Source organism: Hydractinia symbiolongicarpus, chromosome 14 (assembly GCF_029227915.1).
Source record: "Hydractinia symbiolongicarpus strain clone_291-10 chromosome 14, HSymV2.1, whole genome shotgun sequence".
Taxonomy (NCBI): domain Eukaryota; kingdom Metazoa; phylum Cnidaria; class Hydrozoa; order Anthoathecata; family Hydractiniidae; genus Hydractinia; species Hydractinia symbiolongicarpus.
In genome coordinates this window covers 2,982,976-3,127,154 of record NC_079888.1, presented here as the reverse complement: position 1 = coordinate 3,127,154, position 144,179 = coordinate 2,982,976, and the positions used below count along the sequence as shown (strand labels likewise).

The following is a 144,179-nucleotide window of genomic DNA, read 5'->3' as shown; positions in this document are numbered from 1 at the left end:
AAAGATTTCCTATATAATAAATATGAGTACATTCAGAACGACCGTAGACCTCTACGCAGAAACGAAGCAGCTCTTCGGCATCAAAGGCAGGAAACAGAGGGTTCAGATTAGCTACATCTTCTCCACTATTAACCAGAATGAAGACCTCCATGTCAATATCCCAAATATGCCCCAGAATGATGTCATTTTACCAGGCAGTCTCAAGCTCTTATTTGACCTAACACGGACGGGGACCAATACGAAGCGTACCATTGTCAGCAACATTGGCAAAAGTCTGGTGAGGAATCTGCGCATTACATTGAACGGCAAAGAAGTACAGAATATTAGCGACTACAACACCCTGGCGGTGTACCGGGATCTGTGGGTGCCCAAATTTGATCGTGATAACAACCTTAACCTGGACGGCATCAACTCGAACGACGGAACAATCCGGGCTCTGCAAGTCAAGGCCAATGACCATGTAGGTACCGACGAGGAGAAGGCAATTGTTGCCGAGTATGGCAACACCTTCTGCGTGCCCTTGGGCAAAATGTTTGAGTTGACGAGAGATTTTCACTTTTATCCGGCGGGTTTATATGACCGCCTCCAATTTGTCCTACATTTCGCGCCGTATTGCGACGTCATCAAAGATGGAGGTACGGCAGCCTCGGGAAGCACGGCAGCCAAGGCGGCTGACGCTGTCTATCAGATTAACAACATAAAACTGTAGGTTTACAAGATTACCCATGAGGGCCTGGCGAGTGCTATGATGTCAAGGTATGCAAGATTAACACACCAATGCTTTGACGTTAGTTTGCTCCATACCTATATACCCGTCGACGTCGGCTCCTCCTATACCTGGAATGCGGAAACTTCGGAAGGTCCTGTGGATAGCATTCTTATATTCTTGAGGTGCATAGTCTTGCCCCGGTTGTTCATATAGATTTTGGATATCTTCTAGATAGTTTTCCTCGGCCTCCTGCTCGACTTCGTCATGAAGCGTAGGTCTTGTGTTGGCAGCCTTGTTATATAGATCCATCACCGTACGTTTAAAGGCTGTATAGGTTCTCTTGATCACCTCCTTTATAGGCTTTGGAACAGCGTCCACAGGCCAATTATACCATCCCTGCATCTTATCCCTTACAACAGAATAATTATTCGACACTTCCTGTTTCTCAAATAGGTCCATCTCAGATGGGGGCAAAACCCAGTTGTGCCATTCCATGATTTTACCCCCGATAGTTGGACGGGCCTTTGCCATCTCCTGCTTCTCAAAAAGTTCCGTATCCTTCGATATCACAGGTCTAACTGGTCTCTTGGGTGGCCTCCAAGCGTACTATGGTACAATCCTCAATAGGGCAACCAATTCAGCCTTGCGTAGCTTGAGTTAACCCGTAAGTCCACGACCTTTTGCGATATCATGTAACTGTTCAATAGTATGTGTGCTCATTCGACAAAAAATACTAACACAGTTGTTAACAACTTGACTGCGCATGCGTTGATTTTTGATATCGTTAGGGAATTCCCCCCTGCAGTATGCGCTAGAAATTCACTCATTTTTGTATGATTTGATGACGTCGTCACTTTATAGGAACTTTAGCCTACTCAACACGGTATATTAGTGGCTTACCCTTGAATTTAATGGCTAAGCAATGCATGGTATCGGATAAACAGGACTTGTTGAACCTTACTGCGCATGCGTTGATTTGCGTTGATTATTAGCATACTATAAGGGAATTCCCCCTGTAGTATGCGCTAGAATTTTACTCATTTTTGCATGATTTAATGACTTCATCACTCACTAGGGACTTTATAGCCAGCACCGCATGATAGGGACTTACCCGTTGAATTCCACAGCTAAGCACTGGATAATCATGGCTATGCACCGCATGGTACTGGATCTGTTGTGACGTCACTGCGTGTGCGTGCGCGACTGCGCTAGAACATACATTTCCCTATTTCTACTATTGGAAACACTTGGATTGACGATATGCACATGAGCGACCACTATACGCAATAATACAGAATGTTGGAGAATCCGGGCATCAATCCCGATACTTCTCGCATGCGAAGCGAGCGCTTTACCATATGAGTTATTCCCCTATGACATATGGCTTGTGACAACAATAATGAAATTGAATGAGAATCTTCACTGGACGAAGTACCGTACATTCAAACTTACGTGAACACACTGCCTATTATGTGACAAGAAACACGAGGTCCTATTCTTATGTTTGGCTATGAAAGTTGAGAATCACATCATTAATATGTGTAAAATTATCGTCGGATCATTCAGCAGCGGGTCATCGTATCACTTAGAAAGAACCACTGTCTTTATCTACAACTTCGACTTTAACATATAGTGCCTTTGCCGACGTTTGCAAAATGGATCGGGTATATTGTTAGCGCAGTATGCAACATACAATGGTTAAATGTCTTAAATATATTCGTAGTTTTTTCACCATACTATTAGAAACATTTGAATTAACCATATGGACATGATTTAAATGCTTCAATAGGTGAGCTTATATGAGTTTGAAAATATTAGGCAAATTTATCAATCGTTTTTCTTTTACGTTTTATGCGCGAATTTTGTTGCAATATTTATTTAAAGCAATTTGTTTAAAGGAGGTCTTTTAACATTGTTTAAGTACGGTCTCCATATATCTATTGTAATTGATGATCCTATTTCCTCCTTAATAAACCCTAAAATAATAGGCTTATTAAAGAAATGGCAAAGGATTTATATTTTGCTATTTATATTTTTCTTGTTTCCTTCTTTAAAATTTAAACTAAAATAAAAATACAGACCACATGCCCTCCGCTTCCACCGTGTTGTCGTGCCAATTCGATAAGCTCGATAAACGTATGCAATTTTGCTTCTGTATTGTAAGTCTTCATGTTTCTCAGTATTATAACAGGAAAATAATTATTTAATAAAAATTTTATATTAGAAGAAGAAAAGGCAATAATCAACAAACGAACAAAAGTTAGAAATGGTGTAGTATTTATTATATACATTACTTGTGAACGACCATGTTTATATTGTATACCTAGAAAAAAGTTTATTACCATTTTTGCTGATATTCCTTATTTGTCCTACTCGAAATATTAAAGATTATTATTATTGTTATTCCGAATATTAATACAGGACATAGCCACTTCAGTGTAACACTGTTATCAATGTGGGTCCTGTGTTCGGAATGTATACATTAAGTATACACCGGCATTACCTACCCAATTTCCCTCACATGGCATGGGTTGACCCGTAGCTGTGGTAAAGACACTTGCTAAATATGCCCGCGCTGTGGACCGAACCACAGACCTTGTGATTACGAAGCCAATCCATAACCACAAGGCCACTTTAGCCATTTCCTGCGTTCGTCGGGGAGTTATGCAAATTACAATTGATGTAAAAGCAGTACTTAAAAAATCTAGTGATACGCAACTGTAGAAAACCTTTTTTAACCTAATTTTAAAATTTCAATATAAGTATTCTTCTAAATATTGCTACATAATGCTGCATATTGTAATACTTTTATTTTAGGGAATCCTACTTTCTGAAAATTACCTGGTAAAGTGATGGTTTATTGGATAGATTATAAATCTATTCAGGCTATTTCTTTGTGAGTGACGCAGGAGGTATTAAATTGCTTAAAATGAGGCACATATGTTTGTAAACACACTGGAGGCAAATTGGATAAAAAATTATCGATAACGTCATTTAGTCTAAAATGTCTTCTTTTGAAGAAGAAAAAACATTTTTCCTAACCAGTTCGTAAGTGGTGAGCTACTACGACAACAGACGTGACGGCATGCAAAAATATATTTGAATTCTCTGACACTCTTTAAAAAGGCGCTAAATTTCAAAACTTAAAGCTGTATGCCTAAGAACTTATTTAAAACAAACTGGATAAGGATTGTGTTAGCAACCCCACCCTCCTTCTGAAAAGGACTAAAACGCGGACCAGCAACCATTTTTGAAAACATTCAAGTAGTACTATTTTGATTATGTACACAACCTTAAATGTTTCCTCATCTAGGAGAGTGCGATGTGCTGACTAAAACAAGGAATCAAAAAAATTTTTTAACAATAATAAGGTCATCATAGCATTAATGACGTTAATTTCTTTAGCTCTTCTAAAACTATTTGCATGATAAATTTCATGTCCACTGCATTTTTTCATTATGCCTACTGAAGATTTTACGAAAAAGCTAGGTTACGATAGCTTTGACTAACAGTCAAGAAATTTGAAGGGACTTAGCAAATTCAACATAGCATAGTTTTAAGAAAGACGATGTTAACTGTTAAAATGGTTTTCAATAGACCACAAAATTTCAACAATCCATATCAAATACAATGATAACGTTTTAGCCTTTTATAAAACAAGGAATTTTTTTCTCTTTATATTTTTGATTACTGTTTTCGATAATTCTATAGAATAAGGTATATTTTATCGCAACATGCCAAGAGAATGTCAATCGGTTTCTATTTACAGTTAAAACCTAAGATAAAGACAAGTCAGAATTGTTTAATGTAACGAAACAGCTATTTTCATATATATTCTAATGCACCATGAAATACGCAACAGCGATTAAAATGTTTGTAAGAAAAGCTGACCCCACACAAGATTAAACATTTTCTTGACGTTTTTAATAATAAGTTTCGAAAAATTTTACTTCCTCTTCGTTTTGCTTACATTGCAAATGTCAATCTCAAACATTTCTCTAAAAATGAATTTTTCTTGAGACGCGCTTATGTACGGAGAAAAAAAAACGCAATATTAGTTTTATAGCGACCGCTTTTCTATGGCACCCTATGGAAATGATAATTTAAGCGAATTCAATTTAAAAAGTCACCCATTGATAAAGATATCGTCCGCTTTTTTCTACTCTTATATTTGATAGAAAACATTCTAGTAATTTAGAAATGGATTAAAACATAACAGTTAACACAACATATGTTATTACTAGGAATAATCTTTGTTAATTTTCAGAGTTTAGAATAAAGTAAATGTAATGACAAATTTGTTTTTTAAATTAGAACCAATTTAAACAATACATATAAAGGGGCTACAAAACGATCTGTTGATGTTACACTTAACAAAAAGATTATTGGGAGGTATTTTTATGAGCAGTGAAGACGCAACAGCATCTGGAATCGAGACTTAAAAAGTCCTATCCCCTTTGTAACTGACGTAGGAAGTGTCGCGTCGCCACTAAATGTGGCATTATTTTTTGTTACACTTAGAGGCAAATGTACTTTGCCAATTGATAAAGTTTAATCTAATTCTTTGCGGCAAATATTTATTCTGAATGCTTTGTTTACTATTGATATACAACGGTCATTAAGCACCAAAGACGAATTCAAGAATCAAACTCTGCTGATTAAAATCTATTATCATTCTCTGGAGTTGCTTCTAGTTTATCAGATATTTTAATGATTGCTAGATAGATTTTGTGTACTGTGTATAATACGAATTTTGTTTAATCTGCTTATAAACTGATTTTAATTTATTTTAGATTTTTAACCTGATGATGACATGACGAAAGTTAAAATATAGTGTTTAATTGAATAGATTAATTGTTAATCATTCGTTAATGAAGAACGTTTAAAAAGTGTAGGCTAATAAAATTACTTGCCTGGAAGTTTTTCCTAGTTCTATTTGTAATTATGGTACGTTATCTTTAATTGCGTTGAGCAACTTAATGAGCATAATTACTGTAAATGCCAACTAAAGATGTAACTTTATTTTGACATTAATTAAATAGGCCTTCAAAGTGGCAGTGACTGAGCAGTATATTTTAAAAGTTTAGGTAAATAAAATTACGTTTTCCTACAAAAGTTTTAGATGTAATAATAGTACGCCAGCTTCAATTGCATTGAGCAAATTGATGAGCATATTTAATTTAAATGCTCCATAAAAATGTAACTTTATTTTGACGTTAATCCAATAGGGCTTTAATTTGGCAGACATAAGGAGTAGTTAAGGTTGGCGTAAAAAGAAATTGATCATTAAAAAATGATAGGAATTTGAAATTGTTTTCAATATGGAAACCAGCCTTACCTTTTGCATTTAATTTGAAATATGTATCACATAGAATTTACTTATCACACAACTTATTTAGTAAGATGGCAATTTGTACATTTACCAGTCCTGTGTTAAACTATTATCTCATTTATTCACATGCAAACACTTTTAGACTTTTGTAAATGGTAAAACATTTGCTGTTATTTTTAACATCATTAGACGGCAAGAAATATAAGAGAAGGTATAAAGTTGGCAAAATGTTTTCCCATGAAAATACTAAATGGATATGTTACTCTGTAGAATTAATAACAAAAACATTAAAAGTTAACTTTTTAAGCCATACAACTAAACGCAAAATATGATGTTTTCCACGAAGAATCTTCCAACAATGTTTATATTATTTTAATTAATGTCTTTAAAATACAACTCCAACTAAAATCCGTGACTGCATTGCTAAGGAAACATAACCGATATCGGAGAGTGCGGAAAATGTTTATATAACATATCTAGTTATTTACCTACCCCAACTAGATCTAAATAAACTTTCGAATCTTAACAAAACTAGTACTTTTTCCTACGATACATCTTCATAACTACTTAGGTGATACATATCATATCCCTAAACAATTTTAAATAAGTTTTTAAATTACATGTCCGTTTAGAATACTGTCAATCTCAACTTGTGTTTCTTCTTTTGGCTACATAACATAACTATATAACATGCAAGTAGGTAAATATATATACTTTTTTGATGCAGATATTTTTCCTGTTTTTATAAATGTTTTGATTAAATAAAGGTATTAAAAAATGTTCCTTCCTTTCGATTTGTTATCACTTGCTGAATAACCTCGGTGCTCCTATCAATCATAACCATTTTTAACGCAACTTACTTAGGTGTGAATCATTGCAATTATGACTGTTGGTAGCATCTAAAAATAAAAACCCTTTAATTACACAGATGCTGTGTTTACTACGTTTTAAACAATGTCCAAATTTAGACATTTCAAATCAGACCACGCGAGTTTTTTTTGAAAATCAGAGACGTAGCAATTGCGTATTTCACATTAGGACTTATGGTACATCAAATGCGACTTCTACGTCGTTTGCCGAATGTATTGATGACAGGTTGTTAGTTGAAACTGCTTAGAAAATACCTCCTGGGGACGTTATGCTGTAACGTCTCCAGTCACGAATGATGGATATTGCTGTATGACATATGGTTAAGGATTTTCATTTTTCATATTTCATATTCACTTAAAATCTGATAGGTCTGATTTAAATTAAAAAGGGAAATTATTTATGGTAAGGTAATTATAGGTAGTGTTGTTCTGTCGTTAGCTGTCACTTTCTTTCTACGGACTTTCTAAGACTTTCAAGGCTCGCGGTAATAATTAGAAAAAATAATTTTTTTTTTTTTGAAATTTTGTTGCGCGCTAAAAGTTAGAGGAAAATTTACTATCTCGCACTAAATCCGAGGGGAAAAATAAGAACAATTTCTTTGAATAATATCTTTTGTTTTTTCTCCCCGTTATTTATTTTTTGTTCATATCATTTTTTTCCTTTTTTATTTTCACTCTGTTCTTTCATTATTGTTATTATTGTTCAAAGTGACATTTTATGAGAGATGTATAGCTGTATTTTGTTTTTATTTAGTGAGGAATTTAACTTTTTGCAAACAAACGCATGGTAGATCACGAAGAAGATTTGCACCCTTTTTTAGAACTTGTTAAATTAAATTTGAGCATGGGGCAACTTTCCATTTTTTTAGTAAAGAGGTTATAGCAATGGAAAACCAAAATAGCAAATAATTCTTCTTTGATCTGATCGTTAGAGTAGTTAAATGACGTAAATTAAAAGGTTCATTTTCTTTCATTATAAGGCGCGTTAAATCAAATAAATGATGTTATTGAACTTTGTGCAAATCTTAAATCGAAAAAGTTTTACCATTGTAAGAAGCCTTTCCGAACGGCGAAAACTATCGCTTTTTTCATTATTATGCATAAGTTGTCAGAAACTATTTCAAATTCTAAGGGATGAATTCAATGATGTAAAAGTACACAAAATTCATTTCTGTATAAGCCGTTGTTTAAATTAATGTACATCATAAATGACTATTACATATTAGGCATATTGAATGTTTTCGAAATTAGATTAATTAACCACTTTTGTCTTTTAGCCTCTGAGTATTCCTACTCGACTTTTTTTTCAGTATTTGCATGGTGGAATAAACCATGTCATGTTATCTTTTGTTATTCGCGAAATTTGCACCACCAACGTTATTTCTAACAAAATTTGTCATCTACTACAGCAACTGACATTGACGGAAACATATGATAATGGGATTTATCTTGACATATTAGTAATGACAATGGACACGCTTTAAGATTTAATGGCACTAGATAAAGGAAGAATTAGAATAAATCAATGCATACTCGCACGTGCAGTAAAAAAACAATAAAAATATTTGACAACTTTTGTCATTTTATAGCATTGTTTTTCCCCATTTTGAACCTGACCTGGATTAAATTCATGCTTTTCATGCTCATTAATGAAAATTAGATGAGATAAACGCTGAGATAGCCTCTAAATAAAAATAAGTATCATCAACTTACTCACTGTATGGGTCATAGGGCATGCATGAGTGCAGTACACAGGAAAGAATTTAGATTTTGATTATTGAACACGCATGAAAAGAGGACATGCAAAATGAAAAACAAGCATTAAATAGCGAATCATTTTCGAAAATATCAAGGCGTAACGGGTGGACTGCACAAACGTACTTATAGAGGATCGGTTATCCTACAAGATAAGTCAGAAAGAATAATAAATTTCAATTATCTACGGTTCTGTTTGGATCCAATTGAATGAAGCTGAAAATTTGCAGATACTTGTTTTCTGTACGGTTTCTTAAAGCGTCGCTGTTCTTTGTATTAATTCGCAACGTGATTCCGACATCGTATTTTGTCTATAAGTTATGGTTTTAAAGAAATGTGAAGAGGAATCAGAAAGAAAGTTAGTAAATATTTTCAAGTCTACATATCTCTTCAAATAAATATAATAAATGCAAATAATAATCTATTGTTTTAAAACATCACACAAAAATTCAACTAAACCATCTAAAATATATAGTCCAGAGCCATTACGTTTCTTCTGATTAAATTGACCCAACAATACGTAAAATTGCTACTATTAATCCTTTCAAGTTATTACAAAATGACTCAGTGAAGGTAACGGAGACTGGACAGCACCGAAAAGGTTTTGTATAAGACATCTAAATATTCACCTACTCCAGTTACTGCAACGTATGATTTCGAATCTAACCATGTCAAACTTCTCCTTTTGCGACTTTGTCTTAAATGGTAGTAAAGATTGATAGAATTACATTCATGTTTCTTTTGTTTTGTTGGAAATACATATTTCTTAATGGGCGCAGGCGTTGCTTTAACCATTCCATAGCAAGTAAATCCTGGAGGACAATAAGGCACGCGTTTGTAAGCCGCATGTGTTGGCAAAACACCAGTGCTGCCTGCTTTCGCGCGAATCATTTGTGGCTTATATGTAAATGTGACAAATCCAAAACATGTCATAGTATCTGGACAGTTCCTGGGAGGTGTTATGGGCTTTTCAGTCACATTTACCCAGCCCATGCATATTATTCCTTTTGGGCAGCGTGGTTGCTTACTGATAAATATTTTAACGTTAGTTTTAGGAGAAATACTTGATTTCGTGCCATTTCGGGATAACACATTTCTTCGTAACCTGTTCTTGTGCGTACCCTTTCGTTTAAGTGAAAATGATTTGATGATATAAGAATGATCATAAGATTCTTCGAGATGAATATTAATTTGTTCCTCACTCAAATCATCGACTGTTTCCACTGTTGGCAAAGGGCAGTTTGCAGGAATATGTTTCCTTAAGCATTTCTTGTAACGATGAAGCGATTTTTTAATTTTTGAATGCTCAGTTTTGCTGAGAGGAAAAGGCTTGTATTGATTCTTGTCATTAGAAAAGGTTTTGATATGGAATACTTCATCATGGATTATATTTCCGGCACCTTTATTTACATCGACGTTGAAGCTGCTGTCTTGCTGGCAAATTTTTGCGGTGTATTCAATGGCATTGTTTTTGTCAATTCCAACCTTGTACCGGCATGGAATCGTACAGCTTACCTAAACGCAATGCATATTGGGTTTATCAGGGGATTTAAATACTGAAAAATCCATGAGAGTTTATTTAACACTGTTAACACTTGTAACTAAGAATTGTACACGTCACATTTAAAGGATTACTTTTTTGACAAGCGATTATTCATAGAGAATACGTATCAATTAAAAATTATTGTTGTGGTGCCTATGTCAGTGGTGTTATTATAGAAACCACAATGAATAGATGAAAAATGGAATTTAAGGAGTTCTGTTATTTAAAAGGTGAGGAAAAAAGAAAAGGAATAACCGTTATCAAAACGTTGATTTGCATCATTTAATTGAACAAATAATACATCAAATTGCTTGGAAAATCATTCTCCGAAATAGATACTAACGCTCATATAGAAGCTGATGAAGTGATGATGGAAAAGGATATACTAATCTGGGCGATTTTAAATAGCGTTTACTAACCTGTGTGATAACAATGCTAAGTAGTATAAGATTGGGTACTAATTCCATGTTTCACGCTCTTTTTTTGTTTTCCACTTTAAAGAAGAACTTTTGTTGCAACTTCGATAATAGAAAGCAAGTGAACATCGCGTCTTTTATAATGTTGTACAGTGGAACCGGGGGCGGGAACATTTTGATTAATTTTCCGTAGTTTTTTTTTAAGGTTGTAGGATTAGCTATCACTTCATTGGTGGTAATTATAACGCCGACGTTATTATTAGTAACAATTACTATTAATAGTAATTTTACGTGGTTTCTATGTGCTTCTATATTTCTGCGGCTTAATTTTTTTTTACGGAGGACACAATGTAATTGTTTTAAATAGAGCACAATCATTGAAAAATTTACAGATAAAAAAATTTATTGCATTATAAATTTCTTTGAACCCGTCCTGTAAAGATGTTAGTTTCAAAAATCTTCCTGTTTACCGAATGTATTTTATTATACAAAAGCATCAAAAATTGTTCCTTCCTTTCGATCTATTATGATTTCTGAATCATACATCTGCGTTAGGCATGGACATCTTTGGTCGTATTGCCTATTAATGGTAATCTTAATAACTTAACCAATCTCTTAAAGTTAATTTCATAACAGAACTTATACAAATTCGGGATCATTTCTAATCAAAATTAACTCTTTAATTTACTGCTAGCTAAATACACGATAGAATGTCAAATTTACAGGTATGCAACTCAATGATGGCTAAAATTATTGTTACAGTAAATTCTTAGAAATATGGACCACCAAATAGATTCTCCCACACTTGCATTTGATAAAACTGAAACAGAAGTACACCTCCAAAGATGATGATTGACATATTGGTTGACTACCCCACCTCCTCTCATTCTTGTATCAACGTTTGCATTTTAGAGCAAAATTTGTCTTGTCATTCCTTGTTATTATGTCTTAATAAAAATGCAACATTAGCGGAAGTGATTATAGAGAAGATAATAATAATTCGCTCTGGTGTTTCTTCTTTGTCATTTTTACTATTTAGTAGAGCATTATGACTACGGGTATTCCTTTTCAGCATCAAGAGAATGTTAGGGATTGACCTTTACACAGACGATTTCAAAATTAGATAAAAGTATAACCTCTTTAAATACTCATTTTCTAACCAAAGATATCAGCTGATATTTCACCTAAAATTGTTTTCAAATATAACCAGGGAATCGCTGTTTTGTATTCTCACATCCCTAGTTTCTATAGTATTTATTCCTTTAAGGGTATCATTCGCGTATCATTAAAAAAGTTAATACTCTTACATAGCTAAAGGATAGCTACAGCAAGGGATTAACATTATAGAAAATGTTTCTAAAATTTTTATTTCAAATCGAGTGTAAATTACCTTGCAAAGCAATGGAAAATTGGAATAGGTAGGCAAGCAGCAGAAAACCGATATCGTTTTTGGTCACGTTTTTCGTTTGACAACAATCAACTAATAAATGTGCAGAGAAAATAGTAGGCATCAGCAATGTATGAAAATAAGTTTATTAACAACTAATTAAAAGCGTACATCACCCGTACCTTAAGTTTTTCCCTTTCACCAAATTTCCAGTGAGGGAGATTTCGCATGGTGGCCAATTTGTGTCTTTTGAACAATAATTTACAACTTCCCTGAATTGCATGTTATCAACATCTGTTATGAATACAACCGACTGGATGAATAGACTAGATGAATCGACTGCATGCATCAAGCTTTAAAATGAGACACATGCTTTTCTTTCGGATGCTTGACTTATTGTTATTACTTTTTATTTCTGACATTAGCAGAAAACGCTGGGCTCTAATTTGAAATTTTGAACTATTGTTCAATTTAACAAACTTCTCAATCTTTCTAAAAAATAATTGTTGCGCCGTACTAGATTTTATTTCGAAATTTTGACAGTATATAAAACGTTACCTACACAGAAGCGCAACTTCTGTGTAGGTAACGTGATTTTTAATATTAGATATAACTCCTACTAATAATCATATTTGCAATAATTCACGCCTAAATATGTTGCGTTAAAATTGGAAACGATTGACATTAGCACAGATCGAAAGGAAGGAACAATTTTTCCTACCTTTATTAAATTTAATACATTATTAAACATATTTATTAAGCTATAATTTATAACTTGTTGTATTAGTGAATTTAGAGATCGATTTTTTCTTGCATAGGCGAAACCCTTTTCAATTTACACGATCTCGTTATAAATACATTTGCGCCACGGAATTTGCAAAATTCGCCTCTGTACGTATAGTTTTGTCAGTGAACTAATTGCTATTTACTCAAAATTCAACGGCCGTTGCAGAAAAAAATATTTAAAAGATTGCTTATGTACCTGGTTCCAAAATATACCTATATAAGCAGACCCAATTCTTCCTTGCTGTTTATTAGCAATTTCTCTGAAAAAGTCGCTTATTGAACGAACAATAGAGAAACAAAAAATGGGTATGTCACTCGATCTTTCTGTTCTATGGGTTGTTAAGGTAGTGTTTAATTAGTTTGTTATATTTATTATTCAGTATGTGTATTTGAGACATAGTGTATTCTGTATAACCTTTTGTTATATCTCTCGCTTCTCTTTTGTTGTTTTCGCCCAAAATTTGTAAATTTAATTTTGAAAATCTCTTTATAACGCCTTACAGGTGTAATAGAACAACATATCTAGACAATTTTATTTTTACTTTAATTGAAGTTAACAAAGTCGTGACTGTATTCTTAATACTTAGTAGCCTACACCTTCCCATAATAACCATAATAAAATAACAACCGATTATTCCGTGTGTTTTTTTTGTGCTTGTTGACATTTTAGGCTACTATTTTTCCTAACAACGTGCAATACCGCACCATATCGGCCCATCCCGTACTGTTGGCTTGCAAAATCCAGGCGATTAACAATAGTATAAAAGTGAGTAAATGAGTTGCTAGATTAACACAGGACCAAGTTAAGATGTCTTACTAAAATAGTTTCTTGACAGGTAAGGTCTGCATGACATTATTTTGAATTGAAACACATGTTCATACTTTTAATTGGTCTCATTCTTCTAATGACCTTTAGCAGCTGTAATTAAATATAATTAGTGGTAATATGTTACGTCTTTATGTAGCAATTTAAATTGATATGGTCATCAAGTAGCTCGGTGCAGTTATAGAATTATTACAACTGCAGTGTTCGTAGGAAGAACTACAGTCGTCGCCAAAAGTGTTGAGCAGTTTTTGAAATTTGAATTATTTCCATACTTTCACACCCGTACCCCCCATACAATGTTGCAGTCAGGTTTTTTGAAGACAGAAGTTTGCTGCTATGACTCTCCAAAATTGTGTAAAGGGGGGGAGGGGAGGGGAGGGGATAGGAAGAGTCGTAATTCTGTATTTATTGACTTTTCTGTCACTAATGGTCAGTTTTTGCATTTGCCTGAACTACTTTTGGCAACGATGGTAGCTTATTCTCCTAAACCTTTTAATGATCTTTGTAATCTTAAAGCATTTCGGATAAACACTGTTGTTTATTAAACATAAAGTATAAGGAAGGAAGGAAATAAATAAATCAAAAGTATCCTTTTAAAGTCGCATTTGGTAATAACTTTCAATAGTCTCCAATAAATAGGATGTTGAGCAGGTATTTTTATACTTGCAGAGGATCGAAATTCAATTTTATAAATACATGCTCATATACATGCTGCAATTATAAAAGTACATGCTCAACATCATTTTACTTTGCCCAATGATGGGAGAAGGATCTCCCGAAATGTCGCCTACAAAACTATCATGTTCAAGAAATGATAAACTTTCGACGGTGGTATGAATACGGCACAGACAAACAGATATAATATCTTCAATAATACTAATACTACTTTTGATATTTGGACAACATTTCTTAATCACAAATCATCAACCAAAATGTCAATCATCTTCTCCGGGGGTGTACTTCTGTTTCCTTAAGCAACTGTCAGTGTGGGATATTTAGTTTGGTGGTCCATATTTCTTAGAATTCACTGCAACATTAATTTTACCCATCATTGAGTTGCGTGAACAAATGTAAGAATGACATTCTACTCAACAGGTAGCTAGTGGTAAATTAAAATGGACAGGATTTGTTAATCAGAATTCATTCCAAATTTTAAAGGTTATAAAATAAAATTAAACGGAATGATTGAATGAGCCAAGTTGATTACCATGTTAGACATAAAGCTGTGAAAATACAACTAAAAAACCATATATAAAATCCACGTCTAAAACAGACGCGGTAAAAATTCATATTACTGCGCTTTTCTCAAATATTATTCATCAAGTAATAATAGGTCGAAAGGAAGGAACAATTTTTGATTCCTTTATATAATAAAACGCATTCGGAAAACAGGAAGATTCTCTGCAAATTACGATTATCATAGAAATATTATGCTATAAATTGTCTTGCTTGTAAATTTCACAAAGATTAAGTTTCTTTTGCAGCAGTTACATGATGTCCTAAGCAATACAACTAGACCACAGATATGTTCAAAGTTTAAGTCATAGAAACCACGTAAGTTTACCACTAATTGTGATTTTTCTTAATAATTAGGGTCAGCGTTATAATTACCACCAATGATGTCTCGTGATAGCTAATCCTGCAATGTTACAAAAACAGAAGGAAACTTCGTCCAAATGTTTTCGCCCCCAATAAGAATTTACACCATTACGAAAGGGGCATTTTTTAATTTCTTTTTAACATCAAATTTATAATAAAAGTTTATCTTTAAAGCAAATAACACGAAGAAGAAGAGGGAGAAAAAGAAATTTTCACGTCGTACAGTCATACCACTTTTCATAGTCATCACACAGTTTAGCCAACGTTACATGACATTGCTCAATGTAGTATATGGTTGTTAATCACTACAATAACTTCAGAACTAACGTTTGTATAAATTTGAGATTATCGGTTGAAATAATCTAACAAGTAATTCGATGCATCTTTTCGTTGAATTAAATAATTTAAATCAGCGTTTCAATAATGGTTGTTCTTTCTTTTTATTTTTCCAGTTTTTTTTCTCATTCTTTAATGATCTTTTTATAATGACACCAATTTTCATCATGATAGGCGCATTGAAACCCTAACCACAAAAGCGTAATTAATTCGTATTCTCTGCTAATCAATGATTTAATAAGAGCTTGTTAAGACTTGAGTCTTTTAATTGAGACGGAATGCGGGATTTTTGTTACAAATAAACCGTATTACTTTATATGTTTTTAAACCAACCTTCCCGTGAAACTATTCACCGTATTAACTCTAAATACATTTCAAATAGGTAAAATGTAAAATTCTATGTTAGTACAAAGTTGGAATCCACAAAAAACATGCAATGGAATACACTGTAAAAATTTATAAGCGGGGTGACAACTTCCACGTGGATGTAAATAAACGTACTAGAAAAGTTACCAATGACGAAGTATTTCATAGAAAAAAATTTCTAACAAAAAAACCCATCGAAACAAGTCATGGCCTCTTGACAGAATTGAGAATTCAAAAATTAAACATTCACTTAATCGTTACAAAAAATGCCTAAAAAATATAATTGTGCAAGTTGCCCTTCTCCAACACTGGAAAGAGTCGATGACTTCACTGAGAATCATCTTCATATTTATACTTGATCATTTACTTGCTCACTCCATCAATTACTTTATCATATAATAATTTTCAGTTAAACTAATGGGTACACAGAAAGATGATGAAGAGGAAATGTGTTATATCCCAGAATGTTACGAAAATAAACATTTCTTCAAAAACTAACGTTAAAAAAGTGACCAATAAACAAGCACAGTGTCCGAAGGGGATGGGTAAATGTGACTGAAATAACACCGTCCAAATACTATGACATGTTTTGGATTTGTCACATTCACATATAAACCACAAATGATTCGCCTGAAGGCAAGCAGCGCTGGCGTGTTAAAAACACGCGAGGCTTACAAACGCATTTGTTATTGCCCTCCAGCATTTACTTCCTATGGTTAAAGCAACCCTTCGCCAATAAAGCAAAAAATCTTCCTATAAAAACAAAGTTAATATTAAGGCAACCCCATCAATCCTTACTACCATGTGAGAACAAGCCGCGAATGGAAAAGTTTGACATAGTTTCAAAATTGTACGTTGCGGTAACTGTGGTAGGTGGTCTTCTATAAAACCTTTTCAGTGCTCTCCAATGTCCGTTATCTTGACTGAGTGATTAATAGTAACAATTTTACATATTTTGTGGTTAATGTGAGTTTTCTTGTGAGATAGTTTTAGAGAATAGACTTTTTATTTGTATCTATTATATTTATTTGGAAAAATCTGCAGAACTTGAATTATTGGCTACTTTTCTGGGCTGTTTTTATTTTACTATTGCTTAAAACAATAATTTGTGATTAGAAATTGATTTTGAAATCACTTTGCGCATTAATACATAAAACATTGACGGTTAACAAAACGTGGAGAAATATAAACATATCCAGCAAATTTTTAATTTGATTCTACTGCCAACATAGCGTAGATATTTTTAATCATTTGCGCTGACTACACATTTGCAGCCTGTTCGTAACGGCATAATAACTTGAAACACACTCGGGTATTCAACGTACTTTTTATTATTTGTTTTCCCTATATCTGTTTTGTCAATCATTCATGTCTTCGTGCGTTTATGTGCTGTATCCATGTAGTATTATGAGAATATTGGAAATATATGTTATAAGTAATTACTGAGCCCTTACAATAACAAAGATGCTTTTTTAAGGGATAGCTCAGCGTTTATCACTTCTAATTTTGAAGAATGGGGATGGGAAGAATGAATTTAATGCAGTTCAAATTTAAAATGGAAGATGTAATCTATCTTTAATTTATCCGTTTGATATTTCGCCAATATTTTCATTGTTGTTGGCGCAACGAAAGAACAAATGTTATAAAGATGATCTTGTTGGTGGAAATCAAAGAATGATACAAAATGACAAAAAGTATCAAACATTTCAATTTGGTACGTTACTCTACGTGCCAGCATTCCTTGATTTAGTTTGAGTACATTGATATAATTTCTATCTATTAAAATGTAAAACGTGTCAAATATTATTACTATAATATTAAGAGAACTCTCTCATACCTTTTTTCCAAGACGTCAGTTTCGGTAGTTCTTCACACAACCATCTGGTTGTGAAGAACCATGATGTTTTTGTATAAAATGAAATGTTTTATTCCAACATGCAAATTCTGATATAAAAACACAACTGAGTAGAGGCACTTGGAAGCTTAATGATATAGTTGGTTAGACATGCTAAATTCGGGAAACGTCAAGGTTTGTATTTGCTTAATAATCATGGATGGTATACATTAATTTAACAAAGTTACTTAATAAGAAGGAATTAAATGTAGTTTTGCATCATGCAATAAGTTATTTAAAACATTAGAAACTTTGTAACACAGATATTAAATATTATTGCACAACGACATGTTAATAAGTAACAACGTCCCATACTTTATAACAAAAAAAATTTTCTGGGAAAAGTGTATTTTTAAATATAAATCCATTATTGCTGTCTTTTATTTATGAGAAATTAAAAGAGTTTCTGACAACTTATACATAACAATGAAGAAAGCCTGTAATGTTTGGGAATGTTCCTTCCAATGGTAAAACGTTTTATTTTTTTAACAAAGTGTACAAAGTAAGCAACCTCTTGTTACATAATATAATGTCTTAAATAGTGTGAAACGTTCAGGTGGTTCATCTGAACCATAATTTAGGAATTTTTAGTGGTTTTAAAGAAAGTAGGTAGCATTTTGCTACACAGTCACCGCTATACGCATACATTTAGTTATACTCTTGATATTTAGGGGTGGGGCAGTGATTGGTTTCGGCAGGACTGGTGATTGAAGATATGTAATGCTACATGATTGTTTTAAATACCAGGCCGATGTATCTGTTATACAGGCGATTTTGTATACTTCTCTTCTTTTTTCTTATCTAGAATTGCATTTGTCGACGCATCAAAATAGCTTCTTAGTCGCTTCTTAATTCATAGCTCATGCAAAGATTCAAAATCAAGTGACCTTTCATATGTTTATAAACATTTGTAACAAAATGTGTCTAAAGTTAGGTCATCAGATAGCTTTACAATTTCAAACCGAACATTTGAAATGCTGAAGCTGCAGTAATTATAGCAGCCATAAATAGTTTATTACTGATTTCAAATTTCAGCAAATGAGACAATAACACATTACGAAAATACAAAATCGACGTAATTATTTGCTCATGTTTATCACGGCTATTAGAAAACTGTATCAGAGTAAGTGATTAACCACTATTAAACCAGTTAAAAGGAAGAACCATGGCACGTTCCTGCTGACATTCTCAACTAGTTATGGTTCGCTGCAGTTGTAACTCCAATCGTGACACACGAGTCCAGTCTCTGCATTACTTTTTATAGCATTATTGGAAAATTTTTTAGTTCTTTTGCTTCTTGCAATACGTACTTGGATTCTTAAGGGAAAAAAGGCAATTTATTTCATATGTCTCCCAATGTAAATAGAGTTTTACAGGGTTTGTCTGCTTATTTTTTCTTTAACCTCTGGTTCTATGTATGTATATTGATACTTCGTGAAAATACTCATCATTAACATGTTTTCAGCTTAAAGTGCAATCAAAGTTAAGTAAATAAAAACAGCATGTGTTCATTGGAAATATATTGTCACTTAAAACCATATAATTCAGTGTTAGAGAAAGAATTTCTTCATATATGTTTCATACTTAATTTTAATCGGTATTGTTTCTTTATTAGATTAATTAAACCTGTTTAGACACTTAAAAAAAATAGTAAAAATTTTTCCTGTTACTAATTGTGTATTATCCTAGATTTTAGCGTGGGATTAAGCTTTCACCTCATATAACGACTTCCTTCTATATTTTTCTCCCTGCGTGTCATTACTATGTCAGGAGTAATGTATTATGTGGATATATTCAATGTATTCAGACGTACATTTATCATAATTTCAAGTTTGAAATACATATAACAGCTGCAAATCTTTACCCTTGTATTAAACATTAACTAACAGTAAACAGGAATATTAAGGTTAGAAAATTAATACCAAATTAGATTAATCAACAACAAAATTTTGTTTTCCCCTGTCACATTTTGTTCATTTTTTGCATCACAATTAAGTGAAAGGAATACATTTTACCTATTTAAATAAAAGAAACACATTTTCAAAATCTACAATTCTTTTATTATTAGTTAGTTCATTTTCTATATTTTAAGATACAGAATGGGAAATGTAGGATCATTTGCCAAAAAGTATACTTTCCAAATTAAACAGTCTAACTCCTGTAAAGTTTTGAATAAAAAGCTCATATTGTTTATGTAACTTTCAAAATACTTTAGCCTGCGCCTCCCTTTAACCATTTAGTCAATACTGGATTCATGATGTATGGTTGTACGATTGTCGCGTCACATTATTCATTCTCGTCATATACATACACTTCACTATTCCTTGTCACAGAACCATTTTTTTATTTCGGCGCAAATTGCCTTTTCTAATGTTGAACTGTTTATTCATAACTACTTTGTCATTATTCATGTGCTTTACAACATGCGAAAATTAAGCTTATTGAGAATTATTATTTAGAAAAACTGAAATGTTGTTGGAACAATAGGGCATTTAACAAAATGATAAAGATGGCTATTAAGATAATCTTAAGATTTGTATACCTACGTATCAAGACGTCTGGCTTGTCAACATTTGCTTGGCAAAATCATGGCCCTCATATTGCGTCGCGGGATAGGTGTCCATGTGGAATTATAATAGAGATTAGTCAAGCCTTTCTTTATATCCACAACAATAATACTTTTAATTTGCAAGTTTTATTATTAGATTATTCTTTAGCGTCACCCATACATTTAGCGAATTTCAAAGTAAACGACAGGACAACACTACCTACAATCACCTGTTTTATAAACAAAATTGTTGTGTGTAATTTCAAATCAGATTCATCAGTTTTAAGTGGATATCACATTTTTTTTAAGTGAATAGAAACATTTATGAAAACCTTAACCAAATGTCATACAAGAATATATATCATTTGTGACTGCTACATCGTCCTCAGGTGGTTCTCATTCAAGCAGTTGCTAGTGTAGTAGGTTTGGCTCAGTGTTCGACTTGTGTATAAATCCTTTTGATCAGTAACGTACGCCTCTTTCGAATAGTATTAATAAACAAAAAACAAAAAACACTTAACGAAATAGTTTTTAGTATTTGATCTACAATAAGTCATAATGTGAGATACCTCTTTTCCTTTCATGTGTTGGATTATTCTGATTTCTGTTATTTTTTGATTTTCAAGAAAATGCTTGGCCTGCACTATTTTAAAATAATGGAATTCTATACATCTATTTAACAATTTCCCAACTTCCTCAAAAGTTGCATTAAAAAGATAGATAACGCATGTAATATTTACTCAATTCTCCTTGTCGACTTTGCACTTGCCTGTACACGCTCTTTACATTTTTGGCTTTACTTTTTCACTGCGTTAGAATTATGCCCAAATTTAGACATTATATAAAACGCAGAATCGCAGCATCTGTGTAAGTGAAGGGATAGTTATTTTTAGATATTACCAACAATCATAATTGCAATGATTCACACCTAGATAAGTTGCGTTAAAATGATTGATTTGAGCAAGTGACAACAAATCGAAAGGAAGGAACATTTTTTAATACCTTGATTTAATCAAGCAATTTATAAAAGCAGGAAAAATATTTGCATCAAAAAATGTTAACGCCAGGATTTCAAGTTTGAATAGAACGGAAGTGTTACTGGTCGGTATGTTATAACTGGAATTGTAAACTAGAATTTATTATGCTATATTTTTTTATATCTTTTTATTTCTAAATTTTACAGTGATTACCTTTTTCTTTCGTTTGTTAATCCCTTTTTCTATTTACATGACTTCTTTGTACAAACGCTAACGCTGAAGAAAGGTACCACATGTAAACTCCATGTAGAAACAAGGTCTGCATCAGATTGATACTAAGTATAATTGCATAGATTAATTATGTTCAGCAAATTAATTGCTCATCACCTAACATACAACGCCCTTAGCAGATAAGGATATTTCTAGAAATCTTTCCGTTTCCGGTCCCATTGTATACCCATATAAAAGGAGCAATGTTGCTTTGCTGTTCATTAACAAGTTCGCTGCAAGAATAATGCAATAGAAAAAGAAAGGAAAACGAGGAATATTATGGGTGTGGCCCTTAATCACATTGTGCTTTCTATTATTCTAACACAGGTTAGTGGATTCTGCTTTACTTTATTAAATTTAGTAGCGTATTATATTCTTAGAAAAAACCCAAGAAGTGCCAAATTAATTGTATTTTATAGAATTCACATACCCTATTGGAACTTTTGTTAAGGCACACTCGGCATGATAACAGCAGCTATGCACAAATAAACAGAAAACCATAAGGCAAGGCTTTTTTTGATTTGCAATATAAAACGCAAATGTGTATGGGATGTAGTCTTTCGTATAATTTTAATCCTATTGATAAACTTTTAAACATGCCGCATTTTCAGAAATGGCAAAACACGCAAATTTTTCGCGGCCTGTGCAAGTCCTGCCTTTGCAAATCTGTGGCTCGGATAAGAAGCGTTAAAATTTCGCTATTCGCAGTTTCAGCGATGTTCGCATTGCGGAACAATCAACGTGTCGGTCCGTAAAATTCCAGGAAACCGAGAAGTTACGCCATTCTGACCTGGAAAAATAATTATCGTAGTTTGAGGTAACGGACCTAACCAAATAACATACCATCCATAATTCTGTTGTTAACATTTACAAGCTCAAAGGGCGTCGGTATATTTTTAAAACGCCGTAAATCATCGCTTGTGGATACCATTTTCCAAATTTAGCATATTCCAATAATTTTTGAACATTATTGTAGATAATGACATTTTTATCCAAATAATTTTCCCTTTTTTAATAATTATCTTTTTAATTAAAAACTTTAATCATCATTCATGTTCTTTACAATGGGACAATTGCAGCTCATCACAAAACATTGTTACTGAAATAGCCTGTGTTCTATTAATTAACCACATATTTAGAGAATAGGAATGTAGTAATCTTTTACATACTTCGTAATGTGCCGGTCAAGCATTGCAAAAGGAAAACATTTCAATGCATAAACTGTAAATATCTCTCTTATAGGTGACCTGTATTATTCCTTGTCACTACAAAGTCGGGATCCACAAGAACAACGCCATTGAATACACTGCAAAAATCTGCAAGCGAGATAGTGGCTTTGACGTGGATGTAAATAAAGGTACTGGGAAAGTTACCCATGATGAAGTATTTCATATTAAAACCTTTTCTATTGAAAATAATCAATACACACCTTTACCTCTTGGAAAAGTCGAGAATTTAAAAATTAAAGATTCGCTACATCGTTACAGGAAATGCTTCAAGAAAGATATTTCTGCAGGCTGCCCTGCGCCAACAGTGGAAACCATCAATGACTTGAATGAAGAACACCTCAATATTTATCTCGAGGAAACTTTTGATTATGCCTACGTCATTAAAGCACTTGTACTTAATCGAGATGGTGCCCGCAAGAACAGATTTCGAAGAAATGTCTCATCCCAAAATGGCAAGGCGAATATCTCTCCGAAAATTAATGTCACAATAAAAGTTGTCAGAAAGCAACCACGTTGTCCAAATGGAATTATATGCATGGGCTGGGTAAAAGTGACTGAAAAGCCCATAACACCTCCCAGGAATTGTCCAGATACTATGACATGTTTTGGATTTGTCACCGTCACATATAAACCGCAAATGGTTCGCGCGAAAGCAGGCAGCACTGGTGCATTACCAACACATGTGGCTTACAAACGCGTGCCTTATTGCCCTCCAGGATTTACTTGCTATGGAATGGTTAAAGCGAAGTCTGTACTGGTAAAGAAAACGTCCATTACAACAAAACAACAGAACCATGAAGGAAATACCATCAACCTTTACTACCATGTAAGGAAACGACGTGAAAGAAGAAATTTGACATGGCTAGATGGAAGAATATACTTGGACCTAATTGGGGTAGGTGAATATCTGGATATTTTATATAAAACATTTTCAGCGCTCTCAGATATCCGTCATTTTACGTAAGCCGTGCAGGCATGGCTTTTAATTGCGAAAGAAAACCTCTTTGTGTTTTGTAGAGATTAATTGAGCAAATTTATGCATTGTTGTATTGCTCTCGGGCTAAATGTAATATTTTATTTCCTTAAACATTGTTTTATAGTTTCTTAAGGTGGCTTTTTTAGTCTGTTTTTTATTAATTATACTGTGTAAGGTTATATAAGTATTTAGTACATTTACTGGAGAAAATATACAAAATTTATAAACTTTTCTTTATTTTTAATAATTTCCCAAACAATATAAGCCTTGTTTTAATATAATTCTGTAAATTTTAAACCAAACAACATATCTAGACGATTTTTTTCATCCTAGTCCACGTTAACAAACTCTTAATTAGATTTTCTATAATTATGCGGCACTAATAATAAGAAAAATAGGAACAAATATATCACTATTCACAAGAGTCTGAAGGTATTTTCAAAGTAGTTTTTAAAACATTGAAGATGCTGTAGGAACTGCAGGGCACCCGATGAATATTAATATTTGTATCTTACTAAATCAGTTGCGTGAGTACGTCCTTATAATACTTATTTCAAATTAATTGTGGAGATTAAAATTTCTTTCTATATTGAGGAATGTTTCTAATTGTTCTAATTCTCGTAATGCGATTTCCTCTGATTACTGCCAATTTATAGGCGTACTTAATTAATAGCACAATAATATTACATCTGTAGGTGGCATTAGTATAACCATTCTCATCAAGTGACTCGATGTAATTAAAGTTGACGTACCATTATTACAACAAAAACTTAAGGACGCAAACTTCTGATACACTACAGATACTTCACAAAGCACATGTAAGGGTTTTGAGGAATGAATCCAGTTGAAAAGAAGGGATTATTGCAAACTTAATCCAGTATTTAGTATAATGTCCTTAGCAAAATAAACCAATTAAAAGGAAGACAATGAACCATGGCTCATTCCTGCTGACATTCTCAACTGGTTGTGATTCGCCGCAGTTGTAATTCCAGTCGCGACACACAAGTCCCAGCATTAATTTTTATTTCATCGTTGGAATAAAGAGTTTAGTTCTTTTGCTTCTTGCCATGCGTATTTGGATTCTTGAAGGGAAAACACATTTTCGTTTGAAAATACTCATCATCAACCTATTTTCAGCTTAAAGTGTTTACAGATATTGCATAATTAATCTTAATTAGTATTGTTTCTTTAGTAGATTAGTTAAACCTGTCTGGACACTTGATGAAAAATTGGTAAATATTTTTCCTATTACTAATTGTGTGTTTAACCTAGTTTTTAATTAGGCATCCCCCTCACATAACAACTTTATTCTATATTTTTCTCCTTGCGTGTCATTACTATGTCAAGAATAATGTATTATGTGGATATGTTAAATGGATTTAGACGTTGATCATAATGTCAAGTTTGAAATACATGTAACAGCTGCAAATCTTTACCCTTGTATTAAATATCAACTGACAGTAAACAGGAATATTGAGGTTAAAAATTGAATGCCAAATTAGATTAATTAACAACAATATTTTGTTTTCCGCAGTCACATCTTGTTCATTTTATGCATGCATTAAGTAAAAAGAACACATTTTATCTAATTGTAAAATCTATGACTCTTTTGTTATTAATTAGGTCAATTTCGACATTTTAAAATATAGAATATGAAATATAGGATCATTTCTCCAAGAGTATGCTTCCCAGGGTAAACATTCTAATTTCTGTAAAGCTTTGAATAAAAAGCTCATATTGCAGATGTAGCTTTTAAATTACTTTTGGCAGCTCCTCCCTTCAACCCTCACCTTTAGTCAATAGTGGATTTATTATGTACGATTGTACGGTTGTCGCGTCATATTATCCATTCTGGTCATGTATATACCTTTCAAGCAGAACTAATTTTTCTATTTCTATTGCCTCTGGTCATGTATATACACTTCACCATTCCTTGTCACAGAATCAATTTTTTTATTTCGGCGCAAATTGCCTTTTCTGATGTTGAACTGTTTATTCATAACTACTTTTTCATTATTCACGTGCTTTACAACATGCAAAAATTTGGCTTATTGAGAATTATTATTCAGCAAAACTTGAATTTTGATGCAAAACTAGAGCTTTAGCAAGAGAATAAAGATGACAACTAAGGAAATCTTAAGGTATGCATACCTGCGTATTAAGACGTCTGCCTTGCCAACTTTTGCTTCGGCAAGATCATGGCTCTCACATTGCGTCACGTCCATATGGAATTATAATACAGAGTAGTCACGTCGTTCTTTATATCACCATCAATAATACCTCTAGCTTCCAATTTTTATTTTTAGATTAGTAGATTTCGAAAATTTCAAAGTAAACGACAGGACAATACTATCTATAATCACCTGCTTTATAAATAATTTTTCTTCCCAATTCAAATCAGATCAATCAGTTTTAAGTGAATGTGAAATAAATCTCTTTGAAATCCATACAGGAATACTCATCATTCGTGACTGTGCTCTATCGGCTTCAAGAGGTGTTTTTAGAGCAGTTGGTAGTGTAGTTGATTTTGCTTGATGTTCGGCTTGAATCCTTTTGATCAGTAATTTACGCTTTTGTCGAATAGTATTGGTATGTACTTTTTCATTAACTAACAACCTGTTATGAATACATCCAACGAAATAGCTTTTAATATTAGATGTCCTTATGTGAGATACCTGTTCCCCCGTCATGTGTTGGATTATTCTGCTTTTTTTCATTTTTGATTTTCAAAAAAATGCTTGTCCTGCACTAATTTGACACTGAAATTTTAGGAGTTTCTGTAAATTATTTACCAATTTTTTCAACATTTGAACAGATGCATTAAAAAGTTTGATAATGCATGTCATGTTTACTCAGTTCTCTTTGTCGACTCCGCACTTACTTGTACACTCTTTCTACATCTTTGTCTTTACTTTTTCCCTGCGTTAGATTTATGTCAAAATTTTTACACTATATAAAACGTAGAAACGCAGTATCTATGTAAGTGAAGGGATTGTTATTTTTAGATACCACCAACAGTCATAAATGCAATGATTCACACCTAGATAAGTTGCGTTAAAATGATTGATAAGAGCATCCAGGTTATTCAGCAAGAGACAACAAATCGAAAGGAAGGAATATTTTTTAATACCTTGATTTTATCAATCAATTTATAAAGACAGGAAAAATATTTGCATAAAAAAAGTAAACGCCAGGTTTTCACGTTTCACTAGAACGGAAGTGTTACTGGTTGGTATTAGAACTAGAATATATAATGCTATAATTTTTTGTATCTCTTCATTTCATTTCATCTTCATTTTTTTTATTCTAGAAAACCCTGTTTATTCCGAAAAATTCGGGAGATAAATAAACATCTAATTGTTCTTTAAATCGTGGTTGTCAATAAATAAATGTCAATAAATGGGTGGTCAAATGTTCTAAAGTGTAATGACACATCACTATCGAGAGTACTGAAAGAATGAAATTATATTTCATTAATTATCCAAGTTTTTGCATCAAATATATATATATATATAGAATAAAAAAAATGTTTAGAGGAATGAAATAGAGGAAACTGTTTAGTAATCTTTAGAACATCACAACGACATCACAAGGACATGATAAGGACTCGTCTGCGCCTTATGCACGAACTAAGCTAATTTCGTTACAAAATGAACTAAAGGAATTGTTTTTTAACAGGTCCTTGTAACATTGTTAAAATAAAAATTAGAAAGTCAGAATAGCCATAGCTGTTGTCATTGCAGACTCCTATTCCTTTCTCCAAAAGCTCTTCTGCACACAAGTATAATAAAAATTAAGTTGTTAATGATAAATTATCACATATTTGCTTTGCTTAAATCACATTTCGGATTTACGCGCCATTACTTTAGTAATATTCAACTTTGTTTTACTTTGTAACGCAATGCAAGATTTTCTGTCATTCTTGCTCAACATTTCACTTTGTCATAACCTGAGTCTTATTGGACTGCGCATCTCTATACGCCATATGAAATAACAGAACAGAAAAAAAAAAATCATACAGTTCACATTTTTTTGAAATTGGCACAGGATGATGATCCACTTGAGAAGTAAATAAAGACCACATACCTCCGCCGTCTATTCCTGCCTATTAAGAATTTGTTGCATCTCGCTGAACACTTTATTTTCAGAACCTGGTACGGATCACACGTTCGTTCTTTCTTCAAAAGAAAAAGAAAGTCAGCTGTTCAATATGGATAGAAGTGTGATCTGCAGAACTCTGGACAAACGTAAGTCATGTTTTTCATAAGTCATTGTGTTGCCCTATTCTTAGTCTACGTGTTTTTTATTTTTGTTTAGAGTAATATACCTGGTTTGTTTGGCGTTGAATTTTATTTTAAAAGGGAGAAAAATTAAAAAACAAAACAAAAAAATGTATTAATCAATAAACAAAAACAAACAAATTAGAAATAGTGAAGTATTAAATATATGCATAACTTGTGAAAAACAATGTTGTTTTTGAATACCCAATTAAAATGTATTTCTCTTTTTCGCCGCGACTCCTTATTATGCCTAATCTTTATTGGAAAAGTAGAAGATTTATCAATTTCCTGCGCTCGTCATTAAGTTATACCAAATCAAAATTGTAGTGAAAGTAATACTTGAAAAACCGAGACAGTCAAACACAAATTTCTTATTCCATTATTGTTTATTTTATGTTTGTTTTTAAACTAACGATATCTATTACAAGATGTTGTGACAAATATCGCGCGGTAACTGTAAATAAGTTGGACACATTCAGACAGTTTTAAACCAAATTTTGAAATGATGATATAGATATCCTTCTAAATATTGCTACATAATACAATAATGTAGCACTTTTATTTTATGGATCGCTACTTTCTAATAATTGACTGTTACCTTAATGGTATCTGGATAGGCCTATTCAGGCCTGGATTTCTTTGGGATTAGAATGCTTTTTAGCAATCTGGAGGTAAATAAGGATAAAAAATTGGATAACGTCATTCAGTTCAAAATGATATCCCAATTCTGACAAACTTGATGGAAAAAAATCTTTAGAATAAAAAAAGGCCAAAGAAACGATTTTTCCTGACCATCGGTAACCAATGAGCAATTATGACAGCAGACGCGATGTTGTAGCTCCGAAAAATTCTCAGAATTGGGAGCTGGACTTCTTAAGTCAACCTCTCCCCTCTTCCTAGAATGTGTTAAAACTTGAGTTAACCTGAGTGAGTTTTTTTCATCAGTAATATTATGTAATGTTTTTGTGATATTAATTCAGTAGGCCTTCTAATTGGCGGTATTGAGAACTAATTGCATTACGAGAATTAGAACAATTAGAAACATTCCTCCATATAGAAACAACTTTTAACTTCTGTATTCAATTTGAAATAAGTATTACGAAGACTTACTCACACAACTGACTTAGTAAGAAATTAATTCTGATGTTTAATAACTTTTCCTTTATTAACAAATTAACTCATTTGCTCACGGTGAAATTTCTACACCATCTTCAATGTTTCAAACACTATTTTGAAAATATTTTCAGACCATTGTGTACGGTAATACATTTGTTCGTATTTTTCTTAAGAGTAGTGCTGTATAATAATAAAAAATTTGATCAAGACTTTGTTTACTTCGAGTAGGATACAAGAAAATTGTCTAGATATGTTGCTTTGTTTAATGTTTACAGTATTATATTGAAAACAAGGCTGATATTGTTTGGTAAAATATTAGAAATATAGGAAAAGTTTATAAATTTTGTATATTTTCTCCAATAGATGTACCAAATACTTATATATAACCTTACACCGCATAATTTTTAAAAAACAGACACAAAAGGCCACCTGAAGAAACTAAAAAAATATGCTTAGGAAAATAAAATATTTCATTTAACCCGGAAGCAGGTCAACAATGCATAAATTTGTTCAATTAATCTTCAATTAATCTTTTCCATTAAAAGCCATGCCAGTATGGTTTAGGAAAGATCACGAACATCTGAGAGCGCCGAAAATGTAAATATCAAGATATTCACCTACCCCAATTAGGTCTAAGTATATTCTTGCATCTAGCCATGTCAACTTCGTCTTTCACGTCGTTTCTTTACATGGTAGTAAAGGTTGACGGTATTTCCTTCGTGTTTCTTTTGTTTAGTTAAAAAGGACGTTTTCTTTACCAGTGCAGACTTCGCTCTCATCGTTCGAGAACAAGTGAATCCTGGAGGGCAATAGGGCATTTTTCGGAACGTTGAACGTGTTGGTGAGATACCAGCGCTTCTTGCCTTCCTGCGAACCATTTGCGGTTTATAAGTGGCTGTGACAAATCCAAAGCATGTCATAGTATCTGGACAGTTCCTGGGAGGTGTTATGTGCTTTTCAGCCACATTTACCCTTTTTTTTTCTTGTGGATCCCGACTTTGTAGTGACAAGGAATAATACAGTTCACCAAGGTTTAAAAAATTATTGGACTATGCTAAATTTAGAAGACCATACCCGCCAGCAATGATTTACGGAGTTGCGATATTATACCCGCGCACTTTGAGCTTGCAAATGGTCACAACAGACTCATGACTAGGTCCGTTACCTCAAACTACGATAATTCTTCTTCAGGTCAACATGGCCTAATTTTCCACTTTCCTGGACTTTTGCGGACCAACGCGTTAATTGTTTCCCTATGTGAACATCGCTGAAACTGCGAATTATGCACTTTTAACGCTTTTCATCGGTTACAATTCAAAGAAGGCTTGCCTTAATGTTTTATGTTTATTTTTGCATAGCTACTGTTATCACTACATGCCAAGGGTCCCATCACAAAAGTTCCAATAAAGTATGCAAATTTTATGAAATAGAATTACTTTCTTGGGTTTTCCAAGAATATAATACGCCACAAAATTTCACAAAGTAAAGCAGGAACCACTACCCTGTGTTAGAATAATAGTAAGCACAATGTGGTTAAGGACCACACCCATATTATTCATTCTTTTCCTTTTCTTTTTCTATTGAATTATTCTTGCAGCGAACTTGCTAGTGAACAGCAAAGCAACACTGCGCCTTTTATATGGGTATACATTGGGACCGGGAACAGAAGGATTTCTAGAAATATCCTTATCTGCTGAGGGCGTTGTATGTTAGGTGATGAGCAATTAATTTGCTGATCATAATTAATCTATGCAATTATACTTAATATCAATCTGATGCAGACCTTGTTTCTACATGGGGTTAATTTTCGTACCCATCTGTGGCGTTAGTGTGTAGACAAAAAGATCATGTAAATAGAAAAAGGGCTTAACAAATGGCAAGGAAATTGTAATCACTGTAAAATTTAGAAATGAAGAGATACAAAAAATTATAGCATTATATATTCTAGTTCTAGTACCAACCAGTAACACTTCCGTTCTAGTGAAACGTGAAAACCTGGCGTTTACTTTTTTTATGCAAATATTTTTCCTGTCTTTATAAATTGATTCATAAAATCAAGGTATTAAAAAATGTTCCTTCCTTTCGATTTGTTGTCACTTGCTGAATAACCTGGATGCTCTTATCAATCATTTTAACGCAACTTATCTAGGTGTGAATCATTGCATTTATGACTGTTGGTGGTATCTTAAAATAACAATCCCTTCACTTACATAGATACTGGGTTTCTACGTCTTATATAGTGTAAAAATTTGGACATATATCTAACGCAGGGAAAAAGTAAAGCCAAAGATGTAGAAAGAGTGTACAAGTAAGTGCGGAGTCGACAAAGAGAACTGAGTAAACATGACATGCATTATCAAACTTTTTAATGCATCTGCTCAAATGTTGAAAAAATTGTTAAATAATTTACAGAAACTCCTAAAATTTCAGTGTCAAATTAGTGCAGGACAAGCATTTTTTTGAAAATTAAATATGAAAAAAAGCAGAATAATCCAACACATGACGGGGGAACAGGTATCTCACATAAGGACATCTAATATTAAAAGCTATTTCGTTGGATGTATTCATAACATGTTGTTAGTTAATGAAAAAGTACATACCAATACTATTCGACGAAAGCGTAAATTACTGATCAAAAGGATTCAAGCCGAACATCAAGCAAAATCAGCTACACTACCAACTGCTCTAAAAACACCTCTTGAAGCCGATAGAGCACAGTCACGAATGATGAGTATTCCTGTATGGATTTCAAAGATATTTATTTCACATTCACTTAAAACTGATTGATCTGATTTGAATTGGGAAGAAAAAATATTTATAAAGCAGGTGATTATAGATAGTATTGTCCTGTCGTTTACTTTGAAATTTTCGAAATCTACTAATCTAAAAATAAAAATTGGAAGCTAGAGGTATTATTGATGGTGATATAAAGAACGACGTGACTACTCTGTATTATAATATGGACGTGACGCAATGTGAGAGCCATGATCTTGCCGAAGCAAAAGTTGAAAAGGCAGACGTCTTAATACGCAGGTATGCATACCTTAAGATTTCCTTAGTAGTCATCTTTATTCTCTTGCTAAAGCCCTAGTTTTGCATCAAAATTCAAGTTTTGCTGAATAATAATTCTCAATAATCTTAATTTTCGCATGTTGTAAAGCACATGAATAATGAAAAAGAAGTTATGAATAAACAGTTCAACATCAGAAAAGGCAATTTGCGCCGAACTAAAAAAATTGATTCTTTGACAAGGAATGGTGAAGTGTATATACATGACCAGAGGCAATAGAAATAGAAAAATTAGTTCTGCTTGAAAGGTATATACATGACCAGAATGGATAATATGACGCGACAACCGTACAATCGTACATAATAAATCCACTATTGACTAAAAGTGAGGGTTGAAGGGAGGGGCTGCCAAAAGTAATTTAAAAGCTACATCTGCAATATGAGCTTCTTATTCAAAGCTTTATAGAAGTTAGAATGTTTACCCTGGGAAGCATACTCTTGAAGAAATGATCCTATATTTCATATTCTATATTTTAAAATGTCGAAATTGACCTAATTAAAAGAGTCATAGATTTTGCAATTAGATAAAATGTGTTCTTCTCACTTAATGCATGCATAAAATGAACAAGATGTGACTGCGGAAAACAAAATATTGTTGTTAATTAATCTAATTTGGCATTCATTTTTTAACCTCAATATTCCTGTTTACTGTCAGTTGATATTTAATACAAGGGTAAAGATTTGCAGCTGTTACATGTATTTCAAACTTGACATTATGATCAACGTCTGAATCCATTTAATATATCCACATAATACATTATTCTTGACATAGTAATGACACGCAAGGAGAAAAATATAGAATAAAGTTGTTATGTGAGGGGGATGCCAAATTAAAAACTAGGTTAAACACACAATTAGTAATAGGAAAAATATTTACCAATTTTTCATCAAGTGTCCAGACAGGTTTAACTAATCTACTAAAGAAACAATACTAATTAAGATTAATTATGCAACATCTGTAAACATTTTAAGTTGAAAATAGGTTGATAATAAGTATTTTCAAACGAAAATGTGTTTTCCCTTCAAGAATCCAAATACGCATGGCAAGAAGCAAAAGAACTAAACTCTTTATTCCAACAATGAAATAAAAATTAATGCTGGGACTCGTGTGTCGCGATTGGAATTACAACTGCGGCGAATTACAACCAGTTGAGAATGTCAGCAGGAACGAGCCATGGTTCATTGTCTTCCTTTTAATTGGTTTATTTTGCTAAGGACACTATACTAAATACTCGATTAAGTTTGTAATAATCCCTTCTTTTCAACTGGATTCATTCCTCAAAACCCTTACATGTGCTTTGTGAAGTATCTGTAGTGTATCAGAAGTTTGCGTCCTTAAGTTTTAGTTGTAATAATGGTACGTCAACTTTAATTACATTGAGTCACTTGATGAGAATGGTTATACTAATGCCACCTACAGATGTAATATTATTGTGATATTAATTAAGTACGCCTATAAATTGGCAGTAATCAGAGGAAATCGCATTACGAGAATTAGAACAATTAGAAACATTCTTCAATATAGAAAGAAATTTTAATCTCCACAACTAATTTGAAATAAGTATTATAAGGACGTACTCACGCAACTGATTTAGTAAGATATAAATATTGATATTTATCGGGTGATGTGTTTATCTATTAACTCATTTCCTCACCCTGCAGTTCCTAGTGCATCTTCAATGTTTTAAAAACTACTTTGAAAATACCTTCAGACTCTTGTGAATAATGATATATTTGTTCCTATTTTTCTCATTATTAGTGCCGCATAATTATAGAAAATCTAATTAAGAGTTTGTGAACGTCGACTAGGATGAAAAAAATCGTCTAGATATGTTTTTTGGTTTAAAATTTACAGAATTATATTAAAACAAGGCTTATATTGTTTTGGAAATTATTAAAAATAAAGAAAAGTTTATAAATTTTGTATATTTTCTCAAGTAAATGTACTAAATACTTATATAACCTTACCCAGTATAATTATTAAAAAACAGACTAAAAAAGCCACCTTAAGAAACTATAAAACAATGTTTAAGGAAATAAAATATTACATTTAACCCGAGAGCAATACAACAATGCATAAATTTGCTCAATTAATTTCTACAAAACACAAAGAGGTTTTCTTTTGCAATTAAAAGCCATGCCTGCACGCCTTACGTAAAATGACGGATATCTGAGAGCGCTGAAAATGTTTTATATAAAATATCCAGATATTCACCTACCCCAATTAGGTCCAAGTATATTCTTCCATCTAGCCATGTCAAACTTCTTCTTTCACGTCGTTTCCTTACATGGTAGTAAAGGTTGATGGTATTTCCTTCATGGTTCTGTTGTTTTGTTGTAATGGACGTTTTCTTTACCAGTACAGACTTCGCTTTAACCATTCCATAGCAAGTAAATCCTGGAGGGCAATAAGGCACGCGTTTGTAAGCCACATGTGTTGGCAATGCACCATTGCTGCCTGCTTTCGCGCGAACCATTTGCGGTTTATATGTGACCGTGACAAATCCAAAACATGTCATAGTATCTGGACAATTCCTGGGAGGTGTTATGGGCTTTTCAGTCACTTTTACCCAGCCCATGCATATAATTCCATTTGGACAACGTGGTTGCTTTCTGACAACTTTTATTGTGACATTAATTTTCAGAGAGATATTCGCCTTGCCATTTTGGGATGAGACATTTCTTCGAAATCTATTCTTGCGGGCACCATCTCGTTTAAGTACAAATGCTTTAATGACGTAGGCATGATCAAAAGTTTCCTCGAGATAAATATTGAGGTGTTCTTCATTCAAGTCATTGATGGTTTCCACTGTTGGCGCAGGGCAGCCTGCAGAAATATCTTTCTTAAAGCATTTCTTGTAACGATGTAGCGAATCCTTAATTTTTGAATTCTCGACTTTTCCAAGAGGTAAAGGTGTGTATTGATTATTTTCAATAGAAAAGGTTTTAATATGAAATACTTCATCATGGGTAACTTTCCCAGTACCTTTATTTACATCCACGTCAAAGCCACTATCTCGCTTGCAGATTTTTGCAGTGTATTCAATGGCGTTGTTCTTGTGGATCCCGACTTTGTAGTGACAAGGACAGGTCACCTATAAGAGAGATATTTACAGTTTATGCATTGAAATGTTTTCCTTTTGCAATGTTTGACCGGCACATTACGAAGTATGTAAAAGATTACTACATTCCTATTCTCGAAATATGTGGTTAATTAATAGAACACAGGCTATTTCAGTAACAATGTTTTGTGGTGAACTGCAATTGTCCCATTGTAAAGAACATGAATGATGATTAAAGTTTTTAATTAAAAAGATAATTATTAAAAAAGGGGAAATTATTTGATTTACGGCGTTTTAATAATATACCGACGCCCTTTGAGCTTGTAAATGTTAACAACAGAATAATGGATGGTAGGTTATTTGGTTAGGTCCGTTACCTCAAACTACGATAATTATTTTTTCAGGTCAGCATGGCGTAATTTCTCGGTTTCCTGGAATTTTACGGACCGATACGTTGATTGTTCCGCAATGCGAACATCGCTGAAACTGCGAATAGCGAATTTTTAACGCTTCTCATCCGAGCAACAGATTTGCGAAGGCAGGCGTGTTTTGCAATTTCTGAAAATGTGGCATGTTTAAAAGTTTATCAATAGGATTAAAAATATACGAAAGACTACATCCCATACACATTTGCGTTTTATATTGCAAATCAAAAAAAGGCTTGCCTTATTGTTTTCTGTTTATTTGCGCATAGCTACTGTTATCATGCCGAGTGTGACTTAACAAAAGTTCCAATAGGGTATGTGAATTTTATAAAATACAATTAAATTTGCACTTCTTGGGTTTTCTCAGAATATGATACGCTACTAATTTTCATAAAGTAAAGCAGGATCCACTAACCTGTGTTAGAATAATAGAAAGCACAATGTGATTAAGGGCCACACCCATAATATTCCTCGTTTTCCTTTTCTTTTTCTATTGCATTATTCTTGCAGCGAACTTGTTAATGAACAGCAAAGCAACATTGCTCCTTTTATATGGGTATACATTGGGACCGGAAACGGAAAGATTTCTAGAAATATCCTTATCTGCTAAGGGCGTTGTATGTTAGGTGATGAGCAATTAATTTGCTGAACATAATTAATCTATGCAATTATACTTAATATCAATCTGGTGCAGACCTTGTTTCTACATGGAGTTTACATGTGGTACCTTTCTTCAGCGTTAGCGTTTGTACAAAGAAGTCATGTAAATAGAAAAAGGGATTAACAAACGAAAGAAAGAGGTAATCACTGTAAAATTTAGAAATGAAAAGATATAAAAAATTATAGCATAATAAATTCTAGTTTACAATTTCAGTTATAACAAACCGACCAGTAACACTTCCGTTCTATTCAAACTTAAAATCCTGGCGTTAACATTTTTTGATGCAAATATTTTTCCTGCTTTTATAAATTGCTTGATTAAATCAAGGTATTAAAAAATGTTCCTTCCTTTCGATTTGTTGTCACTTGCGGAATAACCTGGGTGCTCCAATCAATCATTTTAACGCAACTTATCTAGGTGTGAATCATTGCAATTATGATTGTTGGTAATATCTAAAAATAACTATCCCTTCACTTACACAGATGCTGCGTTACTACGTTTTATATAATGTCCAAATTTGGGCATAATTCTAACGCAGTGAAAAAGTAAAGCCAAAAATGTAAAGAGCGTGTACAGGCAAGTGCAAAGTCGACAAGGAGAATTGAGTAAATATGACATGCGTTATCTATCTTTTCAATGCAACTTTTGAGGAAGTTGGGAAATTGTTAAATAGATGTATAGAAATCCATTATTTTAAAATAGTGCAGGCCAAACATTTTCTTAAAAATCAAAAAATAAGAGAAATCAGAATAATCCAACACATGAAAGGGAAAGAGGTATCTCACATTATGACTTATTGTAGATCAAATACTAAAAACTATTTCGTTAAGTGTTTTTTGTTTTTTGTTTATTAATACTATTCGAAAGAGGCGTACGTTACTGATCAAAAGGATTTATACACAAGTCGAACACTGAGCCAAACCTACTACACCAGCAACTGCTTGAATGAGAACCACCTGAGGACGATGTAGCAGTCACAAATGATATATATTCTTGAATGACATTTGGTTAAGGTTTTCATAAATGTTTCTATTCACTGAAAAAAATTTGATATCCACTTAAAACTGATGAATCTGATTTGAAATTACACACCACAATTTTGTTTATAAAACAGGTGATTATAGGTAGTGTTGTCCTGTCGTTTACTTTGAAATTCACTAAATGTATGGGTGACACTAAAGAATAATCTAATAATAAAACTTGCAAATTAAAAGTATTATTGTTGTTGATATAAAGAACGGCGTGACTAATCTCTAATATAATTCCACATGGACACCTATCTGCGACGCAATATGAGAGCCATGATTTTGCCAAGCAAATGTTGACAAGCCAGACGTCTTGATACGTAGGTATACAAATCTTAAGATTATCTTAATAGCCATCTTTATCATTTTGTTAAATGCCCTATTGTTCCAACAACAGTTTTGCTGAATAATAATTCTCAATAATCTTAATTTTCGCATGTTGTAAAGCACATGAATAATGACAAAGTAGTTATGAATAAACAGTTCAGCATTAGAAAAGGCAATTTGCGCCGAAATAAAAAAGTTAGTTCTGCGACAAGGAATAGTGAATGGTATATACATGACCAGAATGGATAATGTGACGCGACAACCGTACAATCGTACATAATAAATCCACTATTGACTTAAAGTGAGGGTTAAAGGGAGTTACATCAGCAATATGAGCTTTATATTCAAAGCTTTACAGGAGTTAGACTGTTTAATTTGGGAAGTATACTTTTGGGCAAATGATCCAACATTTCACATTCTGTATCTTAAAATACAGAAAATAAACTAACTAATAATAGAAGAATTGTAGATTTTGCAATTAGGTAAAATGTATTCCTTTCACTTAATTGTGTTGCTACAAATAAGCAAAATGTGACTGCGGAAAACAAAATATTGTTGTTAATTAATCTAATTTGGCATTAATTTTCTAACCTTAACATTCCTGTTTACTGTTAGTTAATGTTTAATACAAGGGTAAAGATTTGCAGCTGTTATATGTATTTCAAACTTGACATTATGATCAACGTCTGAATCCATTTAACATATCCACATAATACATTACTCCTGACATAGCAATGACACGCAGGCAGAAAAATATAGAAGGAAGTCGTTATATGAGGTGAAAGCTTAATCCCACGCTAAAATCTAGGATAATACACAATTAGTAACAGGAAAAAATTTTACTATTTTTTTTAAGTGTCGAAACAGGTTTAATTAATCTAATAAAGAAACAATACCGATTAAAATTAAGTATGAATTATATATGAAGTAATTCTTTCTCTAACAATGAATTATATGTTTTTAACTGACAATATATTTCCAATGAACACGTGCTGTTTTTATTTACTTAATTTTGATTGCATAATCTTTAAACACTTTAAGCTGAAAATATGTTAATGAAGAGTATTTTCACGAAGTGCCAATTAATACATAGAACCAGAGGTTAAAGAAAAAATAAGGAGACAAACCCTATAAAACTTTATTTACATTGGGAGACATAGGAAAGAAATTGCCTTTTTTCACTTAAGAATCCAAGTGCGTATTGCAAGAAGCAAAAGAACTAAAAAAATTTTCCAATGATGCAATAAAAAGTAATGCAGAGACTGGACTCGTGTGTCGCAATTGGAATTACAACTGCAGCGAACCATAACTAGTTGAGAATGTCAGCAGGAACGTGCCATGGTTCTTCCTTTTAACTGGTTTAATAGTGGTTAATCACTTACTCTAATACAGTTTTCTAATAGCATGATAAACATGAGCAAATAATTACGTCGATTTTGTATTTCCTTAATGTGTTATTGTCTCATTTGCTGAAATTTGAATTCAGTAATAAAATATTTATGGCAGCTATAATTACTGCAGCTTCAGCATTTCAAATGTTCGGTTTGAAACTGTAAAGCTATCTGATGACCTTATCTTTAGACACATTTTGTTACAAATGTTTATAAACATATGAAAGGTCACTTGATTTTGAAGTAAGTAATAAATGCGGCATCGTCAGCAACTTTGCATAAACTATGAATTAAGAAGCGACTAAGAAGCTATTTTGATGCGTCGACAAATGCAATTCTAGATAAGAAAAAAGAAGAGAAGTATACAAAATCGCCTGTATAACAGATACATCGGCCTTGTATTTAAAACAATCATGTAGCATTACATATCTTCAATCACCAGTCCTGCCGAAACAATTCACTGCCCCACCCCTAAATATCAAGAGTATAACTAAATGTATGCGTATAGCGGTGACTGTGTAGCAAAATGCTACCTACTTTCTTTAAAACCACTAAAAATTCCTAAACTGAACGTTTTACACTATTTAAGATATTATATTATGTAGCAAGAGGTTGCTTACTTTGTACACTTTGTTAAAAAAATAAAACGTTTTACCATTGGAAGGAACATTCCCAAACATTACAGGCTTTCTTCATTGTTATGTATAAGTTGTCAGAAACTCTTTTAATTTCTCATAAATAAAAGACAGCAATAATGGATTTATATTTAAAAATACATTTTTTCCAGAAAATTTTTTTTGTTATAAAGTATGGGACGTTGTTACTTATTAACATGTGGTTGTGCAATAATATTCAATATCTGTGTTACAAAGTCTCTAATGTTTCAAATAACTTATTGCATGATGCAAAGCTACATTTAATTCCCTCTTATTAAGAAACTTTGTTAAATTAATGTATACCATCCATGATTATTAAGCAATTACCAATCTTGACGTTTCCCGAATTTAGCATGTCTAACCAACTATATCATTAAGCTTCCAAGTGCCTCTACCCAGTTGTGTTTTTATATCAGAATTTGCATGTTGGAATGAACCATTTCATTTTATACAACAACATCATGGTTCTTCACAACCAGATGGTTGTGTGAAGAACTACAGAAACTGACGTCTTGGAAAAAAGGTATGAGACGGCTCTCTTAATATTATAGTAATAATATTTGACACGTTTTACATTTTAATAGGTAGAAATTATATCAATGTACTCAAACTAAATCAAGGAATGCTGTGCTGAGCTATCCCTGAAAAAAGCATCTTTGTTATCAAACGGATAGATTAAAGATAGATTACATCTTCCATTTTAAATTTGAACTGCATTAAATTCATCCTTCCCATCCCCATTCTTCAAAATTAGAAGTGATAAACGCTGAGCTATCCCTTAAAAAAGCATCTTTGTTATTGTAAGGGCTCAGGAATAATTTATAACAAATATTTCCAATATTCTCATGATACTACATGGATACAGCACATAAACGCACGAAGACATGAATTATTGACAAAACAGATATAGTACGTTGAATACCCGAGTGTGTTGCCAGTTATTATGCCGTTACGAACAGGCTGCAAATGTGTAGTCAGAACAAATGATTAAAAATACCTACGCTATGTTGGCAATAGAAACAAATTAAAAATTCGCTGGATATGTTTATATTTCTGCACGTTTTGTTAACCCATCAATGTTTTATGCATTAATTCGCAAAGTGATTTCAACATCAATTTCTAATCACAAATTATTGTTTTAAGTAATAGTAAAAAAGAAAGAGCCCAGAAAAGTAGCCAATAATTCAAGTTCTGCAGATTTTTCTAAATAAATATAATAGATACAAATAAAAAGTCTATTCTCTAAAACCATCTCACAAAAAAACTCACATTAACCAAAAATATGTAAAATTGTTACTATTAATCACTCAGTCAAGATAACGGACACTGGAGAGCACTGAAAAGGTTTTATAGAAGACCACCTAGCACAGTTACCGCAACGTACAATTTTGAAACCATGTCAAAACTTTTTCATTCGCGGCTTGTTCTCACATGGTATTAAGGATTGATGGGGTTGCTTTAATATTAACTTTGTTTTTATAGAAAGATTTTTTGCTTTATTGGCGAAGGGTTGCTTTAGCCATAGGAAGTAAATGTGGGAGGGCAATAACAAATGCGTTTGTAAGCCTCGCGTGTTTTTAACACGCCAGTGCTGCTTGCCTTCAGGCGAATCATTTGTAGTTTATATGTGAATGTGACAAATCCAAAACATTTCATAGTATTTGGACGGTGTTATTTCAGTCACATTTACCCATCCCCTTCGGACACCGTGCTTGTTTATTGGTCACTATTTTAACGTTAGTTTTGGAAGAAATGTTTATTTTCGTAACGTTCTGGGAGATAACACATTTCCTCTTCATCATCTTTCTGTGTACCCATTAGTTTAACTGAAAATTATTATATGATAAAGTAATTGATGGAGTGAGCAAGTAAATGATCAAGTATAAATATGAAGATGATTCTCAGTGAAGTCATCGACTCTTTCCAGTGTTGGAGAAGGGCAACTTGCACAATTATCTTTTTTAGGTATTTTTTGTCACGATGTAGTGAATGCTTAATTTTTGAATTCTCAATTTTGTCAAGAGGCCATGACTTGCTTTGATAGGCTTTTTTTGTTAGAAATTTTTTTCTATGAAATACTTCGTCATTGGTAACTTTTCCAGTACGTTTATTTACATCCACGTGAAAGTTGTCACCCCGCTTACAAATTTTTACAGTGTATTCCATTGCATGTTTTTTGTGGATTCCAACTTTGTACTAACATAGAATTTTACATTTTACCTATTTGAAATGTATTTAGAGTTAATACGGTGAATAGTTACACGGGAAGGTTAGTTTAAAAACAGATAAAGTAACACATTTTATTTGTAACAAAAATCCCGCATTTCGTCACATTTAAAAGACTCAAGTCTTAACAAGCTCTTATTAAATCATTGATTAGCATAGAATACGAATTAATGATACTGAGTTTTTGTGGTTAGGGTTTAAATGTGCCTATCGTGAAGAAAATTAGTGTCATTATAAAAAGATCATTAAAGAATGAGAAAAAAAATTGGAAAAATAAGACGAAAAAACAATCATTATTGAAAGGCTGATTTAAATTACTTAATTCAACGAAAAGATTCATCGAATTACTTGTTAGATTATTTCAACCGATAATCTCAAATTTATACAAACGTTAGTTCTGAAGTTATTGTAGTACGCCGGGCAATCTCAAGTAACGTTGGCTAACCTGTGTGATGACAATGAAAAGTGGTATGACTGTACGACGTGAAAATTTCTTTTTCTCCCTCTTCTTCTTCGTGTCATTTGCTTTAAAGATAAACTTTTGTTATAAATTTGATGATAAAAAGAAAGTGAAGAATGCCCCTTTCATAATGGTGTAAATTCTTTTTGGGGGCAAAAACATTTGGACGAAGTTCCCTTCTGTTTTTGTAACATTGCAGGACTAGCTATCACGAGACATCATTGGTGGTAATTATAAAGCCGACCTTAATTATTAAGAAAAATCACAATTAGTGGTAAAGTTACGTGGTTTCTATGACTTAAACGTTGAACATACCGTGGTCTGATTGTATTGCTTACGACATCATGTAACTGCTGACAGAGAAACTTAATCTTTGTGGAATTTACAAACAAGACAATTTATAGCATGATATTTCTATGATAATCGTGGTGTTAAGACGTAATTTGCAGAGAATCTTCCTGTTTTCCAAATGCGTTTTATTATATAAAGGAATCAAAAATTGTTCCTTCCTTTCGACCTATTATTACTTGATGAATAATATTTGAGAAAAGCGCAGTAATATGTATTTTTACCGCGTCTGTTTTAGACGTGGATTTTATACATGGTTTTTTAGTTGTATTTTCACGAGTTTATGTCCAATATGGTAATCAACTTGGCTCATTCAATCATTCCGTTTAATTTTATTTTATAACCTTTATAATTTGGAATGAATTCTGATTACCAAATCCTGTCCATTTTAATTTACCACTAGGTAAGTAGAATGTCATTCTTACATCTGTTCACGCAACTCAATGATGGGTAAAATAAATGTTGCAGTGAATTCTAAGAAATATGGACCACCAAACTAAATATCCCACACTGACAGTTGCTTGAAACGGAACATGAAGTACACCTCCGGAGAAGATGATTGACATTTTGGTTGATGATTTGTGATTAAGAAATGTTATCCAAATATCAAAAGTATTATTATTATTATTATTATTATTATTATTATTATTATTATTATTATTATTATTATTATTATTATTATTATTATTATTATTATTATTATTATTATTATTATTATTATTATTATTATTATTATTATTATTATTATTATTATTATTATTATTATTATTATTATTATTATTATTATTATTATTATTATTATTATTATTATTATTATTATTATTATTATTATTATTATTATTATTATTATTATTATTATTATTATTATTATTATTATTATTATTATTATTTTATTATTATTATTATTATTATTATTTTATTATTATTTTATTAGTAGTACTATTCTAACATAGTAGTACTATTCTACCTTTTAGTAGTACTATTCTAACATAAAGTAGTAGTATTCTAACCTGTTGTGATAATAAGACCTCTCCGTCATCCATTTCAAAAGGTTAATTTTGACAGATTGTGAAGTACAAAATTGTGCCCTGAATTGTTTCTGGATCTGACTTAATGTCTGCTTTCGACATAATTTGGAATATTAAACAAAAAAATGTGTTTTTTTCACCTAAGTATCGCTTTAAACACTAATTGGTCGAAATATTTGAAAATGATTTTTTAGATAAAGATTAGCACAGCAAAAAAAAGTATGCCGAAATGATGATGGCATTAAAAACTCATTTTTTGTGACCTAAGTACCGCTTTCAGCAAGTTTAAAAATCATTTTTCTTTTTTTCAAAAATTATGCAGGAAACATAAATACAACAGACATATATAAGTGTCACCTATCTTGATTTGTGATGTGTGATTCTAATAGACCATTGTACTTATTCAGGTATTGGTTTTCAGGAGGTCACAGGAACACTGTTTCAAAAGAAAATTTTGTTTTTAAATATAGCAGTTGTAGGCTCTTTAGTGGATGAATAGTTTGCGATTTTTTCAGGAGTTATGGACTTTTTCATAAAGAATAAACTTCGTTATTTGGTGGGAAAATGGCGAAAAACAATGCGAAAGAAAAATGAATTGCATAGAAGAAAGGGCTAGCGGTGCAACCAACTTGTTTTTCTAAAAAAAATTTTTATTTAAAAAAGAGAGAATTGGTTTGTCTATTTACAAATAAAAATAATAGCTACACCACGTAATTAACGCCAGCCCTATAATTTTAATAAAGTACGTTAAGAGCATACGGAAAGTATTGGGGTTCGTTTACAATTGAAAAGATAATTGAGATTCAACGGTTAATGAAATAAATAAGCGTTGTTGCAACAAAAATTATTTGTACCACAAAGCCACTAAAACAAAATATTTTTTAAACAGGGGTAAACATAAAAAGCATTAGTTTTTTATCGTTACTATTTGAATAGTATGTGACGCAAACTGAACTGGACCTAAATGTGGAAAGAACTTATTGTTTCCTTTCGTAAGTAAGTCTTGTACGCAGTTGAGCAAATGAGTATTTTTCTAGCAATTCGGAACCTTCCAAGTTATCTAAAACTCTATACTCTGTAATTGGCCTAAATCTTATTATTTAGCACATTTTGCTTGCAACTCTTTGATTTCACTACTTGAAAACATCTTTCTTCGTGTATTGGATTTTTTCGCCTCAATCTCGCTGTCGGATAAGGTGTCATCGAAGTTATCGCGATGTTCGGGATCTACTTTTATTATTTCTCTTCCAGAATGTTTGGTATGGTGAAAATCTACATCACTTACATCGTTGGCGTTATCGTCGGCTTCAGTGTTTAGATCAAAGTGTCTCTAAAATATCTAATGTGTTTAAACAGAGGATGACACCTTTCCTGCACAGACAATTTATAATAAATTCTTTGTACGATGTTTCGACGTCTTTTTGGATACACTTTTTTACACACATTTGATTTTGCCATGCATTTTAGGCGAAAGGAACCGAGTGCTAAGAACTTCACAACTTTAGTAAAAGAGATCACTTTGTATTTTTCAATGCATATTAAACACAATCGTTGAACATACAAAACATACATATCGTATCACCTTTCCATTTATTTTACGTCAATGCAAGCTCTACCTAGCATACTTAAGGATTAGCTAACCCAACAACCCTGAATTTTTTAGTAGCTCATTTTTTTCATTTTGGAATTCAAGGTAAAAAAACGCCCTGGGGCGTTAATGTTTTTCTGCAGTCACACCCATTTACGCCCTATTCTTTTATCAGTTTTTTTGTGATTTTAGCGCCCAGTGAAATTGTTTATTTTGATTCAAAGTAGTAAAAAAAGTTTCTTTACAACCAAAAATACACGAAATATCTCATTAAAAAAGTGAATCAACCGTTTCGGACTTTTTGTCTAATTGGCACCTGAGTAAATCGATAAATAGTGATTAAATAGTTGAATGTCATTAAAGTATCAAAATAATACTTTATTTGAATAATTTTAAACAAATATTCATAAAAATGTCTGTCGAACAATAGATCTTCTTTTTAAAAATATGCTGACGTCAGCAAGAAGTAATGCTGATAGCAATCATTTAAGGCATGGATTTTAATTTTCATATGACAGACATAATTTATACCAAGTGCGCGAGTCAAAAAACGCCAAATCAAGGGAAAAAACTTTAGCGAATGACACCCTTCAATTATTTTCGCGGGAAAAACTTTCGCGATCTGTCATTTCTATAATTTTTTCGTGAGAATTACCTTTTGCGATGGGCGGTGGTGTCGACAGCATTTGTCCTATTTTCGTTTCTTGTCTTTCAGTGAAGTACATGTTTCTACAAAAGAAATTAGCTACACAGCAAAAAAATTTGTGAGGATTAAGTGTCAACATATTTTGCGGGAATAAACTTTCGCGATTGGGGCCACAAATTTCTTTCGCTAAAGTTACTTTCTTTGAAGTAATATCATTTCTGCTTAGAAATGAATTACTAGATCTAAATTTTAAAATTCTGTTTGAAGTTTCTGATAGCCAAATAAAAGTTGCTTAACAACATATCTTCCGTTTTTTCATATTTCGTATTGCCCGAAAATGCAATTTTTTCCTGATTTTTGGGTAAAATCCGAAAAAATCCTGTTAACCACGTGTGAAAACTTTCTATAATGATTTTTGTTAATAAAAGAAAGTTATGTTGTTAGTCACAAGTTTCAAGTATCATCGTAGCGAAAGTTATTATATTTTACGGATCTTGAGGACCTCATAGAAATTTAGGGGCTAGTGTCCAATATCTAATGCTCTGGGAGGTATGTGACCTAAATATTTGGTAGGCAGGTTTCTAATAGATAAATACGAAAACTCAAAAAGTATCATAGCTATGCCACATAGCAAAAAAAAGAGGGGGAAAGGGTGGGGAAAGTCGAAAACCAACAGCCATTTCGTAGCCCCTTTAATACTCAATTGAAACTCTTTATTCGTTGAAATCCCAACAAAATAACACAAAATGTCCCTAAAAGTATATACCTCGATTTTTTGTTTGTGCTTTTGCAAATTGCCATAACCGTATATAATATATGACTGTATTCCATTGCTTGTCAAAATTACTTGAAAGTTATCCTGTGTAAAAAAAATACTTTTTTTACAAAGACATAAAGACGTAAAATGCAAACAAAATACAATCAGTTACAAATGACAAAGTTAACGTCATTCGATGTGTGCAATCTTCAATTTAAAGATGATGAAACTCATGTTTTAACTTGGAACGCTTTCTCTGATGGAATAAAGGTCGATGTTCCCCGAGAAATTCAGTCTTAACCCCTGTTCCTATGTTTTGCCGAATTTTATAATTTTAAAATCACATGTTTCAGAAGAAGTTTATACAGGCTGTAATTAAAGCGTGTACTTGTAGGGGAGCGGTTAGAGGGGGGGGGGAGTAGGTAGAGGAGGGAGGGGGCGGGTAGAGGGGGAGGGACATTCTGCACATATTTCTTAGATCAAGTAGGAAGGTTTTTTTTCGTCCAAACACGAGTTCAATATTATAAGAAAAACTAAAAAAGGGTTTCTTTGTTTTTCTGTAAACTAAGCCACAATTACTAGACGAATTGCCAAGCAAAATAAACGCCCAAAACAGCTAACATTTCACAGAATTTATAACATTTCTATACCTGCTTTTAAACGTATAATTGCACAATTTCCTTAAGGACATTGAGGAATTATTGTATTTTCAATGGTAAGAAAACAAAAAGGATGGTCATCTGCTTATCTAAAATGTTTCAATCTAACCTTTGACATATTCTTCTTTTTCTTTATCCAAGTCACCACAAATGTTAAAAGTGGGTTTTCTTCCCCTTTTTCACCTGACACCGTCCTACTCAGTTTCTTAAGATCTTCTGCAGAAAGGGAGGTTCGACGAAATACTTCAATACTTGTATGGTCTCTATTAAATGTTTTCCAGTACGCCTCGATGTTAATACCAGAGGCTGTAACTATTTTACCGTTTGGGCTGACCTGTGACAAAATCCAAACAGAATTAGCAAGCAAGTGAAAAAGTATAGCGGCTGATACAAAAAGAGAATTGTGTATATTATTTCTAAGTTTTTAACTACAACAACAGTGTATTATTGCTAGCAGCAATATACTTTCTTGACCAAAACCTTCATCTTTCTACAGCCCCCCAAAAAAGTAAAATGAAACTGATCATAATTTCTTGTTTTCCGTTCTATTCTCTTTAAACTTCAATATGAAAACACTTAATGCAGAAATCTCTTTCGAGCATTACTCACCGAAAATGCACGAATCCAGTTATCATTTCCAAATGGAAATGGCGAGCGCAACTTGATTTCACTGGTGTTCGAAATATTACCAACATATTCGTCCTTAACATCTCCAACGGTATGACCAAACGAAATTAACAGTTTAGTTTCGGAAAAACTTATCAACAAACACAACGCTATCACAAATGCATTCTTATCCATGTTAAAGATATAGCATTCCTTCTACGATTCGACTTAGAACTTCTATGCTGGTAGCATTATGAGTATTTTATATTTTATGGGCGAAGTATTTATTGACGTCGTCAGGCTGCTAGACGGGTGCAACAAACAAATTTACAACTGGAAAATGTTGTAGAACAAAACAGAAAGAATATACAAAAAATACTGTATTGTACTCTTGTATCTTTAATGTTGGTTATCATTGGTTTGAGGGCAGCGAAAACTCAAATGAATAGGATATTAAGAAGCGTTTAATTTTCTGTCAACACCCGTTTTGTTGTGGCTAGCTATTTTTTTCTTCCGTCTAACTAACCAAACTCGTTCTCAGGGTATCTTAACTTTATAATTCGGACTCCAGCTAAAACAGCCTCCCCTCCCGACTTCTCGTAATAACTTTTAAACACACCGTAGAAATTGGTGACTTTCTCCCATTTTTAGTTAGCTTCTGGAAAGTCAAAAAGAAAATTGGTACATGTTGTACGCTTATTACTATTTTCATTTTGAATGTTAAGAATTGTGAGAATCGCCCTTGGGGCAAGGTTGGAATTGGATCGTTTGTTGTCACAGTTGCAACCGCGCACGTTTGAAGACCTGGAAACTAATTTTTTATCTTAAGCACGAACCGGTTATCAAAACACATCTGCCAAGCTGAGTAACATTTGTAGTAGATGCTTTCACTTCATATGAAGTACAAGGAACGCCTTTTTTCTGCCATCGAACACTTCCCAACGCCGCTATAAATACATACTTTGTAATATTTTCTAAATTTTGTTAGAAACAGACTTTAGGATTATTAAAATTTCTGGCTGGCACCACATTTTGTCAATAATATTTTTACGTTAGTCGTTGACCAGGAGAGAATGCCATGTGAATTCACCCATCGTATTTTCTGCATCAGTATTTCGTGTATCCTTGTTCGCATGTTAGCATAAGGTAATGAAATTAAATATGGAGCAAAAAAAAATTGAGATGCAATGCTTGAAGAAGACGGGTGGGTTTTCCTGTTTTATCCTGTCATATCCCGTTCCACCGAATATCAACTTTCATACACCTACCGGACATCGCCATTTCGTTCATCTTCTTAAAGCAGTGATTTTACTACAATTATAAGGGGTATTTTCGTGCATTTTTAGCACGAAATCAACCTATGAAAAGTTGAATAAAGTTATTCCACGTTGCTTAGCCTGTTTTTTTTTTGTTTCGGTTCTCAGATTATCACCCGTGTAACAGGCAGCTGTACCGTGCATCCTTAGAACCAGATATCATTTTATAACGTTATCAAAGCTCACGGTTTCGCCCGTCATCAAAATTCGTCGGAACAAAGTGTATGTGTATTTTCATTGTAAGCCTTTGTCTCGCACACTAGCATATTTATGTCTCCCAAAAACGATAGATAGACAGTAAAAATTGAAAGAAAAACATGTTATCGAATTTAATTCTCGCCAATATTTGCTTGCTAACTTCGCGAAATTTAGTTTTGGCTAAAATTAATTCCCTTGGTTCCAATTTTAAATGAGTAACAGAACCTAAAATAATTAAAAAAGGGTAAACCTTTAAATCTTGTATTTAACTCATTTGCCGGTGCAAAATGTTTTTCCTGGCGAAAATTTCATTCAGTTAGTCAGCTTCGGAGTAAGTTAATAGGGTACTTTTGCTTTTAGCTTTCGCAAATATATTTTCCCCCGCTGGTTTAGTAGAGTACTACTAGTTTGGTAAATTTGTTTTTCCTGATGTAATAAAAATTTTACTCATCAGTTTTATGTTCGCTCATATAAAGCTTCAATAATTTATTTCGTAGAAGTCCTATGTTTCTCCAACAAAATAATTTTAATTCATTTTTCATTAGTTTCATGTTCTGCTAAAACTATTTGTTCCGCGTTCTTTTTAAGATGGCTATTCGCTAGCATCCAAATTCGTTAATGTTGTTCCGCGCATTTCCTGTTTCGCTAACACAAAGGTCTTTAAAGGACTTCCGAGTTAGTTTATGTTTTGCTTGATATTTATGCTACAGGAAAAGTCTTATTTATTTCACCTATTCCAATAAATATTTCAAACACCATACAAACAGTTTTCTCTGCTCTGCGTTATATTTGTTCATGTCCTCCCATTGTCCAGAAGTATACTCTGTTGCTTTCAAATACTCAACATCCATCTCTGGGTGCACACCAGATAATATTACTTTGCCTTTACCTCCCGGAACTTCGACAATAGCTTTTTTGCTTGCAGTGTCGTGATAGGTAGCCAAGGTAACGTAATTTGTTTCTTCATTATCAGGTATAAACTCGCAGCCACCGTTAAAATAAGCATATGACGTCATACCAAGCGATTCTTTTAGTTTTCCTTCGCATTGCAAAGTTGCTATTCGAGATCCTTTTGTGGAATTGTACATAAATCCGGGATATACAGACCCCTTTCCTGTACCTTTAAAAAGTTTAAGTTCCCGATGTCCCTTCACTTCAAGTGGTTTTCCTTCCTCAAAGGATACATAACTGCAGGAGAAATACGCGCCTGCACATAACCCTAAAAAGGAGCCTCCGCCTAAGATGAACTCGTTAATGCAGTCAATAGCATCTTCTGAAATGTCTCGAACGTATGGCATGTCCCGCCCACCAGGAAGAACAAATAACTTTGCTGATGGTTGCCGTAAGCAACTTTGAATATCGGCAGCATTGATGAGCTTGACATCATGGTTCATTTTTAACTGCTTCAACCCATCTTTTAACGAATCATACAGCTCGTCGACTCGCTGGGTTCCATCACCAGAATAAACAAAAATACTCATCTAAAATAAAAAACAATGCCATAAAATGAAAAAGGTTTTGAACAGTTTGTCTCAGTAGGAATTAGTGTGATTGACATTAGTGTGCCATGTGCATGGTGTGCCATGGGTTTTGCCTTTCATTTTCAAGTTTACATAGTTAAAATCCTTATTTTATATAAATGCTGAAAAATTGTACGACAAAAAAAATACAATCTAATATAAAAATTTCCACATTTCTGTAATTCTGAACTCCCTTTTGAAAACAAGACAGGAAATACTAAATCGGATAAAGAAAGGTTTTTGTGCACAATTATAACACGGTCCTATAACACGGTCCTTTTTTTACCTTCTGCGATTACTTAGCAATGGTTTTTACAGTGTCACAGTGAAAAATAAATAACTTCTCTATGCATAAAGGCTAATAGGCATTCTTCTCGAATGGAAGCGGTACTGCGTGAACAATTTTTTTAAAAAACTTTTCAAAAATGACCAATGCGCTAAATTAAAAATTGTTTTGTTATTGAAATCTTGTCAAATTTTTTGGAATATATATGCCATCTATGTGGACTATAATAAATAATAAGGAGGATGCAGAAATAATAATAAGATAAACATATAAACAGAATATATTTCATAACAAATAAGAAAAATGATATTACTTAAAATAAGAATAAAAATAAAGAAACTGCAAATCTGCATCCCTTCATCTGAGGGATATAGATATAATTTACCATATATATTTTCCCTGTTCTATACTATTTCAAAATACTTTTTGTCTAGAGCCTGGTTAACGAGTTATCCTTGTCCAAAAAATACAAATGGCAAAAATGTCCAAAATAGATTTATGCAAATAATTAAAATTTGCTTTATTTTTAAAAATATATTTAGTCGAGGACATTGTTAAAAACCACAACTTGTTAAGCAACTGGGATAAACTTTCATGAATGGAAAGATTTAGGAGAAAAACTTTTGCCATATCTGAAACTAGAAAGCTTCCACAAATGAAGCTCAATGTTTGCAATTTAAGGTCCCACAGTGGATGGATCTTTTTTTTATTTACACCATATTATGTCAGAAATAAGTAAATCAACAACTTATATTTTTTGTCTCCTTAAAGTGATCTCTGCAAAATGATATTAATATTATAGAGTTCTATGGTATATATTTTTTAAAGATCGTTTTGACCTTTTGGCCAGAAACTGTTGTTGAATACTGTTTAAAGGTCCATGTAAATACGTGTATTTTGAGAAAAATTTGACTATTATTTAAGGGCAAAGCCTTTAGGAAAGTTTTAACACTTAAAAAAATTAGTACGCTTTCACGAATTGTTTTTTCAGGGCTAAAAATCACAAAAATTGTGTTTTGTTTGCAAAAGTTTCTCTGAATAAAGTACACTAAAAACTCAAACAAACTTAACACAATGAATAATTTGAAATTCCTGAAATAAAAGAGTTAGTATTATCATATAAAAAAACTGGAAAGAGGGTTGCAGTATTGATAGAAAGACAAAAAAAAAGCATGAGCATTAATATAAAAAAAACTTGCATAAAGGAGACATAATAACGAAATTATAGCATGAATAATATTTTATCCTGTTGTCCTCGGTCAGAAATTTAAAATTCGAAGCATTATATCTTTTTAATGAAGTTGAAAATTATTTTAAAATTTTAACCACTTTTTATTTGTAAACCTTATATATATACTATATAACTTCTCCAGTCAATTTGCATACTAAAATTAATAAAAAATGAAATATTAATAATAACACAATAAGTCAACGTAATACATACATAATAATCATAATATTAATAAAAAATAAAATATTAATATTAAATGTGCAAACTGGTGCAAATCTTTAACTTACACAAGTTAGATTGTAAGAACCCTGGTTACCTTTTTTCTCCAATTTCATATTATCTTTATCATAATAAAACAGTTTAGGAAATTATCTTGTCGATTTTATCGCATCATTGCATTGTATCCAGTAAGACCAGCATACAAACCATTAGTATATCCAGAGCTATACGGAGTGTAGTTAGCAGGCCTGGTACTTTGTGTGCTTGGTAAATTACTGCTATATGAAACACTGACAGATTGTGGAGGCAATGGTGTGGTAATATTTGGTGCACCAATATTCAGAGTTTTATTTTGCTTAAATGAAACTTGCAAATTTTTTCCTTCAAAAGGACAGCTATTCAATGTTGTAACCGCAGTTAATGCTTCATCGTATTTGCGGAAATTTACAAATCCAAAACCTTTACATGGTTTATCATCCTTTGTTAGGTCCCGGATTAATTTTACATTCAAGATACCGCCAAATGGAGCAAACAGTTCATATAAAGTTAATTCTGTGTGTGTGGGCTGCAAGCCGTAAACATACAAACTAAAAACTTGACTGTTTAGGTTAACCTGAGCAGGGTTTGCAATCATACTTGATAATCCTGATGTGTTGGAACTATGAATACCACCTGAAAGCATCCCTGTTAAAGCAGCCGTACTTGATGTCTCCATACCAAGTGGCATTGCATTAGGTGGTGGTAAATGGGTTACTTGACTTAAAGCTAATTGGTTTGATGGAGCTAGTGGATTAAAACGGAGATTACCACGACCAATTGCTGCCAAAGAGCTACTGTTGATGGCACTACTGTGTACACCTGTTTGTTGTTGCTTTGAAGCTGGTGGGATTGCTAATTTGACTGTTAATACGTTTTGAGCATTATGCAGTGTTTTTCCAGACATGGAATCTATTGCATTTTGTGCCTCAGATTTTAATGAATATCTAACAAAACCAACACCTCGTGATGTATTATCTGGGTTGGTTAGCAATTTGTGTGTAAGTACATTTCCAAAAGGTGAAAATAATGCTAAAAGTTCATCTTCTGTAACAGTACTTGGCAGACCAGCAACATAAACATTTGAATTTTTAATTTCTGGAGATGACTGTCGTGCATAGCTAACCTTTATTGTTTTGCCTTGCAATTTTACACCATCAATTTGTGAAATTGCTTCTGCTGCTAATCTTTCGTCAGGATATTCAATAAAAGCATAACCCAAACTTTGTCCATTTTCACGGTTTCTAATCAACTTGCAATTCGATACAGGTCCAATCCTACTAAACATCATTTTAACGTCGTCTTGACTAAAAGTTGGAGGCAAGTAATTTACAATGAGATTTTTCATAGTATCAAACCCATCGCCAGAACTTTCCATGGTTTCAGGATTTATATTCTGCGAATATGGATTTATCCTTGACGAATTATTGTTGCAGGATTTTCTCAAAGCCAGTTTGCAGCTTTTTAATACACTTTGCGCGTCACAGTTAAAAGTTTATTGTGAAAAAGTAAAAATAGAAAACAAACAATGCAACTGTCTCCGACGATCAAGAACCATTCATCCAAATACGCGCAGGTGCACTCAAGCATGGTGAATGGATATATTTACGTTAAAAGTACGGACTGTGCATTCGTCTGGCCCCGTGTTTTTGCATTAAATTTATTACAAGATTTGTTATTTGCATTTCTTGTATAACGTTATATGGACCCTTTGATTTACATATAAAATATTTGCATGTGAAAATATAGGTTGTTGACTTTATGTCTATTTAAATCGTGTTACCTTTTAATGAAGGCCAAGGTCCACATTTAGGAGACGTAGCCTTAACGGACGTGGTTGGTCTGATTAAGCTAAATTATAAATTTAACTAACTTAATGCGTCAAAGAGGAAATAACCACGGTTAAATTTTGATGACTCTGCGAAATCTTTTCTATTGACAACATTTCGATTTATGGACAAGAAGAGCTTTCAATACTAAAGAAATCCGAAGAAGAGAGTAGGAAGAATGTCTCTCCAGTGGCTTTCAGCAGCTGCGTTTTTATACACAGAAATTGCATTAGGACTTTTGTTCTGTGCAGGATTCATTTCAAACGCCAGGTATTTTTATTGCTAAACTTATGCGTACGTAAAGCTAGCCCCTAGATAGATAGATAGATGTGCATATTTTACATGGCTAGCCTCACAAATATCGAGGGATATACCCTGTCTATTATTTCCAGGAGGGGCCATGGCGTAGATGGAGAGTCCTAGAGTATTTAATGCTCATTTTGAGCTACGCAGACCCAATTAGAGCCCGCGCTTTACTAGACAACTCCCGGCAACATCCAACGGCCCACACAGTGTGCCATCTTCCCAATTTCCCTCACATGGCTTGAGTTAACCCGTGGCTATGGTAACATTCACTCGCCCATGTTGAATCGCCGTCAAGAGGAATCGAACCCCGGTCTTCCGCACAGAGTACGAGATTGGGTGCTATTTTATACAGTTTATAAAGAAACACAAAATGATTGCTTTGTATATATATAATAAATAAAATATTTATGCACAACTTGAGGTATTTTCTTCTAGCATGATAAACTAAAATGTTGAAACCGTCGACTCTGAATGATGTTTTATTTAATATATAGATGTCACATATTTGGCCCGAAAAACCTTAGGACCAAAAGTGACCCTTTGGACAATTTCGGACAGTTTAATATTTCATCTACATCATCTTTAATGGCCTCAGAATCCAAAGTAATGTTTTTTATTTAGTTAATAAACAAACTTTAAGCATACATTAAGGCTCCATAGGCTGTTTTTCACATATTTCACACATTTGGCCCAAAAATAACCCTTTGGACAATTTCGGACAGACTAATATTTCATCTACATCATCCTTAATGGTCTTAGAATCCAAAGCAATGTTTTTTATTCAGTTAATAAATAAACTTTAAGCATATATTAAGGCTCTTAAGGCTGTTTTTCACATAGTTCTCACATTTGGCCCAAATATAACCCTTTGGACAATTTCGGACAGTAATAAAATTAAGTAATTTTCATTCCAGATATTTAACCTAACCTGTGGACCATAAAAAACATGTTTTTTTAACTTTATTCCAGAAATTTTGTGGAAGACATTTATCTAAATGATAATTTTTAAGTCATTTTTAGACATTTTGGCCTAAATTTACCAATTTCGGACAGGTGTCCAAAAAAAAATTTCTTTTAATAATATGGACAATTTATCTAAGATTATTATTCTTTTTACAGAATATAAAAATCTTATTTTGTTCTTGAGATATCCTATTTTAACTGAGAGGGTAAATCGAATTATTTTTTCGTAGCATTTTTGTCCGCTCCGAAACAGCTGTGAGCTATGAGGGTGTTACGACAAAAGTATTCTACCTTGCTTTTATTATATTTCCTAAATGGTATCGGCGAAGTCATGCAGTATTACATTTTACAGGCTTTTTCAGGAAAATTTTAATACATGTGTGCCAAAAAGCATGCCTCAAGTATTGTAGGTGTGTTTTATGGGTGTGCTGCACTGGTTAACTTCTTATAAAATTTGTTATTTTGCAGGTGCTATCAATAGCACACCTAAGCCATTTTGCGGGAGATGTGCGCGTGCTATTGCACGCCTCTCCTGAAAAGGCCTGCATTTTAGCTAGCGTGATTTCTATCTAAAAAAAGTTTAAGAAATTAAAAACTTTTTTGTGAAAAAACATTCTAATTTTGAAAGTTGCTTTTTATTGTATATAAAATCCATAAATGAAAGAATTGCTTGTACAGGTTCTTCATAATTTTCTTAGAAATTAATGACATTAAATAAGGCCTTTCACCTATCATGATGTTCAGTGTTCTTATAAAAACTGACTCTAGCGGAAGAGTTTTTTTGCTACGGTTTGACGTGAAATAACAACTCTGTCTTCTTTTAAAATGCATTTAGAAATGTCAGTATAAAGGGGGATAGTTTCACAGAGATTTTAATTCTTTGGTTGTTATGAAGATAATGCAAGGTGCCATTACAATTTTTTTAAATTCTACAATTTTTTCTTCTTTAAATTTTTACGACAATTTTTTGACTGTTTTAAATTAAAACAATAGTCATTTTTTCAACCAATTATTTAAGAATCTTAAGAATTATTCAAGGCTCGAAATGTCGATTTTTAACAAACAAAAAATGATTCTTATATAAAAATGTGTTTAAACTAACAAAGTTTGACGCCTCCTGATAAACCCAGCAAAAAAAAATATTTAATTTACTCTTTTTCGTTGAAAGCCAGGCAACTTTATTTAACTTTATTCACACAGGAATTATTTTTTCTAAATTATCATAGAAAAAAGAAACTCTTTTAAACATTGCAATCAAAATGACCAACAATGATTATATTTATTAAACAATATATTTCGGAAATTTATTCCATCTTCAGGTCTAAAATATAAAAAACATATTCAGTAAAAACTGTTAAAAACATTAAAATAATAAAGTTTTTTTTATCATACATATCATACATAGCATTATACACTGTACACAAATCAGAAAAAAGCTGATGGTAATTAAATCGTAATTACCCACATCATAATTAAAATTTAATCACCAGCGGCCTGAATCTATATTCATCCTTTGTATTCAAAGATGGTTTCAATTGATTGATGAAAAGAGCCTCTAAAGTCATTAAATGATACGTTGATTTTGAGTTTGAGCACAAGATCGTTACGAATTCTAGATAACAACCAATATCCCGCTGAATTCTACGACCCCATTATTTCAGACACATTGAGAAAAATCATTGAAAAGCCGATTCCACAAACTGATCAGGACGAAAAAGAAAAAGAAAAAGAAGAAGAGGAAACAGAAGAAAAATTGTTATTTATTCAGTATCGTGGTAAAGTTTCGGATAATTTCAAATGAACGCTTAACAACATCAAAGCTCCGTGCAGAATTATATTCACGCTGAATAAACTGAAAAGCTGTCTACCATCACTAAAGCCAACAGTCGAAAAATCTTTGAAAAGTGGCGTAGTATATAAATTTTCATGTCCAAGGGAAATTTTGAATGGTTCAGAGTAGACAGAGATTTGTCTAGATTTTAACTGTAGTCAATATTAACAACAATAATATCATTATTTTTATATTTATTTAGATGGCAGAGCATATTTACATCTCGTCTTTTGGCACTGGTCAAACAGTTTGGGAATTTTTTCTTCAGTGCCTTTGTGTTGCTGTTGTTTGTCTTATTCGTAGGTAATGCGAAAGTGTGATTTATATAGAGTCTTGAAAAACAAGTGTTTAAAATAACAAAATCAGAGTGTCTACAGAACCTGAAAACTCTAAAAAAACTGAATTTGAACAAGTGGACCTTTAGAACCCTGACTTTTAATGTTAATTTTTAAAAAGTCAATTAAAAACTTTGATCCAATAAAATTCACTAGACACCATCAATAACATAGATAAGTGCTCATCTTTCTATGTATTAACCCATTTCTGTATTGCTAAGTGATTGATTCTTACCGCTAATAGATAGTATGGTTTATATGTAATGCATTTGTGTTTAGATTCTGTTTTCAATACATATCGTTTTTCAAAGATCGATACAAGAAATGTTGACCTCCGTAATAATCCACAAGCAGAAATTCAGGCTCACATGAAGTTATTCAGAGCACAAAGGAACCTGTATATAACTGGATTCTCTTTGTTTATGTTGATGTACGTTGGTCTCTTTTGTTTCCATGCTTAATCTTTACGTTATATTGAGTTTTTAGTCACAACCCTTTCTAGTTCAATTTTTTTCATAACAGCTGCCTTGTTAACATCTCGACTTCTGTATCTGAAGCCATATTCAAGCTATACTCATATTTTATTCTTTGGATACCAAAGCTTCAATCTCAGACTGTTTATTTTTAGAGTTTTACGAAGGTTGGTAACTTTGATCTCAGCTCAAGCAAAATTGGAAGCTTCCCATGAAGCAATTACGAAACAGGCAAAAGGAGCATCAGAGCAAGCCAAGAAGCTAATGGATGAGAACGAATCATTAAGAGTATGCTATCTCTTCGTTTTTAAAGTTTACTTTTTTTCGTTTTTTAATTTGGTATGAGTAACCCTGTACCTTCCTAAGTGCTGCAAGGATGACATATCGAGTGGGACTTGAATCCACAACCTCTGGCTGGCTGGGTGATTGCTCTACCGATTCAGATTTTATACTAAAATATCATGCATATATACTTCATAATAAGTTAAAAGACAAACATAAGATGCTTCGTTTTTACCTTTGTGACTTTTAACGTTAAATTTAAGTTTATTGTATGGTCACACTTACTCAATAAATCTAATAAAATTAGTCGCATAGTTTTTCTTAGGTTTTTAAATTTTAATTTTTTTATAAACAGGCATATTAAAATCAAGAATAGTGCCAGGCCTTCTTGCTAACCCTTTACCAGAAATACACAAAATAACTAGTTGATATGCATATTTCCTAAAAATTTTACAATCCTGTACCATGTTTCCAGATTAGTGTACGTAGAAACTATTTGTTAACTTTTTTGTGGATAAACTTTGTTTTTGTTTTGACATTGAGAACTGAAAACATCCAAGAAATTTTGTTGTTAAAATTCTACCTAAAACGCATTGGATGTAAACACAGCTGTATGATATACATGTATGAAACACACAAGCAAAAGTCGTTCTACGGCCTTACTTGTTTATCTAGAAGGGAAAACGTGCACAAACATCTGACAGTGAGGAATCAGAAAGCACAAACGACAATGGCAAATTATTGAAACAAATCGAGGCTTTGAAGGAAGATCTTAAATCAAGTGAAGAGAGTAAGTAACAGTTCTTAGTTATCACCTTCATTAGATGTAGGCTGATTGTTTTTTGTGTGTTTGTTGTTTTTTATTTATTTGCTTGGCTGTTTTCGTGTGTCTGTCGTGTATGCTTTCTACTCAACACAAAACGAGATGTGGAAAAAATAAAAGGGTGATACACATTCAGTTCTCATGAAGAATTAAGAAATTAATTTAATCTAAAATGCAACTGTTTATGTGTTTCCAGGATAAAAAAAAAACTCTTGAAATATGGAGCCTGCTAGACCTTAAAAAAACAATAACTTGAATTTAAACTAGAAGGCCTTAAAAATCTAAACTACAAATCCAGAGAAAATCCTGGAAATATAAACATTTTTAAAAAAAGTTTTCTATCAGACTGTATGGAAATGGAATTTTTTTTTTCTTCTTCTGTGCCTGTGAACTTAAGAACCTTTTAACAAAATAATAGAAAAAAAAAGAAAAATGTCTTTAATTGGTTAAAATTGGCTCCGTGTGGACCCAGAGATCGGATAAATGTTTTTTGCCTCCTACATAGCCGGGTTATTTCAGCGAAGATTTCCGTTTGCATATAGGTTGTCTTCATGATATTCTTTAAACAATTGACACAGTCTGTAGTCTTGTTTGTTTTGCCACCTCTCTTAATGATTATGCTACAGGTAAAAGATTTTGGTTTTGCACCTTGTATGGAACTTGACATTCCAGCGCTCTCGACATAATCTGTGTCCTTCTTTGGTGAGGGAGGGGTGTTCTGAGAATTTTAGGGAATATATAATTATATAAAAACGAAAAAAAGAGGCAAGTTGGTTTTCTTACATAAGTAAACATGGAATATAGAAATAGCTGAATGTGGTAAATAGAATTTTTTTAACTTTTTATACGCATCATTGTGAAAAATGTATCAAAAAGCATAACAATGTTATAGTAATTATTGATTGTGATGGTATAGTAGGTTGATCTGTTTTCTTTTTGTTTTTGTTAGGATATGAGAAGAGTGAGAAGAGCTTATCAGCCATGAAAGCGCAAGCAGAGGGCTTACACAAAGAATACGACCGCCTTTTGGAAGAGCACAACATTTTAGAGGTTTAATATGTTTTACTTTATAAAAATAAAAAGCGTTCAGTGTGGTGTCATGCTGAATAAATGATTGCCTTGATCGCAAGGCCTGTCACTGCATAAAATGTTACGATTTTGCTTATTTTGCTCCAAAATTGATTTTTGCTTGAATAAGCAGCGAAACGCAAAAAGTGAGTCAACCTCTTATCAAATTTGGCGTCAATGCACTATTCTCAGGGTCTTATTCGCGAACTTGAATTCCGCAATCTTTTCTTCTACAAACAATATCTTTCTTTAAGGTCACTAAGTAAGTGACCTTAAAGAAAGATATTGTTAAGGTCAATTTTCGGTAAAATTTATGTATATAGAGGCAAAATGAAAAAATCACTCCTTATATACAGGAAGTTTGAGGTGGCTTTGTATCGAACTTTGGTTTATCATATCAAACTCCAGGCTGAAATAATTCTTACAAAAAAGCATTTCTAAAAGCCATGGATGTGTACATGTTTTTTAAAAGCATAACTATTATAAGCATATTCAGGCTCAGCTAAAGTATGTTTGTCAGCACATACCAAGCATGTTACCCTGTGAATTTCTTCTAATCGGTCTTTTTTCTCGACCTTCCGGGTATTTTAATTTGACGCAGGCTTTTAAAGCTTATTTAACGCCACTAACACTGTCTGAACATGGTCTTGCGTAATTAATTATACCTTTAGTTTTGTGGCTGTTGTTTTAAAACTAAAACCAGAATCATTTTAAATGTGAATACAGCTTCTAAGGCATCGTTTAAGTTTGTTTCTCCAATAAGTATAACGCTAAGGCTAACAACTCTAAGGCTAATAAAGTTTTTGCATCAGTGTATCCTAGGCTGATTTTTAATTTCTATTTGCTTATGAAAAAAACGTATATGTTAAACAAAACGTTTGAGCGTCTGCATTAGTAATACAGAGTCGATGAATTTTATTTCTTACAAGAATTATACAGACAAAGATTCTTTCTCACTAAGTTAAAGACATAATTTTTCCTGTAGACATTTCCACCTTCTCTTTTCATTATACGAATGCATAATGAAATAAAATTAAAAAAACGCCGGCAATAAGGACAAAGTACGTTCAATATTTTTGGATCTGCACTTATTTGAAGTACTTTACGAATTTATATTTTAATTTATTTGCTATTTCAGAAAAAACTATCCATCGCAGGCGTTGGTTCTACCGATTGTCATAGCGAAGGCAAGAAAGACAGTTAAACGTAACACGTGTGATCGGGACATGAAAATTCAGATGAGGATTGTATATTGATATTCAAAGTGTCAAAGTGCGATATCTATATGGTATTGCGAGGAGTGTTTATAGATGTTAGCTAACTTTTCTTTAAGAAGCAAAAAAGCACCTCTTAATCGTCACACTAGATTGTAATCCCCCCCTTTCCTCTCCCTTTCTTAATGCAAAATGCTGCCTTTTCGAGTGTCGGAATTAGCTAGTTTTTTTGTTTCTTATATTTCCACACTTTGTGATGCTGCTTCTATTCTATTGATGGCTTCCTTGAGATTTACCTAAAGTAAAGAAATCGAACTTCGCGTAGGTTACTCAAAAGGGTAAGATATGTTTAATGCTGTGTATGTTAATGTCACAACGTAATTATTCGGCTATAGTCAGTTTCTTATAAAATTCTTTAGTATATTCTTAATTTTCAATAGAAAAATATTCTGTTTTGTTATCTGATCTTTGCATTATATACACAAATATAACGTTAAAACACATTTTAGTGTTTCCTATTTTGTGTTTCTGTTTCACTAACAACTAGAATCTGATGTACAGGGATTTTATTTGTTAACTTTGGAACACACTAGTTCTATCATGAGCGACGTCACCCTGGGTGAAGTGATTTTACTAACCATTTCAGATCTTTTATTGTTACTGTATGCCCAGATGATTAGGGTTAAATATGAGACTAAAAAAAGTAAATAGTTTGCTGTATGATTTTAACCAAAGTTAAAGAAAAAAAAATCAGCTGAACTAGGCAAACAACTACCTTTTTCTTCGTCATTTCTTATTTTTTTCTCCATATTTTATTAGCACTAAGTGCTTTTTAAATAAAAGTATGAATTATTTTCTCTTGAAGTGACTTAACAGATCTGTAAATTTATAGTCTCCACCATTGCTTTCAAAGGCTTTATAGCATGGCCTCCAAAATAATTTGACTAAAAACTAAAATAAACAAGTTCTATTGAACTTCTAATTATTCCTTGTGAATTATTTCGTTTCTCTTGAAATGATCAAGGTGTTGAATCTATAACAGTTGTTTCGCAGTTCTTTAGCTGACTAACTTTCTTGTTGTTACCGTTTCAGGAAAGTCAGGAATTGTTAGAAGTTTCCAAACTATTGGCAATCAATATGTTTTAATTAAATTGAATTTATAGTAATTCAAAGTTCCAGATAGGCAGAAGATAACTAGGTGATACGCTTTTTTATATAACCATGTCATTTATAAGCATCTGTAGGCTTAACTTTTATTTGCATATGTTAAGCATGATGTAAAGCCTAAGAAGATGTTGTGATGTTTTTATGTTTTTTATTTCGTAAGCAGTTCTTCTTTTTTTCTAACATCGGAATCAACCAGTATGTAATGGGATTTAAGTTGTAATTAGTGGCGTTCAAAATTTAAATGCAATATTTTTTTGAAATAAGAATATTTGTAGCCTGATCATATGTTTTCATAAGCATACTTCAATAAAGTCTTTTGTCATTGCAACCTAAGCACATTTTGAGCCTGAATAAGTACTTTATAAAAAAACATAAATCGTGTCAGAAATGTTAAGAAATTTTCATCTGAGTTGATTTCGCTGTTCCATACACTTCAAAAACAAAAACGGGCCAGTAATATAGCCGACATTATTTCAAGGCTCTTCTTTTAAAAAAGTCACCGGAGATTTATTAGCCCTTTCGCTCATATTTTTTCTTGCATGTATTTTTCTTACTCGCTAATATTTGCAAATTTCAGAGCAATTTTATTTTATAAAAACTGAAAAAATGTCAAGTTTAAAGGAAGCAACGGGATAAACACAATAATTTAAGTACTATTAGAATATTTCTCGCTTTTTAACTTCGGGTACATGACTAGCCTAGTCCAACGTAGGGACACGGCAGAGAAGTCCGATCGCTACAACCCTCGTATTGTGTCGTCAGTAGCCACTGAGCACGAAAAGGTTAAACGCTGATTTTAGTTCTGTCATGTTGACGTGAATATAGTCCTTTTAAGGAAAGTGTATATTTTTTCAGACTCAGTATAGTTATGAAAGTTGCTATTTCGAAATGTGTTTACAGTGTTTACGTTGAACCTTGGCGATGCACTGACAAGCCTATCATCTGTTTAGATAAAGCAGTGGTCTAATGTCAGAAAATTAATATGAGTGGATAGATTTTATTCCTCTGGTCCGAAATACATTTAGCCCGGAAATGGTTTGAGCGAGCTAGTTTTTTTTCTTCCATTTTTTTCATTCGATTTGTGTGATCTACAACAAAATGTCAAAATGTCAAAACTCTTACAATTTTGTCAAAAAATTAAGATAATTTTTCGTATGTATTTATGTTCTAATATTCCTTCTAAAGACTTGTTTTAAAAATTCACGTCATCTTCCGTTATTTCTCAATTCTCCTTACTTTTATCTTTAATCTGAATATTTAGGGACAGTTCTAATAAAAGGAGTGCGCTGAATTTGCCATCTTTTAATTATGAGGAGGGTGTTAAAAAATTATAATGAGTGGAGAAATGATCAGAATCTTGGTGTTGTGCCCCTTGTTTTCAATTAGGTTGGCAATAGTAGTGGGGATATTGCAGGATATTTCCTTCGTGGAACGAAACAACTATGTGTGTCCATTTAAAAATATATTTCGCACCTTTTTTGCAACTACAGGAACTACAGGATTAAATCTAAAACAAAATCGTACAGGAATAAAAAAACTCTAATATTTTAACGACCCGTGTGAAAATTTAATGACGTGGTAATGAATCAACATTTGATGCAAACACTCTCACGTAATCACTGTATTGACAGAGGTGAACATCCTGCTCTAACTTTTTGAAAAAATAGGTGAATAAAATAGGCTTTGCATTGATTGGCTTGGCTTGGCAAAGGGATCATAAAAACTGTGCACACGCATTTTTTTTATCAGCAACACTGAACTTTCGCTTTTAGACATTTTGACTAACTTTTAGGAAAATAACTTTTTGAAGAAGAAATCTGCATTTCATGCTTATTTTCTTTTTGTTTGATTGTTGTTGTTTTTGACACATTTTAGGCTGATTGTTGCTAATAAGCCGTTTTGTGTTGCTTGTAAGATGTTGCTGATAAAAAGGGTTGCATAACTACAATATAAATAGCATTATTTCATATTTTTACTGTATATTGCAATAAACGTCCTTGTTATCTCAAACACCACGTTTAGGCTGGTCAGAAGATGCAATTCCACCATCGGTGTATTTCTTACATCCACCATATCTTTGATCAAGCAATTGGCCAAAGGTTGTCAATTCTTGAGGTTTAATAATTTCTAGATCGGTGGGCTTTTCTTTTAAGGGTGGATTGACCATATCTCCAATGAATACGTCTGTTAGTCGGAACCCAGGGCGTATATTAGAAGGGGCGCTGTATATGTGTTTCATCAAATTCACCACTCTATCTTCAATGCTATTTACATCCATTTGATAATGGAACTGCTCCAAAATTTTTAAAGCGCTTTCATGGTATACCGAATTATTACTGGAATATTCCACAATAATATTTGGATTTGCTTCCTTCACATGTCGCCAGCCCCACCACTCAGTGTCCTGCGTGAAGGTATCAGCTGCCAGAGATTGCGCTTCTGCCTTCCATTGTGCCACACTTCCTTCAGTCATGTCGCCGAAAGGAAATTCGTCAACGACTATCCGCCTCATGGTACCTTTCGAGATGGTATGTCCTCTGCAAATTACGCCTTGTCCATCTGGAATCTGCATTTGAGGTAAAAAATGGCTAAATGATTTGGTTAGGTCCCTCACTTCTTTAAAAATCTGAACTCTTTTCGACAATCCTGGTATGACTAGTTTACCATCGATGTGGTAATTGATGAGAAGGACGAAACAGAGGATACGTACTGCCAACATAATTTCCACATATGATAGGAATGTTGATGAACAGTAATTGATTGCTACAATATGAAGGGAAAGCACATGGAATACACATCTATTAAGAGATGTGCAGGCCTTTTATAAGTCTTGCTTATAAAATGTTGCAAGCAAAATATGATATAAGGTGCGTTTTCGCTATTCTGCATCTTTTCTTTATATTAACTCCATTCCTTCTGTCCTATTTGGAGCTCCTTATGTTGGGGAGGCCAGGGTTGACGTCGGAATATTTGGAAATGGCGTCACCAATTTGATTTGTAAATTTTTTGCATAATTTGCATTTAGGCACTCTAATGCGACAAAATATAATAAAACGTCTCCTGAAAATGCTTGAAAAACATTTTGAAGAATTTTTTTTTAAAAAATCTGCTTGATTAAACGTAGTCAAAATAAATGTGCAACACTTTGAAATACTTTCTAAAAATCATTTTCCGGAAAGTTAAAACTAAAGGAAAGTTAGAAGAATTACAAAATAAAAAAATTTGAATAATTTTTTTTTGATTGCGACACCTGTTTTTGTCGGCTCCATTTCAATCCATTTCAAAGAGGTTTTAGTTCAATAAAGTTTTTAACAGCCAATAAAAACTCGTAAAACGTTGTCATCTTGAAAATTGAGCATATTGAGCGGCGGCGTTAATGGAAAGCAGGTTTTAGAATAAACATTTCAAGTGGAATTCGTGAGAAACATAAATAATAATGAGCAATTACATTGGTCAAGTTGGATAGCGGCTTTAAAGAAACTGAACTTACCAAAAATTTCTTCTTTCTGTGATGAGAACTGCAACTCTAAAGGCAAAAAAATACAATCTTACCATTTCCGCGCAGGCTTATATACCCTGGCAAAAATTACTTTTAAATGGAATCATCTTTTTCAAATAGTTAGAAATCTAAAAGGAAAATTAAAGAGCCAGTGAATACCACATAATTAAATGCCCAAAATTGATCGCCAAGAAATTTAAAGTGCTGTATTTAAAATATTATCTTAAATAATTCAAGAATTTGGAAAGTCATTCTTTTTGCTAAACATTTGCGTATTTAGTTATCTCCCAGCACTTAAGATTTTAGCAAATTTTTAACATTCCAAATAATTGAAATTTTATTATAACAGAGTTTTCCAAATTCGTCTTTTTTTAACGTTCGATAAATGCGATGAAATGCTCCTTTTCAACAAAAACATTGACCAAAATAATGCCATGATGGCAGTGATTCATATTGAATTAGGATTTTTTTTTTAAATATTCAAACGGACAAAAGAACAAAAAGACTAGTCAACATATTGACAATATGTTTTTTGAAAGTGTACAGTAAAACCCTTAATGACAAATATCGAACTAAAGTCCTGTGTACTTCATATTGAAAAAAATCAAGGGACGCCTCCAAAACGTGAATGAGTTGAATAAAAATAAATGCTCAGAAATGCTTCACAGCAGAATTTTCATGGAATTCTGAGCTACCTTATTGCTACTCGAGAAGACATGTTAGGCATGATATGCAGTAGTAAGCCTTCTCTCATACTGCATACCATGCATATTACACTTGCGAAAACCTTTAGAAGGTATTTGTATACACGGTGAACAACCAACGATATATTAGAACATGAGGTTGTTATAACCCATAATTTCCAGTCTAATCAAAAACATATTAGAATTTAAGGTGGTGTGCTGCTAAAAAAAGAATGAACATGAATTCATATATGTAACCATAAGCGTTGAACCAGTCTTTAACGATACGCCCCAACACAAGCTCGTTCCCAGGACTTGTTAAAAAATTTATATTTGGACAGTCAAAATTAATTGTAAAAAGCCTAACAAGTCCTGGATAAGATGTGCCTTTTTTAATGCTTTTATCGCCTTAAATGTGTTTATTTGTATTCTTCCTAAAAGATAGGAAAATACATGGTCAAATTTACCGATGATAATGGATACGAATAATTGCGAGTTGACATTCTACCGATTTCAAATTATACTTAGAATATAGAAGTATATGGTAGCCTCGTTAGATTGCTTCCGAAGGAATCTACTAAGAGAAAGAAAAAGACAAACATTTTGACGCTCAGGGAAGCTCCGTTAAATAGCTTGGTTTAAAAGTTTAGTATGATTCCCAATATTTTAATAAAACTTGGTGAAGCTTCTCAGATACGAAAAAGGTAATTTACGTTTTCATGTGGACTGAAAATTTGTTAAGGGTTTTACTGTACACTATCAAAAAAAGTAGGATTGATATTTTGGGACTGACAATCTGTTCTTCTGTCTGTTTAAATATTTAAAAAAAAATCTTAATGTCCATATAAATCACTACCATCATATTGTGTTCGGTGTTGTAATCTTTTATTGAAAAAGGAACATTTCATCACATTTATCGATACAATGGCAGAAAGTTTGACAAGATTTTATATTTGCTTTTAAAAAAGAAAATTGTCAGTAACGAGATTCTATTCATACCGCAATGTTACAAATGTCACAATATATATGTTCTATATTTTTCTTCTTCCTCTTCGTCTTTTAAAAGAGTGCTCAAGATTATAAAGATTGGAAAGGCTTGAAACTATAGCTTTGAATTAAAAAATTCTTATAGTTTCTTTCCCGTGTGTATATGGCTCTATAAATAGTTTAAATTTCAAATTTGCACGCGCCACTGGCATGAGAGAAACCTAAATGTTCTTCAAACTAAATCTATTAGCAAATGAGCATAATCATGGCTCCTGCATTTCCAGAAACGCTCCTGTAAAATTTCTAAACTTTATATGCAACTGCATACATTTAAGATTATCATTGGTAAAAGTTCATTATAAGAGATTTGAAGAGCTTGGTTTGATATTGTCGTGCCATGGTTAAAATTTTTGACATACTTTCTTCTACCAAGTGTTATCGCTAAAAGTTAATGCTAATAATTTTGCGGGCATTTTTACGCGAGATTGGCCTGAGAAGTGTTTTTGCCCTAACATCCCAAAAGAAGCATCCTGTAAGGTTTAATTAGCCCCGATCATTCTTAAAAAAAATTTCGTAGCAGCGTAACCTCTTTAAAATGGAAACCCTTGTACAAGTGCGAACATGTTGTCTAGCGTGGCCTCCAACTTTATCGAACAATATTATATGCATTTAATACTTTTTTAAACACTTTTTACAAGAACTCTATGATCATTTGGTATAATAGAATCAATAAGCATCTTAAATAAGCGCCCAGTTAATTATGTTTTATTTAAATTAAGCAGATTACAAGTAAACGTTATTAGGAACTTGTATAATGATGTGATCTAATTCTGAAAATGCTTTTTTGCTTCTTATAAATCTGACCAAAGCAAAACAACCGGATTTGGTTCAACCAAAAGTCTCTTTTAGGTGACTCCAATTGTTAATACGATTTTAATTTCTATTGTTTTTTTTTAATCCTCATTTTTATTATAAGCGCCCATGGACCAAATAAATGCTAAAAACGAATAAGCCCCCAGCTTTTGTTTTAAAAATTATATGGACACTCATAGTCGGTAATTGACGTTGGTTATGATCTTTTTTCTTATCCAGTGGCCTTCTCCTGACCCAAAGGATAAGAAAAGAGACTTGAAAAGTCGTGCTAAAAGTTATTATAATTTTAATGCAAACCTTACCAAAGCGGAAAGATTCTTTATTTTTTTGTCCCGAAACCATAGTATAAGATGCGAGATGTACGTCATTGTTGAAAAATGCAATGCAATTGCAAAGCTCAGAATACTTACCGTGTATCGTGTAATTCGGAGCGTTTGTTTTACGACGTTTTAGTGCTTAAAGGGCATAAAAGACGTTCGTTTCCAATGCTCTGCCCTAGACCTTCAGTTGCGTTTTATTGCACCTAAGGTGTAATGTTGCCCTACGGATCAAAAGTTGTACGAAGGATAATTTCTTCTGCTTAGGTCTCTGCTGGTAGTAGTCCTGATTGAATTGTAACCATTCCCCGTTTTAAGCATACCTGTTCAGAAATCAAATGCCCATCTGCATTGTCAGTTAAAAATGCATTAGGACTCATTTAGTTATCCAGAGATCACATATACTCTTGACAGTGCCTTTCTCAAATGGTTATTTATGGTTTGGTCATTTCAAAGTCATATTATTACTTACTTCAAAGTCATATTAATCTTGAAAAGTCAAAAGTAATTTTGACTAAACTTGAATTGGTGAAATACGACTATTATTCGAGGATAATTAATTATAGTTAGACTGGCTGATTGCATGAAAAAGGGGGAACGTAAAAGGACAAACAGAAACAGAAAAAATGGGTAGAAGTACGCGTGTACGTTTGTGTGCAACAATATTTTGTGTCATAATGGGTAAGACGTTTTTCAAACGACGACAAAATTTTATTCCATTTATTTATTTAAGGAGTTTGCAACCATAATAATTTAATATAAAAGATATAATCCCACTGCCTGTTAATCCATTTAGAAATTTGATCGTATTGTGGTGTTTATAATCTCTCCAGGTAATCAATGATTACACGAAATCTGGGATAATCTTTACAAAAGTTCAGGAAGATTATCTACAATCACTTCTCTAAGTAACAATACTACAACTGTTTCTTCTTGGATTCTGCTCATAATTTTGAGCCATGGTGTAAATGTGTTAGAGCAATTTATTGTTGAATGAAAGTAGCATTAATAACGATAAGATAATTTAACTATTTTATTACATTTTTGCATTCTCTTTGAACCTTGCCAGTATACTTTAACTTCGGCAAAAAAGATGACAAGACATAAAACAAAATTAAACAAAGCAATGAAGGATATTCTAGTGTAAAAATTTGAGAGGACAACTTATTGGTTTTTGCGGATTAATAAAGCTGTTAAAGAAAATTTACTAGTACATTCTTCACACTTGGGGGCGGTTGGCGTCAAAGCATAACAAATAATAAAATAATGGTGGGGCGTACGTGTATCACTATCAACATTCATAGGTGCTGCTGGTTGAGGTTGAGTTCTCAATTACCCTTTTTTAAACTTGGGTGGTGTTTGACGGAAACGTTTCTTTATAGATGGGCTCCTTTGTTTACGCTTTTGTGGTATGCTCTTTTGAATATGCCATCTGCGTGTTTATTTTAAGTCCTTTTCTTCAGACGAAGGTATTGCTAGGATTTTGAATGGATTTAAACAAATTATTAGAAGAACCAGTTTATGCTTGATAATAGTTGAAAAACGTAATGATATTTTTTGTGTTTCTCTTCAGCAAACTGTAGCATCTTTTTTTCTGTTACACGGATGTCACAGCCAAAAGAGCTTAGCGCTAAAAAAGTAAACAAGTGACGTCACACACAAACAAACTCGGTGACCAGCCAAGGTTGCCATTCCTTTTCAAAGAAATCCATTTTATTGAGATCACGAGATGGTAAAATTACTTCATAGTTTATTTTTAAAGAAAAGGTCTGTCAGAGCGAATAAATTTACCTGCATATTTTAAAAGCATTATTTTGCACAGCAAAGAACAGAGCTTGCATAGTCATTTGAAATCTGATTCAATCAGTATTTTTTACAAAGACAATTAAAGTTTTTACATTTCACACTTAGTATTATCACACCAAAGCAATTTTAAGTCGCATTTTCGTCTAAGATTTACTAACTGTTTTCTATAAGGACACATGAATTCCAGAATATTGTACGCATTCTGAAAATCGATATATTGATTGTTTTCTATAAAGATACAACAATTTCCCAGAATATTGCACGCATTATCTCACAGCAATTTTAAATTGCATTTTCGCCTGAAATTGATTTATTAATGGCTTCCTACAAGTTATTTACAAAGACACATTAATTTTCTGAAGTATTACACACATTCTATCTTAACTCGCAATGTCATCTAAGCATCTATTTTCTAACTGTTTTAGCAAACAGGCTTTCCTACAATAGAACTTCAAGTCGCATCTGGCCTAAGAAACTACAAAGACACATGAATTTTCTAGAATCTTGCCCGCATTTTAAGTTGCATTGTCGCATGAAAACTGTTTTATTCCTGCGCATATCCAAGCACGGCTGCATTTTCTAAAGTATTATTCATCTGCGAAGAGCCGGTTTTGAAGAGGATGTTTTAATGTGAAGGAGACGTTGAGATTTTTTTTAAAGAAATCCAGTTGAGTTATGACCCCAAATCTCTTGATCATTACAAATCAATCGTTTTTCTTTTAACTGCTGGATGTGATTACAAATTAAAGAGATATCGACTGTGAAAACTGCACTAAAACTGTACGTAATTTTTGAAGTATGAGCAAGTGTTCTCATTCAACTTTGTAAAGTTTTTGGTAACACGTTTTATGTGCGCAATTGGTAACTGCGCAATCGAGTTCTCAGGATCCCTCACTTTATTTAAAAAACCTGACATGTCAATTCTTTGACATATCAATATGTATGAACATAAACTTCTATCACGGCTGCATATTTAAATTATTGATCAAGTCATCTAATTGGTGAGATATTTCTTTTACAAATTTATACAGGTTCGAATCCTGTCTGGATCAAGAAATAAACAATAAAAGTGTATATACAGTATACTCTCGCTAAGTGGGACCCCGGATGAGTAAGACACCCGCTAAATAGTACGCTTTTTCTCCGTCTCTTGAACCTCCTTACCCTTTTTAAGCAAAAAAAAACTTCGCTTAATTGAGATCTCGGATAAGTAGGACGCCCGCTAAGTAGTACATTTTTTGTCCGTCTCTTGGAGCAAAAACGTTGTTTAAGAGAGCGGACATTCATGGGAATGACTTTATATTTTTCCGAGACTGAAGACATTGCACCGATTCGAAAGAAAAAATTTGTAAACAAAACGAATTTTTTTTCGAGTTTTTTTTCGTGAGAGTATAGTCATTTCGCAGCTGATTAGATATTGAAAGAGAAAAATTAAACGCAATTACTTTTAACACCATATTGTGATAATGAATGTGCGAATACCTTTAAGATCTCTCTAAGTCTCTCAAAAAATCTCTCGACAACTGGGACAAATTGAGCTATTTGATGAAAATCCTACTTATGAGGAAGTGCGCTTAAGTAGAACGAATTTTTTTTCGAGTTTTTTTTCGTGAGAGTATAGTCATGTCGCAGCTGATTAGATATAGAAAGAGAAAAATTAAACACAATTACATTTATCACCATATTGTGATTATGAATTTAGGAATCCCTTTAAGATCTCTCTAAGTCTCTCAAAAAATCTCTCGATAACTTGGACAAATTGAGCTATTTGATGAAAATCCTGCCTATGAGGAAGTGCGCTTAAGTAGGACGCCCGCTAAATTGGATAAATTCATATATGACGTACTGGGTGTGGGTGCTATACGGAGTAATACAAAATATCGAGTTTGGTTTAGCTATACAAAGTCTGCCAGCGTGTTTAAAGTAAAATATGACTTATTAATACACCAATTCTGAAAAAATAACAACATGTCTTGTTTGGCTTGCGATTCATAATACTATTATTATATTATTGAAATCATTTACCCAGGATAGCCTCTTCAGTTCCTATTGGTACTGCTATCAACGAGGGTCCTGCGAATGGGGACCCTAGCGCATATAAATCTTCCATTTGAGCTACGAAATTGGGGCAGGAACAGCAATCGATCAATCAGACAACCACCTAATATATCAATCCTTTCTCATGCTGAGCGCTAAGCAGAAAGGATAGATTCACACTTTTATAGTCTCTGGCATGACTCAGCCGGGGTTTAAGCCCAAGACCTCCCGCACTGTAAGCAAACGCTCTACCACAAAGCTACCAGTCAGTGTAACAAATATGATTTATGTCTCGGTACCGTACAAAGCATTGAAAATTGAAATTAGATTGTTTTTAATTTTGAGATAGCAAAGGAAAATACTTTTTCCTTTGCTGGCTCTCTTGCCTGTTGAGATCGCTGAATTGAACGTTCCACTATTTTCCACCTTGCGTCCACCTCTATTTCGTCATAGAACAATATAAATATTATCAGGCCGTGAGCAAGAAAGTTTATTCTAGGCTATATTTCGACAGCTACAGGTGTCATCTGCATGCAATAATGTTTTTGTGTATCAAAAGAAAGCAATTCGAAAAGGTATTCCCAAACTAGAACATATGCCTTTGTTCTTTCTTCTATGTGCATGAATGTTCTGAAATAATTTTTGTGCAATAAAATTCAAAAAAAGAAATACATAAAAAAGATTTACAAGTACGATAACGAAAAAACAGTGTTGTATTAAATTTTTTGATCAATTTTGTAAAATGAAACCAAGGCTGTTCATAGAAATGTAGCAGTATTTGAGGATCTTTGAAACGAATGCTCCACCTATCGTATGTAAAAAGAAGATCACTTTGAACGAAGTAAGGCCGTTCTTAACAAAAATCTTTAAGCATTGGACATTCCCACACTCAAAATAAAAAAAACAAATCAAAGCAAACCAACAGGATCATGTGGAGCTTACAAGAAAAAAGTAAGCGATAAAAGAGAAATTGTATTTGTGTGCTTGCTGGTTCCACTCTGGATGTACAAAGCTGTCAAAGGTAGCCTTAACATCGACACAAAATAAGATTCCGAACCGCAATAGAATTTCGTTGTGTTTACACGGAGTTTTTCATACGAGGTTTTGTGAACTGCACAGGTGTCATAACGTTGTAAACATGCGCAATAACGCTTTAAACATGCGCAAACCGAGTTTACATGATCAATGTGAACATTTCTTCTCAACAAATACTAATTTGAAGGTGCAACAATTTTTTTAAAATTTCTTAGAAAAGTAATTGACGTTGAAGATTCACAAATAAACGGACTGAGATATATTACAACAAAACTTAAGGCAGCTTCTTTATCTTAGACTACTAAAACGAACTGTTTCACAATTTCCTTAATTTATTTTCTCTAAATTTTAGTGCGACACTCTTTTCACTAATTTTTTTTCACTCTAATTTAATGCGACCGGGGTCGGATTTTCTTCTAATTATAATTTATAATTATAATGCGAACCAAAATAATTAAGGGGACATGTTTTAGTTTTTTCTTTTCTTTTTCTATTTTTTAGTGATATATAATGAAAGATAAAATAGTGTTGTTTACAAAATACTGTCATTCCTGCTTTCATGTTTAGATAATCCTGTTTTTTAAGTAAAAAATAAATATTCTGGTTAAGTTCTGGGACCTTGGTGAATGATTTAGATAAGCAGGGTGATGACAGGTTGAAGCCTAAGTTCTTTATTTCTACTGAATTTACGTTTTAATTTGAAACTTCGACGAGGACTTATCTCGCAAACACGTCAGGTGATTGTTCTTGATAGACGGTCTGCGATACGCTGTCTTCCTTGTTTTAATAGGAACCGTTGTTACGAGAAATCCTTTCTGATTAATATTTGAGACTTAGGTATAACTGTAGTAAAGGCTTCACCCGGATGTGTTGCAGGGGTTTACCTGAACTTAACCGCTCAATCTGGTTTCCACCTAGTTTCCTCTATTAATAGCCCTATTTTGTCTATCCTCGAGAAAAAAGACGTGCTGCGGAAACAGGAAAACAACTTTGAGTAGGAGCGGGCGAATTCCCTTGGATTTCTTTTTCATGGCTTGATATGTCTCCTGTACTCTAGAAACGTCAAAATGTATGAACAAAAATAAAAAAAATTTAGCCTAAATATGTGAAAAAAATCTGTTGCCCGCTATAAGACAACCCTTGCCACAAGGTTGTCATGTCATCGCATTAATCTGGGAATAGTGTATGCATTTTTCTGATTCGCTTTATTTCTGAAAGAAAGAATATTTATTTTATTATTTCACCTTTTAATATATTTTTAATTTTAATTCTTCGTTTTTAGGGAAGGAGGATTTTAAAGGTGGAAAAGGAGTTTATTATACTTTTTATATTTCTTTCTTTTGCTAATAGAAAACGTATCTTTACGATAATATCTAGACCATCATTAATATTACCATCATCAGTTTTATTAAAAGTTAATGTTCAAAGAACATTGTTTTCTTCAGATAACTCCAATGACTTTCCCATTGCTGAAAGTCAAAATATTGAAATATATTTTTAAAAAAGGCCCCCTGAAGGGTGGGCTGGAAAGAGTCAAAAGAAGGTGTATACTGACGATACAGATAACTGTATATTGTATAGAATACAGCGTCTGAAAATAAAGGTTAAAACTTCCATGTAACGAATTCTGGTGAATCTTGATATTTTTCTTGCTCGTTTTTTATTGTTTCATGCACAACTAAGCATAAAAAGATTTACAATCTTAGTGGAAGTTAATGTAAATATTGTTAAAAACATGTTCAGAGATGCACTGAAGCATGACTTTAGCCTATTCGGATCTAAATTCTTGTAATTATGATCCCAACTTTTAGTTTGGATTAGGATACATTGGAACACAAAATTTTTTCAACTAATCATATTCCAGATACCATAAGTTTCCGAAATTATCTGTTCTATTCTTGAGTGGATACTTAACCCTTCTTCCTATCATTTTTAGTACGCGTACATAACATACGGGTAAATAACGGTGTCATCCGTGCCGTGTTCCCACGTGTTGTTAACTACTCGAAATAAGGGGAAGGAGAAAGTTAAATTACTAATTGGAAATATGTAGCAAATGTTAGGATTTTTCTTAATTTTTTTTTGAAAAATTAAAAAAATTGTTGCGTATAAATAGATTAAGAATTGACGTAAAAACTGTTTTTATCAAACGAAGTTGCTTGTTGCTTCAGCTTTTTCTTGTTTTTTTTTTTGTTTTTGTTGTTGTTTTTGTTTGTGCCTTTGTTTGTTTTATTATTTTGTTTCGTTTTAATTTTGGTCTTTTAACTTTTTAAAGAAAGCACTTGATTCGCAAAAACGTTCTCATGTAAAATCTTATTCCTTTAAGATAATTTTACGGATGGCGAGGTTTTTACAATGTTTGATATAATGTTTAGTTTTATTTGCGCATTGTTGCATAAAAAATTTTAAGGGTCGTGAGTTGTTTGTTAATAGATAATGATTACCAATGTGGGGAATGGGGAGGAAGTGTGATTTTTTGTTTTAAAACTACTTATTCCAGGCAATAGAAGTGTGGAAACTAGGGGGGGGGGTTAAACACACCTTCGTTTCAACATCTATAACAAACCTGTAAAAAGTACATAACGATCATTTACTCACAAGAGAACGTGAAAGGTAGTTCGTGAAAACACAACAGTAAGATATTATTTTAATTTACAAGTTCATTCTTTATTTGTTTTGACTTTGCAGCAACAATTCTGGAACATATATATTGAGACGAGACAGTGAATTTTAAAATTCATCAGTACGAATACTTACATAAGCTAATTCTATGATTGATCCACTTGTTACTTTACGCGGAGAAAGTTTTGGAGATAGATTAGAAAGCCGATTTTCAAAAGTTAAGTTGAAGAAAAAAGGTTTCCCTTCTATGTTTCTATCGACAACACAAGTATTATATCAGTCTAAATTATTACATCATCGGCTTTTAATGATTTCTCTAATTAAATAATTTTCTAATGATGTCAGAATTTCAAAATACTTTGGAAAAAAATGCACAAAAACCGAAAATTGCAAACGATTATCCCACCAAAAATTCACTCTTAAAGTTGAAAGTACAAAAGTAAATAAGTAAAACCCTAAACAGTAAAATATCGTGTTTTATTTCTCTCCGTGAAACTTTCTTCCTGTAAAATATAGAGTGGACTTACACGTTTACCGAATTTCTGGACACTGGCGTGTAACACTTGGGCGTGTTAAGAAATACAACTACAAATGTTTTACACGTTTTCTACATGACCTACACATGCGCAAAAAATACTATAGTATTGACCATTTCACGCTTTACTCCATATTTGAAAAATGACAAAAAAAAATGCTTTTCCCTAAAAAACTTCTTTAGGATTTGTCAAGGTGATCATTTTATCTAAATATTATAAGTCTCCTAATAGCCACAGTTTTCTTGTCTAAACATTTTTCACCGCACTAAAAATAATTTGCTTCTGAGGAAACTGATAACGTGTAGATAGCAATCACAACTAGTATATTGTGGTGCAGTTACATAAACTTCCATGCTTGTTTTTTAGAGAAACAATGGTATTCTTCACTATTATTTTCATTGGGATATCCTTTGGAAGTCTGGTTAGTGCTGGTCTTGAGAGAGACATCACAAGAACATGTAACGGACGACCAGATTTTTATCAATCAACAGTAAGGGCGTTGGCTGCAGTTGGAACTGCTGTAAATAAACCAATGGATAATGGAAGACGAGCTATTTACAATAAAGCTCATATACTTCCATGGACATTTATTCGAACAAAAGTCTGCGGTGAGTTTAACGAACAAGTTAACGAGCGGACTAAAACTGAAAGGGATTTAAAGAATTGGAAGACTATTGTACAACGATTCAATGTGGCGCTTCACACGATTGACACACAGTGGGTGGACTATGGAAAAATGGATAGAAAAGAGAAAGCAGCATATGAGAAAGCTAACGGGATGAACCAAGAAAAGTGCAAGCAGTTAATAAATCAAGTGCAGTTACGGAGAAAAAGTAACACAGCTATTGTGGCTGGCGTTGTGGCTGTTGCAGAATGCATGAATAGTTCCCCAGCCAATCTTCGACCAGGTTTTGCCACCACAAATCGTGAAATTGCGGATAATCTTGATCCTATGTTAAGGCGAACAGTGGCAAACGGCGTGGCTATTAGAGAATCAGATCTTACTACGATGTCCAAAAGACTTCATCAAAAGTATGGTTTGGCCTACCCAACCTATAGGAACCGTGGTATCATGAGTTCGGATCAAACACTACAATAAGCACAGAAATTTTTTTTTTGAACATTTACATCATTTCATGTATTATCAACATGTTTGTTTAAAAAATATAACGTTCATTAAATTATTAGCAATCAGTAAATTTATGTTTCGTGGTTATACCTTTTACTCCGTCTACTGTATAAGATTCACAAAGAATTTATGTTAAAATGGGGAAAAGGGCTAGGGGAAAGGGGTGAGAGGTAGTATGTATCTTCCATCCATATTTTTACAGGCCGATGTAGCAAACTTAATAAGGTTAAGATCTGAGAGCGTATTGCCTGTTTAATTAACAATAACATTGCCAGAGAATCGTTTAAGCATATTTACAAACTCGAAAATCATGTTGTTGTAAATATATAATTTCAAATCACTTCGTCAGAAATGCATGAAGATATGTTGATAATTTTAAATCCTTGTTCAATGGTGCACACATAAATAACTGCGTTTTTAATATAAACAGTCATCAGCACAATGATCAACAAGAAAAATTGACGTTGGATTTCTTTTAAAAGAATATACTTTAGTTAAAAAATTTGATACAATGATATTAAAATGTTTTGTAGGTGTAACTATTCAAAAAACTGATACAACGAACTTTATATCGAACGTTTTCTTTCTTTATAAACACCTAGTTTTACAACATTATACAAAACACCCAACAAGGTTTCTACAAAGCCAAACAAAATAACTATCATTTAATAAATACAATATAAACAGTTTTATCTATCTTCTCCGAGAAACATTACCCTCGATCAGCGTATTGACCACGCAAGATCAATCCATACTCTAGCCTCGAGTAATACTTCTCGGTAGAGACAGGAGACACAGTTTAAATATTGCATCAATAACATAAACATAGTAAGATGTGGGTGAGTTTCTCTATAATAAAAGCCGTTGTCTGTCTCTGCACGGACCCCCCGCTGAGTTAGAAAATGATGTTACGGAAACACAAATATAAAATGCGATATATTTTTATCCGCTTTGTTGTGACGGGGAAATATAAAGGACGGGCGAACCCGTGGAATTTTCCACGGGCAACGACTAGTCTCTTTAATAATAGCCGTATTTTGTCTGTCTGTCCGCGGAAACCGCGTCTTGTTACAGAAACACGAAATGCGATATATATAAAGGACGGGCGACCCCGTGGATTTTTCCACGGGTTAACGGCTAGTCTGTTTAATAATAGCCGTATTTTGTCTGTCTGTCCGCGAAAACCGCGTTCTGTTACAGAAACACGAAATGCGATATATGAAGGACGGGCGACCCCGTGGATTTTTCCACGAGTTAACGGATAGTTTATTTAGTTCCTCTCCTTGACATTGGCTACATGAAGTTAAAATCTACCTTCTGAGGTTATGTTTCGCAGCATATGTTTTGTATCCTGAACAAGCTGTTAAATAATCGCCATTTATTGATCCTGGTTCAACCACTATACCCTTTAATACGATTGTTTGTACTTGCAACTAATGAAATTAATGATAATTTAAGGTCATTAACAACTTGCTAGTAGGTTTTTCTGATATAATTCGTTTTACTATGCCAGGAAATTAATAGTTAAAATGTTTTTTGGATGACTTAGCTTTTGTTGACATATAAATATGGCCGTCGCTGCGTTTTTGTATGGTTTATAAGCTTTATTCTTTTAAATTATTTTTGCTGGTTGTATTTCAATGACATCGACAAGGATAATATATGTATGGCTTATAGTGAAAAACTACAGAGTTGTTGCATGCTGCGCAATTTGTCTCGCCGTAGGCTTTCATGGTAAAATCGAACGTTTCCATTCTTTTGAATTATTGATTTTCGTTAACACTTTGTGGAGCGGAATTTTGAAAATTGCCTGTTTTTTTATTTTTTATAAGGCAAATTAACAATTAATATGCAAAACTTTAGCTTTATGAATTTTTTTTATCATCACCAAACACTAATACACTTATTTCTATAAAATTGTGTAACATTCTCAACCATGTCACAAAAATCACCAGTCACTTTCTGGCGATTCTTGCATTGTCTCTCCAAGGCGTGCGGTAACACTGAAATTTACGAAGTTAAAAAAAATCGCAAAACGGGGGTTTATTTGATGTTGATTATAAAAGCCGTACGGGGTCATTAAAGATAAAAAAAAAATTAATTTTATCCCTGGTTTATCATGTGCGCGCCATATCTCATGGAAACAAGTTGTTTATCAACTGAAAAGAGAAGACCGAAGCGAAGAAGATTGTCTCTTTTTCAATTAATCCTGAAACTTATTTCAAACAAGACACGCCAATTTTACTCATCATGAGGTTAGCTTAAAGTTTCTTTGTTCAACTATATTTCCCATTTTTATGTTCTGGGACCGAGGTTGCTAACTTATCGCATTCGAATATGAATAATTCGAATGTAAAATTTAAAACCAAAACTGTTGTTGTCAAGCGAGTATAAAAAGTTAATGTTGTTGACAGAAGTATTTTTTTATAAAGAAGAAAAACATAGCTACGATCATATAACGTCACAAAGAGAACTGAATGGGAATGTATCAGACAATTGTATACATTTCCAATTCGTTCTCTTTGGGATGAAGCGAAGTTTAGTAATCGAAGTAAAAAACTGATTGGACTTTTATTCAGAGAACCCTAGCTAGCAGCCTACTGAGAGAACGAAAGCAGAGCAGGTGTGTTGTTTAGAGTATATGGTACAAAAATGAATTTAGGAGTATAACGATTTTTGAGCCATTTTAACTTTCAGAGCTAAACTTACCCTTAACTAAGGTCCTTGTAGTGTCTGGAGCATGAGTATGTATATTTTAAGCACTTTCTTTTTAAGAATGTACTCTCAAAAATGGATGAGAAGTTAAGAATATCCTAAGAATATGTCTAACCTCGATTGTTTGTTCTAAATAAATATAAAAAGAATTTGCTAATAGCTATAGCAGCTTAAAGCAAGCTTTATTTTATTGAGGCATTATATATTTTTTTATATAATGGGATTTAAAAGTTAAGAACATTAGGGCTGAGATGAAAAAATCACTATTTCCATAAAATGCATCATGTATATCATAGAGAAAAATTTATACACGCTGTAAAAAGAAATTTTTCCACTGTTACAGTTTTTAACGCTACGAAGTGGGTGATTCAGTGATGTTGTCGTTATTATAAACCTAAATGTAAACAATCTTAAATCCATGTTATCTGTTACGTTACGATCGTTTGAAATCTATCCAATTTTTAAATTCGAAAACGCTGCATTGTTATCATGCACGGCGCTGTTGAGTTTTCTTGATACATAAAATCAAAATAATTGATTTTCTTTATAATGAGTTTTGGTCTGTAAGGCAAAACATTTATTTAAATATTTCAAAATAAAATATTGCGAAATGATTCAAGTTTTTATATTTCTCATTAAGTGTTGTTCACAATTGATTTCTTATATTTTAAGTAAAAAATTGGGAGGGTTGCTGTGTCTAATAGATTGAATATTTAATTTGGTATGATGCATTCAAACTGTACGTTGTGGAAATTTTGTAATTACCTTTTTTATGTATGACTTAATGAAATATGTTGAATATTTTTTAATGTTATACTATTTTCCCTGGTGAACTTCTGGCATGCCAAAGAAAGTACAAATTTGTAGTAGATTTAGCTTTTAAAATAACAGTTGTTAGAAACCTTCGATTTTGTTGGACATTTGCATTCGGCGAGTAATAATGCAGATTGTGAGTATACAAAATTGAAAATACTGCGTTGTATGTTTTTGTTTGGTATCCCTTACATTGATTCAAGGGGGGTGGATATTTCCACGAGAATTCCGCTAGTTTTCATATATAATTGCAAATTTTTAACCATGAAATGAATGTGAATCATAACATACAGTAGACTCCCGGTTATTCGAAGCTCCATGGGAGATAGGAATTTACTTCGAATAACCAAAATTTCGAATAACTGAAATAATATAACTTATTTTGGTCCAATTTTCACTCTGACGGATTTTTTGGAGGGATTTGAATAAAAAAAAGTCATATCAAGTTTCTACTCTACAGTTTTTAACGCAACGAGTGTTTCAATACATATCATTGCTTTGTACATAGTTTTTAGGAATAAAGACTATTTTTCTTTTATAAAAAGTGTTTGAAGTTGAAAATTCTCACTTTTACTCCAGCTATTGTCAAGAATTTTGAATAACTGAGAGAATATTGAGCCAAGGGAGTTAGAAAATCACTTCGAATAAACGAATTTTCGAATAACTGAAGTTTGAATAACTGAGAGAGATTTACTCTAAAACGAGTTAGAAAATTCAAGGGGAATGAAAATTGCTTCGAATAACTGAGAATTTCGAATAACTGTAGGTTTGAATAACCGGGAGTCTACTGTATAAAAATGAACACATTTGCTGTTCATATTGTCTGATAGAAATTAGTATAGGGAGGTGATGGCAAATCCATTGTTTTAACCAAACCTTTTTTAGTAGTCTTTTATGACCACTCAAGTATACTAAGCGATTTATGTTTTAAAAAATAATAGTATGTTTCGTTGTCAAGGGTCATTTCAAAACTAAAATGACTGACAAATTAAAAAAACAAGGAGAAAAGTAAGTGTTGGCGTTCAGGGTGAAAGATTTTCTCTGCTTCTTTAACACAAAGTTGTTTCTTTTATCTTAATTTTTTTAATTCTTTTCAGGCTACGTCGTCTTCTTCGAAGTAGTAAAAATAAGACTCTATCCTTCTTTTTCTTTTTTTCTCGCATTAGATACGGCTACAAATGAGCTAACGATGCATCTTAGTGTGAACACGAAACGAATACATCAGGTACCCGCAGCTCAAAAATTGAAATCAGCGAACACATTAAGTGCACTGTGGTTATACCAAAATCTATAGAACCTATTTTCACATTTCACATTTGCTAACTCAGCTGAAATAAAGCTGAAAATTAAACCTTAATATCCACTTGATTAGGCGCCTCCATTGTCACAAAACAATACTTTTTACCCTGTTGATGTAGGCCAGTGTACAATTCGCATTCTAATTGGTGTCTGTCAACCTCATGCAACCAGGTTGTTGCTAATAAGAAGCTAATTGACTCTCAAACCATAAAAAAAGAAAAGAAAATTAGTATTAAAGGATTTTCTTAGCAGCAATAAAACTTCTTAAAGGCTCCCATTATTATAATACTTCATACATTCTTTAAACGAAGCTTCAGTTTGGTAAATTCCACCACAATACTCCATATAACGTAGCTTCATATCGCCGTCGAAACGTGACCGATAGTGTCGGAAATATTTTGACACGGTGACGCCGTGATCTTCAGGATCCAACAGCTTGCGTAACACACTTTCAACTACTGAAGCTGTGAGGCCGTCTTTCATGTTGTATTCTTCACTTAAGCTATAATCCACATCCCAAATAGGCTTTTGTAAAGCTAAAATAAGGTTTTCAGTAATAAGTTGTTTTCTCTTTCTTATTTCGGAATGATGTTAATAAAGCGTGTGCTACAGTTGAGCAAAGCAAGTCAAATTTGCAAAGTGCGAGACCACTAAATCCTGAGAATAATGAATAATTACCGTTAGAAAGTGATAAGTCCATGTAAAATTGCTTAAAGTCCACAAGACGTTGTTTCTTACTGTCATACTCAATTAAGCGAAAAGAAGGATTCTCAGAGTACACGGGTGTGAGACCAGGCATCGTCAACATGAAGCTAGAAGCACCTTCTGTTTTCGGGAATGTATCTGTAACAGTTTGTATATACCATTGATCAGAGTGAGTGTGACCGTACAGTTGAGCTAAAATAAATATATTTGTTAGTAGTTAATGCTGATATGGTTTCATCTAGCATTCATATTCTAGATTATAAAAACAATTCCCACTTAAAATAAACTAAAACACCTGTGATAATATCTTTGTAATCCTTTGTAGTTTGCTGCAGATAGATACTTGAGTAATTACTAATGAAAGCTGGTTTTCCAACGAATTTGTCAACACTAAATAAGCGAAAAAGCATTACTTCTTTTGTTTTGCTTTTGGGGTGAGGACACCTTTCCGCAGAACAAACCGCAAAATTATTGATATGCCTTGCATCTATTGAATTCAGTTGTTTGAATGCAAGAAATAACAATTGTTTATGAACTAACCCTGGTGGGATGTGACCAGCAACAATAACTTTCTTTCCATCTTCTTTTGCTGTTTTAAGTTGCTGAATGAACCAGTTCATTTGCTCATCACCTATCTTTGTTACTTTAGCATCTTGTCGAATTGCTTTGTAAGACCAATACATTGTGTGCAGGATAATTAAAACAGTTTTACCATCTGAAATTTAATACAGAAGAATAGATTTGTCAAAGAATACTATTCGTGGATCCTTTAATACTTATACGGTGAACAGTTTTACCATCTGAAATTTAGTTTCGAATTTTCTTAAAATTTACCCGCCAATATAAGACATATGCGTTATCGTTATAGATTTTGAGCGGACAGGACATATAAAATTGTGCTCTGTCGGTTTGCAAAAATAAACCGGCGCAAAAGTTCTTTCCGAAAGGTACGTTCTTTAAAGGCGAGATAAATTCCCGGTTAAGACAATTTGTGAATGTGTTAAAAATTGATTTTAGTTTTCGTTTGTGTAATTTTGTTTGTGTTATTTTCAGTTTTCTGTAATACTTATGTCCAAGGACATTTATTTCAACTGAAATTCACTTAAAATATAGTGTTTTGCGTTACTCTTACTGTTAATATCGACAGAATAATATCCTCCTTGATCAAATGTAGCACGAAATTTTTTCACAAATTCAGCGTTATTACTTCTGCGCGTGATAAATGGTTCCCATACAGCTCTCACTTTTGAATAAAAGGCTGCCACATTTTCCGTCACGGGAAGATTGTGCTTGGGTTCGTCGTTATTACCTGAAAAACAATACTAAACTATACTGAAACCACCGGAACTTGCGACCCAGTGGGTGGGTGGGTGGGTGATAACTTACCGAATGCGAAGTACACTGGGATATCTGGAAAAGCATTTCCAATAATCATTGAGCTGTTACTTAGTGATTGCATGATAGTTCTCGTTGGTGAATCGGGAGTGTTGAAGTCTGCATAATCATGCGCAGATTGATCACCTAAATATAAAAAAACATATATTTTGCGTTTTTTTCTTATAGGGAGGGAAAATATTTGAAACGACTTAATGCCACAAGATATTTAAAATCCGTTCATAAGAAAATCAAATTGTATGAAAACTAAAATTACCTGTCATTAACACAAATTCCGCTTTATCGTCCATCTGATTGTATACGTTCTTCATTTTTAATACAGCTTCTTCAATTGTTATACGAGGAAGATCACATTTATCGCGACCGTACTTCGCCACAGATTTGGCCTTAGGATTGGCTGAACTACCCTTTATCGAAATTGATCGACAAAAACCATCTTTTTCTCCATTTTTGGCCGCTATTGTTGGATCGTAGAACAAGTCGAGATGTGTGTCAGAAATTTGAAAAAAACTGTGCACATGTGACTCGTGTGATGCTTCAGTTCCTTGTTTTGTGAAAACGAGTAAAGTAGGAAGCAATATGCTTATCAAAACAAGCATTCCGATAGTCACCCGATACAGCGTTCGTTCTCGGCTTGTTGGTTCTTCCTTTGTTAGTACCTAAATCACAATGAGAATTTTAAAGATACTACAGTTCCAAACGTTTTGTGATTGGTAGTCGGCAAACTGAGCTAGTTCAGTTATGCCAAATTGATTCATGCCTTATTGTTGCTAATGCAAAAAAACATGTCTGTGGTTACATTACATGTACAATACATTTCGCTTTCTATTCCTGAGTCTGGCCTAGATTTTTGGAACATTTCTACAAAAAAAAATTTGATCCAAATTTAAAAATTAACCGAGATTTCTAAATGACAGACTGGCTCGCGCTAGGTATAACATAACCCACTATCATTGACGAGGAGGTTTAATATTCGAGGTATATCAAGTGTAAGAAAGTAAAAATTATTCTAATCTTTAGTCATAAAAATTGTAATAATTTGGAGGAATGATTTGTTTTGTATATAAATCGTTTAAAATTATTTCTTATGAAGATTCGTGTATATAGCGCTTTAACAATGTGCTTCAAACAAAGCACACTAACTATTATTGCGAGACATAAAAAAATACCTTACCATGATTTCACGATCAAATTGGTACGCCATCCTTTAGTTGAAATATTGTTATTGATAACAAACCCGCATTTGCTGAATAAATAGTCGAAGTGAAGTAACACAGGTCGATAACAACAGCAGTCGTCCGTGCGAGAAACGATGATAATCATCCAACACAGAATCTGATTGGTTAAAAAGCATTCGAATAATCTAATTTATTATGCAAATTATGTAAACGACCGTATCTTGTTTTAAATGCTTCCTTTAATTCCCACGCTGGTAACTCTGGCTGTTTATTTAGACTCTTTTGACCCCGCTAACTACATATGTGCGATTTTTATAATACTGAAGAGTGTACAAATTAATTAAATTAACTTCACCGGACCAATTTACCAAAGAAAACTTACGTTTACATTCGCATATTTCCTATGGGTAATATATACAGACTAGTTTGTAGCCCGTAATATATACAGACTAGTTTGTATCTCATAGATAAACCCACGGAGCCCCGCCTATTATATATTGTATTTCGTGTATACGTAGAGTTACTACAGATTTACCATTCTGCCAAAGAAAGGACAAAATACGGGTCCAATTAATATAAACAAAAACTGTATGTACACTAAGTATCACAAATCTTATAAAAATAAGAGTTTATAATGTCTTAATTAAATCATTTTGCCTGTTTGCTGTTCATAAAAGCTTCTTTAACCATAGACTTAAGTAAGCTGACACTTTCGTTTTCAATAACATCTTCAATATTCTCATTATTCTCATTATTCGTTTTTCCCAGTTTTGCGAAATCTAATATTAGGGCATTTTGTAGAGAAAATGTTTCGTGCACGTCAGACTTTCGCGCAACTAAACACAGCAGTTCTGCACGAAAATTAAATGCGTGTGAAAATTTTGTAAATTTAAATGTAAGGAAATTGCTTTAGCGTTAAAAATATCGGCTCAAAGAAATCTTTTATAACGTTTTTCTGCTTTTATTAATTGCAACGTATACAATAATTTTCATTTTGCGCCTGAATGATCCTTGTATGTTTTAACTTTTAATTTGTACGCCCTTTGTAACCCTCTAAGATCATGATGGCTTACAGTTTTTTTTCCGCATTTGCGTTTATTTTTGTGGTTTTGTGATTTATGTTTCGGGGTGTTAAGCTTACACATTATAAAGAAAACTAGTTAAATATCAAATGTAGCAAACTTAAAAACAAATATGCTCATTTTGACACCAAGACGAGCTTGGTGAAAAGCTAGAGTCTTAGTATTTGAGCAATTATAGTGTTTAGAAGTAATTTGGCCTTGTTGGGGCCTTTTAAATTTGTCATGAAAGTGCCCGTTACAACAATTAATTCATCCTAGGGGGATAGATATAGGGAAGGAGAAACTTTAATAGGCTCGTCTCCTATGCGATCTGCCTTTTGTTATGGTAAGTTTGTCAGTTCTTGCGCACAATTATTCGCCATTTAAAATACGACGCGCTCATTGGCTTATAACAAACAGTCAACATCGCGCTTTGATTGGTTATTAGTCGTAAATAAATATGGCGTACTCTTGGAAACAAAAGTTTAATAAATATTTTTTAAAGATAAAATCTTGTTAAATTTTATGCTTAAATGAAGTATATGCTAAAACATTATACTGAGCAAACTTAATGGTAAAAATCAAAAGTTAAGGTCTGGGAATTGTTTTGACATCAAAATAGGCTCAGAAAGTCGTTTTCTACTGGAATTAATATGGCGCGTGGCCTTGCGGTTATGGAGTTCGCTTTGTAATCACAACGTAAGTGGTTCCGTCCACAGCGCGGGCATGTTTAGCAAGTGTCTTTACCACAGTTACGGGTCAACCTATGCCATGTGAGGGAAATTGGGTAGGTAAGGCCGGTGTATACTTAAATTATACATTTCAAACACAGGACCCACATTAATAACAGTGTCTCAAACACTGAAGTGGCTATCTCCTGTATAAATATTCGGAATAATAATAATAATAATAATAATAATATATTATGCATTTAACAAATACAAAAAAAGTTAAAATAGAGTTGTTTAATTTAGAAGATATTCAAATCAAGGGGAAACACCATTTTTTTCATGGGAACCACTCTCTTTGTCAACAACACTAAGCTACCAGAAGAAATTACATAACATTTTGTGTATATATTCTCTGAATATTTTATATATATTTCTTAGTGGAAGAATGTGATTCCCCTTGTTTATAAATTTGTAAGTAAAGAGACAACTGTTATATAAACTTGATTTAATCCAATTAACTAAATCACGTGTTGATGGAAAAAAAGCAAAATAATTATTCCTACAAAATCAAAATTGATAAAATTTTCATCTTGCACACATTCAAAACGTGAAGGCTTGACATTGTGAAGTAAAATTTCAAAGAAAATCCAGTCACTGTAGCTAGTTATCTTGCGGTGAATATTTAATTTAAAGAAGAAAAAAGACTTCGTGCGAGACGTGCACAAATACAATTTTCTACAGTTGCGATGACTGTTTCTGCGCAATTTTATAGCTGTGCTAGGAAACAGGAAATGCGACAAAGAACGAGCGATTACGTGGATTTTTCGACGGGGTACCGGTAGTCTTTTTAGTAATACCTCTATTCTGTGATGTGAGGTTTGGCAAACTCATAGATTTTATACTACAGCCACGTGTAAAGGTTGGAAAATGTGTTACAGCGTGCTTTCCTGCTTTGAAACCGCTCATGAATCTACTGTTCGACTCTTCTTCTTGTTGCTACAAATTAAAATATTTAGTTTATATTTGCTGCAATCAAGTGCGTGAGTAATTAGTCGGTTGGTTAGCTTTTTTTCATGTTGTCAATAATTGTTGTACATTTAACATAGGGAAGTGGAAACAAAGTGAGCTAAATTGTTTGTTTTTAGCTATTAATGGCAAGTGAGGAATGGTACCTAGGTTTCTGAAAAATCATCCCTGCTCAAGCATGCATCAGAAATGTAATTAAAAGAAACAAATGAAAGCATTTCTAACACTTTAGCGTGAAGAGAAAAAGGGAACAGAAATTTTGAACAGTTGTTTCTATCGTAGAGAATTCATGGCTTTCTCATCCTTAGCTATTTTGGTGGGGATATCTCTTGGAAGTCTGGTCAGTGCCGGTCTTAACGGGGACATCACTACTGAATGTCATCCAAGACCTCCTTTTGAGGTGAAAACAATACAAGCATTGGCTGATGTTTGAACTGCAGTAAATAAACCAATGGATGATGGAAGAGAGAGTGAATACAATAAAGCTCATGTACTTCCATGGACCTTTATTCGAACAAAAGTCTGCGGTGAGTTTAACGAAGTCGTTGATGAACGAACTAAAAGAGAAAAGGATCTGCAAACTTGGCAAGAAAACGTAAGACGATTTAATGAAGTCATTCACACGATTGATACAGAGTGGGTGGACTATGGAAAAATGGATAAGAAACAAAAAGCAGCATATGAACTAGATAACAAAAAAAATAAAGAAAATTGCGATTTGTTGATAAATCGAGTGGAGTTTAGCAAAGGCAACAGAGCCACTGTCACCAGCGTTCTTGCTGTTGCAAAGTGTATGAATAGCGCACCAGCGAATCTTCGACCAGGTTTTGCAGACACAAATAGAGAAATTGCAGATAATCTTGATGCTATGTTGAAGCGAAGGGTTGCTGTTGGTGTTGGTATACAAGAATCTGATCTCACTGCAAACTCCAAGCGTCTTCACGAAAAGTATTCCTTGGAATATCCAATGTATGTAAATGGTGGTATTATGAGTTCTGACCAAATAAAGAAAGGAAATCGCGTACAATGATAACTTTTTATCATGTTATTAATATTTATTTATTTATTCACTTACGGAAATAAATTTATTTGCTGCCTGATTGACGCATTGCGTAAATTATGACACGACTTTTATATCTCTCTACAATACATTGGCCACAATTAATGGCGCACGATTGTACAGATGTAATTGCAACGTACAATATATTGTGGCTTCCTTCCCTGGAAGGTTTTTTGAATCAAATCAGTTTAATTTGAAGAAACTAGTGGCAGGTTCCTATTGAATTAATTTTAAAAAGAATTGAATACTTTTTGTTTTGTTTTCGCACATTAGAGCATTGTCGATACAAACGTGTGGACCATATCCTTCTTAAATATAATTGTGCAAAATTGTACAGCACGGCCTAAAATTAATTGTAAAAAATTACGTGCAACATTCTGTTGCAATGGAAACTACCTTTCATACGCTTTCCTTCTTATTTAATAAAGCTTTAGCTGAAGCTGTATGTACAATTTCCTAAAATTTTTCAACCTCAAATGTTCTAGTGTTCTTTGATAAATAATAGAATGAACAATCATATCTGCGGTTAAATATGAATAGTATTGAAGTTATCTTATTGTGAAAGTTTACACGAAGTAACTAAATGAGACAAAAAGTAATTGTTCAAAAAGAATTTTTCCTTTGTGACCTTGAAACAAACAAGGCTGAATGTACGCTCTTAAATATGTTTATATGGAGAAAGTTCTTTGAAAAAAACTAGTTGATGATGGTCCTATAATTCCACAGGACCACTACTGACTGTGCGTGGACTGACACTTTGTCCTAACTAATTTTAAGATTGGTCATGGAGAAGAATTATTAACAAGCCTTTTCAGTCGAAAGTAAAGTTTACAGTCAATTTATGCTCTTGAAAAAGACATGTGTCTTCTTCTTCTATTTCCACCCTCTTACGTTATCGAACTGCAGATTTCTTTAACGACATTTGACGATTTCTCAGATGGAATTTAAATAAAATTCAAATAGAATTTGTAATATGACGGCTAATGCATTCCTTTATTTGTTCACCGAAAGGTTCGATATTGCAGCGCCGGATTTTGTTATTACGACGAAGTTTTTTTTTTACTAACGATTTCCATAGCGAATTCTCAGAACTTCATTTTTCAAACTAAAATCAAATTTGTGAAATCTCCCAGGGTTATCACTTTCCTTAACCTTCGTATAGATGCGCAAAACCTAAAAAGCGCTGGGTATAAGCCTGGTATCTTGTTAAAACAAATCTCACTCAAGCGTGGTATAGTTGTTAATGTTTACAATTTTTCTTATTTTCAGTGAACATCATGAATTATAAACACATTTGCTGTTCGTTTCTTTTGGTAGAAATTAGTGTTGGAATATGAAAGGAAATCATTTAGGGTCTTCTTCTTGCTTCGAACAACCATTTTTTTTAAAAAAAAAAGTTATCTTGCCGGTTGTAAAGAAGACATCAATACCAAGTGGAATGAAGAGTAACCAAGTAACCACAGTAAGGCTCAGCGTGCTCCCTTCTAAAAGATCATGTACTGAGAACGTATAATTTTTTAAGTTTAAAATTAAAATTTAATACTTATAACAGCTTTTAACATCATGAAATGCATTTTATGTACAGAACATCTTTAACATTTTAGAAATCTATTCTCAAGGTTATTTAAACAAACTTAATACATAATATATATTTTTGCTCACTTGCAGAAAAAGACCTATTTCGATATCCATTTCCATCCCGCAAAATGTACAACCGGAGTAGACATACTAACATGAAAACGAGGTTAGTTTAAAGATAATTTTATTTTTATTATTTCTCAAATTAATTTGTCAAATTGGCAAATTATGAACTTTTGGTGAAAAAAAAAATAGAAAATGGCATTTAATTTATACCCATTGGGCTTATTAAAGTTGCTGGTTTATAATTCTTTCTAGTGTTCAGCTAGCTAAGGTTGATTGATTTGGATTTTTTATTTAGCTACACCTGCATTGGTTACTACTAGCTAGTTGGAGCTTTATCCAGTGCTGTTGACATATATACAGTTTAATCTTTGTTATTGGTTGTCTTTTATTTTCTCAAACATCTGTAAATTACATTATGACTTGGCCATCCTTACCATGTTGGGTTGGTTGTATTAGGCTGAAGACTTGTCTCCATGATATATATTCAACAAATCGTAATAAGAACAATGTAATCACCCAAAGTGAAAGCATGCTTACTTATAAGTACTCTTGAGGCTTAATTTTTTGAAATTATGGACTGTAAGAATGTTACTGTTGCAGCTAAAGAAGTTTATTGTTGTTTCTTAAACTCACAAATTGTTCTGTGAAAAAGTAGCATTTCTTTAAGTATTGCCAGTAACATTATTCGTGGAAGTATTATAATTAACATAAAACAATTTGTGATTACTGAGTACACTGGGTTGAGCCAAAATGTGTTTATTATAAATATACTAGTCAATAAAGCCCGTGGAAATATCCACTGAGGCAGGATAAAAATGAAAAAGAAGCGTTATTTGAATTTTGATGACGTCAGCAACCCATCCACAATAAATAAATTAGAACCTGGTTTTTACGCTGCCTCTATTGTGTAGAGCTTAAAGCGCTGTTCAAGAAAATGTATGTAATCACGTGCTTTTGATGAATGGTTAATGAGATATAAGGGTTTAAAAATTTTGCTGACGTCAGCAAAGTCCCTAAAAAAAAAAAAATTTTTTTTTTTGGAAATTTGTATACCTGTTGCCTTCCTCGTATCTTGAAACGCTGATCAAGAAAATGTATAGGATCATGTACTTTTGACAAACGGTTGCAGAGATATTACAGTTTAGAGGTTTTATGATGACGTCATCAACCCGTCCATTCTAAAATGGATTTGGGGACCCAGGTTTGGGAAACTTACCCAAATTGGTCCTTGGTGGTCCCTAGTTACCCACGCGGTGAAAAATCATTGACGTCACCAACTCGCTTCCAAGTTATTTAGCCTCAAAGTTTTAGGTGCACTGTAATGGCTTCATAATTGAATATAGGATATTGACGTTAAAGTAGTTATTCCTAATAAGTTATTAGCATGACTATGAAATGAAAGCTTTTATAAAATAAATTGCTATAGATTGGAAAATTCTTTTTATATTTAGAACAAACAATCGAAGTTGTACATGTTCTTAGGATATTCCTAACTTCTAACCCATATTTTAGAGCACCTTCGTGAAAGTAAAATAAGTGCTTTCAGACTCAAAACACAACAAGGAATTTAATATTTAAGGTAAGTTTAGCTAAGCGGAGCAAAGTTTAATTATTTAATTTAAATGAAATTATTTTTTTTCAAGGAAACAAACAACTGTTGATTTGTTGTTAAACTGTTTCGAAAAAAATATATTTTACCCATAATTTCGTCTATTTTATTGCATTTTGCGGTATGTACAAGGTGATTTATTTCACAGCTAGTCTATTTACTAGTATGTAGTTGCAACTACTTGCCGCCCTTGTTTATCGTGATACGACAGTTGTTCTTTCAAAGCTGATACATATGCACCCCTTATTTTCCAAAGCGATGATTAGCCCCAACACCAACCTTGACCCCAGGGCTGGTTCTCTTTTTATAAACCTTGGGGTCGAGGTTGCACCAACACGCGAAGTGCACAATGAAAGGATACTCAGTGCGTTTTATCTGATCACGTGTGCACATTTTACCTCGGCAACCTTCAATGCTAGGTTTAAATCTGGAAGTTACATGCACATTCGATTTTGTTTCTAGTGGATTTTTTCGAGAGCAGCAAACAGTCTATAACTATTAGGATCCGGAAAGAATAACAAAATATCTCCAGTTAAGTTTTTGAAAGAATTATTTTACACAGTATTATATACAGTGATATACGGCTGAATTTCTTGCTACATTCTACCTCAGTATAAATTGGATTATATTTATACTGTTTTGCATGCACAATTGATACTTTCAAAATGTTTAAAATGCAGTCTGTGAAGTATTTAAAATAAACTTTATAAATATTGATTTAAAAAAGGAATTAAAAAATCCAATCAAAAAATAAGATTTTAGGACAAAATAACACTTTTTTCAGACACACGCATAAAAAATGTAAAAGTATATATCATACAACATAAAAATATAAAAAAAATCAGACTAACGATTACTTTAAAAATATTAAAGCTGCAGGTCTACTATAGACCTGCAGCTTTAATATTTTTAAATCGAATTTATAGGTTAAAAAATTTAAAGGCATAATCTATAAAATCTACAAAAACAAAATCTATAGATATATGCATGTTAATGGTGGCAAGTTTTTCTGCAACTTTAAGCCAAAAAAGCTTTTGGTTTACTGGTTGTAACGTATCAGAAGGACTTTTCCTTTAATCATTTCAAGTACGTCCTTTATATTTCCAGTTAGGATCTCCATTAAGTTTGTCCTTTTTTGACTCTAAAAAAATATATAATTGATCAAACAAGCAATCCAAAAATGAAGTTATAGTTTAGAGATTAACCAGTCACATGTGTGTAAAACAGACAAAAATCATTTGTCAACAACTCTATAATGGGTCTATTCAAAAATTCGTACATACTATAAATCGTCAATCTTATACTCCATTGTATGCTTTGCTTTCGACTTACCCCTTTCGCGAGTTACAGATCACCCCTCCCCGAAAAATCAACTTAATGACTATTAATTATAACACGTTTTACAATTGGTAACTGTGGCAGGTGTTAAAGTTGAAATAACCACGCACTTTTTGCAGAAAATATACCTAAAAAAATGCAATAATTTTTTATAACGTATATAGATATGTAAGCCCTTTGAAGACCTCCTTCCCCTTGTACACTTTAATACGCTTTGAGCATGCTAGCTACATTACTTTTTGTGAACGATCTCATAAGCCTTTGTTGCTTCAAAGCTAAACGGACGGTGGGTGGTTTCGTGAAGAACGCCAGGAGCAACTGTAGATTTTGTGCAGAAAAATCTTGGTTATCATATAAAAGATGCAAACGCAAATACGCACTTCTAGCTACACACAAAGAATGAGAATTTCAAAGTGGACTCAGTGAGTAAGTGCGTAACTGTGTTGCAGTTTATATTATATTAAATTTTTTGGTGTACATTTTCTGAAGTTTAGCCGAACGTCAATTGGACGTTTGGAAAAATGCGAGTGCTCTCCCTTTCCCAAATCCAAACTTACACATTCTTTTTGCACAGCTGAATTTTAGGGATGGCTACTTTGCAGGACTTTACACAAAGAAAAACAATTAAAACACTGCAGCTACTTACATTACATAGACATTATAACTAGCTACCTCCAGGGTGTAGCTAGGCTTTTTAAGCAGTGTTTAAATGATGAGTCCAGCATGCAAATTGATCTAGCTAGCTATCAACATTATCAACAAAGTATTTTTCACAGCTATGTAATACAAGAATGTATAAAGCTGTCATCAGTAAAAGATTGTTCCAGATCACTTTCATCATCGCATCAGTGTCAGTTACACAGTGATACTTACTCAAACCTTTCTATGGTCGCCGCCATGATTTTGATTGCCCAAACCTGGCTTTTAAGTACAGCTTCACAATTAAATTTTTCTTAGGTTCTATTCGTTTATTTTAAAGTTTGTGCTACTTCAAAACTGTAGCACTTAAGTAGCAAGATTTCGCTCAGTAAAAAAATCTTTTTATTCACGCCTGGCCGACTCAGAGCCGTCAACACACCGCCTTCCTTCAGCATGCTGATACTGGTTTCGCACGGTTTACATAATGTATAATGCCAAATTAATTATCGACTTTAAAGGGGCAAATCTCTCTTTAGACAAGGAAAACTGCCTTTAAAAGATTAATTTTATATTATTTTATATTAAAAGTTTTTGAAAATACAAAATCGTTGTGCAGATTATAACGACTACAAATATGTTGTTTCACTGTCAACTCTTGTATGTCAACAACTAGTCAACTCTTGTATGTATAAAATTGCGTGGGTGTATGTGTGTTGTGCAGAGCTTAATTAAAAACGGACAAGTTAGTATAGACTGAAACTCTAACGCAAAAAGAATTAGACTCATTTAGATTAAAGTTTATTTATCAACAAAGACTTCGTTTCAAATACTAAACAAAATAACACAAGAAAAAGAATTTAACAATACGAAAACACCATAGGCTCCCTTTACAGCACTCCCTTTGAAATTATCAAATCTGAAATAAAAAACATCTTCGGGTATTTATCTAATTCTTGTTAAGAAGCATATGTGCCAACTTTTTATATTCTTGGTAAAGTTGTAGGTATCTCTGCTTTAACTTGCTAACTTTCTATAACAAGGAAAACATAGCTTATATTACACTTTTATAGATGTGTACAAAAAGTAAGTACAACAAGGCTTTTAGCAGTAATTAGCTAATTTCGCGACGTTAAAAGCATTTTCCAAATGTCACCCTCTAGAATGCTGGATAATGTTCTGTCCTGCCATGTTTTATATAACTTTGATAGTAAAGTGTCTACTTAAGGCCTTTTGATTTTCGTTACTTTGGAAAACAACAAAAATTTGGAAGACACTTGACAAGGTAATACACAGAAAGTTGATTTCAAATTCATTAATAAAATGTTAAAAAAACATATTGGCGTTAATAAAGTGTGCCATATTTTCAAATAACTACAAAAACCGGAGTAATTAACTTACCTCTGATTTGCATGCCGCTTTGCCACCACTTTCTCCTTGCTGGCCCTTAACTCCTGGCAGGCCAGGAATACCGCGCTCACCGTTGCTTCCAAATATACCCCGTCTTCCTGTTGGACCTCTCGGACCCAGAACACCAGTAACACCTGCCACTCCCTACAACATTGAATAGAAAGTTCAATCATTGATGAATTGCAATTATTAACAGATAAAATTGTAAGTTCCAATATATTTATTTAATGATATATAAAAAGGTTTAAAATGAATTTAACTAGGTCAAGCTTTTTAGCAAACCTTTCTGCCTTTTATTCCAGGAAAACCCATGTCTCCAGGTTCACCTTTTCTTCCAGTATAACCTGCATCGCCTTTTGGTCCTCGAAATGCAGATAATCCGTTCGTACCAGGTAGGCCGCCACTGCCTTTCTGGCCCGGTATAGTCTAAATGGGGAATATTAGAATTATTTACCTTGTTTAACAACTGGTTTAAACTTGTCGATTTTGTTTTTATTTATTTATTGAGTCGTTTATTTAATCAAACTCGTTAATAAATACGAACATTCATAAAAAAAAACATGACTGTATATTTAGTACCAAGCTTTTCATAACAGAGTTACACGGACCTTAAAACTCATATATAAAAACGTACATGGAACAAAACAATTAGTTTATTTAACATTAAAATGCAGGTTTAGGGAGACTGTCATGAAAAGTAACAACATCTAAAAAGTGCCCAAAAAAACAAAGGTCAAAGCCCTGAACAGGAAGGATTGAAAGGAAATCAAAGTAAAAACACAAGGCAATAAAGGTAATAGCACTAAATAAAATCAAAGAAATCAAAATTGGGAGCCATATTATCATTCGAGTGATACCATTTCAAACATAAAATGCTTTTATGTCTTTTCAGTTATTAATCCATAGTCTTTATCATGCTCAAAAACGGTTTGCAGTATGTAATTTATCATGCTCAAAAACGGTTTGCAGTATGTAATACGTCTATTTTTTGTTTCTCTCTCTCTCTGTTTTCCTTTGACGAATATTATACTTTTGATACTTTCTTGTTTTTTCAAGTTTGAAACTGCGAAGATTAAACTTAAGCCCTACAGAAACCATTATTAGCTCTGGTTTATGAAGTCAAATGCCCCAATCTTGATAATTATTTTTACCTTAGCGCATTTGATGCAACTGCCATCTTCACCTGGTTCTCCTTTTATTGAAATAACCTCACCGCTATCTCCTTTATCACCAATCCTCCCACGAGGTCCTCGCTGGCCTTTTGGACCTCGTTGGAACTAAAAGCGGAAATAAAAACCATATTACTATATCCTGTGAGATGTTAACCCCAAAGAAATTATTTTGATGTTTTATTAGGTGGAACGTGGTAGATAAAAATTATCAGCTTGAAAGACTGTCATAAAAAATTATTTCTGCATGTAACATAAGAAATCATGGAGAAAAAAATGTCTTACTGCTATTCCTGAACTTCTATGCAAACAATCCTAAACAAAAAATATCAAGAAATACACAACTTTGGCGTGTTTGGCAAAGCCGCTTATAAAGATATTCGGGGAGGCATCTCTCACAAAAATTAACTTCCAATAATTTGCTGAGTTTCTATGTATTAACATTTCAAAAAACTTCGTGCTTCTATTTATTAAATATACACTACTCATCAGCTTTTGGTCGAATGTATTGTTTTTCTTCGCCGTCACAGCAAAATCATTAAAAATATATCGCATTTGCTAATTTGTGTGTCACCAGTAGACTATGACATTGCGTAGAAACATACAAAATGCGGGTATTAGTTGATAGAGATAAGCCTCCTTATAAATTTTAACTCAACTTGGGATCGCTGTTTTACTGCCCTGGAGTTCACTCTTTGAAACATTTTTACTTTTAGAGATCCTATTCCTCTGAAAAGTGATAACAATGCAACAACGTAAACAACATTTATGACATCCAGTTGTCATGTAATCGATGCAATAGAGATGTATTTGAGACGTAATCGACATATAATTAAAATATGATCGACGTAGAGTTGAATCGACATCTATACAACATGCAATTGATATGTATACAACATTTACTCGATATGTACACAAGAGGTAACCAACATGTAATCGCCATGTAATCAACATGTTACCGAAATGTAATCCACATGTAATTGAGAGGTAATCAACATGCAATAAAAATGTAAATATTCTGTCACGGACATGTAATCAACATGTAACAGAAATATAATCGACAGGTAGCAAACGTGCAATCAGCATGTACTCAACATGTAATGGACATGTAATTAACATTTGTTTAACATATAATCAGTATGTAATCGACATGCAATGGACATGTAGTCGGCATGAAATAAACATGAAATCGACTGCATAGTGAAACACTGACAAGAAATAAAAGAGCAACAAATGGAACACGTTTGGAAACGGTCTATTAGTTATTACAAAAATAATCATTGCTTACCCGGTTTGGAAAGCTCGTACCATAAACGGCAAGTGCACCCATGAGGACAAATCCCCAAAGTATCATCGTGTTAAATGACATTTTCTCCAATTTAGTAATTTTGTTTATAGAGTTCTAAAAATATTTGCAATTTTACTGATAATAATCTTTTATCGTTTTATTGTTGAAGTTGTTTTTGCGGAATCTGTAAAAAGAGGTAATTTTTTCAATAGAGAAAAAAATGATTTTGCGCGAAGTGAAATATCGGCTTCTTAAAGAATAGAAAGTCTTTTAAATTTGAATTGTTGTCCACAAGCTAAACACAGATCTGTAATTTCAGTGGTTGACAGTGCTCAAGCATTACGTTTTTGGATTTTGACATTGTTTTGACACAGTCAGCGTATACTTTAAAATATGTTGAAAATATAGCTACGAAAATATAGCTACGACGCTATGGTATCTATTACATAACTTGCCTACAATAATCTCAAACATTTCCGACAAACAGAGAGTCCAGTCATCTAGTATCTGCTTTGATATTTTAAAGTTATTTTACAAATTAAAGCAGATTTTTTTAACCCTAGCTGCAAATCAAGAAAATTAAAACATCCGTAAATCTTAATGTTTATTTAACATACTTAGTATTTTATTAAAGTCATATTATCAAACAATAAAAATATAACATGAAAGTCATAAAAAGCAGATTTAAGAAGGGAGTAATAAAAATGAGTCAGACAAAAAGGTGATTTTATGCAGAAGATTGGATTTACATTACAAATTTTTTTCCTATCAAATCCATGGTGGTTATAACGCAGATATTTTCCGTTTCATTCTAAACATCAAAGAAAAAAGTTAATTATTCACAAAATCATCTATGGATATATTATCTGTAAAGTTGAAAATTCCGGTACCTTTAATTTACTAAGTTAGCCTTTATTTCCTCCAATGTTTTTGCAAGAATATCCAGTTGCTTTTCAATAGCCTAAAACACAAATTTGTAAATTTGATTAAAGAAATTGATTTTTACTCTCAAATGATTTTTATCCTATTTTAGGAAGGTAAATAAAAAAACTGAATCGAATGACACAAATAAGTTAAAAATAAAAAAGTGTAGCCTTTCTATTATTAATTTACTAACTTGTGTATCACACAGCCCTGTTTCACCGGGTTCGCCCATTAGTCCATCCATTCCAGGCATGCCAATTGGACCTATATGTCCTTTTTGTCCACTTTCACCAGGTTCTCCAAATGGACCTTGAGGTCCTGGTAGACCAACTGATCCGGGCATACCCTAGAATGTTGAAAATAATTGTTATGGAAAGCATGAGTACTTATAGTTATGGAAATACAGCGATATGTATACGTAATGTGTTTTTTTTATTATTATTAGTAATCCATTTTTTTATTAATATATTACGTAATTCAGTTCAGTACATCAATAAATGATATATTTGTTTGAACAGTGCAAAATGTAAACAAGGATCAAAGCCGCCAACAAGGGAGGTACTTATCAACCCTGTATCATTTTCTTTTGTAATTTGTTTTAAAACGCATATTATGATTTAATTCAGTTAGTTGAAACGCCGGAGGTACATACACATTTTTATTAATTGGCTTGCTATATTCGATGGTGTGTTTTAGTTAAAAATCCTAACCTGTTGTCCTCTACGTCCTGGAAACCCAGCATCTCCTTTTTGTCCATTTACACCCACGTCACCGGCATCTCCTTTTTGTCCTGGCTCTCCGTTTATTCCTGGTTTTCCTGGTAGACCACGTTTTCCTTTCTGGCCAATAACTACTTTTCCTTCATACTACAAGATTATTTTATATTATTATCATTTTTGTAAACAAACAAACAAACAAACAAACAAACAGCTTTGTTAGCCTTTAACAACACCTTTTATATTTAAAAAGTAATGCATAAAAAGTCACCTTCTCGTTTGGAGCACATGGACAGGCTCCTACTGCACCCTTTTCACCAGCTTCGTCTTTCCTATAAACAAATTCTCCTTTTTGTCCTTTCAGACCCTGTACACCAGGCTCTCCACGGTATCCAATAGGTCCAACTGGCCACTGCTAAAATATTTGATACATAGTGAATATATTTGGTGCTATTTAAAAGTGGAGTAAAAATTCCTCCTACAGCAACATTTCTTAACTATTTGGGTAGGGTAATTTATTGCACAAGAGATTAATTACTTCGATTATTGATTTTGCATTCGTACATATACTTGGCCGCCCTTATCATTAATTCGCCTTCTAAACTTTAAAATTAACTCTTTTTTATTCTAATCTTCTAATAAAAGATAAAAATCCAATTAGAGAAAGATTCTAGAAAGATTATAGAAACTTTATTTTATTAAAATCATTTTGGTAAAACTCCCGTACGAAAAGACAAGACGCAACAACTTTTCCATTTACATTACAGTGGCCTACCCAGGAAGGCAACATTTTCTTTGCTTGCCTCCTGCGCCTTTTTTTTCCTTTTTAGAATTGCTAGTCTTGTTGGAAACACGTTATTAAGGCAAGCCAAATTATCAACAATTTTAAAATTCGATTGTGATTTAAACCCAGTTTAAAGTTTATGGTTAAAACTCATTTGACAAAAATAAATAAAGTAATATTATTATCATACCAGGCCACAATTCACCATGTTTACAATAAATACACCAAGAAGAAGCCCAATGCATATCCTCTCCAATGTATTCATCTTTCTTTTCTTGCACCTTTCGAATGCTTGAAATAATATATTTTATATCACTATCAAAATAGCAATGGTTAGCTGTCAAAGTTTTGATCAAGAAAACAAAATGAAACAACAAAATGAAGGTAATTCAATTTTCAAAATCTCTTTTAGTGTTTTAAAACATTGTTAAGAAACTAGCCATAAGTTGCCCTAAATAATTCATTTATTTGTATTAAAGAAAGCAGAATGTAAATGGCAAAGACTTTCCAACATGAAACCAAAAGCAGGGAATTGCTCATAAACATAGGAAAAACCAGACATACAGATGCTTTCTCTGTCAAAAACTCACATTCAAACACTTCATTGAAAAACATTTCATGCTATTAAATAACGCAAATTTAGTAAAGCACATAAACAGATTAACTTGCAGGTAAATTATATATAAAACATAGATCAAATCACAAGATTAATGATATCAGTAAATATAAGAAAATTTCGTGTATGTTTGAGTAATTTCTTTTACTTTACAAATTATAACACAGACTATATATACTTTAGACTATCGACTTGTGTTTGTCATCAGTTCTAAAAAAAAAGAAATACAATATTTATATAAAAGCAAATAAGCTGTTAACTTCAGTATCGCTAACTCTTACTGTGTATCCTGTACTGTATGTATTGAACATTTATATATTGTACTCTACTTATTTCAAAGTCCCAATAATTAATAACAATAGTTAACAACAGACTTGTATATGTCTGAAATGATTATCCATTCGAAACATTTGTAAAAAAAGTTAAAAAAGTAAATAAAACTGGAAATTTGTAGCATATAGCATGAAAGACAGTGGCTGAACGAATTTCACTTTGTAAATGCAGCATGTAACCTTAGTATTTGCTTACCCGGATCATTAGACTTAACAGCTACTTGATCCACCAAGAATTTACTGCAGTCATTTATCGTATAATAAATCCAACTTACATTGTATACGGCCTTTTACAACATTTTTCTTCAATTTCAGTGCTACCTGCAGTAATAATTGAACCGTGCCGCTCAGAATCTTCAAATCCTAAAACATTGTCATCAAAAATTAAATTTCAAATCAAAGCACACTCGAGAGAAATTAAAAAAATGTTAGATGTCCCACTTAAACGGAGTTCTTAATACTTCAGATTTCTCAAAACAGTCCAACATTTAAAGATAATGAAAAACGGAACCCTTATAAAACCTCATGTGCAATAATATGTCAAATGTTCATCAAAACAAAAATAAAATATAAATACATAATTTATTTGATTATAGACACCCGTCACAATGATATTTACTTCAATTTTAAACGTTCAAAGTTTTTAATTTAACAACTTCAAGGTAAAAGTCTTGGTTAGACAGAGTTCTTAGTCGAAGAGACCTCAAAAAACAGTACAAGATAGCGAAGGGTCCAAATTGTCCGAGGTACGACTTAAGTGGGTCATTTTAGACTAAGTTGATAAAGAAAAATCGAGGGAATTTAAAAATCAGTCCGACTTATCTAGAGTACGACCCTGTATTATGTAACTGTTGACTATTAAGTCACCATTTGCCCCTTCCACTGGAAAAAATAGCCAAAAAGTTATAATGCATAAAAAATTCGGGCTTTTTAGATTATATTAAAACTACATCGAAATTTTATTATACCTCACTAGTATCACCATTTCTTCCTTTTTCTCCTTTCCACCCTACTAGTCCGGGAAAACCAGGTAATCCGATTGTTCCAGGTGGACCAGAAAATCCTCTGTGGCCTTTTGGACCTGTAAAACCTGGTAGTCCATTTTCACCCTAAGTAGAAACATGTTATTTAAAAAGTGGAAAAAAGATATTGCAATGACACAGTTCCTTTGACTTCAATGCAAATAACATTATTTAGCACCTTTTCAAGTACAACAAGACGTATGATATACGCAAACAACCTCGCGAATAAATTTTACAAAAAGCTGTCTATCAAATTGGGATTTTTGTTACGAAGTTAGACACGACATATTTTACTATTCAGATACGCAATAATATTTGTTACACACTTATTTTTCAAAATTGATTTGTGAGACCTTCCTGAACGGAAAATTCCTCGAACTTTTAATTTTCGATGGGTCCGTCTTGGGTGAACCGACTGACAGGAAGAAGAAAGACCAAAATTTGCGAAATTCATTAATTCAGTTAATTCTGCCTACATTCCCTTTTAAAAAGTTTGGTGGAAACACCTTTATTTACTAGTTAGTTAAACAAGTGTTTTGAACACTTGTCTTATCTTTTTAAAAAAGAAAAAAGAAAAAAAAAGTAAAAATAGTTACCAAGATGAGATTCGAACACACGACGACTCCCGTGTCGGTGCTCAGAGAGGCAAAAATTTCCATTCTTGTAGGACACATTTGCGTTTTAATACAAGCTCACGAGCTTGTAACAAAAATTATATTGTCACGAGTGGTAAAGATAAATTTTACTGAAATATTTATATGTATAGCAAAGGTCTTTCTCTATTTGGAATTCTCAAAATTGGTCAATTTATTCAAATGTTACTGAGCTATCTAGAGGTATTATAGATTGTTTTTTGTTCAAAATCTTCAAAATTGGTTGCAAAACAATTTTCGTATCAAGAACTAATTTTATGACTTAATAGAATTAATGGAAAGCTGTTTTTTTAATTCTCTTACATACCGATTCTTACACCTACTTAATAGTCTTTTAGGAGCTTGGAAAAACAGCCGGGAATGTGATTGTGTAGTTTTCTCAGGTACCAGCTTAAATAGAAGTAAAACACCTCTGCAATGCATGTAAAAAGTAAATTGAATGGTAAACTGGTTCAGGTAACGTTACATGCAATCGCAAAGAATATTAGTTTAATTTTTCAACTGACATAAAATATACCTTCTGTCCCATCGGACCAATTTCTCCGATTGGACCTCGTTGTCCTTTCCATCCATCAAGTCCTGGATCTCCTCTGATTCCTTTATATCCATATCCACCGTCAATCCCAGAAATTCCGTAGTCACCAGGTTCACCTTTTACTGGAAACATGATCTAAATATAAAGTATACGCGTGCCAACATAACTTCTGATAGCATGAAATGCTGTAGAAAATTGATATGCCATGACTTTGGTTACTAAATATAGCGGGCACCTTTAAGTCACTTAATGTTTTACCCATGCAACATTGGCTTTATAAAACCTAAGGGTCAATCCTTTAAATTATGTGTATTACTAGTTATTTTAACACAAAGAAGGAAGATGTTTTACTTACACCTGCTCCTTGGCCAGGTTGTCCTTTGTTGCCCTTTTCTCCGACGCCAGCTCCCATCTCCCCTTTCTGACCTTTCATTCCGTCCACTCCTGGATCACCCTTCTGACCTCGAGTTCTCTCTAAAAACTTTAAAGAGTATTAGATGTAGTTTTTACATGTTTTGTTGTTGCTGCTGCTATTTTCTGTTATTGTAGTTCAGGTTAAACTTAAAATATTAAAAGTAAAATAGAAAAATAATGCATTATTTATTCTTTAAACATTATATATTTTGCTTATACTAGCAATAATTGTGTGGGTTTCGCCCGATATATCATAATCTAGTAGAAGTGGCAGTCGAGGATAATCTATGAACTTCACATTAAGGAAATAACTTTAAAAGCTTAATTTCAAAAAAATTGATACACGGAGAAATTTGTTTTTGAGAAATACTTTTCAACTGATGTTTCATGTGATTTTAAACAACTGTAAACAATTTTTTCAAGAGTTTTAGACGTATTTCACAAACAAGAAAAAAACTAAAAATTGATATTTTAAGAACATCAAAGACACCCACTCTCCTCTACATTCGAGGCTGCTCACTTTGGAGTGTTTTCAATTAATTTTAAAAATGTTTTATGAATATTTATTTTTCATTCATAAATATTGGTTTTCCTAGAAGTTATCGCCATGCATAATTTCCACAAATTAGAACAAAATGTCAGTAGAACTTCCGCGTGCATGTTATCAGTATATGTTGATGAATGTTATTATTAACAATAAGCGCGCTTCATTTTGTACATACACGAGTGTGTAAAACACTAATTAAAAAAAATTTGAAAGTATTTCTGAAAGTAAAATTTCACCGTTTAACAGCACTTTTACAAATACACAATTTACCTCGTTGTAGCAGGGACGTATACGCTATAAAGAAGAAAATATATGTTAGAATATATGTTTTATATAGCCTAAAATTTTTTACCCTTTCCTTTTTGTCAGTTTGCAGAGTCAATATCCGTATCATACAACTTATAATGATTTTAAAATCTAATAACTGTATTAAGCTTTTTTCTGGTGAGTGAATATTTTTTTACATTTACATGGCGAAAGAGAATTCTGACATCATTATACTTAGCCTCCAAAACATAATTTTGACTACATTAAGAAGGAAAGCTTCAGTGTGGCAAATTTGCCATATGTAGAGGTAAAAATGCCAAACCAGCCTAACGGTCTCTGTATTTAGTATTACGCCAGAAATGTGTATGAGTAATATCTGACACAAAAGAATTAAACATTGTGCCTTAACCGATGACTGTCAGCAATAATTTTAGCTGGCGTCATCATATTTTAAGGCTATATTCTCTGTAAATTGTATCTTTATCAAAAAAAATAATGTAACGTATTTTTTTTGTCACCTTTACATGTAATACAGTACAAGCACGCGCAACTACAAGAAAATAAAAATATATGTAGGCAAAAGTATGTAAAAAATAAATCCGATTTTGCGTACCCATGTGCAATGGACAGCAGCAAAACCAAATAAGAGAAGGATCAATGTCAAATACATCTTCATCTCGTCACCAAGTTCTCTGTAACTTTTTCAGTTTTGTTCTTTGTGTAACGATCTACATACATAATAAAAATTTTGACAAATAACGAAAGTTATTTTTGTGGCTGGATGATATATATTGTCGTAAGCTTATTGAAAATCCACGGAATTTCATCCGTCGCTACACACAGGTACTATATTTGACTCACAGGTGGACAGGCATATAGCGAGCATCATAATATAGATAAATCATTCTGCTATAAATATTCTTATGAGCGGGAAAAACAAAACATGTCTAACAAATTCTGAGTCAGCTTAATGAATTTATGGATAGGAAAAATTTCTTTTGCATCACTTTTGCACCATCACAGAAACCGATGCCAACAAACACTTTTCTAGTTAACATTCACCTTAATACTTGTTTTTATTTAATGAAATAAAAATAATAATATACACATAATTTTAACGTTTAACTTTTATACTCTGTCCTTCTTTCTTAATTCTCCAGGTACAAATAACCTTCCTGCAAAAACGATCCGGCCTTTATATGTCGTCGACCGAAACCCCTCAGCACATCTAAGCTATTTTTAAGGCGGTAATTTTTCTAATTGAGTGTAAAAAATTTTCCGTTAAAAGAGGAAACCGTGGCTAAAATGTTTTTTGTTTCGAATCAATCATGTTTGCTTTTGCATGTATGTGACAGAAGGCTGTGCAGTTTACGTCATTAATAACAACACATTGAAAGAAATTAGCTTAAGCAAGGTAATATCAGCAAGTGTTTTTAAAGTCCATAATAGCTACATTATAAAAAAATTGCAGAGCAGATCAAGTTTCTGGAAAATGACCGTTCTTATTTTTATTTAATCAAAGGACACTCACGTAAGCTGCAATTCCCCGTTCCCTCTATACGGCTAATTCGCAATGCATTATGGTAGTTGTATTCTACAGTTTTCCCTCCCAGAAGCGAGAGTTTGTAAATAAATAACAGCATTCTTTTTATTGTGGCGATAATAACAAAAAGCCGTTATTGTTTGTGATAATTTTCAAATCTCCTCAAGAAAATCATTATCTCCCTTATCCAAAACCCGTGTTATTGATGTAAACATTTAAATATTGTTAGTTAGTGAGGTTTTAGGAGTGAAAGAAGTCGAAATGGAAGTAATAAATAAGGATACAGATTTAGATATAATTTTAAGCTCTACAGATCTTGGGCCTAGCTTTTCTCAAAGCTCTTGTGTGGTACCAAGACCTGTTTTTAAAGAATTAACAAATGCCGAGAGGGACGAAGAAGTGGAGGAAAGAACACACGAAGATATAAGTCAATGGTCAACTGATCTTGCAGCTATGCCTTCGATCACCCAGGAGAAAATTCACCAATATTTAGTTCTTGGAAATAGCTGTGATAGCAAGCCGAAGGGTGCTACAAAGCATAAAATTCTTGGATACCAACTATTCAAGGAGAGCTACGTGAAGAAAGTGAGAGTTAAAAGTAATGTTATGGCTGAAAAATTAACTTTTCTTGTGAAATGTTTTGTAGCTGCTTCCATGAAAAGAGAAAAATATTCTGTTTATGTCCACCTGTGTCAAAGAAGTGGTGATATTTTGTATGCGAAATGTTTATGTAAAGCTGGAGCAGGAGGATGCTGTAAGCATGTCGCAGCAGTTCTATTTCAATTGGTTGAATACAAACAGTTGGACTTAAAAATTGTCCCTGATGACAAGACATGCACAGATTTGTTACAAAAATGGCATGTACCTGGAGAAAGTGCAAATTCTGCACCAATAAAATTTTCTGCAATGGCATTCGAGAAAGCAGACCTTACGAAAGACACAAATGAAAGTCGCAAAAGACCGTTGGTCACAGGAAATAGAAAATTTTGTTCTACACCACTGTTTGCACATGAGCCCTCAACCGAAAAAGTCAAAAAATTAGCGACAGACTTATTTGAAATAGGGCAAGGAACTTCAATGGCATATTTATTACAAGGAAATGACTATAAACCATCATCATTTTATGACACATCTATAAAAGAATTTAATTTTGAACAGACAAACAGTGAAACAGTTGAATTACGTCCGACAGTTAATTTATTTTTGCAGGCTCTTGACTTTGAACCAGAAATAGCAGAGTTATCAGATGAGCAAAAGTCATTTGTAAACAATTTCATTCATGTCAATGCCGAACAAGTTCGAGACATAGAAAAATCCACATGTACTCAGTATAAATGTGATATGTGGTACACAGAAAGAAAGAAACGCATAACATCATCCAATTTTGGATCTATTATAAATAGAAGAAAAAATATACATCCAAAAAGCATATTACAAAAATGTCTAAATAAAAATAAAAACTTTACATCAGAGGCCTGCAAATGGGGCTTAGAAAATGAAGTTAATGCTCTAAACTGGTATCAAACCGAGAAAAATATTGAAGTCGAAAAATGTGGTTTCGTTATTAATCCAAAATGGCCGTGGTTAGGTGCAAGTCCTGATGGCGCAACAACTTTGAATGGGAATGCTCGATTGATTGAGGTGAAGTGCCCATATTCAAAAAAGGATTGCTCTATTTCTGACGCATGCAAAGATAAAAATTTTTTTTTACAAATATCGAATGGCAAGCCAAAACTCAAAGAAAGACATAATTATTTTCACCAATGTCAAGGTGTGATGGCAGTAACACAAGTCAATGAAATTGATTTTATTGTTTATACAAAAGTTGACCGACATGTGGAAACAATAGTTTTTCAAAAGGAAAAATGGAACAGAATTACTTTGCCTGAGCTAACACACTTTTATTTCACTTTCATGCACAGCAACATTACAGAACAACAGTGTGAGTAAATAAAATTGTTTCCTCACAATATTGTTTTGTCTTTATATTTCATGATCTAGTATATATATATATATAGTGTACGAAAGTTTATAATTTTTAGTCATTCGTATTTACATCTGGTACCAACTGTGGTAAAAAATTAACTAAATAACAACAAATAACCCATATCTTATTGAGTTCAGCAGCCATTGATAGTTTGAAAACTGTTTGTAAAATTCGGTAATTTTTTATACGTTCGATTGCTCGTTCGACATGTACACGTACAGATGCTATTCTTCTAGTTTCGTTTTCCTCTAATAAACTTAGCTGAGGTTTTCCATCTAAAAATGGTGGAATATTTAATGTTACTCCATCAGGTAAATCTTCCTCGAGCTCAAATCCTCTATCAGCCATCACAGAATCCCCAGGCTCTAGCAAATCGTATATACCACTATCTTTTGTTATTCGTTTATCCGAAAAGCGTCCACCATACAAATCAGAGACAAATGTCACTGATCCATCAGGAGCTATTCCGACTAATCCTTTTGCTGTATTATGGTGTTTGTAATTTGAAAAGGTACTGGACTGTGTGCGATATGACGTAGGCATTTCCACAAATACTTCTGTACAATCTAATATGACACGGGTATTTGGGTAACTTTTTTGAAAACATTTCGGCATTCTATTTTGTACTGTTTCTTTTGAAGCCCATATTGGAAGCATACGGAATTGTGAATGTAAAAAATCTGTCCATGTAATCAATATTCTGCTTATGTGACTTGTCGACATATTAAATCGAACAGCCATATCTTCTAACAAAAGTCCACATCGAATTCGAACCAGTATCATAAAGAATTCTTCTTCTGCGCTCAATGATCGTGATCGGCCTCGTTTTGTAGAGTTTATATTTTTCGTATTTTCAGTGTTAGTATTTGAACCCCAATATATTAGTTTATTTGCAGCTGGTTGTAAATATTCTAAAACTGCTTTGAATAATTTATAAGATTCGAATCCGGTATAAAACTTAAAGTGTGCTTCATTGTGTTTAAACCGGTCAATTGAAAATGCTATGTCACTTATAGTGGCTTGTTGTTTTTCAATAGTTTGATCAAGTTCCTTTTCATGAATTCTCATACAACTAATTTCGGCTCTCAATTTTTCCAACTCTTGTTTTAACTCTTCCTCCACAGATAATTCTGCAGCAATGTCATTTGTCGTAGCCCTCACAGGAGAAAATAGTTGCAATTTACAGTTTGTACTGTTGAGAGTTTTTCTTGGTTTGCTAGCTGTTGGTTTGATAGTTTTTGGGACTATTGTGGGAACATTGTTCATATATGTCTTCTTTCCACCAGTGAAATGAACAGAGCAAACTCTATGCGATGTAGAAGGTACAAAATCCTTTCTACTGATCATAAAAAGCCATTTCTTTCGAAGCTCTGAGTCTTTAGGAATGACATAAAAAGATAAGTCTGGATTCTTCTTTGAGTTGTTTTGACAGAGAGGTACACAGCAAGTTATCCCTCCTCCTTTACTTTTAGCTTGCAATAAAAAGCTTGAACTTGATGAAAAGTTTGAGCCAATGCTTGCAGGAGAGCCCAAGTTTTGAAAAAAACTGTTGTCTTGATTAGAATTTTGTATATCGCTTTGGTTTTGAGTAGAATTAAGGATGAAGTGTACTTGTTCGGCCATTTTTGTTACTACGAATGGTTTGTTTACGTTTTCGCGGAATACAACTACCATAATGCATTGCGAATTAGCCGTATAGAGGGAACGGGGAATTTTGATTCGGAGTGTTGCTTTGAATTAAAAAATGAAACTGCTTATTGTTTCTATCTAAATTTCGGCTAATCCTGTATGTTTTTATTTTTTTGTTCTTTCCAGCATTAATTTTTGTTCTTTATGCTCTTTCAAAAATACACTGTCACATTTAGGAATGGTGATAAAGATTTAATAAGATCGGATAAAATAGGCAATATTGAAGTAAATTGTGAAGAAAATCTCATTGTAAAGGTATATATATAAAGATATGTAATATGTAAAGATATGTATAGATATAAATATAGGTAAAAACGGTTTAGTCTTTTTCAGTCTAGACGTACATACTTTCTTTCCAAGCTAAAAAAGAATTCACTCTGAGTACGCTCTTAATTTGTATTTAATTTTCTGATAAATCTCAACTTCGATTTCTAATACATTAGTTTCTTCTAAAAAAACGTCGTTTCGTTCTTTTTTATGTCTCATATTTTGCTATGTATATACAGTGCACTAAATCTCCAAAAGAGTTTCAAAACAAGGTCGAGAAATCTTTAATTTTTTAATAATCTGATTTGCTATTATAAGTTTAAAAACTAAAGCTCAGCTCACACTGAAAAAGAAGTTTGTTTTTGCCATGTAAATTTAGCTTTAATGATTCAGCTGGTCCACAACTTAAACTTCATCCACACGTTTTATTTTCGTACACAATAGAAAAAACACGTGATCCAAGAATAACAATGCTAATTACTAAATGCTTATAACAGCATCTCATTTCGGCAACGCGAGACGCTGCGGCAAGTTTGGATTAGACTCAATTTTTTTTTATAAATGAATGTTAAACAATAATCCTGATTATTTGCAAACGGACTTCGAATCATAGCTTTAAAAGCTTAAGCGATAGCAACTATTGCTGACGTCAGCTACCGCGTTTTTTTGGTTATTTGGTCCTTAGTGGACCTTAGCGTCGATTGTTTAGTAATGTGGAAACTTCTAATGTTACCTATTTGGCCAACACATCTACAGAGGTACAACTTTTGCAATCTGTCGATGATTCTGTTTCGTAACTTCAAAAAATAACCAACTATCTCCCTTTAACAAAGATAGTTTATCTATCACTTTATTCATTATCTGTTATCTTATCAGTGAGGATGATATTGGTTATCGTCATGTAAACCCATAATCCAATCCTTTATGTAATTGCATTTTACAAACAGTTATAATAGTTAAAATAGACACATGAAGGTATTAAAGCAAGTTTGTCTTTGCATCAAAATGATGAGGGTACTAAAAAGCTTATCGACACGCAGCGGATTCTCTCTATCACGAATACACCCACTGTCTAACTTCTCCTTGGCTCTATTATGCACCTGGTCTCTTTTTTTACTTTGACAATCTCCTTTTTTTCTTTTTATCTCGGACTTCATCAACTTAAAAGAAAAGCAGTTCTGAATATCCATTTCTTACTCTATCTCGAAATTTTTGTCTAGACAAAGTTTCCTCATCTTTAACGACTTTGAGGTATTGATACTTCAATTGCGCCTTGCGGTATCATGCATGATTTTGCATGTTAAAGCATTGTTTTGGTTGGCAGTTAAAATTAGTGCCATGGGCAATCCATTTTTATGTTCACGGATGAGATTTTGAATACTAGCACCTCCAGATGCCGGAAAAGGCATTGAAATTCAATCAAATCGTGCAGTGGATAGTCTTAAAAGGGACGGGGAAACGATATTGTTATTTTTATTTCATTTTATAAAACAACATGAATTTTAATTTTTACAAGGAAACACGATAAAAAATCCGCAGGACCTGTCGTACATGTTTCTCTTGCCACTAACTCGTGACCCTTCGCACGGAATAGCGAATTGGCACACATTTTAAACACGCAAGTGTTAATATAAAAGACTAGTTGTTCGCCCGTAAAAAAGCACACAAGTTCGCCGGTTTTCCGTTTTTACCATTTCTTTGCATCCGCAGCTACCATTTTGATTAAAATATGGGTATTATAAGACGGTACTTCATGATGTTTACAATAAATTATTAATTTTTTAGAAATAAGAAGTTGAAATAAAAAAACCTTTCAGATCAGGTTTCGATGAACTACGCAAGTTTTAATAACCTACTATTAATCCTGTTATTTGATAAACATAATCTACTGTTTACTTAAATTATTCATTTTAATTATATTATACTGTCTGATATACTGTTATAAAAACAAAATTGTTGATAATTAAAATCAATGTGTGATTAAAATTTACGACTGAAGATTTTTATTGCAGCGTTCTTAGCTGGAGCTTGGCGCGTCTGAAAGCCGGCGCACAATATGCTTAATTCTGATTGCGCTGACATGTAGGCAAACATGGCTTATATGGACCTTGTTTTTGAGCGAGAACAACTAAGTGTTATTTGTTATGCTTTGTTATTTAGTGACAACCGATGCTTTTTCCGCAATTTCTGTGAGTTTGTGGAAAATTGTAAAAAAGACATTTAAACTAATGCCATTCGCACGACTGTTTAGTAACTAGCAAAAGCCAAGTAAAATAGTTAGAACTCTGTTTTAGAAAAACCTGTTTTAATTTGTTTTTATCACTTTAGAAGCTTTTGTCTACTTTTTAATGAGTGTTTTTGAATGCCCTGTAAGATGTACTCGACAAACATCAGCAAATATTTTTACTTCTACACAATTCAACTGAAAAGTTTGTAGATATTATTTTGTTGATGGTAGACGGTTCATAATGTAAAGGTTAAACATCATGAAATTATTCTCTAAAAATTCCAACCAGCTTTTTTCGTTCGATTTGAAATATTAAATAAATCTTATAAAGAATGTTCTTAGGAGATTTTCTAATAGATTAGCGTTTCTTTTCGTCAATTTTAATGATAGCTAGATGAATCGAAAGACAATTTTCAGCGATTTTTGTACCCGCGAAGCTCAAATTAGCGATAACATTTTAGACAAAACCTTTTCGATTGAAGAAAATATTACGATGCAAAATTACTCTCCAGAAAGGCTTTTCCCAGTAAATACTTTTTTGTCAAATTTTATAATTTATTGAATATTTATTTTAAACAATAAATCAACAGCGGATTCTTTTTTGATAACTGCACACATGTACTACCAGGACAGGTAAATTTGTAAACTAAATTTAACCGATCAATCAAACACAGCACTAAGACACTATTTTAATTCTTTCTGTAAAATGTGGAAAGAGAGAATTATTAATAGTCTACGTTATAAAAAGAAAAGAGCTCACAGCGGTAGAAAGACTTCTTTTCAACTTCTAAGAAATACAACCAAATAATCTACAAATTTATGAAAATGATAAAAATCAAATCCTACGAAAGTCATAAAAAAAGTGAATGTGAAGGAACAGATAAAAATACACTTTTTAATTTGCAATCTTCAACAGTTATTTGAGGTATTCATATTCTTTAACTGCAGTGCTGTCGCCTCTATCACTGTTTAACTCTCAGATCTGCAATCTTTGCCTAATTGCAAACATTTACCGCAAATTTATGTGTGTTCTTTAAAAAAACAGTTTAAGCTGGAATTATTATTCCTTCTTCGACGAGGTGCGTTACTCTTTCCTTGATGTTTGAAAGAATAGCAAATAGACTCGCATTTGTAACAGAGTTGGAAATTATCCACCCAACTTACGTCTGAGGTCCATGACCTAAAAAAAATTACTAAATAAATAAGGCTAACTATATAATCTAAAATGGAATAAAAATAATTATAACAAAATTGGTAAAAAGAAAATTTTGAAACAAAATTAGCCAAAATTATTTAAACTGTAGTAAGGTATATTGGGGAAACCTTTTGCCAGTTTTTTGTCCCTTCGTTCTGCCAGCCAAGGATGATGTGTGGTTCAGGTTAAATGCCACTCCCACAATCAACCTTTAATATCTTACCACGCAGGTCAAGCACATCAATCTATTAAAATTTCAGCTATTGTCATTTGCCCAATCAATTGATAAAAAAAGTCAATATAAAATACTTCCAAGAAGGAATTTAATATTTTTAAATTCACAGCGACATGTTTACTCACCTGTTACATATTTTACAATAGTAACAACCAAAGCATGGCTGATGACCTTCGTACCGTTTCATTTCAATCAAAAGCGAGCCTTTATTTGCTTCTATGAATGTTTGCCCAGTTGATTTCAAATATTTCTCAATACCAGGTCTTAATTTCTGCTGACGACTTTTCGAATTGTTTCCAGCACCAACAATAATTTCCAACGTGTTGGGTCTCTCTGTTTCCGTCATCTTTTCCAATTTTGTTAACCTTTCCTTTAGACGTAGTTCAGCTTCACCTTCCCATCTTGTAAAATTTTTGTTATACTTTTCATTTCTTTCTAATCGCTTCTTCCTTGTTTTCTCATTCTCATATTGTGTTAGAAGATAGTGTAAGTCAATTTGATCAAGTGCTCTTCCTATATTGCAAAACTTAAAAAAAAATGATTCAGCCAGGTTGTGACACGCTGTAGTTTTTTCACCATATTTGAATCTAATTCGATTTACACGGTGCAAATAAGAAGATCTTCGACCAAATTCTACCTCAATATCCAATGCCATTTCCAAGTAATGCATCCTCCTATCGTTGTAAAAATATGCTTGATGTCGATAAAATTGGCCTTTAAGTAATGTTGTATACATTCCTTTGATTTCATTGGCTTTGGTTAAGGTACATTTTTCAGGAAGCGTTATAACAACTTCATCTTTGATATTGTCTTTAGTGAAGTATTTGTCTTTTAAGTCCACATTTGTAACTCGTTCAATCTGATCCACGTAAGTATGAGACGAACCGATAAGTGAACCTATAGTACATTCACAAAAACACAAACTTAATGGGTTTTTTACAAGTTTGCCCATGTTCTCATCATATTCTTCAAATTCGTTAGTTAAGTGGCAATACAAATCATATTTTGTGTCGTCCTCATATCCAAATAAATCGAAGTCTATATCGAACCCCCTAGGTAGCGTTACATCGCTTACTTCTTCGTCCGAAAATTCTGATGATCGTAATGAGACATCTGATAAAGAAACATCTGAAGATAAGAGGGATCGTGTTGCTATGTTCTCGCTCTCTTTTGGTGATAAAACAGCTTCATATTGCTTTGGTTTGTGTTTATTAAGGTTTTTTCCTTCATCATCAGGCGTCGTTTCAATTTTTTTTTCCTTTTCATGGCTTCCGGCTAGAGAAGTGGAGGAAAGTGTTGAAAGTGTTGCCGTTTTCGTGATACTAGAATAAGATTGTGATGGATGATTTGCGGGTAGGTATGCAGAAACGTTTTGCTTGTTTATGTCTGTCGTCTTTACTGTTGACGGCGTTGAATTCAGTGCATTTCCACTTTGAAATGATGTTGTTGGTGAAGCAGATGAGAAAGTTGACGGTACATCGGGTAATTTAGTTAAAGGTGGAAAATTCAAAAGATCCTGATTAATCTCTTCCGTTCCTCTTTTTGAGTTTGTAGAATTAAGTACACTAACTTTTTGACAAGATGATGCCGAACATGAAGATGAAAGAGTTGGGACAGCTTTAGTGATACTGTCAGTATACCTTCGCTCCAAGTATTCAGATTCACCGAGGTTACGTATGTCTGTTGTCTCTTTCCAAGGCTTTGTTGAATTAAATACATTTTCACTTTGATGTGATGAAATGAATGGCATCGAATCTGCATAACGATCAGAGAAATGTAGAGGAGAAACAACTTTAGAATTTTTATTATCAGAAATCTGTCTTGTGTTTGCCGACTTGTTAGTTGTTTCAGTGTTGCCTGTGCTTGTTGTAACATTACCATAAATTCTTTTATTTATGCAAGGCGCGCCATTTTGTCGTTCACTTGTGACGTCCTCAGTGTATTTGTATGACTTTAATTTACCAACACTTTCGGCGGAATGATATGTACTTGCAGTTGTTGGAAAGCTAAAAAAATCATAGTTTTGTTTTCTTAGAGGATTTTCTCTTCTGTTTTCTTCCCTTCCATGCGAGTACGCAATTCTCTCTGCGTAACATTGTCTATTATAAGTTGTGCTTGATGGTTTCTGGTTGGCTGATGACGTGGAGGAAAACCAGTTCCCCATCTTTGAAATTCAATTTGTTTCCAATAAGCTTTTTACATCACAACTTTCTTGCAAGTGGAAAGCTGTATAAATAAAAAAGCAATGTTATTTGATATTCTTATTTTCTTTTTTGTGCGCTCCGTCAGAGAGCTCCAGAAATTACTTGGCGCTATTTCTTGAACGCTACGTTAAAAACTCGCCCAATACAACAAACCGTCGAATCATCGAAATTTCTTATATCAATCGTTAGTGGTGTACACGAAGATGTCGGTAGTGTCGCAAAACTGAAGCAGCTAAAACATATGCGGCCAAGATGTCGAAAGGACCACACAAAGATAAAAATAATTAACAGGACACTCATTTAATAACCTAAAAAGGAAGATATTTTATAACTTTTTTTGGTTAAAACCTTTTTGGCTCTGCTTTCCTTTTTCCATTTTTTTTTTTGAAACAGCACTAATTTCCAAAGTAACAAAAGTTTTTCCTTTGGCTATGCTTTTCTCCTTCTTTTCGTTAGCTCGCCCTGATAGATTCTCTGTTTTTGCTTGCTGTTCAATATTCAGAAAATGAACATTGTTTACAATGTTGTTGTGAAAAATAAGCGCTGAAACATGTTAAAATCGACCAGCTGCTGGTAAAAAGTTTTTCATTTTTTGTCTACTTTGCGTTTTGTTGCATCAACTGGGTAAGTGATTAAAAGCGAATCGAAAAATAAATGTAAATTTTATCATATGCGCGGGAGCCTATTTTAACTCTCCTTCGGGAAACAGGATAACAAACAATACAAAACACCATTCTCGTCCCCAGAGCTCTCTGATATGAAGGGAGTTTTATCTTAAAAAGCTTTAGTAACGAGAAGGTAGAAAATAGAAATCTGCGAGGTAAACAAAAAATAAGTCGAGTATGATGGAAAATGAAAACGTTTTTCACACCTTAATACCGTTTAGGCCTAAATTGGTCCCCTAATGCTGCTTCGTTTTCGGTAAAATTTAGTACAACAAAACTTACAATAAATTATGGCATCAGGTCAGAATGAGTAATATTTTGGTTCGGAAATCAAGAAGTGTTATATGAATTATTGTAATAAGTTAGGACGTTGTTCGAAAGCAGATAAAATTATAAGAAAATTTTAGGGGAAATTATAAGCGTCGAAAAATTTTTGTTAAGATCTGCTTTTAACTTATTACATACTACTCCAACCAAGTGATGCAATAAATATTCACGGTATCTATTAACCTTGTCCCCAGGATCTGCTAGCCCATGAGCCGATATTACAGAGCAGTAAATAATTTCCGCCACTATCAAATTCATTAAAAGGCGAAATACCCTAGGAACGAGGTTGGGTATCCATCATATCAAATTTTTCTACTTAGTATGGCTGCCTTCTTAAGAAATCAAATAATCCTAAATTACATTTTTTTAATCAATAAACAGCAAAATAACTCAACTTTGAAAAATATTGGCATGAAAAAATTACGTACATTATAAAAGCAAGTAAATTGCGCCGAAAAATCAGATTTTTTTTTTATGTTTATGTATTTTGGTCGAAAGTTTACATTTAGTGATACCTAACTGCAGGAAAACCATCAGTCGTTGTTAAGGAGCGGCTAATAATCCTTTTTTCCGCAATTACTTCAATTAAAAGGTCGTCATAATAGGTCTGTCTAAACTCTGTCAACCACCTTGAAGTCCAAAAAAGTTTTTTTACAAATTTCGCGATCGATTTTTTTATTATTTTTGCGAGAACGAACTTTTGCGATCAAAGAAAAAAACAGAAAAAAAAACTAACATTCTGATGCATTTTCGAATTTTCATAAACGGACTCAAATACAAAAGACCTATTTCAATGTCCATTTTTGTTCCGTGAAATACACATGCGAAAATGCAAACTAACATGAAAACGTGATTAGTTATGAGCAAATTTCCGGATATTAGTTGTTTACATGCAAGTTTGAAGAATGTATCAATAAAATGTTGACTTTCACAGCTTTTAACTGCTAGTTTCATAAATCGTAAATACAAAAACTAAAATGCTATCCACAGCACACCCGGAAACCACGGGACAAATGAAATTTTACTTAATAAACTCTTAAATATAAAACCAGAAACAAATGGATCAGGTAATATCTAGAAACTTTCCTTTATAAGAATATGCTTTTTAAGATCATCAGGCTGGGATATTTTGAGTAATTGAAGGTTTGGAGTTTTTTCCTGTCAACTTTCTCCCAAAGCTCCTAGACAGTTATTGTAAAAACAAATTTGGAAAAGAAGTAGCAACTAGTATAGAATGCAGCCATGTATTATTCTCAATAAGGAAACAAGTATATAAATTCATAAAACATATTTACTAATAAGATTTTCGTACTTCTAGTATGATGTACTAAAAGTGTGAAAAGCTTTGTAATACATATTTATGAATTTATATACTTGTTTCCTATTAAAAGGAAGAGCTACTAAATGGACAAAATAATACTTCAAGGCAAGGTATAAAATCAGTGATAATTCCGTAATCCATCTAATGCGAATTGAGCATATTTTAAAAGCATATGCATGGATAAACACTCAAGACATTCTTCGTTGGTTTCTATCCAACTTTGCAATAAATAGTGCTAAACAAATAACGAATCCAATTGCCTAAATTTTAAAGATATTGCATAAAGTATTCTAAAAAATCCGCTTTTCAAAAGTGTCGATGGAAACATCGCATTGTAACAAAACTACGCACACGTGTTCGTTAGCACATTTGAGGTACATTTGAATAAAATATTTGAATGACAACATGTAGGCCAAGATGACGTCATTATTTATTTCTGGAGTTAAAAAGGCTAAAACAGTGGAACGTCAACTTTTAAATAAAAAGAAAGCTGATCTAGATTTAGATGTGCAAAAGTACTCTATTAAAGTCCAATAAAAATATGAAGTTAGAGCTGTATTGTATCAGATGATCCAATTGGCAAATAGTGAGTAGATAAGCCGTAATGTCTAGTATCTCCATTTTAACCCCCTAATTCTCTACAATTTGACTTCCAAAGAAACGGATATGACGCAGAATTATCATTGTCGTTGTTTACCGATCATTTTGCTTGTCAAAAGACACACCGCTCTCATGGTGTCACGTTTGTTCCGCATTTCTGCAGATTTTTTCCGCATTGTATATAGAATTTCTGTGATACCAAAGAAATGTCTTTTACCCAAGGAATATAGAAAGCTTTGCTTCAAAGTAAACAGTAAATAACTCGAAATATGGAAATTATTTGTGTCAAAGATTTTTGTTCTTTGTTGTTTTTGACTCATTAGAATGTTAGCAACATTTTTTACTGTTGATCAGGGTGTAAAAATAACATCCAAAACCTAAAATTGCGGCAAACGGCCGATGTATAAACAAAGTCACGTGATAAAGCTAAGAACAAATTGGCGGCAAGATGCATATATGTGTAGACACAGTGGAACCTCCGTAACGCGGAAACTTACGTGACAAAAAAATTTGTCCGTTTTAGAAAGGTTTCCCCTTTAGAGGAGGTTCAAACTAAAAAGTTCCTAAATTTAATTATGGCTTGTTTTGCACTAGACCGAGGAGGGTATGGGTTAGAAGTACCTTGTAAATATTATATCTCTGTTGAAGATAAAAATCGTGGAGTGGATAAAAAAAAACAACTGCTTTCTAAGAACAGTCGCTTGTTGTAAATAAATGTTTAGAAAAGAAATGTATATAGGATTAGTTTTTTTGTGTGTGATTTTTGAAGGTCAATCACGCCTCAAACGCTCATATCGGACCTAAAAAGTGTCTACTTTATGGAGTGTGCGCTTTATGGATGGTCCGCTTTATGGAGTGTCCGCTTTATGGATGGTCCGCTTTATGGACAATAAGTAAAGTGAAATCGGTACTGCCGTCATTGAAAGCTCCAATTGATAAATTCTTAGAGAGTAATGTATTTTATAAAATCAATTGTTCATGCTGCGATGCGTGTTATGTTGAGCAAACAGCCCGTCATCTGGTTACCCAAATTAAGGAACATCAAAGAAACATCAAATGAAATCTTTACTTTCGACAAAGATTTTTGTTTAAGTTATGTATGATATCTTGATGATATACGGGAAAGTTGATGTTGTACATATGTATATTTTTTAACTCAGTTTTTACTGTTTAATAATTTTAACTTTATGTTTTAGCTGAAGATGATTTACAATAATCGAAATATATTCTAAATAATTTAATTTCATTGTTGGTTTGTTTATAAATTTGGCAATTATTTTCGATTTCTTGTTTCTTTGTTTTTTGCATTAAAGGTCTATGCTAGAAGGCTTGCCTTACCTCAAATAAAAGGTATATTTAAAAAAAATTAGCTAATCTCTTTAAAGATGTTTGCTAAAGTTTCTATTGGTTATTAGTGTTTGTGGAAAGATTGAAGTAGCTATCAATAAACGACATACAATCTGGTGAATCTATCATTTACAATCCAAATTCCTTGCCCAGAATTGTTATCTCTTTTATACTTTTCTTGATCCTTCCCAACATCTCTCAATTAAGACATAATTGTAAACAAGAATTCTAGTTAGTTTTCATCAATTCTAATAATTTAGGAATTTCGAACTTTATCAAGCTATACTTTATAAAGATAATTTTTAAATCCTTTTCAATAAAAAGGTTGAAAAATAGCTGCACTTAAATAATAACTTTCCCTTGATAGTTTTAACCACCAGTTAAGGTAATCTTGCTACCTTGTTCCAAAACCCCCCAAATCGTTTTGGTATAAAGAGAACACAGGCAGCACACTTAAACCAATTTTATGGACTTTTTAGGCCGTATAGGTATAAATTAGGCGTAAACTCCCCGCCATCTATTTTATTTGGCAGGGTGTAATATCTATGAGATAAAAACATAGCATAATCTACAGTGTGTAAAAAAAGCCATTAAGTTAGCAGATAATTTTTTGCTGACGTTAGCTGTTTTGTGTATCATCAGTTGTATCATCAGTCACTGTATTTTGATGAAAATACGATCACTTCTTTTTGAAATTAAATGAAAGTAAACATTCAATATTTTGCCCAACTGTTAAAATTTCCTGTTAGCTAAATAAACACTTAAAATAAGAACCTCCGCTTTTAGCACATAAGTGATCTGTCATGTTTTATTTATTCGATAAGAATCGGGAAAAACGGATTAAACAGGTAGCATAATTTGTTGACAATTTTTGAATTTAATATGTAAAATTAATGTTTGACTCTAAATTTTTTGAAAAATATAACAGTTACGAAAATATCAAAGAAAATAAAATACACAACAATTGACCAAGTAGTTAAGATAGAAAAAGATTTGACGTGGGCACACTTCACCTCCATCTCCCCTCCACCTCTACACGTCTGCCAATTAGGGTAAAGTACTTGAAGATTCAATATTTACAATCATTCCGAGTTCATATTTGCATATTAAGAACTTGAAGCATGTCTGTGAGCAAATTAAAAACCGGGGGGGTTTGTAATTGAAAACGTCATTATAATCAAAACAATGTTGTTTAGCCTTATTGACATTATCAACAGCTAATAGACTTTATTTATATCCAAAACCCGATTATATGGAGGTTTAATTCCAACTGAAGGAGAAGAGGAAAGGTCTACTCTAGCAGCGGTAATATGGTAAGTTACTTTTTGTTCTGTTTTTATTTCTCTTAAATTATTTACAAGAAAACCAAGGCTTTGAGTTAGCTATGCAAAAGAAACAAGCTAAGTGCCTTGCAAAATCGCATGCACTGAAATATTATTATTTTCGTGGCGTTTTGATTGGTCAATATTTTAAAGTTCGCGCGCAATTCTATAAAAGTTGAACAAAATGTGTTTACAATTTTATCAGAGAGAAGTAAAAGCTTAGTTTGAAAGAAAAATTGAAATTGACACATCGACACATCGGCAGTCAACAACAACAAACTTCTGACCAAATTAAAACAAACTCTACTGCAGAATGTTAATTCATACGCCCTATTCTGCTAATCCAAATATCTATATCAAATTCAATCACAAAAATTGAAAGTGTAGCTAAAGCAAGAAACAATTAATATGCTTGATTGGTTTAACTTTTGGATTATAGAGACAAGGCTAAGAATGAAAGCGGAAAAATTAATTTGGTTTCGCACATTGAAAATGGTTGTCGCCTCTATTGACTTACTTAAAAGATTGAACATAAATTAGTTTTTGGAAAATTTTCACTGCATGTTATTTCACAGTGGAAACAATGTTTAACTTCAAACTAAACTTCTTCTTAATTCATTCTTATTTATTTATTTCACGAAATAACTTGGACTTGACATTAAAATTTAATACAAAGTTAACGTTTCTTTCATAAAGCTAAATTAATTTAAGTTAGTTCGAACTAGTTAATTATTATCGAAATTTTGTTTGGTTAACATTCAAAGTAGATGAAGTAAAGTGGCTGATTCTTTACCAAAATGCAGTTTTCTCATATAAAAGCTTAAAAAGTGCTAGAAAATATTTCATTAGAGGAAAACCCAATTAAAATCAACCAATGATGACAAAGCCAGCGTGTCCACATTTTTTCCTCTTAGATAGTGGAGGTAATTATTATGTTTGTTCTGGTGAGTGAGACCATTTAAGCTTACATAACGAAAAAGAGATTTCCTAATAATGATCACTTGAACACAGAAAAGGCACAAATCAGTAGATCAGTATCGCACTAATCGCAAGCACGATCAGTATTTTCACTCCAGAAAATTCGTTTGCGAGCCGGCGTAATTTTTCCTACATTAAATATATCGTTTTCTTGGTGTTAAGGAAAATTATGATAGCTCTCCGGATTAAAATACAGACTGATGGCCATATAACTCTACAGATGTTTATTTTCAGGGTTAAAGTAAAAATATCAAAACACTGCCATAATTAACAAAAAAATATGCTCTCTATGCTATCTATACTATGTTTTAGTTTACTCTGAAGTATGTGCGATTTTTATTTAGTTTAATATTTTAACAGCGCAGAAATCGCATGACTGGTTTAACTTTTGGATTATAGAGACAAGGCTAAGAATGAAAGCGGAAAAATTAATTTGGTTTCGCACATTAAGAATGGTTGTCGCCTCTATTGACTTACTTAAAAGTGAAAACAAATATGATCAATAAGAACAAAAACCACATTCTAATTAGCTGATTAACTGATAATGCTCGAACCAAACTTATTTTCTTATTCACTTTATTCAACTGAAAATAAGAGCCTTATTGTCTACATAATCTCGTCAAGATTTAGGACGCTATCATAGATTTTGCAAATAGATAAAATGTGCTCCTTCCTCTAACACATTTAAAAGACTGTCTTAACAAGCTCTTATTAAATCATTGATAAGCAGAGAATAAAAAGTAATCATGCTTATTTTCTTATTCACTTTGTTCATTCGAAAATAACAGCGTTATTGTCTACATAATCTCTCCAAGACTTAGGACGCTGTTTAAAAAATAAAATTTAATAAGTTTTCAGTAAACACGGCAACGTTGCTACAATGTTGTAACAACCTTGCCCTGTCACGTTGCACTGTCGTCGCATAAACGTTGTGAATGAAAATTGCGACAACGTCGCACGACAACGTCATAAGAACGTTGGGTTATGACGTTCAAACGACGTCAGAATAACCATAAAGTATAGTTGCAGCAACGGTGTAACAACATCGCTGCAACGATGTTTGCCATTACGTCATAACAACGTTGCGTATATGACTTTTGAAGTTTTAGAGAAGTTTAATTCTATTTCTACCAGGAAGGTGCTCATTCGGCATTCCCCTGTACATTGTTATCTGTCATTTTTAAGTGTTTTCTCTTGTGTACTGAAATTATTTGACTTTTAATATATTTTTGTCTCATAAGTTTTAAAATAAAAAAAATAAAAAATATTGACTTATTGGTCCCTGTCATCATTTCGTCATCAATGGTCATGCGACATAATAAAACTGAGTGGTCAATATTTTCCTTTCTTCGTGTTATCATTACATGTACCTATTTATTATGTTAACTCTTCGAAACACAACATATAGCGAAAAACGGTTTTAATTTGACAGTTTTGCTCATTATTAAGTACTTTCGGTGTGTTAAATTAAAGTCTCTTTTTGACTATGCATATATGAGGGCCGCAGCAATGTCCGCCATTATGGATTTTTTAGATTTTATTCTTGAATTTGATAGAACATAAGTAGGACTTACAATTGACAAAGTTTTAGTATCGCAGCTTTTCTTATGAAGAAATTACAAGGGGGTGCCTTTTAAGCACTTTCCCGGTTCTATCAGGGACAAAAAGTCCTGGTAAGAAGACGAAAATTTTTGTAATAAAATAATTCTTAGTTGGACAATATACATTAAAATATTCTTTTACATGTTATCTGCTTAAATTAAGGTTTGCATTAATAAATTTGAAATCTCTACAGCTAGTCGATAAAGCCCGTGAAAAAATCCACTGAAGCAGGATAAAATTGAAAAATAAGCGTCATATGAATTTTGATGACGTCAGCAACCCATCTGCAAAAAAAATTAGAACCCTGTTTTTACGTTGCCTTTATTGTGTAGACCTTAAAGCGCTGATCAAGAAAATCTATGTAATCACGTGCTTTTGATGAATGGTTAATGAGATTTACGGGTTTAAAAAATTTGCTGACGTCAGCAAAGTCCCAAATAAAAGTACAGAAAATTATTTTTTCGAAATTTGTATACCCGTTGCCTGCATGTTATAGCTCTTGAAACGCTGATCAAGAAAATGTATAGGATCGTGTACTTTTAACCAATGGTTACGGAAATATTGTGGTTTAAAGGTTTTTAGGACGTCATAAACCCGTTCATTTCGAAGCGGATTTGGGGACCCAGGTTTGAAAAATTACCCAAATTGGTCCCTAGTTACCCACGCGGTGAAAAAACATTGACGTCACCACCTCGTTTCCAAGTTATTTGGCCTCTAAGTTTTAGGTGCACTGTAATGGCTTCATTAATTTAATATAGGATATTGACGTTAAAGTAGTGCTTTTGACGTCGCGTCGTAACGTCAGAAAATTTTACATATTAGACATAAGTTTTTCGGCGACATTGAAGGAAATAACAATATCCACTTTGCCTGTTACAAACAGACACAGTCTCTGTATTATTATAACAGACTAGTCGATAAGGCCCGTGGAAAAATCCACTTAGGCAGGATAACAGAGAAAAATAACCGTCATTTAAATTTTGATGACGTCAGCAGAGACATGTCAGAGCACAAAACTTTTTTTTTCAGAAATGTGTATGCCTCTTGCCTTCATCGTATAGATCTTGAAACGCTGATCAAGAAAATGTATAGGATCGTGTATTTTGGACAAACGGTTGCAGAGATATTAGGGTTTGAAGGTTTTTTGATGACGTCATCAACCCGTCCATTCCCGAAACGGATTCAGGGACCCAGGTTTGGGAAACTTACCCAAGTTGGTCAAAGGTGGTCCCTAGTTACCTACGCAGGAGATGACGTCAGTTATTTCCACCCGTTTCCAAGTTATTTAGCCTTAAATTTAAAAGTGCAATGCAATGGCTTCACTAATCTTAATATACTTTCCTTTGACGCCAATATTGCTTTAACGTCAAAGTTTGGTAATTTACAGAACAAATTTATAGACGATGTTTTATAGACTTTATCAAAGAAATTTTATGCACTTTGCAAAAGTCACAGACAGACAGAACTGGCGTATTATTATATAGACTAGTCGATAAGGCCCGTGGAAAAATCCACTTAGGCAGGATAACAGAGAAAAACAACCATCATTTAAATTTTGCAGACATCAGCAGAGACCTGTGAAAACCCAAAAAAATTTTTTCGGAAATATGTATACCTGTTGCCTTCATCGTATAGATCTTGAAATGCTGATCAAGAAAATGTATATAATCATGTATCTTTGACAAACAGTTGCAGAGATATCAAGGTTTAAAGGTTTTTTGATGACGTCATCAAACCGTCCATTCCGAAACGGATTCGGGGACCCAAGTTTGGAAAACTTACCCAAATTGGTCCCAGGTTGTCCCTAGTTACCCACGCGGTGAAAAAACATTGACGTCACCACCTCGTTTCCAAGTTATTTGGCCTCAAAGTTTTAAGTGCATTGTAATGGCTTCACTAATCTTAATTAACTTTCCTTTGACGTCAATACTATTTTATCGGTAAAGTTTGGTAAATTACAGAACAATTTTATAGGCGATGTTTTATAGAATTTGTTAAAGAAAATTTTGAAGAATGTAATCCACTTTGCAAAAGTGACAGACAGACACACGGAACTGGCGTATAATTATATAAGATATAATATTTTTATACATACAGTTGACCTAAGAAGTCGTAATCTTTAAAACCTCTTGTGCAAGCCCCTAAAGTGTTATTGCCTCGTTTATTCCAGTTGTTTAAATAAGGAATTACAGCGCGCATTTTTCATGATTATGATTTGTTAAATGAACATAAATGTTATCTGCATAAATTAGGTTTTATTAATAAATACAAATAAGAATAATCTATTTAATGTCAAAAATATTGACGTGTAGGAACAACAAAAAGAAAGTAAACCAAATCAATATTTTTTGGTTGTAAGATTTGTTTTAGTGCGAAACTGAAGTTTTGCCTGACTGAATTAATGTAATTGCCTATTAATAAACTTGCAAATAGAAGTTAAATTTATTCTGCACTTTTTTTGCATTTCGTCCAGTCCCACCATCCCGGTCTGGGGCGTACTTCAATACAGATGCCATTTCATTTTCTATTTCAGCTGCATTTGCCGCCTGTTTGTTCGCGAATTTGTGTTTCTGAGTTAGGAATAAAAATAAACACAAAAGCAAATGTAAGATCAACAAGCATAACGATCACAAAGAAAATATAAAATGAAACAAAAGTTTGTTGACGTAAAACAGACGAATCGTAGTTCGCATCTGCAATTTTTTGTCGAGATAAAATAAATTAAATAAGAGGCTGGTCAATATGAAAAGTTTATTCCTCCAACATTCTTCTTTAAAAGAAATCGTTTAAGCTCCTCATTTGTTCAACCTTGTTGATATTTTATCAGAACTAAAAAAGCGATCTTATAATATCAGTATGATCCAATAAAGTATTTTTGAATACCACAAATAACTACTGTTAGGCGCAGAAACAGATCATATTATATTGGCTTATAAAAATAAAAATATTTTTGTCGGTGTGCTAGGTTTGTTTTACTTGCTCTTCTTTAGTAGTTTTACCTGTCAGCTAGCTAATCAACTTTTTTTGGAAGACTTTCAGTCATATAATCCTACATTTGCTTCGCAAAAAAACTCATCCAATTCATTAAAAAAACAAGTTATTATTCTAACAACCACAAAGCTAACTTTGCAGTAATTAAAATTGATACAAAATAAAAACAAATAAGCACAGCACATACCAGGACAACCATCCAAAATACCGTAATGATCCGAACAAGCGCCCTTTTTTTGAATGGGCGCTTAATCGAGGGGGCGCTTAAAAAACGCTGGAATCTTAAAAAATGCTGGGCGCTTATAAATTTTTCCTAATTTTGTACAAATTAAAGACAACGGTAATCTTCAATTATTTTTTTTCTCCTGAAAAATAAAATAAGCAAAAGATGTAACAAAATGAAGTTTAGTTTTTCTAGGGTTTTCAATATAAGAAAGTAAAATTTTCAAATAAGCGCCCAGTTTCTCAAGGTATTTTTCGATTAAGCGCCCCCTAATTCCCAAAAATTGTTTTTTGATGGTAATGGGGAGAAAACTTATGCAGAGAATCCTTTTTTAGGAAATCAAGGTTCAAAATTTTGTCTGGCGTCTCAGCAACAACTAACGGAATGCATCATACTGTGCCAAAAACCTGTCCCCCTGCTACGGACTTGTGTTTTTCTTTTTTATTATTATTTTTATTATTATTATTCATATTTACACAGGTTGACTACGTCAGAATATATACATATCTGGTATCAATGCAGGACCTGTACAAAAATAAATGAAAGTAAAAGCTAAAAATACTATAAAAATTTTGGTTTCGAAGAGGCATAGTTAGTAAGTGTAGCACTCTTGGATAAAGACGAGTGATGAGTAAGCAAGTAGGCACGTATCAGGATAAGTCACTGTGAAGGAGAATGGCATAGTTGATCGTAAGTGTGAATGTGTGACTATATATATATTAAAATGTGTCAAAATAATCAAATAAATAAATAAAATTTTCAGACACTGAGTCAAAAAGAGGCATCAGAATTGTTAAAACACCAACTGAGGTGAAATGCTATGACAGACTACTAAGAAAGCACAAGTTCAGACATCATCATACACAATGATACTGTTTCAAAAGAGGCGTATGGTGCACAATTGCTCAATACACCGAACCTGGATGCACGAAATGAAAAATCCCCTGTGTCACATATGAATATATATTACCATTCGTGCTTAGAAATATACCGTTTAAAATTCACAAAAGATTTTTCATTCCGCACATCCAAGCCCAGTGCATTGAACAACCGTGCACCATAGTAGCTCGTAGTCTTTCGGCCAGCTTCTGTTCTAACTTTTGGTAATCTTATCTGCGACTTGTTACCTCTCGTGTTGATATTATGATTCACCAGCTCGTATTGAATATTGCTAACGTTATCAATTTTATGGAGAATCTTGAAAACATCTGTGACAGCTTTTCTTTTACGTTCGTTTTCAATAGAAATCGAATGTTCTCCAGTATTATGAATGATAGTGTTAGCACGATTATGAAGTCCTTCAAATTTCATTTTCCAAGAATTACTTTGGTTACAATATACAGGATAACAGTAGTGAAATATTGGTTTGATCAACGCGTTATATATGGAATTAGCTACCACAGGAGAAATCTGATGTCGTAATTTCTTCAATAAGTATATACGAGAGCAAATCTTCTTATACACCTTGCTGTAGTGTTCGTTCAGGTTCAGATGAGAATCTAACGTTATACCAAGATATTCGTAAGTAGCAGACTGGCTGATGGTAGTAGATAAAATTTCAACATTACAATCATCCACATTTGACAATCTATTTCCATACATAACAAATTCCGTTTTTCCTTTTTTCATGTTGAGAATAAGACAATTATCTCTAATCCAGGATTGTACAACATCAGCTTCTTTGTTAATAACGGATACAATGTGACGTTCGTTTTTATGAGAGTAGTACAACACTGTGTCATCAGCGTATTTCAAAATAGAGCAGTTCTTTAATCGAAAATGCAAATCATTCAGAAGAATGATGAACAAAAGAGGGCCAAGAATGGATCCCTGTGGAACACCATGAGTGATACTCTCCGTTCTAGAACTGGTACCTTCAAAATTTACTAATTGGGATCTATTGAATAAATAGTCACTTATCCATGATAGCTCATTCTCTGTTATACCGTAGTATGGTAATTTGTGAAGTAAACATGAATGGTGTACGGTGTCAAATGCTTTAGAAAAGTCCATATAAAGTACTCCAGTCTTGTTTCCTTTGTCCATGTTATTACGTATATGGTTGACTAGGTTGGTAACAGCATGCTGTGTGGATCTTTTCTTACGGAAGCCATATTGATAAGGACTGAAGAGGCCGTTCGATTCAAAGTACTGTGATAGTTGATCAGAGGCAATTTTTTCAACTACTTTCGATATCACGTTGAGGACGGATATTGGACGATAATTTGAGAACAAATGTTTTGCTTCTGACTTGTATATAGGTGTTACTTTGGCAGTCTTTTCGATCGTTGGAAAAATGCCAGATTTGAAACTGTGATTAATCAAAAATGATAGCGGTGCTGCTAGTTCCTCAGCTGATCTCCATAAATATAATTTTTTGTAAGTAATTTCCACAACCACTATACAACGTTGCAGCAACGTTAGATTTTTGTCATGATATTACGTTGCAATCGCTACCAAACATTTTAAAACACAACTCAGGTTACAATAACAACAATTGCTTACGGACTTTCTGTCTATATTTCTTAATAGTACCACAATTTCTCTAGCCAAAGGGGATTGACTTCGCCTATTTTTCCGGAAGAAACAGTATATATAGGTATAAAATTCCATGTCAGTCAGCCAATCTTAATATTACTTTCTGAGTAGTATCCTCAACTTACAGGGAAAGGTGGGCGGGTCGTCTAGCCGTACGAATAGAATTGACTTGTGAGTGAAAATGGGTGGGAAAGTTCTATTAAAGCATGCGCTATCAAGCGCATGCGTGTCTTGCTCAAATACTACGAAAATAAATTACAATATATTTAGTATCCATAATGGCTTCGATGAGAACTTATGTACCGTTCTTATAAGTTAATTTTATTTTTCCCAGATTATTTTTGCCACATTGTGGAAGGCCTTATCCTGATAGTCTTTCAAAACTAAGATCCGCGATAAACTGTATTAAGGTGGTGTAATATACAGGGCATTTAGCCTATTTTTAAACTGGGTCGTAGGATATCAAAAAATTTGTCGGCTAAGGCTTAACCGACATCGCCCAAAATAGCCTTCAACAATTAACTATTGCTTTCATTTAAATCAACAACACAGTTACTGCATGACATTACCAGTGGAGATAACATTGGCCGAGAAGTTTTTTTTGTGTTCTTGTAAAAGTTAAAAAAAGTTATTAGTGGCAACAGGTAAGCTCTTAGTATGGTAGGAAGTAATGCCAACAAGAGACTAAACGTACGCAACTTCACTGCTATAATAAAAACACAGCCTGTAAATATGGCGGCATAGAAAAATTCTTTCTTTTTCTTTTTAAGCTGGATTAGTAGATGAAAATAATACGAAAGGAAGGGAAAAAGATAGTAACAATTGAAGTTTATTTATACCAAACTTAGCTAGCTAAAATTTGGTCATATCGTAATGATCGTTTGTTGTTCAGATAACATTTTAATTGCTTTGTTTACAATTTGTGTAAACTAATGATTTAATTCAAGAAAAAAGAATAGATTATAAAAAACTTTAGAAGGGGGAAATCTAGTGTTTTTGAGAAAGCTTGAATTTTAATAATACCTTAACCATATTCATGCAGAGGCAGGTAAAATCAACCCACTGCACCTACAAGCTCAAAAAGACGTATGATAAAAAATTAGGCTGAACTGAAATTTGGCGAGCTTTTTATTGACAGAGTAGCTTTCCGTGATATAAGAAAATAAGAAACTTAGTTGCACCAATCAAGCATGGCATATATTTTTATGTAGACCCTATCTTAAAATATCAATTATTAGAATTGTTTACACATGAATCTTTGTCAAAATTGATATACCTTATCGGGGAAAAAAAGTCGTGGAAAAGTGACTTAATTTTTTTGCAACTGACTTAATTTTTTTTCCGACCAAAATTTCCCCCGACTAGTACTTTTACCTGATCTCTTTTATACCTGACTAAGAATTTACTCCGACTTTTTTCTTTTATCCTAAACTTTTTTCTTATTGTTACAAAAAAGGATCAGGGACATAAAAAACATAATGGAAGCAAAAAGAAACAACATTTTGTGTTTTAACAAACACGAAACAATCATACAACTATAAAAGACGAGGCAGAAATGACAGTGACACAGATGCTGAGTTTACAATTAATGCAAAACACGACATAATTGTTTTAAAAAATTGTTTTAAAAGTTGAACTGGATTCTACTTTGCTCAGAACAGAATAGACAAGAACATTTTCTGTTCGTGTTATGTAAACATTTTAAGCATGCATACTCAGAAATTTTTCTGTTCATTTCCATTCTATTCCACAGAAAATTTTCTCGAACTGAAAAATAGCGTTTAGCTAACATCCCTCAAATTAACGAGGTATTTTAAACAAGAGTGGAACTTGCTTATTTTGCAAAAAATCAGTTCTCGAAAAATTCAAAAGTATATTAAAAATTAGTTCTGGCAAAAAATAATTCTTCAAAATATCCCTTATGGTTCTGCTATGTGTAAGGGAAGCTTTTATTATATCTGAAGCTGTCTACATATATCCAGAAATTAGTCTACCCTTCTCTTCATTTCCTTGTTTTTTTATAGGATTCAAAAGGCCACAGAAATTAAAATTTTTTCCATAGAGTGGATTTGAAATCTAACAATGAACTATCTATCTAGGTTCAACAAAGAACATCTTTATTCAGGGAAGCTAGCTAAACTATATTAAAGTATTATATAACCTGCTAATGAGACAGCTTTTTTGGAGTTATAAAGATGTTATTAAGATAATTTTTTTGTATTGTTTAGTCGTAAGACAATACAATATGATAATACGTTTTCTGTTGCTGAGACATAAAATTCTGCCCGCTAAAGTTCCGCCATTGTTAGTCACATAATTTAACGTAACTCAATGATACCAGGGTATTTTTCGTCGTCTTCTCTCATATCAACAAGACAAAACAACCTCGGAAGGAGGGTGTAAATTTCAACAAAACTTTGTTTCATGTTTCATCAAGTAGAATTCTTCGGCATGTTGACACGTCATTATTTCGTTTTTCAATTTTTTTCGGATTTTACCTGAAAATCAGAAAAAACCGGATTTCCGAGCACTTTTTGGGGATCTTTCCATGCGAACTATGTAAAACCCGAAAAAATATTTTTAACTTTTATTTAGCTTTCGGAAACTTCAAACCGGTGTAGCAGAAAATAAGTACTCCCTGAAAAAAAGTACTCCCGGAGTACTTATTTCCCGGAAATAAATACTCCCGGAGTACTTTTATCCTGGGAAAAAAGTACTCCCTCTAGGAAATAAGTACTCCCCCGATTAAAGCTACGGAGTACTTTTTTCCTAGGAAAAAAGCACTCCCAGAAGAAGACTCTCCATTGCATGTGTATGAAAAAATTCGAATGTTTATGTTATTCAAGCTTCTTAATTTTAATCAACATGTCGACGAATAAGCATGTGAAATTGCCAGATATTGAGAATTATATTAGAAATGGGCAGTACCCTGCTCATATAAAAAAAAAGGAGACAAAAGTAACTTTAGGAAATCGAGTAAAAACTTTTCAATTGTTGATGGTCATCTGACGTTTAAAGGGACCAGAAGAGTTATTTTTGAAAATCAAAGAAAGAATGCCATCATTCACGACATACACGAGGGCATCAATGAAACTGTCGAGTCAGTGGCAATGAGTGGTCATAGAGGACGCGACTCGACCTACCAAAAAGTATCCGAGAGATTTTATTGGCATGGTATGGTCGATGATGTTAAAAACTATATTCGAACTTGTCAAAAATGCCAAAAACAAGGGAAAATAGTCAAGAAAATTTTTCTCTTTTTTCATTCTTTCATTTCCCATAATGATTTTGCCATCAATTAAATACTTTCGTCACAAACAAGTTTATGGCAAAAAAAAACAAGACGACTGAAAAGTCGAAAATATCGCTAGAAATTAATAATGACGGCTTATATTCGATCAAAAGTTATCGCGAATTGTTCTCCCAGTACCAAAAATTCCCCAAATCGTGACGTCATCAAAAAAATTTCGAAATATTTTTACATCACGTGTTAGCTTTCATAACAAAGATCCTTTGTGCAAAATTTCATGCAAATCGGTTCATCCAATCAAAAGTTATCGCGAATTGTTCTCCCAGTACCAAAAATTCCCCAAATCGCGACGTCATCAAAAAAATTTCAAAATATTTTTACATCACGTATCACGTTTCATAACAATTCATAATTATTGTCAAAACTATATTCAAGGCTCAGTTTACCCTCGTACTTAGGGATCGTTGACATATGACGGCAGCCTTCATAGGGGAGGGGGGTCTAAAAGTCTGACAAAATCTGACTTAAGAGGGGGAATCCATTTTCGCGGTCAAAAAATAAAATCAGAAAAATTGCATTTTGCGTGAGCTAATTTTCCTGGTTTTGACCTATTGGGGACGAGTTTCTTTTATTTTCCTAGGGGTTTGTGAAGAATTTTCAAGAACTTTTCGAAATAATATACTTCGCTGGTTCAAATCTTGGCAAAGAAAACCCGCAAATAAGCGAAAATTAATTCCCTCAATTTCTATTTCATGTCTTAAGCGTGCTTATTTCCTAGGAAATTTATACTCCCGGAAGTACTTATTTCCCGAAGGAGTCTTTATTTCCTAGGATAAGAGTACTCCCGGGAGTATCAATTTCCTGGGAAATATATACTTGGGAGTACCTTTTTCCCGGAAATAAATACTGGGGAGTACTTTTTTAGGGGACTACTTATTTTCCGCGACACCGGATGTAAAACCTCGCTGTAGAACTAAAGTAATTTGATTTTAGGCAGATAGTGGTATTTTGAACAAATTTTAAGCTTTTGATGACGGCACAGAAAAGTGCTGACATAAGAAAAAATTTATTGCCGCCATTTTGCTTCTTCATGACGTACCATAAGTGTGCCAAGTTTAGTTCAATTTGCACAAGCCTGTCTAAAGTTTCCGGTTTTAATATGTTCGAACACCCCCGGATCTAATAGGGTATATAATTCTACTTGCAGTGTTATAAATACACTAAAAACGGTTCTAATACTTTTTCTTAACAACCCTAATTCAAAAGCGGGGCTGGAGTCATTAGGTACCCGGGTACATTTGCGGGGCCGGAACAATTACAATTTCGATACATACCTATGTTTCCCATGATTTCTCGAACAATTGAAAACAACAGAAGATATGGAAGATTACCAGCGTACGAGATTTGAGCTGCGCACATGACCGGCTGAAAATGAGCGCCCTAAGGCAGTCAATAATTTTTTGTTTAATTTTCGCCTGTTCAGGGAAGGAAAGTGTATTTAAAAAAAGGTAGGTGAGACTACAATATGAACAAAAGACAAATGCTTTGTTTCTAAAAAGCAAATACAAAATTTCCTTCTGTTTATATTTACTGTACTTATTGTAGGACGAAGGACAAGCCCTTGTTGGTAACGACAAACCAACAACACGAGAAAGAACGATATATCGTGTGGCTATCGTGCTTCTTGTATTGTTAAGTATCGCTTTAATTATCGCTTTAATCGTTATACACGCTAAAGAGCACAACAATGACGCTGAACACGAATCACATTTGCACAGGTTTTTCCACATATCTGACACTCATCTCGACTTGTTCTACGATCCAACAATTGCAGTGAAAAATGGTTTTTGTCGATCGATTTCGCTTAAAGGAGGTTCACCAAATCCTAAAGCAGAATCTGTGGCGAAGTACGGTCGCGATAAATGTGATCTTCCTCGGATAACAATCGAAGAGGCGGCAACAAGAATGAAGAAGGTATACAATGACATGGACGATAAAGCGGAGTTTGTGTTAATGACAGGTAACATTTTAGAAATTTCAGCCCCAAACTAAACTTGATTTTAGTACCGGGTGTTTAAAATATTCAAGTACATGTGCAATCGTTTGGCTTAAAGATACGAAATTTTGTTCTAATAGTCTTTTAAAACCAATCTTGCCATTCTATCTCTGCAGAATGTTAACTTGTTCATATCACAGCAAACAAAAAACAATAAGAAGCGGTACTCCCACATGTAGTTTAAATTCAAGGTTAGTGAAATGGTTTTTTTCTTATTTCAGGTGATCAGTCTGGGCATGATTACTCAGAATTTATAACTCCTGACACAACAACAAACACCATTATGCAGTCACTAGGCAACAGCTCAAGCATTATTGGTAACGCGATCACGGATATCCCAGTATACTTTGCGTTTGGTAAGTTACTGGTACATGTTTATTAGGTGTTGGATGTAGCGCCACCTATTACTTCAAACTAGGAAAATTTTGCGGAATGTCTGCGATTGAGAGGCCTAAAATTAAAAATTTGTTCGGAACAGTTTTTTGCGATGGAAAAATACAAAACTTATGCTTGCGATTGACATGGTTTTGAAGACAGATAAGTACTTTGTACAGAAAATGTAATTTTGAATATATTATAATTCTAAACAATATAAGTGTAATTTTGCTGAACTTCGTTTTCCAAATAAAAGCAAAAATCGAAAGAACAAGTCCCGCAGTGATATCTACCCGTAAGAATTTCCTACCTTTTTCGTGCCACTTAAAGGGCACCACCAGGGCACCTAGATTTAAAAAAAAACAGGATGTAGAAGTTAGAATTGCATATTGCGGATTGCGCATGTTTCTATTTCTTTGTATATAGTATTGTGGTTGGTTATATTTGGTCACGTGCTTATATTCTGTATATTAACGCTACCTCGTGTATATTTTTTTCTCTTGCAAATAGCCTTACGAGAAGGAAGTAGACTTGTGTCTTCTATTCTTGTTTTTACACAGGAATTATCCCTTATTAGACATTTGGAAAATGGGTACTGCCTAACATCTTTTTGTGGCTAAGGAAAATGTTTTGCTACCAGTTCTATCCTCAGTGTTGGTTGTACGTTCTTAAATTTTATCTTAAAAACATTTTCAACAACACTTCTATAATACCGTATACGTCTGTCTGTCTGTCTGTCTGTCTGTCTGTCACGCAAAATGGTAGCTTAGCTGCGCAATAGCGAGAAGCACGAAATGCGGTATAAAAAGGACGGGCGAATCCGTGGATTTTCCACGGGCTAACGACTAGTTTTGCATAAATACCCACCATGATAACATACTTAACTGTGGAACACAGTTTGTGAATTCGCCGGTGTTTTATCCTTGGGACAATTTTCGAAATAACGGTTGAGTTTAAAGGTCAGGCGCCATACGCTGAAATAATGAAATAAATGGCTGCGTGATATTTTATAACACGATTTTTCATTTATCAAAGCGATGCTTATAGCATATTCTTTTAGCCACGTCATTTTTTTAGTCGTTACGAGATTTCTCGACAAAATTGACAAATTTACTCGTGGTGACGAAATATTTTTCCGCCTATACGAACGTTTCTACTGAAAATTAATTTAACAGACGAATCAGTGTTTGTTTCGAGATATGATAGGGTACAAATATTTTTAGCTAGTAATTTTGTTTGCCGACTAAATCTTTATCGATAAGTTATCCCATTCCATTTGTTTAGGAAACAATGACGAGCCAAATCACAACCTTCCCGTGACAGAAAATGTAGCAGCCTTTTATTCCAAAATAAGAATGATGTGGGAACCACTGATCACGCGCGGAAATACTGATGCAAAGTTCGTGGAAACGTTTCGCGCCTCGTTTGATCAAGGTGGATATTATTCTGTCAATATTAACAGTAAGTTTGACGAAACAATGCATTTTCTTTGTTTTGTTTTTGTTTATATCTTTGTGTTTGTTTATATTCCTCCGAAATTAATTTCACTGTTGACGCATAATGGATATCACGGATATTCAAAAATTAAAATTTACTAAAAATAAAAAAACTTTAAGAATTAAAAATTCTTCTCAAAAGCTACCTTCTGCGAAAAAAACAGGTTGAGCTCATATATAAGACTTTAAAAAGTTGTCTAGAAATCACTTTTTGAAGAATCTTTATTAATTCCCAAAATGTGTGTTAATGATTTCACTAATTATGCAAAATTATGACGTCATTAACTAGCTCCAAAATGTGTAATTATAGTGCTGAACATTGAAATGTATGTAGCTACAATGTTCAAAACGCCAACCTGAATGAGCAGAAAAATTTGACTACAATCCCACTAGAAACCAGATAGCTATACGCAATGTGATAGCTATACGCAATGTGATAGCTATACGCAATGTGATAGCTATACGCAATGTGATAGCTATACGCAATGTGATAGTTATACGTAAAATACTTCTATACAAGTACATTAATTCTACTAGCCCGTCACTATCAGAGGTCCGATCGAGTTAACCATGGGCCATGACTACTTAACACCTACGTTTATTTAATTGTGTAAAAAATTTCTATTTGATGTACCGTTTTATTTTATTGAGCGCCATTTTGAAAGAAAAATTTTCGAAATGTTAAATTAATATCTTTAATATACAATGGCATATTTGTGCCACCGTAACTTATATTAACTTTAAACTGGTCGGGTTATAAGTTACAACTAAATTTATGAGTTATAACCCTGTTAAATCTTAACATAAGTTAATGGCACAAACATGTCATCGTATAAGTATCAAAGGATCCACGAATAGTATTCTTTGACCAATCTATTCTTCTGTATTAAATTTCAGATGGTAAAACTGTTTTAATTATCCTGCATACAATGTATTGGTCTTACAAAGCAATTCGACAAGATGCTAAAGTAACAAAGATAGGTGATGAGCAAATGAACTGGTTCATTCAGCAACTTAAAACAGCAAAAGAAGATGGAAAGAAAGTTATTGTTGCTGGTCACATCCCACCAGGGTTAGTTCATAAGTAATTGATATTTCAGTACAACAATTCTACACATTGAATTCCAGTGTTTCAAAGATGATGATCTTGATGGATTGAGTGAGACTTAAACCCATGACCTCTCGCGATTCATCTACTTACTGCTGTACACAAAACTAGGAAACTAACTCCTTTCCACATACCATAAGGGGAAGGCGATAGCCTACTTTTCACATACCTTCTACTAACACATACTAACGAGATGTCGCGATGTACAACCAGAGCTCATGTATCAACCTGCCAATAAAATATTTCGGACTTGTTAAGTGCTTGTACCCGCTAGAGGCACAAGCCCAACGGATCCCAGTTACGGGCCTAAATCCCCCTTAGCTTTTGATATGGGAACAATGGTGTATATGTGAGATAGATCAGTATAAGTACCTATCAGCTTCCCAAGTGCTGCAAAGATGATGGATCGAACTTGAAGGTAGATAAAACGTGGAGTGCAAATCATCTCTATAATAATAACGTATTTTGTCTGTCTCTCCGCACGAGACGCGTTGTGCAACGGGTACTCGAAAGAGTGTGTAATTTAAAGACGGACGGCCCGTGGATTTTTCCACGGGTAACAACTAGTTTTTATTGATATATCTTCCATGCGTACCGTAGTTCCGAAAATTATTATTTTTTTGCATTTAAATATGGCCACGTTTTAGTTCCAGGTGTTAAGAATTTGTGATAAAGTAAATAAATATTGTAAATATTGATTTTTGCTTGTTTAGTGTTGACAAATTTGTTACAAAACCAGCGTTTATTAGTAACTACTCAAGTATTTATATGAAGCAAACTACACAAGATTATAAAGATATTATTACAGGTATTTATGTTCACTGCCATTTGTAACGCGAAGTCGAACCATGTAAAAATAATAATTAAAAGATTACTGTATCGCAATTTCACTAACAAAGATATTTGTTTTAGCTCAACTGTATGGTCACACTCACTCTGATCAATGGTACATACAAACTGTTACAGATACATTCCCGAAAACAGAAGGTGCCTCAAGCTTCATGTTGACGATGCCTGGTCTCACACCTGTGTACTCCGAGAATCCTTCTTTTCGCTTAATTGAGTATGACAGTAAGAAGCAACGACTTATGAATTTCAAGCAATTTTACATGGACTTATCTCTTTCCAACGGTAATTATTTTTTATTCTCAAGCTTTAGCTGTCTCGTAGTTTGCGAATTTGACTTGCATTCTACAACTGTGGCATACGCTCAGGCTCATTCCCAGGGCATTTTGTCTTTTTCATGAATTTGATAGCTTTATTCACCTCATTCCGATGTAAACGCTCAGATAATTTGGACATTCAATCTTTTTCTTTACCATTTAACATTTGTTACAATATTGAAAGTGGTAATGTATACTAGTGCAGTTTAAAACACGTGGGTAGGCGACCGCCAGCGGGCTGTACACGTAATTCTGAATGTATCCATTTATCTTATACGAAGGTTTCCTCCGCGAAACTGCGCAAGAATTGTCTACCTGATAAGTGTCAGCTTCGCAGTTACAAATTTTCGTAATGAAAGCCCTATTTTACATTTCGCGACCAAGCGTACGCGTGATTCATGAACATAATGCTTCTTTTTATGGAGTTGAATACCTCCTTCATTCTTCGCCACTCATTTCAAAAAGGTAGAAGTTTACAGCGAGTCGACATTTCAGTCCCTTCACCGCTGGTGGGACTGCCTTCAGGCGGTCGATAATTGTTACAATATTGAATGATGTAATAATGCTGCATAATGATAACCTTTGCTAACCAAAGCAAACCTTATTTTAGCTTTGGAAAAGCCTATTTGGGATGTGGATTATAACTTAAGTGAAGAATACAACATAAAAAACGGCCTCACAGCTTCAGTAGTTGAAAGTGTGTTACGCAAGCTGTTGGATCCTGAAGATCACGGCGTCACCGTGTCGAATTATTTCCGGCACTATCGGTCACGTTTCGACGGCGATATGAAGCTACGTTATATGGAGTATTGTGGTGGAATTTACCAAACTGAAGCTTCGTTTAAAGAATGTATGAAGTATTATAATAATGGACTATTTTAAGAAGTTTTATTGCTGCTAAGACATCCTTTAAAACTAATTTTCTTTTCTTTTTTTATTATGGTTTGAGAGTCAATTAGCTTCTTATTAGCAACACCCTGGTTGCATGAGGTTGACAGAGACCAATCAGGATGCGAATTGTACATTGATCTCGTAAAGAGACCAACAGGGTAAAAAAATCTATTTTAAAAACGAGAGCTCTACAAATATTGCTGACAATGGAGTTACCTAATCAAGTCATTGATGTATTGTAAAGTTTAATTTGCAGATTTATTTCCGGTGAGTAAGCAAATGTGATATACATTGTCGATTTTGTTGGTTCGACGCAACAAATTCGAGAAGTGGGCAAAATGTATGCTATGTAATTAAGTTTGTTTAGAAAACCATGAAAATAGGTTTTTAAGATTTTGGTATAAAAAAGATAAAATTTCAGTAAAGCTTGGTTCTCACTATAGGCTAACGATGCTAACCATAATGTGCATAATGTCTTAGCCGACATAAATTTTTGAGTTGCGGGTACCTGATGTATTCGTTTCGTGCTTACACTACATCGCTAAGTCTTTTATAGCCAAATCTAATGCGAGAAAGAACGAAAAAGAAAGATAAAAAGTCTTGAAGGAAACGACTTTGGTCAGAAAGACAGGAAAAATAGTTCACTCTGAACGCCAACTTCAAATCCACAAATATATTTCAAATCCACAAAGAAATTTCAAATCAGTAACATGATTTTTTTAAAAATCCAAACAATAAATTCAAATCCACAAATATATTTCAAATTCGAAAATATATTTCAGATCCACATATATAATTCAAATCCGTAAACATATTTCAAATCCACAAATTAATTCGATCAACCGTAACTTCACTCGATTTGTTAACCGTGTGCAGTTTTGTTGGTTCTTCTTGTGGCTGCAAGTGCATGCTTTTGTTTTCGTTGTGAAAGATAATTCTACCTACTGGAGTTGTTCTGTTCAAATTGTGGAATGAAAAGACGTGCAATAAAAGTTATAACTGCAATACACAACAAAAGCTTTACATGTTCTTAATGACTGCGACAAAGAATTAGTTGAATATTTCAACCATGTCATTGGACAGCTAGGCTACACTATGCCTCCTCGTGATTGGTTAGAAGCAAGACCAAATATACGTTAATATCATTTCTGCGGGAATATAGTCTCGTTTTGTTATATACATACTTCTTTTGTAAGCTGTGGTAAATACATTAAAAATGATCTAACGTTCTTATACTTAAAACACTGATCTTCCTGCGCTTCATTTACTGAGAATGGAAATCTTTTATTACATATGGGACACCAACCATATTTCACACTGCCAGCACCACTACCGCTGGCTTGTTCCTCATGTGTAGGATCAGCACTATATTCATTTAAGAGTATATCAAGGTTGGAGTTTTTATTGTCCTCATTTTCGCTCAAAGTATCATCCAAAGTAATATTATTTGGACTTTTTAAGGCATCAAGAAGTTTCCGAGTTGTTGCAGATTGTAAATTGTATCCTTAGCATAAATAAAGGTCTAGTTTTGAAAATGGCTTACGTAGCTCCTTTTGTATTTGTCAACAGTAAAAGCTGTTTTTGTCCCAGGTATCATTTCGACCACCTTTTGCTTAGGGTATAGCAAGACATATTCTTCTAGACCACAGAATAATTTCCTGCATTCTTCATTATTTCCTTTCCACAATACGAGCAGAAATGATGGCTATAAAATCCGATTTTCTCCCCGCATGACGAACAAAAACGGTCTGCTATGTTTGTTTGAAATCATGTCGCGCACACGTAACTTTTTTTAAGGGCCTTAGATCCAGGGGCAGGGTCATGGGAAAATTGGATTTTTAAAATATATTTGTGAATTTGAAATAATTTTGCGTATTTGAAAAACATTTGTGGATTTGAAATATATTTTTGGATTTGAAATTCGGATTTGAAGTATATTTGTGGATTTGAAACATATTTGTGGATTGACCCTTCTCGGCTTCC

General features: G+C 33.1%; 11 protein-coding genes and 1 long non-coding RNA gene across 13 annotated transcripts; 4 read left to right on the top strand and 8 right to left on the bottom strand.

Moving 5' to 3' along the window:
• Nucleotides 1-50,331: 50,331 nt before the first annotated feature.
• Nucleotides 50,332-53,152, bottom strand: LOC130624995 (uncharacterized). Its single transcript, XM_057440066.1, has 2 exons — nucleotides 53,016-53,152; nucleotides 50,332-51,143 (listed from the first exon to the last, which is right to left on the bottom strand). The coding sequence occupies exon 2, from the start codon at nucleotides 51,141-51,143 to the stop codon at nucleotides 50,394-50,396; it is 750 nt and encodes a 249-aa protein (XP_057296049.1). The 5' UTR covers nucleotides 53,016-53,152; the 3' UTR covers nucleotides 50,332-50,393.
• On the bottom strand, nucleotides 51,731-54,614 carry LOC130624993 (ELAV-like protein 3). Its single transcript, XM_057440064.1, has one exon. The coding sequence runs from the start codon at nucleotides 54,330-54,332 to the stop codon at nucleotides 53,082-53,084; it is 1,251 nt and encodes a 416-aa protein (XP_057296047.1). The 5' UTR covers nucleotides 54,333-54,614; the 3' UTR covers nucleotides 51,731-53,081.
• A 270-nt stretch (nucleotides 54,615-54,884) lies between these two features.
• LOC130624994 (B-cell receptor-associated protein 31-like) lies at nucleotides 54,885-62,581 on the top strand. Its single transcript, XM_057440065.1, has 7 exons — nucleotides 54,885-55,053; nucleotides 58,086-58,186; nucleotides 58,498-58,648; nucleotides 58,847-58,979; nucleotides 59,649-59,763; nucleotides 60,746-60,846; nucleotides 62,003-62,581. The coding sequence occupies exons 1-7, from the start codon at nucleotides 54,962-54,964 to the stop codon at nucleotides 62,066-62,068; spliced, it is 759 nt and encodes a 252-aa protein (XP_057296048.1). The 5' UTR covers nucleotides 54,885-54,961; the 3' UTR covers nucleotides 62,069-62,581.
• Nucleotides 62,582-75,589: 13,008 nt separating this feature from the next.
• On the top strand, nucleotides 75,590-78,818 carry LOC130625602 (uncharacterized). The gene is made up of 2 exons (XM_057440701.1): nucleotides 75,590-77,116; nucleotides 78,007-78,818. Exon 2 carries the CDS (start codon nucleotides 78,014-78,016, stop codon nucleotides 78,737-78,739), a length of 726 nt encoding a protein of 241 aa, XP_057296684.1. The 5' UTR covers nucleotides 75,590-77,116; nucleotides 78,007-78,013; the 3' UTR covers nucleotides 78,740-78,818.
• Nucleotides 78,819-83,822: 5,004 nt separating this feature from the next.
• On the bottom strand, nucleotides 83,823-86,976 carry LOC130625504 (sphingomyelinase phosphodiesterase C-like). Its single transcript, XM_057440610.1, has 7 exons — nucleotides 86,871-86,976; nucleotides 85,953-86,355; nucleotides 85,688-85,822; nucleotides 85,434-85,610; nucleotides 84,597-85,016; nucleotides 84,275-84,493; nucleotides 83,823-84,132 (listed from the first exon to the last, which is right to left on the bottom strand). Exons 1-7 carry the CDS (start codon nucleotides 86,898-86,900, stop codon nucleotides 83,861-83,863), a joined length of 1,656 nt encoding a protein of 551 aa, XP_057296593.1. The 5' UTR covers nucleotides 86,901-86,976; the 3' UTR covers nucleotides 83,823-83,860.
• Nucleotides 86,977-92,374: 5,398 nt separating this feature from the next.
• Nucleotides 92,375-99,351, top strand: LOC130625422 (uncharacterized). Its single transcript, XR_008981705.1, has 3 exons — nucleotides 92,375-92,436; nucleotides 93,788-93,915; nucleotides 99,215-99,351. It is a non-coding gene; the product is annotated as an uncharacterized LOC130625422 (long non-coding RNA).
• LOC130625419 (complement C1q and tumor necrosis factor-related protein 9-like) lies at nucleotides 96,474-99,926 on the bottom strand. The gene is made up of 6 exons (XM_057440513.1): nucleotides 99,787-99,926; nucleotides 98,784-98,813; nucleotides 98,481-98,606; nucleotides 97,612-97,755; nucleotides 97,321-97,473; nucleotides 96,474-96,952 (listed from the first exon to the last, which is right to left on the bottom strand). The coding sequence occupies exons 1-6, from the start codon at nucleotides 99,865-99,867 to the stop codon at nucleotides 96,869-96,871; spliced, it is 618 nt and encodes a 205-aa protein (XP_057296496.1). The 5' UTR covers nucleotides 99,868-99,926; the 3' UTR covers nucleotides 96,474-96,868.
• Nucleotides 99,927-100,495: 569 nt separating this feature from the next.
• LOC130625421 (collectin-12-like) lies at nucleotides 100,496-102,559 on the bottom strand. The gene is made up of 6 exons (XM_057440515.1): nucleotides 102,401-102,559; nucleotides 101,698-101,841; nucleotides 101,421-101,576; nucleotides 100,904-101,056; nucleotides 100,677-100,747; nucleotides 100,496-100,597 (listed from the first exon to the last, which is right to left on the bottom strand). The coding sequence occupies exons 1-5, from the start codon at nucleotides 102,473-102,475 to the stop codon at nucleotides 100,679-100,681; spliced, it is 597 nt and encodes a 198-aa protein (XP_057296498.1). The 5' UTR covers nucleotides 102,476-102,559; the 3' UTR covers nucleotides 100,496-100,597; nucleotides 100,677-100,678.
• A 316-nt stretch (nucleotides 102,560-102,875) lies between these two features.
• LOC130625420 (collagen alpha-1(X) chain-like) lies at nucleotides 102,876-108,167 on the bottom strand. Its single transcript, XM_057440514.1, has 8 exons — nucleotides 108,128-108,167; nucleotides 107,210-107,324; nucleotides 106,600-106,623; nucleotides 105,724-105,849; nucleotides 105,351-105,503; nucleotides 104,127-104,267; nucleotides 103,434-103,521; nucleotides 102,876-103,036 (listed from the first exon to the last, which is right to left on the bottom strand). Coding segments are annotated over exons 2-8 (597 nt in total). The 5' UTR covers nucleotides 107,273-107,324; nucleotides 108,128-108,167; the 3' UTR covers nucleotides 102,876-103,034.
• A 2,010-nt stretch (nucleotides 108,168-110,177) lies between these two features.
• Nucleotides 110,178-112,940, bottom strand: LOC130625061 (uncharacterized). The gene is made up of 3 exons (XM_057440143.1): nucleotides 112,845-112,940; nucleotides 112,160-112,175; nucleotides 110,178-111,046 (listed from the first exon to the last, which is right to left on the bottom strand). The coding sequence occupies exons 1-3, from the start codon at nucleotides 112,938-112,940 to the stop codon at nucleotides 110,178-110,180; spliced, it is 981 nt and encodes a 326-aa protein (XP_057296126.1).
• A 2,125-nt stretch (nucleotides 112,941-115,065) lies between these two features.
• On the bottom strand, nucleotides 115,066-118,424 carry LOC130625890 (uncharacterized). Its single transcript, XM_057441013.1, has 2 exons — nucleotides 115,865-118,424; nucleotides 115,066-115,489 (listed from the first exon to the last, which is right to left on the bottom strand). The coding sequence occupies exons 1-2, from the start codon at nucleotides 117,901-117,903 to the stop codon at nucleotides 115,330-115,332; spliced, it is 2,199 nt and encodes a 732-aa protein (XP_057296996.1). The 5' UTR covers nucleotides 117,904-118,424; the 3' UTR covers nucleotides 115,066-115,329.
• A 4,381-nt stretch (nucleotides 118,425-122,805) lies between these two features.
• Nucleotides 122,806-142,621, top strand: LOC130625642 (acid sphingomyelinase-like phosphodiesterase 3b). Of its 2 annotated transcripts, none has more exons than XM_057440743.1 (8): nucleotides 122,806-123,516; nucleotides 136,713-137,127; nucleotides 137,385-137,519; nucleotides 138,823-138,972; nucleotides 139,932-140,106; nucleotides 140,856-140,950; nucleotides 141,055-141,273; nucleotides 141,916-142,621. In XM_057440743.1, exons 1-8 carry the CDS (start codon nucleotides 123,514-123,516, stop codon nucleotides 142,185-142,187), a joined length of 1,464 nt encoding a protein of 487 aa, XP_057296726.1. In that variant the 5' UTR covers nucleotides 122,806-123,513; the 3' UTR covers nucleotides 142,188-142,621. The 2 variants fall into 2 exon arrangements, with proteins under 2 accessions (XP_057296726.1, XP_057296725.1); XM_057440742.1 differs by having other exon boundaries at nucleotides 122,810-123,516; nucleotides 138,823-138,999.
• Nucleotides 142,622-144,179: the final 1,558 nt, after the last annotated feature.

What these genes read in the sequence shown, in the direction of transcription:
- LOC130625890 (XM_057441013.1), bottom strand. Translation starts at nt 117,903, where the DNA reads ATGGGGAACTGGTTTTCCTCCACGTCATCAGCCAACCAGAAACCATCA. An exon ending in TATTGTAAAATATGTAACAG is followed by an intron (nt 115,490 to 115,864) that starts GTGAGTAAACAT and finishes AATTTTTTTTAG; the next exon opens with GTCATGGACCTCAGACGTAA.
- LOC130625504 (XM_057440610.1), bottom strand. Translation starts at nt 86,900, where the DNA reads ATGGCGTACCAATTTGATCGTGAAATCATG. An exon ending in TTATTCTGTCGATATTAACA is followed by an intron (nt 85,017 to 85,433) that starts GTAAGAGTAACG and finishes ATTAAATTTCAG; the next exon opens with ATGGTAAAACTGTTTTAATT. An exon ending in TTACAAAGATATTATCACAG is followed by an intron (nt 84,494 to 84,596) that starts GTGTTTTAGTTT and finishes TATTTATTTTAG; the next exon opens with CTCAACTGTACGGTCACACT.
- LOC130625642 (XM_057440742.1), top strand. An exon ending in TTATTCTGTCAATATTAACA is followed by an intron (nt 139,000 to 139,931) that starts GTAAGTTTGACG and finishes ATTAAATTTCAG; the next exon opens with ATGGTAAAACTGTTTTAATT. An exon ending in GCTGGTCACATCCCACCAGG is followed by an intron (nt 140,107 to 140,855) that starts GTTAGTTCATAA and finishes TTGCTTGTTTAG; the next exon opens with TGTTGACAAATTTGTTACAA.
- LOC130625420 (XM_057440514.1), bottom strand. Translation starts at nt 107,272, where the DNA reads ATGAAGATGTATTTGACATTGATCCTTCTCTTATTTGGTTTTGCTGCT. An exon ending in AACCTGGCCAAGGAGCAGGT is followed by an intron (nt 105,504 to 105,723) that starts GTAAGTAAAACA and finishes CTTTATATTTAG; the next exon opens with ATCATGTTTCCAGTAAAAGG. An exon ending in TTGGTCCGATGGGACAGAAG is followed by an intron (nt 104,268 to 105,350) that starts GTATATTTTATG and finishes GTTTCTACTTAG; the next exon opens with GGTGAAAATGGACTACCAGG.
- LOC130624994 (XM_057440065.1), top strand. Translation starts at nt 54,962, where the DNA reads ATGTCTCTCCAGTGGCTTTCAGCAGCTGCGTTTTTATACACAGAAATT. An exon ending in GGATTCATTTCAAACGCCAG is followed by an intron (nt 55,054 to 58,085) that starts GTATTTTTATTG and finishes ATATTTATTTAG; the next exon opens with ATGGCAGAGCATATTTACAT. An exon ending in TCTTAAATCAAGTGAAGAGA is followed by an intron (nt 59,764 to 60,745) that starts GTAAGTAACAGT and finishes TGTTTTTGTTAG; the next exon opens with GATATGAGAAGAGTGAGAAG.
- LOC130625061 (XM_057440143.1), bottom strand. Translation starts at nt 112,940, where the DNA reads ATGAATAAAGTGATAGATAAACTATCTTTGTTAAAGGGAGATAGTTGG.
- LOC130625421 (XM_057440515.1), bottom strand. Translation starts at nt 102,475, where the DNA reads ATGAATACATTGGAGAGGATATGCATTGGGCTTCTTCTTGGTGTATTT. An exon ending in ACATGGTGAATTGTGGCCTG is followed by an intron (nt 101,842 to 102,400) that starts GTATGATAATAA and finishes CAAATATTTTAG; the next exon opens with CAGTGGCCAGTTGGACCTAT. An exon ending in CAGGGCTGTGTGATACACAA is followed by an intron (nt 100,748 to 100,903) that starts GTTAGTAAATTA and finishes TTTGTGTTTTAG; the next exon opens with GCTATTGAAAAGCAACTGGA.
- LOC130625419 (XM_057440513.1), bottom strand. Translation starts at nt 99,867, where the DNA reads ATGTCATTTAACACGATGATACTTTGGGGATTTGTCCTCATGGGTGCA. An exon ending in GTACGAGCTTTCCAAACCGG is followed by an intron (nt 98,814 to 99,786) that starts GTAAGCAATGAT and finishes TTTTTTGTTTAG; the next exon opens with GATTGTTTGCATAGAAGTTC. An exon ending in AAGCGGCATGCAAATCAGAG is followed by an intron (nt 96,953 to 97,320) that starts GTAAGTTAATTA and finishes TCCTTGTTATAG; the next exon opens with AAAGTTAGCAAGTTAAAGCA.
- LOC130625602 (XM_057440701.1), top strand. Translation starts at nt 78,014, where the DNA reads ATGGTATTCTTCACTATTATTTTCATTGGGATATCCTTTGGAAGTCTG.
- LOC130624995 (XM_057440066.1), bottom strand. Translation starts at nt 51,143, where the DNA reads ATGAGTATTTTTGTTTATTCTGGTGATGGAACCCAGCGAGTCGACGAG.
- LOC130624993 (XM_057440064.1), bottom strand. Translation starts at nt 54,332, where the DNA reads ATGGAAAGTTCTGGCGATGGGTTTGATACTATGAAAAATCTCATTGTA.